This window comes from Rhinatrema bivittatum, chromosome 2 (genome assembly GCF_901001135.1).
Source record: "Rhinatrema bivittatum chromosome 2, aRhiBiv1.1, whole genome shotgun sequence".
Lineage (NCBI taxonomy): Eukaryota > Metazoa > Chordata > Amphibia > Gymnophiona > Rhinatrematidae > Rhinatrema > Rhinatrema bivittatum.
This window is the reverse complement of record NC_042616.1, coordinates 8,034,494-8,140,450: the sequence shown is the minus strand read 5'-3', so window position 1 is coordinate 8,140,450 and position 105,957 is coordinate 8,034,494. Positions and strand designations below refer to the sequence as shown.

The following is a 105,957-nucleotide window of genomic DNA, read 5'->3' as shown; positions in this document are numbered from 1 at the left end:
CTTTAATACGCGTCACTGCGGGAACCTCGGGGGCGTCCCCTCCCGCGTGACATCACCGCCTCGCTGTATTTAACCTGACTGGCCCGACTCCCAGATGAGTTAGCAAAGAGTTCTCCTCGTTGCTGAATCCTGCTTCTCTTTGGACTTCCTGTTCCCGTCTCGGTGGGGAACGCTCCGAGTACCCCGCTCCTCGGGGGCTCTTCCGGGTTCCTGGGTTTCCCCGCTCCTCGGAGGGCCTTCCCGCCTTGCTCTTCTGGAAACTAATCTTTGAGAGTGCTTCTTGCTTCATCTCTACTAGCCTTGCTGGAGTTCTCGCTGCGGCGTACCCCGAGCCTCGGGCCACTACCGCATTCTCACCAGCAGGATTCGCTGCATCTACCCTGCACTGCGGTGACACCTCTCACTCCGGCCCAGGGGTTGACATCCAAGGCAAAATACCACAAGATCCCTCCTTGCCTGTGTAACAATCTTACAGGGCTTATAGACGTTTTTTTCTAGTTACCTTTGCAAAAGTACTGACCGTTTCTAAAACGCGTCACTCTGGTCCGACTTCCTTTCCCTAGACCACCTGCACCCCAACATCTGTTCTCCAATTTTCCATGCTATTTCCATCTCCTCACAATACTTTATAAGAAGAAGACATAGATCATCCCTTATCAGTCTTCTGTATTCTCCTTTGTAGTTAGTTCTCACAGAGCCCACACCCACATGTCCTGCGAGATGTCCTTCACTTCTCGCTGACTTAGGCCCACATCCTGTAGTCGTAATGAACTGTTTTCTTCACAGCAAACAGCGCAGAACATATCCGGCATGTGCTGGTACAAGCTTAGTAAGGCCTGGTACAGCAGTCCAGCAGTCAGGATTACAAGAAATTCAAGAAGGAAGACAATCAACCTTATCGCCACCCTGATTTAAGCTAAATCCAATTTAAAATCAGCAGGAGTCGAAGCCAATCAATGAGCCAGGAACTAAAGTAGCTCATTGAGAAACGCTTGGCAAAGGTAACATGAAATGCATGAGACTCAAAATACAACAGTCTCACACGGGTCGATACAGTAAGGCCGCGTTAGAAAGAGTGCGGCAGTGCCGGGCGCACCCTCGTTTGCCCCACGCACTGTTCTGATCACCTACCGCTCGATACTCTATTTAAATTGCTTGCAAATGCAAGCCGCGTATGCAAAGAGTTAGGCGAACCGTTAGGCCCGCGCAACCCATTTTACTGTATAGGCGCTTAATACAGCGCCTATACAGTATCTACGTGTCATAGTGGATAACACATTGAAATCGTCGGAGCAGTGTGCTGCAGCAGTCAAAAAAGCAAACAGAATGTTGGGAATTATTAGAAAGGGAATGGAGAATAAAACGGAAAATGTCATAATGCCTCTGTATCGCTCCATGGTGAGACCACACCTTGAATACTGTGTACAATTCTGGTCGCCGCATCTCAAAAAAGATATAGTTGCGATGGAGAAGGTACAGAGAAGGGCAACCAAAATGATAAGGGGAATGGAACAACTCCCCTATGAGGAAAGACTAAAGAGGTTAGGACTTTTCAGCTTGGAGAAGAGACGACTGAGGGGGGATATGATAGAGGTGTTTAAAATCATGAGAGGTCTAGAATCGGGTAGATGTGAATCGGTTATTTACTCTTTCAGGATAGTAGAAAGACTAGGGGGCACTCCATGAAGTTAGCATGGGGCACATTTAAAACTAATCGGAGAAAGTTCTTTTTCACTCAACGCACAATTAAACTCTGGAATTTGTTGCCAGAGGATGTGGTTAGTGCAGTTAGTATAGCTGTGTTTAAAAAAGGATTGGATAAGTTCTTGGAGGAGAAGTCCATTACCTGCTATTAAGTTCACTTAGAGAATAGCCACTGCCATTAGCAATGGTTACATGGTATAGACTTAGTTTTTGGGTACTTGCCAGGTTCTTATGGCCTGGATTGGCCACTGTTGGAAATAGGATGCTGGGCTTGATGGACCCTTGGTCTGACCCAGTATGGCATTTTCTTATCTTCTTATCCTGGGTGCGCTGGTGCCTGTCATTTCAAATGTCATTTCAAATGACAGGCACCAGGAAGTGGATCCCAACTTTAACCCATGAAAACCTAAAAACCGAAAATCCCCTCCTCCCGAAGCGGCTCGACATGTGCCAACTTACCTTTTGTTGCTTTTCAGCCCCTTCCCTTCTCTGCCGCCCTCCAGAGGGGGCAGCCGGCGGCGAAAGCGGCTCGCAGCGGTCCCCCCCGCGCAGGTCCCGGTTCTCCTGGCTCGGCAACAGCAGTACAACAGCTAGGGCTCCATCCACCCCAATCCTTCCTTCCTTCCTGGCTCAGACAAATTGTGAAGCGGCTTGCAGCGGTCCCCCCCCGCGCAGGTCCCGGTTCTCCTGGCTCGGCAAGAGGTGAGAGCCCACTGTACTGTGCCCTCTCCGTCGATTTGGGCGCTCCGGCCAATGAAAGCACCTAGACGGGCGCGCGTGACCCTATCAGAATGAGCAATTCCCTGCAAGTTGCAATGGAGTCCCTGCCCCAGAGAGCTTATTAGCACTACCCATCGTTAATCATTTCCCAGAGGACAATGTGCACAGTGTGTGTGTGTATTCTGCTAGCGAGAATCTCCCAGAAAAAATACACACGGAAGAAGATAAAGGAGGAAATGGAAAACAAGTCTTTATTATTACTCTTCCTGTCACCATTACTGCATTGTTATAGACTTCATTGATCAAATATTTCAAGCAAGTAAAAGTCCCTGCCCCCAGGAGCTTACAGTCTAAATTAGCATTCCTCATTCTTCTTCCTTGTTAGATTTAGATATAATTCTTCACGTTTCCAGGCTCTGACCCTCCCTCTGTGGCTCCGACTGCTTCACTCAGACCAGCGCTCAAATTCACAGGCAGGGGGAGCGGAACCCCTTTTCGGTTAGGGGGGGCAAACCAAGTTCCACCCCCACCCCCCCTCCAGGTCTACCCCAAACTCTGCCCCAAGCTCCAACCACGTTTGCATTGTCAATTTTTTATTTTACATTTACAGTTAATGTCCTTTTATCTTCCCATACATTCTTCCCATAAATCCTACAATACAATTATTCATTTTCAGACTAATTGAATGCTTAACGCTGAAAACCAGGCAAAGTGGTAAAGGAGAATACGACAGATACAGCCTTACTAACAAGAACTGAGTCTTCTATACTATGTTGGAGAAAGAGAGAATCATAAGGCACCAAGAAATGTAATCTGAGAGCAAGAGAATGTGGCTTAAAGATAAAGAAATATCCTATTTGTTTGTGCCCCATTCACTTGATTAAAAAGAACTTCCAAGCTCACCTCAATGTGTCCCTGAATATACAACACACCTGAACGAGCTTCAGAAAGAAATAACTTCCAAGCTCACCTCAATGTGCTCCTGAATATACAACACACCTGAACGAGCTTCAGAAAGAAATAACTTCCAAGCTCACCTCAATGTGCTCCTGAATATACAACACACCTGAACGAGCTTCAGAAAGAAATAACTTCCAAGCTCACCTCAATGTGCTCCTGAATATACAACACACCTGAACGAGAGCTTCAGAAAGAAATAACTTCCAAGCTCACCTCAATGTGCTCCTGAATATACAACACACCTGAACGAGCTTCAGAAAGAAATAACTTCCAAGCTCACCTCAATGTGCTCCTGAATATACAACACACCTGAACGAGAGCTTCAGAAAGAAATAACTTCCAAGCTCACCTCAATGTGCTCCTGAATATACAACACACCTGAACGAGAGCTTCAGAAAGAAATAACTTCCAAGCTCACCTCAATGTGCTCCTGAATATACAACACACCTGAACGAGCTTCAGAAAGAAATAACTTCCAAGCTCACCTCAATGTGCTCCTGAATATACAACACACCTGAACGAGCTTCAGAAAGAAATAACTTCCAAGCTCACCTCAATGTGCTCCTGAATATACAACACACCTGAACGAGAGCTTCAGAAAGAAATAACTTCCAAGCTCACCTCAATGTGCTCCTGAATATACAACACACCTGAACGAGCTTCAGAAAGAAGCTGTTTCCCACTATACAAGGATTAAGACCATCAGGACCTTTCAGAGATTGGGATAATTTCCAGCACACTTTACCTTGGGTTACTCTTCTCTTTGTATGTGCAATACAAACCCAATATGAATCCTGTACTTCAAGTTCTGTAAATATATATTTTGTGATTGCAGATCATCCAAAGACACCCCCCCCCTCTCTAACAAGGGGGGCAGAGCAGGATATTTCCCTGACACCTGACCATACAAAAATATTCCGGTGTCATCTAATTAACAGAAACACAAATTTCCTCCACTACCAGGCACATTGAGAAATAATATAAAATCCTGGGGGAAAAACCCCCCAGCATATGTAGCAAACCCACCATACTACAGCGTCACTAACTCACAAGACCCCCAAAAGCAACAACTCTACCTGCGGTTAGGCAGCAGTGCAAATGTTACACAGGCTCTAGAACACCAATGTACCTCCTGCTGGAAAGCACAGGTCCTTACGCAGAAACCACAAGCTAGCAGAATATCTCACTCAGACAAAACATGCAAACCAACTCTCAAGAAATACAAACTAAGGGGTAGATTTAAAAAAAAAGCGCAATCGCGTACTTTTGTTCGCGCAGCAGGCGCGAACAAAAGTACGCTGGATTTTATATGATACACGCATAGCCGCGCGTATCTTATAAAATCCTGTTTCAGCGCGCGCAAGGCTGCCGATTTTGGGCAGCCTGCGCGCGCTGAGCCGCGCAGCCTGCCTCCGTTCCCTCCCCTCACCTTCCCCTCCCTTCCCCTACCTAACCCACCCCCCCAGCCCTATCTAAACCCCCCCTTACCTTTGTCCTTCGATTTACGCCTGCTAGAAGCAGACGTAAATCTACGCACGCCAGCGGACTGCTGGCGCGCCTTCATCCGACCCGGGGGCTGGTCCGGAGGCCTGGACCACGCCCCCGGGCCGGCGCCACGCCACGCCCCGGTCCACCCCCGAAACGCCGCGTCATTCGGCCCCGCCCCTGACACGCCCGACACGCCCCCTTCAAAAAACCCCGGGACTTACACGCGTCCCGGGGCTCTGCGCGCGCCGGCGGCCTATGCAAAATAGGCGCGCCGGTGCGCGAGGGCCCTGCTCGCGTAAATCCGGGCGGATTTACGCGAGCAGAGCTTTTAAAATCCGCCCGTAAGGGATCACAAATTAACACTAGAAATAGGCAGGCAAAAACTAGAAAAGTAAACTCAAGAAGCCAGACTCTGCACGCACAGCAACACCGGGGCACTACAAGCAGACTACACTAAGCCAGCCTCAGTCATTGTTCTTGTAGGGAGTGAGGGCTGTTATGTTACATAACGCTGCCCACAGAAAAAATAACAAAGTCGGGGTGATGTCCGTGTAATGTTATATTAGGTTGGAGCCACTGAGCCCTTGTCATTTTTCTTGTAGGAGGTGGATAGGGATGGGGAAAGGAGAGAGAAAGAGCAACAGGAGGATAGGAGCAGGAAGAAGAGGGCAAGAGGAGAGGTGGGAGCAGGGAGGAGGGAGGCTGAAAGAAGAGGAAGGATGGGACAAGAGGCAAGAGCAAGAGGGAGTGAGATGTAGAAGAGATGGGGATGCTGAAGGCAGAGAAGGAGATGAGGAGAGGGGGAGAGATGGGGCTGCAGAAGGGAGAGAAGAGGAAGATGAGGAGAGGGGGAGAAATGGGCGAGCTGAAGGGAGAAAAGAGGGAGATGAGGAGAGGGGGAGAGATGTGAGTGCTGAAGGGAGAGAAGAGGATGAGGAGAAGGGAGAGAGATGTGGGTGCTGAAGGGAGAGAAGAAGGAGATGAGGAGAGAGGGGAAAGAAGAAGGAGATGAGAAGAGGGGGAGATGTGGGTGCTGAAGGGAGAGAAGAGGGAGAGGAGAGAGAGAGAGAGAGAGCAAGAAGGAGTGGGGTTAGAGAGAGAGGAGGGATGCTAAAGGAGAAGTGGGATGGGGCTGAAGGGGAGGCAGTATAGAAAGAGGAGAGGTCCGGGGGGCCAGGAGGAGAAGTCTGCCAGCAAGAAAACCAGCGAAGGCTTTGAGGCCCTGACATTTTATGGTTCTCTGTTGGTAGCAACCCTTCCTTGTATTTATGGATCTCTGTTGGTAGCGACCCTTCCTTGTATTTATGGATCTCTGTTGGTAGCGACCTTTCCTTGTATTTATGGTTCCCTGTTGGTAGCGACCCTTCCTTGTAGTTATGGATCTCTGTTGGTAGCGACCCTTCCTTGTAGTTATGGATCTCTGTTGGTAGCGACCCTTCCTTGTATTTATGGATCTCTGTTGGGTACCGACCCTTCCTTGTATTTATGGATCTCTGTTGGTACCGACCCTTCCTTGTATTTATGGATCTCTGTTGGGTACCGACCCTTCCTTGTATTTATGGATCTCAGTTGATAGCGACCCTTCCTTGTATTTATTGATCTCTGTTGATAGTGACCCTTCTTTGTATTTATGGTTCTCTGTTGGTAGCGACCCTTCCTTGTATTTATGGTTCTCTGTTGGTAGCGACTCTTCCTTGTATTTATGGATCTCTGTTGGTAGCAACCCTTCCTTGTATTTATGGATCTCTGTTGGTAGCGACCCTTCCTTGTATTTATAGATCTCTGTTGATAGAGATCCTTCCTTGTATTTATGGATCTCTGTTGGGTACCGACCCTTCCTTGTATTTATGGATCTCTGTTGGTACCAACCCTTCCTTGTATTTATGGATCTCAGTTGGTACCAACCCTTCCTTGTATTTATGGATCTCTGTTGGGTACTGACCCTTCCTTGTATTTATGGATCTCTGTTGGTAGCGACCCTTCCTTGTATTTATGGTTCTCTGTTGGTAGCGACCCTTCCTTGTATTTATGATTCTCTGTTGGTAGCGACCCTTCCTTGTATTTATGGATCTCTGTTGGGTACCGACCCTTCCTTGTATTTATGGATCTCTGTTGGGTACCGACCCTTCCTTGTATTTATGGATCTCTGTTGGGTACTGACCCTTCCTTGTATTTATGGATCTCTGTTGGTAGCGACCCTTCCTTGTATTTATGATTCTCTGTTGGTAGCGACCCTTCCTTGTATTTATGGATCTCTGTTGGTAGCGACCCTTCCTTGTATTTATGGATCTCTGTTGGTAGCGACCCTTTCTTGTATTTATGGTTCTCTGTTGGTAGCGACCCTTCCATGTATTTATGGTTCTTTGTTGGTAGCGACCCTTCCTTGTATTTCCTGTGGTGGCAGGAGAGAGAAGGAAGAGCAATTGGTGGGGGTGTGCTGAGGGGAAAGAAGAAGGAAGAGGCAGAAAGGAGAGGAGGAGGTGGAGAAGGGAGGATAAAGGGAGAGGAGGGGTAATGGTCAGGCTGATGGGAGTAAGGGTGGTGAGAGGCAGGGGCTGAGGGGAGAGACTAAAGGGAGAGAATAGGTGGGTGGGGAAGAGACGTGGAAAGATAATGGGGGGAAAGGAGAGGACTGGGATTAGGAGAGAGAGAGAGAGAGGAGAGACCTGCCCCTAAAAAATAAACAAACAAGGGTCTGTGGTCCCAACATAATTCCCCCTCCCCCCCCAACAGAAATGGTGACCAGGCCTCTCTTTCTGGCCCCCCCTCTTTCTTCCTGCCCCCTGCTTCTTCCCATCCAGCATCTCCTACGTCTCTCCTCCATCCCCTTCTCTTTCTCACCTATCCACATCCCTTCTTGCTGTCATCCCCTGTTTCTTCCTCTCCCCTCAGCCCTGTTTTCTCCCCAACCCTACTCTCTACCTGCCTTCACCTCCCTCCCTCCAATCCTCTTACTCTCATTCACTATTTCCCCTCTCAATTCTCCCACTCATCTCCTTCACTCCCATTGTCCTCAATCCCATCAGCTAATTCATCCCACCTCTCCACAATCTCGCCACTCCTTCACTCTGATCCCCCACTCACCATCTTCTCTCCCACCCCTATCTCCTCCCTCCTTCACTCTGATCCCCCAATCATCATCTTCTCTCCCACCCCACCATCTCCACACTCCTTCACTCTCATCCTCACTCACCTCCTTTTCTCCTACCTCCCACAATCTCCTCACTCCTTCACTCTGATCCCTCACTCATCTCCTTCTATCCCACCCCCCCACAATCTCCTCACTCCTTCACTCTCATCCCTAATCACTCCCTTCTCTCCCACCCCCACAATCTCCTCACTCCTTCACTCTCAACCCCCACTCACCCCTTCTCTCCCACCTCTCCACAATCTCCTCACTCCTTCACTCTCATCCCCCGTTCACCCCTTCTCTCCCACCCCCACAATCTCCTCATACCATTACACTGAACCTCACTCACCTCCTTCTCTCCCAACTCCCACAATCACCTCACTCCTTCACTCTGATCCTCCACGCACCTCCTTCTCTCCCACACCCCACAATCTCCTCACTCTCTCTCTCTCTGATCCACCCTGACCTCCTTCTCCCCTACCCTCCACAATCTCCTCACTCCTTCACTCTGATCCCTCACTCACTCCCTTCTCTCCCACCCCCCACAATCTCCTCACTCCTTCACTCTCATCCCCCAATCACCCCCTTCTCTCCCACTCCCCACAATCTCCTCACTCCTTCACTCTCATCCCCCGTTCACCCCTTCTCTCCCACCCCCACAATCTCCTCATACCATTACACTGAACCTCACTCACCTCCTTCTCTCCCAACTCCCACAATCACCTCACTCCTTCACTCTGATCCTCCACGCACCTCCTTCTCTCCCACACCCCACAATCTCCTCACTCTCTCTCTCTCTGATCCACCCTGACCTCCTTCTCCCCTACCCTCCACAATCTCCTCACTCCTTCACTCTGATCCCTCACTCACTCCCTTCTCTCCCACCCCCCACAATCTCCTCACTCCTTCACTCTGATCCCCCACTCACTCCCCTTCTCTCCCACTCCCCACAATCTCCTCACTCCTTCACTCTGGTCCCCAAATCACCTCAGTCTCTCCCACGCCCCACAATCTCCTCACTACTTTACTCTGATCCTCACTCACCTCCTAGGTTCACGCCTCTGGCTAAGGGGTAGAGGCTGTAAAGGATTGTGATCTCCATACTAAGCTGTTTACATTCTCTCTGGGCAGGTACCTAGGGCCATCTAGTGGCTGACCAGAGGTCACAAGTAGGTGTCACATTTTTTGAGAAGGAGTTAAATGCCTTAATCCTATATTGTGGTTTATTATGCTCTTATGGAATTTGAAATCGATAGTAAGTGCCTTAATCCAGTTCTCAGTCTCTCTTACCCTCGCTATCTCCTTATCCCTCGGGGTGAAGATCCTGTGGAGGTCTTCAGAAACTCCTGCTCTCATCTTCTTGCTTTTCCCTTATGAAGAGGGGTGGACACAAACCTCCCATACTTCCAAAAATGATCCTGTAGGGAGCAAACCCCACCTTCACTGTTCCCACTTTAGCCTTCATAACAAGTTTTGATTCAAAGGTGATTCCAATACAATGAGTCTCAGAATGTATTAGTATAATACAATCGCCCAAACTGAATCTTTAAATCCCCTCAGGAAAAGGGAGAGGATTTATCCAAAGGGATTCAGGCTTACTTAGATATAGTGCTAATTTATTCGGGGGCATCCATCTCTCACTGCCTCTGTATACTCAATTAATAACAGTGGTATTGAGACACCTTTTGATTCAATGGGAAATAGCAGGTGAATATCATCAGCATACAGTTGAATTTTCACAAACTTATGTAGCAAGCTACTATAAAGCAGGTTCCTGCCCCCATGAGCTTATATTGTGTTGGAGTCTTACAAGGTGGACTGAGCTGGGTCTGGATCTGAGAGATGTGTTTTGGATCTGTCAAACAGGGGTTTTCAATCTTGCAGAGACTGCAAGCCACAGCAACCAAGGTGAAGGAATATAAAATACATCAAAACTCCTATGTGTGCTTCTGTAAATGTTAAATATTCTGCAAGATCCAGCATCCAGCACACACAATGTTAACAAGTTCAGAAAATGGCCGTACTGTTTAGCCTGCCCAGAGAACAGCACTGCATAACCTGCAGAGAAAGAAGCCAAAGGAATGCTGGCAGACCATTTAAAGTACAAAAGGCACAATTTGGCCAGCTCTGTCTATGTGTGCGGGATGGGAATGGCCAGGAGTTGGAGCCAGGAAGAGAAGAATGCATATGGCAGCCCTGCAATCAGTTCTCCTCCTGAAGAGCTAATTATCAAGAGGGAGAGAAAAGTCTGTGCTCTGAGGAAACAGAGAGACAGACAGCTGTTCTTGCTTCTTAGCCAAGCTACATGAAAAATCTCAACAAGGGACAGAGGAGCCAGGAGCTGAAAGACTTCCTTTCCAGACGTATCCAGGCCCAGGAGCACATGGATGAATCACTGTTCTAAGAGACTGTGTTAAGCAATAAAAACTTTGCATGCAGAGTATTTTAGCAGAGGAGAGAGAAGGTTTATTTCCTTTCCTTTTTTTCCCAAATTCAGTATCTCATCTAAATTGCTTCAGCTTTTCAGGCAAAGTCAAGCATATACCCTTGCTGGGCAAGAGAAACTGGTGGACCGTGGTCTTTCTGTAAGAGACTGAAACCAGGCCATCTTTCTGTTTAGTACCGAGTAAAGCATTTGGGGAAGCTCCCCAGAAGAGAGAGAGAGAGAGACCCTCCACACACTGCAGGGCTCATCTATTTGGTTTGTCATCTGGCCAGCTCCACCATCACGAGGGGCTTCTTCATTTTCTTGATTGTTATTTTCCACGCAATTTTCTGTTTTGGGCAGGGTGCACGTTTTACAAACTGGTGACACTGGGGTAGCTCTGTTTCCCCTCCCCCCTTTTTTTGACAATGTTTGAAAGCTGTGTACTTCACTGCTTCCCCTCTTCCAGCCTTCTTCTATTATCGTTCCTTATTCTTTTTACTATCCCTATGAGAATGTTGGTTGCCCCGGCTAACAGGCCATACCCAGTGTTATTTTTGCATTGCTTGATTTAAAATGAGAAACCTCAAGTTTATATTATACCTCACTACTGTACTTTTCCCATTTGATATTCTGTATGGATTTGCTGTCTACTCACACAGTACTAGTCAAAGGGTTAATTACTGTTTTATTCTGGTGAGATGATTTTATCTTCTCTGTTGTGCCACAAGTGAGAGGTTGCAACGGAAGGGCACAGAATTGTGGTAGCGAGGTGACCGGGACCCTGTCTCATCCCTACACAGGTTACGAACACAGAGATAAATCATATTAGTAAAAAGAGATGTGCATTCGTTTTTTCCCGAATTAGGCAATTTCAATGACGTCGTCTAATTCGGCATGGTTCGGGGGAACCGAAAAACAAATGGAATTTTTCCGAAATTTCGGAAAAATTAATTTTTTTTCCATTAGCACACACTAACTTTGACCCGGTAGTGCTCACTGACCTGAAAATCGGGGGCCCCCCCGAAAAAAAAACCAAAACCAACCCAAACCGCGGGAAAAACGAGATTTCCTGCGGAGGCCATGAAAACGAAGCCCGAAACGGTTTGAAAAAACGATGCACATCTCTAAATATAATTTCTCATGTGGTTCCCCCCAGCCCAAGCGCAAGGGTAATTAGTCCAGATCAAGGGGAGTGGGCACGCTTATTTCGTAACACATTCAACAGAAATCTGGAAAATCCTCAGAGCTCCGCTAATAGAGTGAAAGTGTGGGAGAAGGTGGATACTGGGATTGCAGAGAAGGGAGCTGATATTCCTGAGCCCGCGGCTCTCATGTCCTGCCTGGCACCGGGCGGATCCTCAGAGCTCCCTCATAAGGACAGAAGAAAGGCCGGAGAGTGCCGGTGAAGGGGTGAGTAAAGCTATAGAGATGAGATTTATTCTCTGCATTGTAAAATGAAACTTCCCCCGCATCACAGTCCAGAAATACCCCCACAGCCTGGAGGTTCTCACTCACAAAGAGCTCAGTCACGCGGTAGGTAAGGGCCCAGTATCCATTTAAAGAACCCTGCCCCACTGCCCAGTACCCCTCCCCAGGTGAAGGTATGATACCCCCCTTCCTCCTCACAGACTCTCTGCAGACCCCCAAATCCCAGCCCCTGCCATCTCCCACCTCCACCTCCCAGTAATGTCTCCCAGTGGTGAAACCTTCATGCCCCAGCACATAGAGCTCAGAATCAAATCTCTTCGGACTGTCGGGCACCTTCCGTGCTGGGGCTCCCCGTCTGACACATTTCAAATCCTTAGACAGGTCGAGCTGGGGATGAGCAGTTTCAGGATCCAGAGTTACATCCGCTGCAGAGAGGAGGAAACACATTCATAAACATGAGCACTCACTTTTTTTTTTTCATTCTCATTTATTAAAATGTATTGATCGCCTAACACAGACAGGCCTAGGCCATATACAGTAAAAACATACATAATAAATTTGTCAAGCATATACACAATCATACACTTAACACACACACATTTTTAATTTCACAGAAACTAACATAATCAAAACATATTTAGATAAACTAAATAATCATGAGCTCTAAATACCTTTATAATATATCTCACAACTGAAAATTAACATTATTCTCACTGGGTCTCTCTAACATACATTAAAGGCACGTTGGAGCAAATACTCTTTCAGTAGCTGTTTACATTTTTTTACATCATCTAAGGATCAAAGTTCAAAAGGAATAAGATTCCATTGAGCTGGCGCAGCAATAGAAAATGAGGTCTCTCTAGCACAAAACAAATGTGCTTGCCGCACTGATGGGATTTCTAGAAGATTTAGTTGGGAAGATCTTAAACTTCTCACAGGTTTGTAAATTCGCAACAATGCGTTTAACCAATATGAAGAATCTGAAGCTAAAAGCTTGAAAACGATCATAACAACTTTAAAGACAATCCGATCTGAAATTGGTAACCAGTTGAATTGAGTTTACACAAAATGGGAGATATATGTTCAGAACGCTTTGAATGGGAAACAAGCCGTGCGGCTGAATTAAGCAATAATTACATCGAATGTAATATCGCCTTAGGAAGTCCAATAAAGAGACTATTACAGTAATCTACGTGGGGAAAGATAATTGCTCGTACGACTGTAAGAAAATCATGATCATACAATAAATGCCGTAAACCGGCAATGAGCCGAAGTTTGAAAAAAACAATTTTAATGAGAGATCTAATGTGAAATTTAAAAGAAAGTGTCGCACCAAGTAACACACCCAAACTCATAATGGGTTTATCTAAAGAGAATGAAATGTTATCAATGCATATCGAATTATGAAGAGGTGTGGAATGTGGATGATGAATCAGCAAGAATTTGGTCTTATTAGCATTTAACAGTAGTTTATTTTGTTTTAACCAACGTTTAATGATATCCATAAATAAATGAAGAGTATCAACTGTTTCCTGCCAGGAATTTTGAACGTTAATATAAAACTGAATATCGTCAGCGTAGATTTTAAAGCCATCAGTTATGATGGCCAACAATTTTGCAATGGGGGCAAGATATATATTAAATAACATTGCCGACAAGGCAGAGCCTTGCGGCACCCCAGCTTTTAACAATTGAAGTGAAGAAGATTGTTGATTGAATCTGACAGATTGATAAAGACCAGAAAGATAACTATTGAACCATGCAAGGACTGTACCAAATATACCACATTCTCGAAGACGAAGTATGAGAAGCTGATGATCAACAGAATCGAATGCAGATGTAATGTCGAGAGAAACCAGAAGAAATTGTTGACCTCCTTCAAGACTACGTTTGATGGAGTCAATCAAAGAAATGAGAAGTAATTCAGTACTTAGACCACGACGAAAGCCAAATTGATGAGGACTTAAGATTTCCTTATTCTCCAAATAATCTGTCAATTGCTTTAGAACAATGCCTTCGATGACCTTTGCGATGAGAGGAAGTGAGGAAATAGGCCTATAATTCGCTAAATTACTAGCATCTAAATGTTGCTTTTTTAAATAAAGGCTTAACTAGAGCAGTTTTCAGAGCAGTAGGCATTACTCCTGTAGAAAGAGAAGTATTTACTATGTGTGTAATGGAAGCTTTCATTAAATCAAATAAGGCTCTAAAAGTCACTGTAGAAACATTTAAGATTGGGCACACTGTATTATTCAGATATAATATTATATTTGAGATTTCCATGGAAGAGACTAACTCAAACTCAGACCAGACATCAGAGATACATAAAGTATTGTCAAAAGGACAAAGAGTCACATCTTTAAAAAGCAGAAAAAGATTCTCTAATTTTACAGAGAAATATTTTGCAAACATCTCAGCTGAGAGTGTAGTAGGGCTAGAACTTTTTGCCTTCTGAGCATTAGTTAATTTGTGCACTAAATTAAACAAGGCTTTAGGACTATTGCCTAGCTCATTCATTTTTTTTGAATAGTACTCCTTTTTAGCATTTAGTGTATCTGTTTGATATTTTAATAAAGATGTTCTATAGGAAGAAGCATTCTCACGAGAAGGATGCTTTACCCATTTACGTTCCTTTTTCCTTAACTGTTGACGAGAAAGAATTAAAGATGGAGAATTCCACGGTTGACATGTTTTACTGTTATGTTTAGAAAATGAGAAAGATTTCAGAGGCGCAATAGTATTTAGCGTATCATTTAAATAGAATGACCATTTATTAAAGTAGCTATTGATGTCATCAGCTTCTGAATAATCAGGAATTACAGTAAGAGCTTCTTTAAGCTTACTAATAACCACAAACGATCTTTTCACAAAATTACAGCAAGAATTCGACATGCTCATTCCCTTGTCTAAACCCTTTAAGGAAAAGCTATTCAACGAATGATCAGACCATGGAACAGATTTCACATCTGGGGTATGTGTTAACTGGAAGTTTGCACAATCATTAATGAATACTAAATCAAGAACATTACCCAAGCGGTGAGTGGGTACATGAATAACTTGAGACCATCCTAACAAGCCTAAGATATCATTGAATAATTGGGTCTGAGAATCATCCGAAATGTGATTGAAAGGTAAATTAAAATCTCTTAGTAAAATCATATTGCTCAAACTTGTTGAAGCTAATAATCACTGCTCAAATAACAAAGATACATTTGACTGTAATACTTTAGGCGGACAATAAACAGATGGAAAAATTCAAAGAATGAACAAGTAATAATTCCTGGTTCAATGCTCCACTAAGATTTTGAGATTTCAAATTCAGAGATTCTTGAAAAATGATCAATAGCCCACCTCCCCTACCCTTTGCCCTTGGCTGAGAAAAAAAAAGTATAGCCTCTAGGACTGATCTGATTAATAGTAACTAGATCTGAATCTAGAAGCCAACTTTCTACAATACAAAACACATCAGGTTTCTCCTCAACATAAGAACATAAGAAAATGCCATACTGGGTCAGACCAAGGGTCCATCAAGCCCAGCATCCTGTTTCCAACAGTGGCCAATCCAGGCCATAAGAACCTGGCAAGTACCCAAAAACTAAGTCTATTCCATGTAACCATTGCTAATGGCAGTGGCTATTCTCTAAGTGAACTTAATAGCAAGTAATGGGCTTCTCCTCCAAGAACTTATCCAATCCTTTTTAAAACACAGCTATACTAACTGCACGAACCACATTCTCTGGCAACAAATTCCAGAGTTTAATTGTGCGTTGAGTAAAAAAGAACTTTCTCCGATTAGTTTTAAATGTGCCCCATGCTAACTTCATGGAGTGTCCCCTAGTCTTTCTACTATCCGAAAGAGTAAATAACCGATTCACATCTACCCGTTCTAGACCTCTCATGATTTTAAACACCTCTATCATATCCCCCCCTCAGTCGTCTCTTCTCCAAGCTGAAAAGTCCTAACCTCTTTAGTCTTTCCTCATAGGGGAGTTGTTCCATTCCCCTTATCATTTTGGTAGCCCTTCTCTGTACCTTCTCCATTGCAATTATATCTTTTTTGAGATGCGGCGACCAGAATTATACACAGTATTCAAGGTGCGGCCTCACCATGGAGCGATACAGAGGCATTATGACATTTTCTGTTTTATTCACCATTCCCTTCCTAATAATTCCCAACATTCTGTTTGCTTTTTTGACTGCTGCAGCACACTGAACCGACGATTTCAATGTGTTACCCACTATGACACCTAGATCTCTTTCTTGGGTTGTAACACCTAACATGGAATCCAACATTGTGTAATTATAGCATGGGTTATTTTTCCCTATATGCATCACCTTGCACTTATCCACATTAAATTTCATCTGCCATTTGGATGCCCAATTTTCCAGTCTCACAAGATCTTCCTGCGATTTATCACAATCTGCTTGTGATTTAACTACTCTGAACAATTTTGTATCATCTGCAAATTTGATTATCTCGCTCGTCGTATTTCTTTCCAGATCATTTATAAATATATTGAAAAGTAAGGGTCCCAATACAGATCCCTGAGGCACTCCACTGCCCACTCCCTTCCACTGAGAAAATTGCCCATTTAATCCTACTCTCTGTTTCCTGACTTTTAACCAGTTTGTAATCCAGGAAAGGCCATCGCCACCTATCCCATGACTTTTTACTTTTCCTAGAAGCCTCTCATGAGGAACTTTGTCAAACGCCTTCTGAAAATCCAAGTATACCACATCTACCGGTTCACCTTTATCCACATGTTTATTAACTCCTTCAAAAAAGTGAAGCAGATTTGTGAGGCAAGACTTGCCCTGGGTAAAGCCATGCTGACTTTGTTCCATTAAACCATGTCTTTCTATATGTTCTGTGATTTTGATGTTTAGAACACTTTCCACTATTTTTCCTGGCACTGAAGTCAGGCTAACCGGTCTGTAGTTTCCCGGATCACCCCTGGAGCCCTTTTTAAATATTGGGGTTACATTTGCTATCCTCCTGATATTTCTTTCTCACTGACTGAGCATTAATTAATACAATTTTCAAATCAACTAAAACTGGATCAACCCTAGACATAGTCGGTGAAATACTCACTAAACTTCTCATTATCTCCTCACACACAGAGTGTACGCTGCACCCCAGCAATAGACACATCATTCCATAGCCTGAGCAAACATGTAACAGGTTTTGAAATGTATTTGGCAGCCCAGAATGTACACAATCCTCTGTCCCTCCTTCATCCTCAATCTCCTCACTAGCAGACATCCCCACCAGGCATGCGTGTAGGATCCTATTTCTCTGCACCCCCTCCAACTCAAAGGGGAAGAAGAAGGTGAGAACTTCACAAAATATAAGGGGTATCTCTATAGGTTTTCCTATTCAGCTTCTACATAAGTTCTGTTCTGCGACTGAATATGGAGATTTTGTGATTCTTTTTTTTCCAAATTCTGTCCCACTCTCTTTCCAGCGGTTGAAGCACCAGATCTCTGGTCCACTGTCCATCAATTCACCCATCATTGAGATTCAGGCTTTATAAAGTAAGGAAATGATCTTCCTCCCTGACCCCTGTAACATGAGCACCTACTCTACCCCACTGGGCATTCTCCTCATCCACGTCATACAAAGGGATCTCAAAACCTTCAAGAAAAGTTTAAAAACGTGGCTTTTTAAACAAGCCTTTTACAAAGAGACTGGAGAATGGAAAATACACAGGAATAGGCAGAAGAGCAGCAGCAAACAGCACTATTCTCAAAATGTATTTATTTATTTATTTATTTAGTGCTTTTTTTTTTTATACCGACATTCATGATACAGATCATATCGTATCGGTTTACATGGAACCGGGGATTATAACATTAACATAGAAGAAGAGGCAAAGTTACAATAAAACAAGGGCAATGGAACTAGGGAGATGAAGAAGCCAGAAGCAGAAGATAAACTTGGTAACTATAACAAATAATATACAGGGTCAGAAATGGAGTTCCTGTCTGAGATCAGGGGGAATAGCATTCCAGATGGCTGGCCCCGCTGTTGAGAAGGCCAGTTCTCTAGTGGCAGAATGATGGGTGGATTTGGTTGGAGGGGCGTGCAGAGATCCTTTGTAAGCTTCCCTGATAGGTCTTGAAGAGGTGTGGAGTCTGAGTGGGAATTGAAGGTCGAGAGGGACCTGGTTGTGAATGATGGTGAGGGACTTGAGTAGGATTCTAAAGCTTATTGGTAGCCAGTGCAGATTTCTGAGGATGGGCTGTATAATATTTTAATAACTTTATTTTACTACTACGTTCTATAAAGTAGTAGTAAAACTTACAAGATGGGAATTTTACCTGTGAGGCAATGGAGGGTAAAGTGACTTGCCCAAGGTCCCAAGGAGTGACAGGGACTCAAACCCTGGTTGCTTGGCTCATAGCCCACTGCTCTAACCACTAGGTTATTCCTCCTCCCACTAAACAACTGAAGCCTTTTTTTTTATGATAAAATGTAACCAAACCTTTTTGGCACCTGTTAGAATGTATGATAGTACACACTCACCCATCTTTATCTATGTGCCCACGTGTAAACTGATGGTATATAACTTAGTGACAGTATAGAAAAGATTTTAAATAAATAAAAAAATTAATTCCTTCATTCCTACTCCATGATAACAACAGTATCCTGATCCAATTCCTTCTATGCTCAGTAGAATCTATATGGGTAGAAATCCCATGTGTGTTGGGTAAGAGTATAGTGATAGGAGTATACTACCGTATACCTGGTCAGATGATGAAAAGCTAAGATAAATTAGGGAAGCTAAACAATTTGGCAGTGCAATAATAATGGGAGATTTCAATTACCCCAATATTGACTGGGTAAATGTAACATCAGGACTTGCTAGAGACATAAAGTTCCTGGATGTAATAAATGATTGCTTCATGGAGCAATTGGTTCAGGAACCAACGAGAGAGGAAGCTATTTTAGATTTAATTCTCAGTGGAACGCAGGATTTGGTGAGATAGGTAATGGTGGTGGGGCCACTTGGCAACAGTGATCATAGCATGAACAAGGGGGACAATAAGTAAAATAGATAGTTCTATAACTAAGCTTTCAAAAGGCTGATAAAATGAAGACAACAGAAAGAAAGAAACTGAAAGGAGCAGCTACAAAGGTTAATAGTGTGCAGCAGGCATGGACATTGTGTAAATATACCATCTTAGAAAAGAATCCAGATGTATTCCACAAATTCAGAAAGGTGGAAGAAAGGCCAAACAACTGCCAGTTTTTTTAGCCACAAAAACTGCCTCAAAAATTGGAAGAAGGATCCAGCTGAAGAAAAGAGGAAAAAGCAGAAACATTGGCAAACTAAATGTAAAACATTAATAAAACAGGCTAAGAGAGAATTTGAAAAGAAGTTGACCATAGAGGCAAAAATTCATAATAAAAACTTTAAAAAATATATCTGAAGCAGGAAGCCTGTGAGGGAGTCGGTTGGATCATTAGATGACCAAGGGGTTAAAGGGGCTGTTAGGGAAGTTAATGCCATCCCAGAAAGACTAAATAAATTCTTTGTTTTGGTGTCTGCTAAAGAAAGATGTTGGGGAGATACCCATTTCAGAGATGGTTTTCAAGGGTGATGATTCAGATGAACTGAACCAAATCACAGTGAACCTGGAAGATGTGGTAGGCCAGATTGACAAAGTGAAGCGTAATAAATAGCCTGGACCAGATGGTCTACACCCCAGGGTTCTGAAAGAACTAAAAAATGAAATTTCAGATCTACTACTAGTAATTTGTAACTTATCATTAAAATTGTACATTGTTCATGAAGGATGGAAGGTGACCAATTTAACCCTGATATTTCCAAAGGGCTCCAGAGGTGATCCGGGAAACTATAGACTGGTAACCTTGACTTCATGCCTTAGAAAATTATTGGAAACTATTATAAAGAATAAAATCACAGAACATACAGATAGACATGGTTTAATAGGACACAGCCAGCAAGGATTTACCCAAGGAAAGTCTTGTCTTTCAAGTTGGCTACATTTTATTGAATGTATTAATAAAAATGTGGATAAAAATGAGCCAGTAGATGTGGTGTATTTGGATTTTCAGAAAGCATTTGACAAAGTCTCCCATCAGAGGCTTCTAGGAAAAGTAAAAAGTCATGGGATAGGTGGCGATGTCCTTTCGTGGATTGCAAACTGGTTAAAAGACAGGAAACAGAGAGTAGGATTAAATGGTCAATTTTCTCAATGGAGAGAGGTAAACAGTGGAGTGCCTCAGGGATCTGTACTTGGACCTGTGCTTTTTAATATATTTATAAATGATCTGGAAAGGGGATTGATAAGTGAGGTGATCAGATTTGCAGATGCACAAAATTATTCAAAGTAGTTAAATCACAAGTGGATTGTGACAAAATGCAGAAAGACCTTGCGAGACTGGAAAATTGGGCATCCAAATGGCAGATGAAATTTAATGTGGATAAGTGCAAGGTGATGCATATAGGGAAAAATAACCCTTGCTATAATTACACAATGTTGGGTTCCATATTAGGAGCTACAACCCAAGAAAGAGATCTAGGTGTCATAGTGAATAACACATTAAAATCATCGGCTCAGTGTGCTGCAGCAGTCAAAAAAGCAAACAGAGTGTTAGGAATTATTAGGAAGGGTATAGTGAATACAACAGAATGTCATAATAGCTCTGAATCACTCCGTGGTGAGACTGTACCTTTAGTACTGAGTTCGATTCTTGTCGCTGCATTTCACAAAAGATATAGATGCAATGGAGAAGGTACAGAGAAGGGCAACCAAAATGATAAAGGGGATTAAACAACTCCCCTTTGAGGAAAGGTTAGAGATTAGGGTGAAGAGATGATTGAGGGGAGGGGGGGGGGAGGGATATGATGAAGGCCTACAAAATCATAAGAGGACTAAAACGGGTAAATGCGACTTGGCTGTTTACTCTTTCAGATACTACAAGGACGAAGGGGCAACTCCATGAAGTTACCAAGAAGCACATTTAAAACAAATCAGTGAAAATGATATTTCATTCAATACACAATGAAGCTCTGGAATTCATTGCCAGAAGATGTGGTTAAGGCAGTTTAGCTGGATTTAAAAAAGATTTGGATACGTTCCTGGACCATAAACTGCTATTAGTCACAGCATGGGATCTATTTCATGTTTGAGTACTTGCCAGGTACTTCTATCCTAGATGGTCACTGTTGGAGACAGGATACTGGGCTTGATGGACCCTTGGTCTGACCCAGCATGGCAATTTCTTAAGCCTGAATCCCTTGGGACAAATCCTCTCCCTGTTACTGAGGAGATCTCTAGCATCTGTTTGGGTGATATTATTTTAATGCATTCTGAGATTCATTATCTTGGAGTCACATTGGATTCTAAACTATCTGTGAAGGCCAAAGTGAAAACAAATTTCATTTTTTTAAGGAAAAATTGGCTCGTGGATAGGAGTTACTGCATTCACCTAGTGATTTTAGAACTGCGGTTGAAGCTCTTGTGCTCTCTCACGTTGATTACTGTAACTCTGTGCTGTTTGGGTCTTCATTGATCTGTTCCCCTTGTGCTTCATCTCATACAATATGCAGTGGTCCCTTTGCTGACCACTGCTCCTTGCATTTTGAGCCTGTCTCCAAGGATGCAGTCTTTGCATTGGCTGCCGATCGATTGGCAGTTACTATTTGAGGACTTCCCGGGTTCATTTCAGTTCTGCTTCCACCATTTCTCCTCCTGTAACCATGCCCTGAGATTGCAGTGTCGGTGCTTACTGTATCCTCCATCGAGATGTTCCACCTATCTGACGTACGGGCAAGATCCCTTAATGCTTTGTTGTCACTTTTTGTAATCACCGAGAACAAGATATAGGATCATAAGAACATAAGAACATTCTAAACCTGATATATGCGCTGTAACAGAAACCTGGTTAAAACCCACCGACATTGCCCTAATCAACCAGCTGCCCATCCAGAACTACGATATACTATCCATACCCAGACATAAAAAAAGAGGAGGAGGCCTTCTACTAGCCGCCAAGAAACCGCTAGGCCTAACACTGCAGACATCCAATGCCATAGCAAACATAGAATTCGCGCTATTCAACTCTAAACATCTGACTATTGCACTAATCTACGCTCCCCCCGGAAGTCTTGAATCAAACCCCTCCCCAATTATAGAGCTAACAGCAAAACACCTGAACTCCGGAAAACCAACCATCTTGATGGGAGACTTCAACCTCCATGTGGATGTCCAACCTCAATCCTCCAACTGTAAAACTCTTCTCTCCTCCCTCAACCATATGGGCTTCAGACAAATAGTAAAAGATCCCACCCACAAAGCAGGTCACACCCTAGACCTTATCTTCATAAACGAAGGTTTTTCATCCCACACCACTCCTACATGTTCCACTGTACCTTGGTCTGATCACAGCATCATCACATCCATGTTAGAGATGGCGGAGCCACCCTCTCATACAACCCAAACAATCTCCATTTCGGTTAGAAAACAGTGCTCAGGAGATCACCTCTGCAAACACCTGACCAAGGAGCTAATGAATCTAGACCTTACGGACACCAACTCAGCTACAGCATCATGGCTCAACATCACCAACAAGGTCGCTGATCAAGTGTGTCCCAAGAAAACAAAGTCCATCAACCCAGATAAAGACAACAGGAAACCGTGGTTCACTACAGAGCTGAAAGCACGCAAACACGAGCTTAGAGGCAAAGAAAACCAATGGCGAAAAAACCCAACTAAAACATCCCTTCTCAACTACAAATCATGTCTCAACACCTACAGAAACGAAATCAACATAACCAAGAAAGAGTTCTTCTCCAAAAAAATACACCACTTCTCATTTGATTCAAGAGCCCTCTTCGCCTATGTCTCAGCCCTTACCAAACCTCCTGGACCGTGCATCCCCGATGACCAAGCTCTTAAAAAAGCCAATGAACTAGCCAACTACTTTGACAACAAAATTACCTCACTCGTTGCCCCTCTCAAAACGACATTCCCGCACACAAGCGCCTCCAGCAACCACAGCTCCCAAGCATCTATAGCACCCGTTCTTCAACCCAACACTTACACAGCTGAACTTACATCTCTCGAACCCACCTCCACATTGGAAATATCAAACATTCTGAAGAAGATAAAACCGTCTTCTCACCCCCTAGACCATATCCCATCAAACCTGCTGAGTTCCATCCCTGACATTGTGGCCAAACCACTTGTAGACATTATCAACCTCTCTCTCACCCAAGGCCAAGTTCCCAACCAACTCAAGTCTGCAATGCTTAAACCTCTCCTCAAAAAACCCAACCTTCCCACCACAGATCCTGCAAACTACAGACCTATAGCAAACCTTCCTATGTTAGCTAAAATTATGGAGAAAGTGGTCAACCGACAACTCTCTGAATTCCTTGATGACAACAATATCCTTACCAATAACCAATACGGATTCCGGAAGAAAAAGAACACCGAATCACTATTAGCCACTCTAGCTGACACCATTATCTTCAATCTTGAGAAAGGCCAACCTTGCCTTCTCGCACTCTTGGATCTGTCAGCAGCGTTCGACACCGTGAATCATTCTGGCTTACTACAACAACTCACAGACATCGGCATCACAGGAGCAGCGTACAACTGGTTTAAATCCTTCCTAGAGAACAGAACATACAGAGTCAAAATAAACAACAAGGAATCCCACCCCATCCAAGCCAAAATGGGGGTACCACAAGGATCCTCACTCTCCCCCACCCTTTTCAACATCTATCTTCTCCCACTCTGTCACCTCCTCACTAACCTCAAACTTACCCATTTCCTATATGCGGATGACATACAAATTATCATCCCCATAACGGACACCTTACAGAAGACCATGGCCTACTGGAATAAATGCCTCTCAACCATCAACGAGCTTCTAACCAGCCTCAACCTGGTTCTAAATACCAATAAAACGGAAATCCTTATAATAGCACCGGAAAAATCTACCCTGCCTACCCCCAGCAACTCTCCAGACACCTCAGGATACACCACCTCACCGCAAGTCAGAGATCTGGGTGTAATTCTAGACGACAGACTCAGCCTCAATAAATTCATTAACAACACCACCAAAGAATGCTTCTTTAAACTACAAGTTTTAAAGAAAATAAAGCCACTCCTACGCTACAGAGATTTCCGCACAGTACTCCAAGCCATCATTCTCCCGAAACTAGACTATTGCAATTCACTTCTGCTGGGACTCCCCGCATGCTCTACCAAACCCCTCCAGATGGTCCTAAATGCCACAGCAAGAATTCTCACCAACGCAAAAAAAAAAGACCACATCACCCCAATCCTCCAGCACCTCCACTGGCTTCCCATTAAATACAGGATACAGTTCAAAAGCAGCATGATGATTCATAAGGCCCTTCATAACATATCCCCACTCAACTTAACCTTCAAGCTGCAACTTCATATTTCGAATAAGCCGACTAGAAGAGCATATCAAAACACTGATTACCCAGCCAGCTAAATCCTCCCTGAGAAAACGCGCTCTATCAACTGCGGGCCCGTCTCTCTGGAATTCCCTACCACCAGACCTCCGCCTTGAGCCGTGCCACATTACCTTTAAGGCGAAACTCAAGACTTGGCTCTTCCTGCAAGCATTCCCAGAGAGCTAAGAACTAGAATATTTAACACCCCAGTCCTTGGTTTTAATGTATTGTTCTCTGCCTTATTTAGACAAGATTATCAATTGCCTTATTTATATGCTAAAAGTTGAACTCAGTTTTGTTCTTTTACTATTTATTTAGATTAAGTGTTCTGATTTGTTCCAATATTTGTTCCATGTAAACTGCCCCCAGCAGTTTTGTTCTTTTACTATTTATTTAGATCAAGTGTTCTGATTTGTTCCATGTAAACTGCCCCCGGCAGTAGTTCTTACTGTTATCTGTAAACCGGAGTGATATGTATTGTATACAGGAACTCCCGGTATATAAAAACTATAAATAAATAAATAAGAAATTGCCATGCTGGGTCACACCAAGGGTCCATCAAGCCCAGCATCCTGTTTCCAACAGAGGCCAAAACCAGGCCACAAGAACCTGGCAAGTACCCAAACACTAAGAAGATCCCATGCTACTGATGCAATTAATAGCAGTGGCTATTCCCCAAGTATAATTGATTAATAGCCATTAATGGATTTCTCCTCCAAGAACTTATCCAAACCTTTTTTGAACCCAGCTACACTAACTGCACTAACCACATCCTCTGGCAACAAATTCCAGAGCTTTATTGTGCGTTGAGTAAAAAAGAACTTTCTCAGATTAGTTTTAAATGTGCCCCATGCTAACTTCATGGAGTGCCCCCCTAGTCCTTCTAATATTCGAAAGAGTAAATAACCTATTCACATCTACCCGTTCTAGACCTCTCATGATCTTAAACACCCCTATCATATCCCCCCTCAGTCGTCTCTTCTCCAAGCTGAACAGTCCTAACCTCTTTAGTCTTTCCTCATAGGGGAGCTGTTCCATCCCCTTTATCATTTTGGTAGCCCTTCTCTGTACCTTCTCCATCACAACTATATCTTTTTTGAGATCAGCGAGCTATAAATTATTTTTAAATAAATAAATCTGTGAACAATTAAGGGATGGATCAGCAGGTTTCATTAATAGATTGGATCATTTTGTATCATTAGATGTATACCAGATTCAGTTACCTGCATATCTGCCACGTTCCATCCACCACTCTGAATTAAAACAAAGACAAACAGAGATTAGAGGTCAGAGAAGAGCAATAAATACAATAAAATGAAGAAATATATTTATCAAACTAAGAATAATACTTACCAAGTCCTGCAGGGTGGGATTTGTTTTATATAGAGAAATAAATATAACAAACAGACAAATGTTAGCAATTTCAGTTTATAAAAATGTCCATCAAAAAACTTGTGACATTTCCTCTGTTAAAAAGTTAAAAAAAAAACTGAGCACTTTTCATGAGCTAGGATAGTATCATAAATAGATATCTATAAATATTGTAATTCTTTGTTTTCATCTTTATCTCTCAGAACAATCCAGACAATTGGGGTTTTCTCCCCTTTCAGCTAATGGCATCAAACAAGAAAAGCTTTACTGTACTGTTGGTACATAAGACAGTGTGCTACTTGCAGTCACTCAGTATTCTCTGTCTCTAGCAGAGGGAGACAGAGAAGAAAAGCTTTATTGTACTGTTGGTACATAAGACAGTGTGCTACCTGCAGTCACTCAGTATTCTCTGTCTCTAGCAGATGGAGACAGAGAAGAAAAGCTTTACTGTACTGTTGGTACATAAGACAGTGTGCTACCTGCAGTCACTCAGTATTCTCTGTCTCTAGCAGATGGAGACAGAGAAGAAAAGCTTTACTGTACTGTGGTACATAAGACAGAGTGCTACCTGCAGTCACTCAGTATTCTCTGTCTCTAGCAGAAGGAGACAGAGAAGAAAAGCTTTATTGTACTGTTGGTACATAAGACAGTGTGCTACCTGCAGTCACTCAGTATTCTCTGTCTCTAGCAGATGGAGACAGAGAAGAAAAGCTTTACTGTACTGTTGGTATATAAGACAGTGTGCTACCTGCAGTCACTCAGTATTCTCTGTCTCTAGCAGATGGAGACAGAGAAGAAAAGCTTTACTGTACTGTTGGTACATAAGACAGTGTGCTACCTGCAGTCACTCAGTATTCTCTGTCTCTAGCAGATGGAGACAGAGAAGAAAAGCTTTACTGTACTGTGGTACATAAGACAGAGTGCTACCTGCAGTCACTCAGTATTCTCTGTCTCTAGCAGATGGAGACAGAGAAGAAAAGCTTTACTGTACTGTTGGTACATAAGACAGTGTGCTACCTGCAGTCACTCAGTATTCTCTGTCTCTAGCAGATGGAGACAGAGAAGAAAAGCTTTATTGTACTGTTGGTACATAAGACAGTGTGTCACCTGCAGTCACTCAGTATTCTCTGTCTCTAGCAGATGGAGACAGAGAAGAAAAGCTTTACTGTACTGTTGGTACATAAGACAGTGTGCTACCTGCAGTCACTCAGTATTCTCTGTCTCTAGCAGATGGAGACAGAGAAGAAAAGCTTTATTGTACTGTTGGTACATAAGACAGTGTGTCACCTGCAGTCACTCAGTATTCTCTGTCTCTAGCAGATGGAGACAGAGAAGAAAAGCTTTACTGTACTGTTGGTACATAAGACAGTGTGCTACCTGCAGTCACTCAGTATTCTCTGTCTCTAGCAGATGGAGTCAGAGAAGAAAAGCTTTACTGTACGAGTGATACATAAGACAGTGTGCCAACTGTAATCACTCAGTATTCCCTGTCTCTAGCAGATGGAGTTAGAGAAGAAAAGCTTTACTGTACTGTTGGTACATAAGACAGTGTGCCACCTGCAGTCACTCAGTATTCTGTCTCTAGCAGATGGAGACAGAGAAGAAAAGCTTTACTGTACTGTTGGTACATAAGACAGTGTGCCACCTGCAGTCACTCAGTATTCTCTGTCTCTAGCAGATGGAGTCAGAGAAGAACAGCTTTACTGTACTGTTGGTACATAAGACAGTGTGCTAACTGCAGTCACTCAGTATTCTCTGTCTCTAGAAGATGCAGACTTAGAAGAAAAGCTTTACTGTACTGTTGGTACATAAGACAGTGTGCCACCTGCAGTCACTCAGTATTCTCTGTCTCTAGCAGATGGAGTCAGAGAAGACAAGCTTTACTGCACTGTTGGTACATAAGACAGTGTGCACCTGCAGTCACTCAGTATTCTCTGTCTCTAGCAGATGGAGTCAGAGAAGACAAGCTTTACTGCACTGTTGGTACATAAGACAGTGTGCACCTGCAGTCACTCAGTATTCTCTGTCTCTAGCAGATGGAGTCAGAGAAGAAAAGCTAGCTCCACTGGAGTACACTGTACTGTATTGGCCTGAGAGGAAGGAAAAGAGAACAGAAATCTCTCATCTGTACAGACAATGTATATCTTCATCTGATAAACTTCATATTGTGTTGGCAAATGATTTCATACAAAAAAATAAATCAAAAGTAAAAGAGAAAGCTTCTTCTTTACCTCCAAAGTCTGTGATCAACTTTATCAATTGCTCTTGGTGTGTCAATTGGAAATTCATTTTCAGGGCAGTAGAAACAGACTTTGGTTCTGGAAACTTCAATTTATTACACCTGCAGGTAAAAACGTCACTAGGGTTATTCTAGGAGATGTTCATCCCCAGGGTATAGATATGAGATAGATGGAGGGAATAAGATACACCTACAGGTAAGAGAATCACTAGGGTTATTCTAGGAGATGTTCATTCCCAGGGTATAGAGATAAGACAGATGGAGAGAATGAGATACACCTACAGGTAAGGGAGACTCTAGGGTTATTCTAGGAGATGTTCATTCCCAGGGTATAGAGATAAGATAGATGGAGGGAATGAGATACACCTACAGGTAAGAGAATCACTAGGATTATTCTAGGAGAAGTTCATCCCCAGGATATAGAGATGAGATAGATGGAGGGAATGAGATACACCTACAGGTAAGAGAGACACTAGGATTATTCTAGGAGATGTTCATCCCCAGGATATAGAGATGAGATAGATGGGAGGGAATGAGATACACTTACAGGTAAGAGAATCACTAGGATTATTCTAGGAGACGTTCATCCCCAGGATATAGAGATGAGATAGATGGAGGGAATGAGATACACCTACAGGTAAGAGAGACACTAGGATTATTCTAGGAGATGTTCAGACCCAGGATATAGAGATGAGATAGATGGAGGGAATGAGATACACCTACAGGTAAGAGAATCACTAGGATTATTCTAGGAGAAGTTCATCCCCAGGATATAGAGATGAGATAGATGGAGGGAATGAGATACACCTACAGGTAAGAGAGACACTAGGATTATTCTAGGAGATGTTCATGCCCAGGGTATAGAGATGAGATAGATGGAGGGAATGAGATACACCTACAGGTAAGAGAGACACTAGGATTATTCTAGGAGATGTTCATGCCCAGGGTATAGAGATGAGATAGATGGAGGGAATGAGATACACCTACAGGTAAGAGAGACACTAGGATTATTCTAGGAGATGTTCATGCCCAGGGTATAGAGATGAGATAGATGGAGAGAATGAGATACACCTACAGGTAAGAGAGACACTAGGATTATTCTAGGATAATTTCATCCCCAGGGAATAGAGATGAGATAGATGAAGGGAATGAGATACACCTACAGGTAAGGGAGACTCTAGGGTTATTCTAGGATATTTTCATCTCTAGGGTATAGAGATGAGATAGATGGAGGGAATGAGATATATATATGTGTGTGTAATGGGGCTAGATTTATGGATTGCTAACATAGGCATATATCTAGAACACCAAATTCTAAAGGCAACCTTCTGCTTATTTCTGAAGGGAAATTCCCCACCCTTAATCCTCTGCTTATCAGCACCATAATCTTAAAGCTGGGTATAATGGGTAAGAGAATCATTGGGATGGAGATAGGGGAGGTGAAGGGAGTGAGATATACCAAGATCCCTGGTTCCTCATGATTATACAGCTGCGACAAACTCTGCAAACTCTGTTCGCTATTGCAGAAGTTTTCAGTCCCTGCAGAATCACTGGAAATCATTTGTGTTTTGTGCATTCTGAACCTCCTCAGACCTCCTGCTCCTTACCTCTGGTGTCACAAACCTTTCCTCTTCACCATCGTCCCTCCTCTGCTCCAGTGTGCAGAGGTGCTGGTGCCTGTCTTTGATCCAGCTGAGGCTGCAGTGGCATGATGCACTAATTGCAGGGTGTGCGCATGCTCACCTGTGTTCATGTAACCTGCAGGTGTGCTCACCTGTGTTCATGCAACCTGCAGGTGTGCTCAGCTGTGTTCATGCAGCCTGCAGGTGTGCTCACCTGTGTTCATGTAACCTGCAGGTGTGCTCACCTGTGTTCATGCAGCCTGCAGGTGTGCTCACGTGTGCTCACCTGTGTTCATGCAGCCTGCAGGTGTGCTCACCTGTGTTCATGTAGCCTGCAGGTGTGCTCAGCTGTGTTCATGCAGCCTGCAGGTGTGCTCACCTGTGTTCATGTAACCTGCAGGTGTGCTCACCTGTGTTCATGCAGTCTGCAGGTGTGCTCACCTGTGTTCATGTAACCTGCAGGTGTGCTCAGCTGTGTTCATGTAGCCTGCAGGTGTGCTCACCTGTGTTCATGCAGTCTGCAGGTGTGCTCACCTGTGTTCATGTAGCCTGCAGGTGTGCTCAGCTGTGTTCATGCAGCCTGCAGGTGTGCTCACCTGTGTTCATGTAACCTGCAGGTGTGCTCACCTGTGTTCATGTAGCCTGCAGGTGTGCTCACCTGTGTTCATGTAGTCTGCAGGTGTGCTCACCTGTGTTCATGTAGCCTGCAGGTGTGACCTGGAGATTCCAGGAGTCTAAGTGAATTGGTGGGTCTCTGTGCAAACAGCAGAAAACTCCAGGTGCTACAGCTGAAGTGGCCTGTGTGCACCCCAGAACAAGACGTCATGTAGCATGGAAGAAGGAGGAGGAGTCACAGGAGTAGTTGCAGCATTAGGCTGTGCGATTGGAAGAAAAGAGGAGGGGGACTCCCATCAGCTACTGCAACCAAAGGAGGAGGCAACTACTGCTGTTAGGGTCAGACCTGGAGGACAGGGAATGAGTGAGGATGAAGGAGTATGCAGGAGAAAACCCCAGAACACCTTGAACAACTGGCTCTAGAGATCTGGACTAGCAGCAGTGTATCCTGGTCCTGGGGCACTTCCCTAGGAAAAGGGAATAACTATCCAGGCATTAAAAGGAAGAGGAAGCACCAGAGGAAAGAAGGAAGCCTAGAGAATGCTAGCACTGCTCAGGTTTGAACTTTGCTTAGAAACTGCTAAGGTAGAAGAACAGCTTCTATTTTGATTTTTTTCTGTCTGCAATCAATAAACGTTTATCAGAGAATTACCAGAGTCCAGCCTGGTTCTGTATTTTGGTAGCCAACTGGCCATGCACAAATACTGTGAGTTTGGGAAATTCTGCGCTAAGTTTGGCAAAGGCAGAGAACCATGCTCAAAGAGGAAAAAAGAGGCGATTTTTTTCCCTTTTCCAGTGGCTGATAGATTCACAAAAGGCTAAGGAGTGAAGCTCTGCTGGAACAAGGGACATATTTATATAATGAGTCACAGGGCAGGTTTGTTTTGATCCTGACAGAAAAGGGAAAGTTCATTGTGTGTGTTCCAGAACAGAACAGAGCCTTCCAAAAAAAACCCCAGTGTTATCAGAGCCTAGTTAGAAAATATGGAGCGAGTAAAACCCTCTGTGAAGGGAAGCATCAACTCCAGAGAGGAGTTGAAAACCTACTAGAGGTTTTGCCAGATGGAAGTAGCTATGGCCAGAGGTGAAGACATATGAAAATGTGAGAAAGAGAATGAGGGTGTGGGAGAATGAGAAGTCCAGAGTTTAAGTGAGTATGTGTGTGAGAGAGAGTGTGTATGTATGAGTGAGTACATGAGTGTGTTACAGAGTGTTTGTGTATGCACGACAATCTCAGAGTGATTGTAAATCAGAGGTTCCCAGGTATGCTGCTATGTGATCATATGGAGGTCAGGATTGGAATGGGGTGCATGAGCATGCATGTGAGAGAGAGCATATGAGTGTGTTAGAAGGAGAATGTGTGTGTGGGAGAATGAGAGGGCCAGAGTCTATGTGAGCATGTCTGTGAGAGAGCATATGAATGTGTTAGAAAGAGAATGAGTGCGTGAGAGAATGAGGTCAGAGTCTATGTGAGCACTGGTGTGTGAGAGAGACTCTGTATGTATGAGTGAGTACATGAGTGTGTTACAGAATGTTTGTGTATGCACGACAATCTCAGAGTGATTGTACATCAGAGGTTCCCAGGTCTGCTGCTGTCTGATCACATGGAGGTCAGGGAAGGGGTGGGATGTGTGAGCATGTGTGTGTGAGAGAGAGTGTGTACGTATGAGTGAGTACATGAGTGTGTTACAGAGTGTTTGTGTATGCACGACAATCTCAGAGTGATTGTAAATCAGAGGTTCCCAGGTCTGCTGCTATCTGATCACATGGAGGTCAGGAAATATGAATGGGGTGCATGAACATGCATGTGAGAGAGAGCATATGAGTGTGTTAGAAAGAGAATGTGTGTGTGGGAGAATGAGAGGCCAGAGCCTAACTGAGTATGTATGCGAGAGAGGGCATATGTTTATGTTATAAAGAAAATGTGTGTGTGAGAGAATGAGAAGGTCAGAGTCTATGTGAGCATGTGTGTGTGAGAGAGAGTGTGTATGTATGAGTGAGTACATGAGTGTGTTACAGAATGTTTGTGTATGCACGACAATCTCAGAGTGATTGTACATCAGAGGTTCCCAGGTCTGCTGCTGTCTGATCACATGGAGGTCAGGGAAGGGGTGGGATGTGTGAGCATGTGTGTGTGAGAGACTGTGTATGTATGAGTGAGTACATGAGTGTGTTACAGAATGTTTGTGTATGCACGACAATCTCAGAGTGATTGTACATCAGAGGTTCCCAGGTCTGCTGCTGTCTGATCACATGGAGGTCAGGGAAGGGGTGGGATGTGTGAGCATGTGTGTGTGAGAGAGAGTGTGTATGTATGAGTGAGTACATGAGTGTGTTACAGAGTGTTTGTGTATGCACGACAATCTCAGAGTGATTGTACATCAGAGGTTCCCAGGTCTGCTGCTATCTGATCACATGGAGGTCAGGGAGGGGGTGGGATGTGTGAGCATGTGTGTGTGAAAGAGAGTGTGTATGTATGAGTGAGTACATGAGTGTGTTACAGAGTGTTTGTGTATGCACGACAATCTCAGAGTGATTGTACATCAGAGGTTCCCAGGTCTGCTGCTATCTGATCACATGGAGGTCAGGGAGGGGGTGGGATGTGTGAGCATGTGTGTATGAGAGAATGAGAAGGTCAGAGTCTATGTGAGCATGTGTGTGTGAGAGAGAATGTGTATGTATGAGTGAGTACATGAGTGTGTTACAGAATGTTTGTGTATGCACGACAATCTCAGAGTGATTGTACATCAAAGGTTCCCAGGTCTGCTGCTATCTGATCACATGGAGGTCAGGGAGGGGGTGGGATGTGTGAGCATGTGTGTATGAGAGAATGAGAAGGTCAGAGTCTATGTGAGCATGTGTGTGTGAGAGAGAGTGTGTATGTATGAGTGAGTACATGAGTGTGTTACAGAATGTTTGTGTATGCACGACAATCTCAGAGTGATTGTACATCAGAGGTTCCCAGGTCTGCTGCTATCTGATCACATGGAGGTCAGGGAGGGGGGTGGGATGTGTGAGCATGTGTGTATGAGAAAATGAGAAGGTCAGAGTCTATGTGAGCATGTGTGTGTGTGAGAGAGAGTGTGTATGTATGAGTGAGTACATGAGTGTGTTACAGAATGTTTGTGTATGCACGACAATCTCAGAGTGATTGTACATCAGAGGTTCCCAGGTCTGCTGCTATCTGATCACATGGAGGTCAGGGAGGGGGTGGGATGTGTGAGCATGTGTGTATGAGAAAATGAGAAGGTCAGAGTCTATGTGAGCATGTGTGTGTGTGAGAGAGAGTGTGTATGTATGAGTGTATACGTTGCTATAATATAATTTAATGCAAACTTTCCCATGTTATCTCCCACCCCCTTTTAATACCTTGTTCGCATGTTTTAAACGTTCAATGTAAAGCGCCATGCCTAGCGCCAGTTTATGTTACAATGTGAACCGATATAATATCCTGGATGAATGTCGGTATATAAAAATTTTAAATAAATAAATAAATAAATAAATGAGTGAGTACATGAGTGTGTTACAGAATGTTTGTGTATGCACGACAATCTCAGAGTGATTGTACATCAGAGGTTCCCAGGTCTGCTGCTATCTGATCACATGGAGGTCAGGGAGAGGGTGGGATGTGTGAGCATGTGTGTATGAGAAAATGAGAAGGTCAGAGTCTATGTGAGCATGTGTGTGTGTGAGAGAGAGTGTGTATGTATGAGTGAGTACATGAGTGTGTTACAGAATGTTTGTGTATGCACGACAATCTCAGAGTGATTGTACATCAGAGGTTCCCAGGTCTGCTGCTGTCTGATCACATGGAGGGGATGTGTGAGCACATCCCAGCAGCTCAATCCCAGTTACTGCCAGTGCCAGACCAAAGACCAAACCCTAACATCTCCCCCTGCACTGGGGATGAGGTGGGCAGCAGCGCTGGCAGAGAAGGGGTGGAAAGAGATTCAAAGGGTAGAGGTTGGTGGAGGATGGAGAGGATATTCCTGGGAGGACAGAGAGGGAGCTGGGAATGGAGAGATGAAGTCTGATGAGGAGAGAGGGACAAGACGGATAAGGGAAAACGTTTGTGATTCTACTTTCCTCCCCTCCATTCATCAGTGCTTCTTCCCATCCATAATCCCTTCTTTCCAATCATTCCCACCTCCCTCTCCCCCATTACTAATCCCTCCCTTTCACCAATCCATGAAATCCTTTCTTGTACTCTCTGCCACCACCCACACAGAAAAAATGAGGATCATAACTTGTACCTGCTCAGAGTGTCCTTCACATCCTAGAGGAGAAAGGAGACAGAGGTTATTTCTAGTTCCTCCTTACAGATTATGAGCAGCCGTTACACACTTTAGCATCTTCCACACTCAGCTCTGTGCAATCACACAACTGCCTCTTTAAACAGAAAAGAAACTCCATCCAGTGAAACAGGATCATCCTTCCTCCTTCTCACAGGCAGGGAGCAGGTTACTGAGGGTCAGGCATTGGGAGCTCCTAATAAGAGCTGCCTGGGAAGGAACAGGAGAGAAGCTGGGACAGAGGGGTTTTCTTATGAGAGCTCCCCTGGAAGATGTAGGGAGAGAGACTGGGACAGAGGGGTTTTCTTATGAGAGCTCCCCTGGAAGATGTAAGGAGAGAGGCTGGGACTGAGGAGTTTTCTTATGAGAGCTCCCCTGGAAGATGTAAGGAGAGAGGCTGGGACTGAGGAGTTTTCTTATGAGAGCCCCCCTGGAAGATGTAAGGAGAGAGGCTGGGACTGAGAAGTTTTCTTATGAGAGCTCCTCTGGAAGATGTAAGGAGAGAGGCTGGGACTGAGGGGTTGACTTATGAGAGCTCCCCTGGAAGATGTAAGGAGAGAGGCTGGGACTGAGGGGTTTTCTTATGAGAGCTCCCCTGGAAGATGTAAGGAGAGAGGCTGGGACTGAGGGGTTTTCTTATGAGAGCTCTCCTGGAAGATGTAAGGAGAGAGGCTGGGACTGAGGGGTTTTCTTATGAGAGCTGCCATGTAAGATGTAAGGAGAGAGGCTGGGACTGAGGAGTTTTCTTATGAGAGCTCCCCTGGAAGATGTAAGGAGAGAGGCTGGGACTGAGGGGTTTTCTTATGAGAGCTCCCCTGGAAGATGTAAGGAGAGAGGCTGGGACTGAGGGGTTTTCTTATGAGAAGCTCCCCTGGAAGATGTAAGGAGAGAGGCTGGGACTGAGGGGTTGACTTATGAGAGCTCCCCTGGAAGATGTAAGGAGAGAGGCTGGGACTGAGGGGTTTTCTTATGAGAGCTCCCCTGGAAGATGTAAGGAGAGAGGCTGGGACTGAGGGGTTTTCTTATGAGAAGCTCCCTTGGAAGATGTAAGGAGAGAGGCTGGGACTGAAGGGTTATCTTATGAGAGCTCCCCTGGAAGATGTAAGGAGAGAGGCTGGGACTGAAGGGTTTTCTTACGAGAGCTCCCCTGGAAGATGTAAGGAGAGAGGCTGGGACTGAGGGGTTTTCTTATGAGAGCCCCCCTGGAAGATGTAAGGAGAGAGGCTGGGACTGAGGGGTTTTCTTACGAGAGCTCTCCTGGAAGATGTAAGGAGAGAGGCTGGGACTGAATGGTTTTCTTATGAGAGCTCCCCTGGAAGATGTAAGGAGAGAGGCTGGGACTGAGGGGTTTCCTTATGAGAGCTCCTCTGGAAGATGTAAGGAGAGAGGCTGGGACTGAGGGGTTTCCTTATGAGAGCTGCCCTGGAAGATGTAAGGAGAGAGGCTGGTTTTGATTAGTGGCAGCCGACGGCCCGAGAGTGGTAGATCACTCCCAGGACTCCGCTGGACCACCAGCGACTTTCAGTATGTCTTGGGGCGGAGTGTTGGGCAAGTCTTGGGTCAGGAGGGTGGGGGGGTTGCAATTAATTAAATTTGAAAGGTTGGGTTGGGTTTTGTTGTTTTTTATAATGTGCCCTTCCCCCCCCCCCCCCCAAAACGATAAGAAAACCACATGAAATTTCGTAGGTTTTCCTATCATTTTGTTGACACCCCCCCCCCCCCGAAACGCAACGAAATAGGAAATATCGTCTATATTTCCTTTTTTCATTGCAAACGAATGCACATCCCTAATCCCTAACCCTTTCATGTGATTTTTGTGTCTTGGTAACTTTTAGCTATTTCTCTAGGCTCATACCTCTGCAGAACACCGACCCCAAAAGTCGTATGGCCAGAAGTCTTCCTTCACTATACCTGAGGTTGAAGCGATTGAAAGGTCTCTTGAATATATAAATCCTACATGCCCCCCCGGACCAATGTTCGATTGGTCTCACTATCATGGACTGCCTGGATTCCCATATTCCAGCCCCCAGCAATAATGGCAGAACTTGGGATCATTGTTCCATGTTATGACATTTGAGATGAATAAGGCAGTGGAAGCGCTCCAATTACAGATTAATGAACTCGCTATAGTCACCAAATGCAACAGACGAGGACTTGATTATATTTTTGCTAGAGAAGCAGGATTGTGTACTTTGCTTAACAGTAGTGGATGTTGCACAATTGTCATTAACCGTTTTGACATTGTAAAGAATGCTATGGAGAAAATTGTTTCTGTTGCGCCCGTCGGTCGCAGACGGCTGCGCCCTCTCTGTCTCACCTCTTTTCTTCCTTTCTCCACTCCTCTGGGCAAGATGGCTGCCTCCGCCTCTCCTCGCTGACCTCTCCGGCGTCCCCGGGCCAGCATGGGTGATTGCGTTCGCCATTCTTCCACTGAGGTCACCCAGGGCACACGTGCACGTCGCCCCTTCTTTTGAATACGTTGTGGCGGGAACCTCGGGGGCATGCCCACTGCATGACGTCACTACCTCCGGGTACTTAGCCTCCGATCTCCAGTCCAGCTATGAGTTAGGAATGATTCCAGTCCTGCTAATTTTGCTTTGCATTCAGACACCTTCTGCTCTGAGTTCTCGCTCCTACCTACCCTCCGGGGTTACTCCATTCCAGCAAGGAAGCTCAAGGCACCCGCTCTTGCTTTGCTCCTAGCTACCCTCCGGGGTTACTCCGTTCCAGCAAGGACGCTCAAGGCACCCGCTCCTCGGGGGTCTTGCCTCGCTCCTGTCTACACTCCGGGTTACCCTGCTTCTAAGGTTTTTGCATATAATTTAAGTAAATTCCCTCCATCCTCCTTATAAATCTCGCTTTAGCTTTCACCTTCAGTAGCTCTGCGGCTGGCTGCTGACTCTTCTCCTCCACCTCCTCTAGCCGGGTCACATTTTCCTGGATTCTCTGAAGTTTCTTCTCCTCTTCCTCCTCCATCTCTGAGATCATCTGCTTGAAGGAGGAGCTTTGCTCCTCTAGTAGGGTCACATTTTCCTGGATTCTCTGTAGAATCTTCTCCTCTTCCTCCTCCAGTCTGGAGAAAAGGATCCGCTTCTCCTCGTTCAGAAGCTGCTGTAACTCCTCAAACTTGGACTCGATCTTCTGTCTCATGATCACTTTGTTACCCTGGAATAAACAAAGAGATGGAAATCTCAGTAACTCTGACCTGGCTTTCCTGCCAAGGACAGGGAGTCACAGCTGTTCCCAGAGGATCCATGGTCAGAAACGGCATCAGGGGGCTCTCAGGAGTCAATCGAAAGTTACAAAAGATTACATGAGATGAGCATTCCTGGGAACGCTCCATTTACAGTCACCCCGAGGTTTTAATTGATTAGCGGAAGCTGACGAGTGAGTGGGCAGCACGTACACAAGCTTTCGCCTAGTTTGAACCTACACTCCATATTCAGTCTTGTGCTCTCTGTCACACTCACACACACACTCATGCTCACTCACATTCCCCTCATTCTCTCACACACACGCTCACTCACTTTCCCCTCATTCTGTCACACACACACGCTCACTCACTTTCCCCTCATTCTCTCTCACACACACACACACACACACACACACGCATGCCAACTCACTCTCTCTCCCCACTTTGGATTAAACAGCAGCAGGTGCATGCAACTTATTTTTTCGGGCCGGTACGGGCCGATCAGAAGCCTCTTCCCAGTGCTCCGAGTGATAATCCGCCAGTTCTCAGCTAACGAGAACCTCGGAAACGCTTCCCAGGCCCCTCTGCAACCAGGCAGACTGAGTCCCATTATTCTCTGAGTGGTCAGGGGACCGAGGGGGTGAGGGGGAAGGTCCCCGCAGAGAGAGAGGCTGAGAGGCAGACGCAGACACTCACCCACACTTCCCCGGCTTTCCTCTCCTCACCGGATCTCAATTTCAGAAGATTTTCCAACTCCTTTCTCAGAGGCTCCAACTGCATTTCAAATCTTTTCTGTGAAGAGTAAGCATAGTTAGTTTGAATTTCCATATTATTTTTAAGATCATTTTGAGACCACGTTGTTTCGAAAAGAAACTGACCGAAACACTTTACTATCCTATCACAGCTGTCACCCTAGGGCCCTCCGGGACAACATACCGACTGGCCAATTTTTAAGATTACGTCGCCTCTGTACCTCTCGAGATGAGTTTATTGCTCAAGCTCAGACTATGTCTGCCCGGTTTCTGGATCGAGGTTATCCAGCGCGGGTAATAAAGAAGGCATTTAAGCGGGCCTTGTATACACATTGGGACTGGCTGTTTTTACCATCTCCCAGCTCAGACGACACGGCCAACAATTGTATTTTACCTTTTTCTATTGTAGGAAGTACGATTGTGAATATGATTCGGCGTCATTGGTCAGCATTAGGGTTAACAGACCTGCTTCACAGTCCCTTACGGTTCACTTTCCGGCGGGGGAGAAATCTACGGGACCGTTTGGTGCATACAGCAGCCCCCTATTTAGAGTACTTGTCTAGCATGAGGGGAATTCACAAACCATGTGGTCACTGTACCATGTGCAGCCATACGGACACTTTTTCGGACTTTTTCGGACGTGTTTTCAAACTTTACTCATATTCTGACTGCACCACAAAAGGCGTTATCTATGTCATAAAATGCCCGTGTGCTTTACTGTACATAGGTAAAACGTCCAGAATGATAAAAATAAGAATTATAGAACACTGTTCGAACATCCGGTCCCTTAGAATGGACGAGCCCCTGGTATCCCACTGGTCACAGAGCGGCCACCCCATCTCTGCTCTCTCCTTCCTAACCATCTGAGCTTTTCTGATTTCATCAACACTACGGTTAAAGAGTGCTACTACAAACTCCAAGTTCTAAAAAGGCTTCGACCCCTCCTTCATTTTCACGATTTCAGGTCAGCGTTACAATCCATCATCTTCTCAAAAATGGACTACTGTAATTCACTGCTTCACGGTCTCCCAGTCTACACCCTAAAGCCTCTTCAACTGTTACAGAACGCTACAGCAAGGTGCCTCACTAAATCCAACAAAAGAGATCATATAACACCAATTCTAAAGAAGCTCCACTGGCTCCCAGTCAAATCTCGAATCCTGTTTAAACTTCTATCAATCACCCACAAAGCCATATTCAACAACACTCCACTGGGCCTCAGAATCCCTCTTCAGCTTCACACGTCTTCCCGACCGCTAAGATTAGCACAAAGAGGAACTCTACATGCACCTCCCATGAAAACATCTTTAAGTAAAAGAGCTCTATCCACAGCAGGCCCCAAACAGTGGAATCTGCTTCCTCCGGAGCTAAGGCTGATACATTGCCCCAACACGTTCAAAAAAAGACTCAAGACATGGCTATTCGGTCAAGCATTCCCTTAACTTACTTAGTCTTCCACAGCTCCCATAGACTGTTTTCATACTGTTGACGTCCAGAACCTATGCTCATGTTTTTACTCATCAATAAGAAATTTCTCCCTCCTCCCCCCCCCCCTCCACGAACAACCTTCCTTCCCCCTCCCCCCCATTAGCAAACCTCCCTCCCCATGCGCTAGTTTCGCTCTAACAGTGCATACTGCTACTGTTCCTAGTTATGTTATGTTATATTATCCAAGTTGTTCACTCCCTTGTTCATTGTAAGACATATGTTGTCATTGTTTTCTACTTGTTATAATGTAAACCGGAGTGATAAGTAATTCTGTTACCTGAACTTCGGTATAAAAAAAGTTATAAATAAATAAATAAATAGTGTTAGAGGTGGTCCCACGCCCCCATCGGGGAGGGGACTTCCTCGGGATACTGGGTCGGAGGGAGCAACGATGGATTTTTACTCTTGATACTGTCTCTCCAAAAGGACTTAATAAAGATATTGAGTGGCACCTTTTTTACTGAGGGAGGTGATCTGGTGTTTAATGTGATCTGATTGGGTCTCGCAAGAGGTTCCCCTTCGCGCCTTTTTCTGGTTTAAATGGCTGTCATTTTTGAGGGCGCATGCGCTCCAGTGATTACTCCTATAGGTATGTGTCTGTACAATGAAATGTTTATCGTAGCCTCAGCTGTTCCACTTCTTATGCACCTTATTGTATTTCAGATTGATACTGTTACCTTGGTCCCTCCCGATGCAGCAGTCGCGAAACACGGGACCGTGTCGGGGGACTTTAAGAAATTACTGCTATTATTGATGGAGTTGCCACATGAATGTTTGATATTATTATTCTTTTGAATAAATAGAACGTTTTGAAATTCTAGTGGATGAGAGTTTTATCCTGCACTATTGTGTCTGAGTACTTGTGGATGTGCAAGGTCTATGCTTCAGTGGATTATCAGATGAGTTCTCCTTTACCCCAGATGGCCTCCCGTGCACTGATAACTTCAGGCTGGGCCACTTCAGTTGCAGTTTTATGACGTCTGCACTGCTTCTCCAGGGTCAGCAGGAGCACCTGCAGTGTCCCATATATTGGTAAAGATCTGGCACACTACAGTTGTGTGCACTGTTCTGGTTAAACTTTCTTTGTACTGGCATGCTGTCAGGACATTCAAGGGATTCAGCCCAATCCGATCAGTAGCGATTCACCTCCCTACTCCTCCCATGAGACCAGCTCCACAGCAGAAGGAGATGATGTTTGGAGAAACAAAAATGCCTGTTCCTGCTCAACCCAAAACCCTGTGGGGACATGAGTGGAGCCAGTCCATTAATCCAGGACAATCTCAGGGCATCTGTAGATCAAAGAGTTCCCAGGTATGGGGATTGAGTGTTTGTGAGTGAATGAGGATTTGAGTGAGAGAGTGAGCAGGGAGAGGAGTCTGTGAGAGGTGTGTGTGTGTGAGCGAGAGAGTGAGGATTTGAGTGAGAGAGTGAGCAGGGAGAGGAGTTTGTGAGAGGTGTGTGTGTGAGCGAGAGAGTGAGGATTTGAGTGAGAAAGTGAGCAGAGAGAGGAGTCTGTGTGAGGTGTGTGTTTGAGGGAAAGAGAGGGAGCCTGTGTGAGTGAAGGAGGGGAGGAGCGATAGAGAGCACATGTTTCTGTGTGGAAGAGTGTGAATGTGTAGAAGATCCTGTGTGTGTGAGTATGAGAGAGAGAAGAAAATGTGTGAGCACAACAATCTTCCCTCCCCACCCAACCCACTAATCCACGACAATATCAGGGCACCTGGAAATCAAAAAGTTCCCAGGTTTGGACAGCAAAGGTTTTTTTTTATCCTTGTTAGTTTTATTCAGGTGTCTGCTGTTTTCAATATATTTTTGGAATTTGTAACATGTTTTTTGAATATTTATGAGTTTTTAGATATTAGATGTCATTCTATTTGTTATATATTTTGAAATATTTTTAATAGCATTGATTTACTGTTTTTGATTATTTATATTGCTTGATGTTTTGTTAAAAATGGCAATGTTTCTGTTTTTCCATTATTCTGCTGCAAGCAGAGTTCAGTGTTGGGGTTTCCAGTTCAGTTTTTGTTTGCACATTTTTTAGTTTTACTATATTGACTGGGTAAATGTAACATCAGGACTTGCTAGAGATATAAAGTTCCTGGATGTAATAAATGATTGCTTCATGGAGCAATTGGTTCAGGAACCAACAAGAGAGGAAGCCATTTTAGATTTAATTCTTAGTGGAGCGCAAGATTTGGTGAGAGAGGTAACGGTGGTGGGGCCACTTGGCAATAGTGATCATAACATGAACAAATTTAAACTAATAACTGGAAGGGGGACAATAAGTAAATCTGCAGCTCTAACACTAAATTGTAAAAAGGGAAACTTTGATAAAATGAGGAAAATTGTAATGAATGGAGGTGGATCCTTGGGCCGACTGTTGGATGCCCAGTCGGGAGGCAGAACACGCCAGACTGAGGCCCGGACTTCACCTGGAAACCCGAGGCGCCCCCAGAGAAGCTGTTGACGCCCGAGTCGCTAGGGCTTAGGTGTCTTCGCCCTGGAAGCCCGAGGTTCCCCCAGGAGGAGCCCGTAGGAACCCGGACCGCTGGGACTTAGGAGAAGTCGGCGTAGAAGAAATCCCGGAGTGGAGCAGGAGCTGAGGTGGAACCCGGAGAAGATAGGGAGCAATCAGATCCGGCTGGCAGCTGGAGTCGAAGACGAGGGAGCGGTCCGAGGTCTAGGCGGGCAGCAGGAATCAGCACGAGTAACAGTCCGGGGTCTAGGCAGGCAGCAGGAATCAGCACGAGTAACAGTCCGGGGTCTAGGCAGGCAGCAGGAATCAGCACGAGTAAACAGTCCGGGGTCTAGGCAGGCAGCAGGAATCCAAAAACGAGTAGGCAGTCCGAAGTAAGGCACAACAGTAAGCAGGAACTCTGAAACTGAAGAGCAGGAACAAGAATACCAGGAACAGCAACTAATCCAACCAAGAGATCTCGTTGCAAGGCAATTTCTGTGGGACTGACGCCGGCTTAAATCTCCCGCGAGTGCTGACGTCACCCGGGGGGGGGCGGTTCAGCACATCCGGGTGCTGGGCCGTGAAAAGCCCGGCCCTCACGCGCGCGCGTTCCCCCGAGGGGGAGGAGTCTTCCCGCGAAGGTTGGCGGCGTCCCGCACGAGGAGAGAGGCCATCCCCACGCGGCCTGACCGACCCCGAATCCGCGGATCGCGGCAAGGCCCCGGAACCCGCAGAGGAGGTAAGGACTCGGGCGCCACCGTGGCGACCGAGACCGCAACAGAAAATAGTCAGAAAAAAACTGAAAGGTGCAGCTGCAAAGGTTAAAAGTGTTCAACAGGCTTGGACATTGTTTAAAAATACAATCCTAGAGGCGCAGTCCATATGTATTCCACACATTAAGAAAGGAGGAAGGAAGGCAAAACGATTACCGTCATGGTTTAAAGGTGAGGTGAAAGAGGCTATTTTAGACAAAAAATCATCCTTCAAAAATTGGAAGAAGGATCCATCTGAAGAAAATAGGATAAAACATAAGCATTGGCAAGTTTATCATATTGTTTACACTTCTGGTTCACTGCGTTCCTATGCCTTTTCCTTCCAGCAGTATTTACCTCCAAGTTTACCTACCTTGTTAAATGTAACTTTATTCTTCCGGTTTTTACTATTTTTTACTGTTTTTTGTTACTGTTCCCCTGTTCGATGTAAACCGATCTGATATGGTCATCCAACCATGAAGGTCGGTATAGAAAAGCGTTAAATAAATAAATAAAATAAATAAATAAGTTAAGTGTAAAACATTGACAAAACAAGTGAAGAGAGAATTTGAAATGAAGCTGGCCTTAGAGGCAAAAACTCATAATAAAAACTTTTTAAAATATATCCAAAGCAAGAAACCTGTGAGGGAGTCGGTTGGACCAGTAGATGACCGAGGGGTTAAAGGGGCTCTTAGGGAAGATAAGGCCATTGCAGAAAGACTAAATGAATTCTTTGCTTCCGTGTTTACTAGTGAGGATGTTGGGGAGATACCAGTTCCGGAGATGGTTTTCAGGGGTGATGAGTCAGACGAACTGAACGAAATCATTGTCAACCTGGAAGATGTAGTAGGCCAGATTGACAAACTAAAGAGTAGCAAGTCACCTGGACCGGATGGTATGCATCCTAGGGTACTGAAGGAACTCAAAAATGAAATTTCTGACCTATTAGTTAAAATTTGTAACCTATCATTAAAATCATCCATTGTACCTGAAGACTGGAGGGTGGCCAATGTAACCCCAATATTTAAAAAAGGCTCCAGGGGTGATCCAGGTAACTATAGACCAGTGAGCCTAACTTCAGTGCCGGGAAAAATAGTGGAAACTATCCTCAAGATCAAAATTGTAGAGCATATAGAAAGACATGATTTAATGGGACACAGTCAACATGGATTTACCCAAGGGAAGTCTTGCCTAACAAACCTGCTTCATTTTTTTGAAGGGGTTAATAAACATGTGGATAAAGGTGAACCGGTAGATGTAGTGTATTTGGATTTTCAGAAGGCGTTTGACAAAGTCCCTCATGAGAGGCTTCTACGAAAACTAAAAAGTCATAGGATAGGAGGCGATGTCCTTTCGTGGATTACAAACTGGTTAAAAGACAGGAAACAGAGAGTAGGACTAAATGGTCAATTTTCTCAGTGGAAAAGGGTAAAAAGTGGAGTGCCTCAGGGATCTGTACTTGGACCGGTGCTTTTCAATATATATATATCAATGATCTGGAAAGGAATACGACGAGTGACGTTATCAAATTTGCGGATGAATCAAAATTATTCAAAGTAGTTAAATCACAAGCAGACTGTGATACATTACAGGAGGACCTTGCAAGACTGGAAGATTGGGCATCCAAATGGCAGATGAATTTAAATGTGGACAAGTGCAAGGTGTTGCATATAGGGAAAAATAACCCTTGCTGTAGTTACACGATGTTAGGTTCCATATTAGGAGCTACCACCCAAGAAAGAGATCTAGGCGTCATAGTAGATAATACATTGAAATAGTCAGCTCAGTATACTGCAGCAGTCAAAAAAGCAAATATGATATTAGGAATTATTAGGAAGGGAATGGTTAATAGAACGGAAAATGTCATAATGCCTCTATATCGCTCCATGGTGAGACCGCACCTTGAATACTGTGTACAATTCTGGTCGCCGTATCTAAAAAAAGATATAGTTGCAATGGAAAAGTTACAGAGAAGGGCAACCAAAATGATAAAGGGGACGGAACAGCTCCCCTATGAGGAAAGGCTGAAGTGGTTAGGGCTTTTCAGCTTGGAGAAGAGACAGCTGAGGGGGGGATATAATAGAGGTCTTTAAGATCATGAGAGGTCTTGAACGAGTAGATGTGACTCGGTTATTTACACTTTCGAATAATAGAAGGACTAGGGGGCATTCCATGAAGTTAGCAAGTAGCACATTTAAGAGTAATCGGAGAAAATTCTTTTTCACTCAACGCACAATAAATCTCTGGAATTTGTTGCCAGAGAATGTGGTTAATGCAGTTAGTGTAGCTGGGTTCAAAAAGGTTTGGATAAGTTCTTGGAAGAGAAGTCCATTGACTGCTATTAATCAAGTTTACTTAGGGAATAGCCACTGCTATTAATTGCATCAGTTCACCAACTCGAGCTACAAGGGAATCCTTGTGTGGTGATAATCTTGTACGGAGGTTATCCTCATCGATCACCTCCGTACAAGATTATCACCACACAAGGATTCCCTTGTAGCTCGAGTTGGTGAATTGTTGAAGAGGGAAAGAGGTTGGTTAGCGATTAATTGCATCAGTAGCATGGGATCTTCTAGGTGTTTGGGTAATTGCCAGGTTCTTGTGGCCTGGTTTGGCCTCTGTTGGAAGCAGGATGCTGGGCTTGATGGACCCTTGGTCTGACCCAGCATGGCAATTTCTTATGTTCTTATGTTCTTATATCATCTCTTTATTCTGTATTTGCTGAGGGTCTTTCTGTGTTGTCCATGTGAGACTGAGGTGAGATAAACCTGCTATTGTGAGGTTTCTATGTGCGGATCTAAAGCAGTGTGGCTTGTTCTGTTTTCCTAACACAAGGTGTATTGGTGTTTTATGGGCTGGAGTAATATTTGCAGTGTTGCTTTTTCATAGGTAAGGTTGTTACACATATATCCATTGTATATTGTTGCATAGAGCAATTAATTTATCCCTTGTATATTGTTGCATAGAGTAATTAATTACATATATCGTTTGTATATTTGTTTTCCACATTCTGTTATTGTTCTTTGTAAGGGCTATGCCCACAAGTTATTAGTTGTATGTAAACCGATACGATGTGCGAACGGCTATCGGTATATAAGAAACCCCAAATAAATAAATAAATAAATAAATAAATAAATAAATAAATAAATACTGTTTGAGTGCTGACAGTTAGTGCTGATTTGGTGTGGGAGGTTTACTCTATTTTAATTTTAAGTCAGTTTACTCATGGATTTCTGAATGTCAAGCCTATGTTCAACTCATATTACAATAGGCCTAATACCGTGTTTCCCCGATAGTAAGACACCCCTGATAGTAAGACGTAGTGGGAATTTTAGGGGGGTCGGCTAATGTAACACATCCCCCGAAAGTAAGACGTACCTGTCATTTAAAAAAAAATTTATTTTTAAATACCTGTCGGAGGGCCGCGTGGGTCCAGGCGGCTGGCGGCGGGAGCCGGGTGGTCGCGTGTTAAATCTAGGCCGCGGGCGGGTGGGCGCTTGTTCCAGGCGGCGGCGGTGGCGGGTGGACGCGCGTTAGTTCGAGACGGCCGGCGGGCGGCGGGTGGTCGCGTGTTAAATCTAGGCCGGGTCGCACAGGCGCGCATTCATTCACTGCCGGTGGGGGCTGCCTCGGCAGCCCCCACCGGCAGTGAATGAATGCGCGCACAGGCCCACAGCGCCTGTGCGACCCCTGCGATTCGGCGCTGGGGGCTGCCGGTGGGGGCTGCGGCAGTGAATGAATTCATTCATCCAGGCGGAGGAGCCGGCTGCTTTCGCCGCTGCCGGCTGCTTTCGGCTGCCGCTGCCGGCTGCTTTCGGCGCTCAAGGCAGACCTGGATGAATGAATTCATTCACTGCCGCAGCCCCCACCGGCAGCCCCCAGCGCCGAATCGCAGGGGTCGCACAGGCACTGTGGGCCTGTGCGCGCATTCATTCACTGCCGGTGGGGGCTGCCGAGGCAGCCCCCACCGGCAGTGAATGAATGCGCGCCTGTGCGACCCGGCCTAGATTTAACACGCGACCACCCGCCGCCCGCCGGCCGTCTCGAACTAACGCGCGTCCACCCACCCCCCCGCCGCCGCCGCCACCTGGAACAAGCGCCCACCCGCCCGCGGCCTAGATTTAACACGCGACCACCCGGCTCCCGCCGCCAGCCGCCTGGACCCACGCGGCCCTCCGACAGGTATTTAAAAATAATTTTTTTTTGAACACTCAGGTTTTTTTTCCAATATAAGACATACCCTGAAAGTAAGACATAGTGGGAATTTTGGGGGTAAAAAGAAAGTAAGACGCTGTCTTATATTCGGGGAAACACGGTACCATATGGGTTCCAAGTGTCTTTTTTTGCTTTTTAGCAGGATTTTCTGGTTGACGTGCAAGATGTTTTCTGTATATTATAATTACGTGCATTGCTATAAGTGATATTTTTACCTCAGAAAGCTTTAGTTTTTCCTATGGTAGGTTCCAATATGGCCGCATGCTACATAAGAACATAAGAAAATGCCATACTGGGTCAGACCAAGGGTCCATCAAGCCCAGCATCCTGTTTCCAACAGTGGCCAATCCAGGCCATAAGAACCTGGCAAGTACCCAAACACTAAGTCTATTCCATGTTACCATTAGAGGAGTGAGCTCCGAGAAACCTTCCTATTTTTATAAAAGCTTTTTTTCTTCTCTGCATTATATGGGCAAGAGTGTTTCCCCAATATCTCGGCAACCTCTATATTCTGGTTGTCCTGATGGATGAACACTCACTTCCAGCTGGGACCCTCCATCGAGCTCTGTGGAGCAGCCATCGGGCAGTGTTCTGAATGAAGGTTCGTCATCTGCAGCCCCAGACATCAAGACCCTCGCTTTCTCCAGAGCAGGACCGTGGGCCTCCCCAGCAGCAGGGGTTATCTCCGATTAGCCTGGATGTCGGCAGCTCTTCTTGGTCACACCCAGATGACATCATGCCACCAACAGCCTTAGCAAGCAGACATGCCCCAGATGTGGAGCCAACTTCTGGAATGAATTCAGGTGGTTTGGCTTTGCGAGTGTAGGTGGCAGTGAAGTTTCATTTAGCTCTTTATCTCAAGGAACTTTACAGCCTAAAGGCAATTCCACCGGTCTTTATTAAGCCTCCCAATATAACACTTGATGGGATATGGTTGGTAAGCTTTCATGAAACTCTGCTCGTAAGTGTCCTTTCTTGTTTCTCAGCACAAAGAACTTTTGGGGGCTGTAAATTATTTGCAATTGCAAATAAACGAGGTGTCTCATCAGGTGGAACAAATCGTAACTAGGGACTTGGCCTGACCAGAGCCTGTGCGTGAGTTGTTTCCATGGGTCATTTATATTTTCAAAATAAAATGGAAAATTTAGGGAATGTTGTCTAGTGAGATAATGTTCAGCTAATAAATTCCCTGCTCCCCCACCCCCCCAAAAAATGTTCTTCTCCTATGGAGATATTGTGTAGATATATTTTTTTTTAAAATCTGAAAGTTTCTGAAAATTTGCTTCCCCCAGTCTGAAAGGCTTAGTGTTTACATGCTTTTTCTAAAGTTCCTCAGATGAAAGATACATCTCCAGCCTCTCTTGATCTATCTCATTTGTCTTCATTTTTGGAGCAACCTTCAGAGGAAGGATTGGAAACTGCCACTTTAATACTGACTTTTGCAGCTGAATCACAGTAGCAATGGATGGCTGGCACTATCTTGTGCTCCTACCATGTGACAGGGGCCGACCAATGGCACCAGTAGCCCCTGTGACATAGTAAGGGCAAAGGCTATCGGCGCCATTTTGAATACTGGCAGCCGACAGCCCGAGTGCAGGAGATCGCTCCAGGACCCCTGCTGGACCACCAGGGACTTTTGGCAAGTCTTGGGGGGGGGGGGTCAGGAGGGTGGGGGTTTATTCGTTAATGATACTTTGTATTCGTGTGGGTTTGCCATACGTTTCGCGACCCCCCACAAATACGAATATGGCATATACGTTGCGGATTGCCAATACATTGCAAACGAATACACACCCCTACTGTCTGTTACCCTAACCACTGCTTGGACTGACTCTCTTTCACTTCTGCTGGCCTACAACACCTCCTACGATGGATTTGTCTCTTTCTGGAGGCCCGTGCTTAAGTCCATCTGGCCCAAGTATCTGAAGGCTCAACTTAAGGGGAACGAGTGCTGGTAATGGTGTAGTTCTTATTGGGCCTCTGCTTCAGCCAGCTCCACCTGCTGATGGTGAGGATCTTCAGGGCTTTTCCCTGTGGGTAGCACCAACCTCTCCTTGATCCAAGGGTGTGGCCGCGTGCTGCCCCGTGGGGAGGTGAGAGCCATGGCCATGAGGTGCCCTGTGGGGAGGTGAGAGTCACGGCCGCACGCTGCCCCATGGGAAGACTGCTACCATGCTCACTATTGTGAAAGAAACCCATTGCTACAAGCTCAGAGACTCCAAGCACTCAATATTCAAGGCCATTTAGACAGATTAACTATTTCCCTTTCTTACCCAGCAAAAACGTTAGCCAGATAAGTCGGCAGGGGGAATGAAGAAAAGATGATTTATATTCAGACAACTACCAACAAGGTCTGAATTACATAGTCTGTGTAAACAAATAATTATGGGTGTAGCTTGCTTGTTACGGCGGTTACTACCCTGAATCAAGCCTGATACTTCACTTAGAATACATATCCAGCGCAGCTCACTGCTTCAATGGCAAGGGGGGTGAAGAAAAGAGGATTTGTAGTCAAACAACCAACAAGGACTGAGTTGCACAGGCAGGGTAAACAAATGGGAGTAGCTTGCTTATTAGGGCGGTTTCTACCCAAAACCAATTAGCTAGATACTTCATTTAGATGCAGCTCCAGCACTGCTCTCTATGATGGCGGGGGTGGAAGGGAAATAGAACCAAAAAGTTATTTAAAGGGACAAGAGTAACAGAAAAGTATGAAAAATAAATAAATAAATAACCGTGAAAGCTTGCTGGGTAGACTAGATGGACCGTTTGGTCTTCTTCTGCCGTCATTTCTATGTTTCTATAATGATATTAATATCAGAGTAATGTGGTCAAATGTTTTACAACCAGTTAGAATTCTTGCCGTTCCGTTCTGTAACATTAAAATCTTACAAAAGAACAACAGAGGCTAAAATTGAGCTCTAGATTAAAACCTAACAATATTTGACAGGGTATAAATAATTCTAAAATATTCTCCAGTCCACTGGAAATTAAAAAAAAAAACAATGAAAAGAGTTCTCAAAAAACTTCTTAATTCCACAAAGCTAGACAAAAATCTGAGAGAGTACTTGCAATCACTTATCATTGTGGAATATTTTGTATTCTTGTTCAGTAGCTGCATAGCTGGAGATATTATATACATTCAGTGACGAATCTGGAAAAACACATTCTCATCCACATGAAAAGAATGCTGAAAAGCATTCCCACATATAATATTTTTATCTTTGAAAAGCATTCATGGACTCAGGTATTTATGGACATTTGTAGAAAAGCCAGTTCCGACATGCCTTCAAGTAGGGAAGTGCTACCTTCTGGCTGACTCAGGTGAAAGGTTTGATGGTAGATCAGTGGACTCCTCATCAAAATGATATGAAAGGGAGTCATATGATTATTGAGATTCCCCATTTGAATCTGACAGAACTATTGGTGGCTCTTCTGATGTTGGCCTATACTTTGAGGAATTGGAAATTTGAGATCTGATAGGAGTATCCATTGTTGGTAAATCTTGCCTTGTTTGAAATGGTGGAAGGGAAGCTTGGGATGCTATATAAACAGCAAAGGATTGGAAGACAGGTGATTCCATCTGAGAAGGAATAGGAGAGCCAGGAATATTTGTGGGCAAAGTCCAGTCACATCTTCCTGACAAAATGTTGGTGCTCCATTGCAGGAAGTGTGACCATGTAGAATCTGGATCTAAGATGGGCATAGCTTTCTTGGAAGCAGATACGTAAATATAATAAGGTAGTATGTGACCATTTTGAATTCTCTGCACTGAGAGGTTGGTGGCATCAACAAGGTTAGCAAAGACTTGTAGTTAAAGGTGCTGGGGAGGCTTCAGTGCCGAGAAGTGAAAGTGCTACAATTTTCTTATCTAACGAGCGTAATGTCCTCTTGACCACTTACCTCATGGGGCGTTCCTGAGTCCAGGAAAAACCTGGTAGGAGCCCTACTTAGGGCAGTTTCCATCTATCCTTATATTCTTGGTGCCTGGTGCCTCCACCTGGGGAAGAAGGTGTTAGTGGGTGAGATTTCCCCAGGAAACAAATGGGACTGTAACAAGGCTGGCAGTATGTACAAATATATACAGGTTTATTAGACTATTTTAGTATATTCATTTCTACATGACTATGTATATTGCTAATATGAAGTCAAACAGCACACATATCTACTCTTGGTTAGTAGTCTCAAGCCATGCAACTATATACATTTCTACAAGATAGCAAGAACATTTAATATTTGGTGTTGCTTTCCCACTGTATACCACCATATAGAATAGAAGGGACCTCTTGCGTTCTCACTTAATCAAGTATTATTATTATCCTACCCCTTTTTTCCCCAAGTCTCACCCTTGTGAAAATATTCTACCTCCCAGCTGTTGCTGAGGTCCACATCCTCCTGAGGGATCCATCTCCACCTCCTTCGAATGCAGCTGGAATTTATTTATTTATTTATTTATTTATTTATAGATTTTTCTATACCGGCATTCGAGATTAGGAACCCCATCATGCCGGTTTACAGATAACAAGAGGGTGTGCACAAAAAACAGAACATAAACAAGTGCAAAGAAATAAAAGTTACATTACAACAGGGTCATAAAACCGGGGAGAGAATTAGAGTAAGATAGTTGAGTAGTAAAGATGAATCCACGCCCTCCTGTGGAACCTGACTGGAACTCTGGACCTGTCACTGGGGTCCATGCCCTCCAGGAAGACTGCTTGATATGCCTCTGGGGTCCACACCCTACAGGGGGACCATGCAATCTTCTACTGGGGTACACACATTCCTGGGGGACTGCTCGATCTGCCATTGGGTGCCATAGTCACATCCCAATCTGCTGCTGGGGTTCCCTTCCTCCTGGGGGGCTGCTCCACATCCAGATCTGCTGCTGTCCTTCGGTTCTTCTCCCTTGGTAGGAAGTTTTTCCCTGGCTTGGTTTTAGAGCTCCACTAAGCTCATGGCCAGTTATACACTGTTACCCAGCCTGGATGAATCACCTCCTCTTATCCAAAAGGCCAAGACCCAGGCAGGACCATGGAAAGAGATTGTGTGCACACCCATCCTGCCTGGCTTTTTTTCTGTTGTCAGGTAACTAGGTACCCAAGGGTCTGACTCCCATTTCTTGTCAGGGTGAGAATCTGTTTGCTTCCTAAGACTGTTTTTCAGTATATTTCTCTCATAAATCCCTTTCTCATTCAGAATTCTCCAGTGTAGTTCTGCAGTTTAGGATTTTGCTATCCTTTGATTTAAATTGATATTTCACTGCAAGTTACTAACAGTAGTCCAGGGGGCTGTGACATGCAAATCCCCTACCTGAGTCTCTGACTCAACTATTCAATGGTAATTTAAGCACCATCACAGTAAGGGGTCTGGCAACCTTTTCAATCTCATTCTGGGTTTCCTGACAGCTTATGTTACATACCTGCATTGTCCTCTTTTTTTCTCTCTTCTGAGGTTCATTTAAATAGTAGCATGCTCTTTACCCTCTCTTCCTTGGGAGGGGGTTCACAAGAGCTGTAAACCCCTGGGGGAGGTTTCTGCACTGAGATCTGTTGGTGCCTTTATCTTCTGCATCAAAGGGATTTCAGCACAAGTCAAACCTGAGTCGGTGTAGAAATTAGGGATGTGAATCGTTTTTCAACGATTAAAATTATCGTCCGATAATGTTTATATCGTCTTAAATCGTTATAGAACACGATACAATAGAAATTCTAACGATTTATCGTTAAAAATCGTTAAATCGTGTTAGTGCGCACTAACTCGAGTTAGTGCGCACTAACTCCCCGTTAGTGCGCACTAACTCGATTTAGTGCGCACTAACTGAAAATGATACAAATAAACACTTTCCAGGTCACTGAAGGTCAGTTAGGAATGAATATGTGTTCCTATTGGCTGGCTGCCCTCTTATCTATTGATATTACCAAGGTTACCACTGAGGTGATGGTTGGGGGGATGGGAAATGGAACTGGAAACTAACGAACACCAACAGAAAATGAAACAAAGTGTTCACACTTCCCAGGTCAGTAAAGGTCACTTAGGAATGAATATGTATGTATGTATTCCTATTGGCTGGCTGTGCTCTTATCTATTGATGTTACCAATATGGTTGGGGGGATGTGAAATGGAAACAGTTGGAAGCTTGACAAAAAAAGTAATGTAATGATCAGCACTCACGTGACTAGAACTTGTTTGTTTATTATTTTTGTTAGCAGGCACCTGAAATGCTAGTGCATGTTGAATTTGCCAATCACTGTGCATTTTAGAAAGGTGGTCCTGGCTGGAACTGTACACAGTTCAAATATATGTAATTGATTGTTGGTAAGTGTATTTTTTAAGTAGCCACACTGGCACCAGTATGTTTACTTTTCCTCCTACTTAACTCACTAGCTCAGCTTTGTAAGAAGGGCTTCTCTGCTTGTGTGTTGTTTTTTGTTTGGTGTGAGGAGAGCAGAAACATCAGATCTTTATTCAATCTACTACAGTCATCTCTTACAGTGCCCTATCCCTATTAATACCAGGAGTGTTGTGATCTTCCTGCACACAGTGCCCTAACCCTGATACCAGTCTGAGACAGCTCCCTCCCTGCATTACTAGTGAGAGGCTGGCTTCACAGACAGGGGGGAGCTGCCTGACCCTCACTCCTGACTTCCCCCATGTCCCAGCTAGTGAATGGTGTGTGGGTGAGGGGGGGGGGGGAGGATGGTGAAGTCTGAGACAGCTCCCTCCCTGCATTACTAGTGAGAGGCTGGCTTCACAGACAGGGGGGAGCTGCCTGACCCTCACTCCTGACTTCCCCCATGTCCCAGCTAGTGAATGGTGTGTGGGTGAGGGGGGGGGGGGGGGAGGATGGTGAAGTCTGAGACAGCTCCCTCCCTGCATTACTAGTGAGAGGCTGGCTTCGCAGACAGGGGGGAGCTGCCTGACCCTCACTCCTGACTTCCCCCATGTCCCAGCTAGTGAATGGTGTGTGGGTGAGGGGGGGGGGGGGAGGATGGTGAAGTCTGAGACAGCTCCCTCCCTGCATTACTAGTGAGAGGCTGGCTTCACAGACAGGGGGGAGCTGCCTGACCCTCACTCCTGACTTCCCCCATGTCCCAGCTAGTGAATGGTGTGTGGGTGAGGGGGGGGGGGGGGAGGATGGTGAAGTCTGAGACAGCTCCCTCCCTGCATTACTAGTGAGAGGCTGGCTTCACAGACAGGGGGGAGCTGCCTGACCCTCACTCCTGACTTCCCCCATGTCCCAGCTAGTGAATGGTGTGTGGGTGAGAGGGGGGGGGGAGGATGGTGAAGTCTGAGACAGCTCCCTCCCTGCATTACTAGTGAGAGGCTGGCTTCACAGACAGGGGGGAGCTGCCTGACCCTCACTCCTGACTTCCCCCATGTCCCAGCTAGTGAATGGTGTGTGGGTGAGGGGGGGGGGGGGAGGATGGTGAAGTCTGAGACAGCTCCCTCCCTGCATTACTAGTGAGAGGCTGGCTTCACAGACAGGGGGGAGCTGCCTGACCCTCACTCCTGACTTCCCCCATGTCCCAGCTAGTGAATGGTGTGTGGGTGAGGGGGAGGGGGAGGATGGTGAAGTCTGAGACAGCTCCCTCCCTGCATTACTAGTGAGAGGCTGGCTTCACAGACAGGGGGGAGCTGCCTGACCCTCACTCCTGACTTCCCCATGTCCCAGCTAGTGAATGGTGTGTGGGTGGGGGGGGGGGGGGGGGAGGATGGTGAAGTCTGAGACAGCTCCCTCCCTGCATTACTAGTGAGAGGCTGGCTTCACAGACAGGGGGGAGCTGCCTGACCCTCACTCCTGACTTCCCCCATGTCCCAGCTAGTGAATGGTGTGTGGGTGAGGGGGGGGGGGAGAATGGTGAAGTCTGAGACAGCTCCCTCCCTGCATTACTAGTGAGAGGCTGGCTTCGCAGACAGGGGGGAGCTGCCTGACCCTCACTCCTGACTTCCCCCATGTCCCAGCTAGTGAATGGTGTGTGGGGTGAGGGGGGGGGGGAGGATGGTGAAGTCTGAGACAGCTCCCTCCCTGCATTACTAGTGAGAGGCTGGCTTCGCAGACAGGGGGGAGCTGCCTGACCCTCACTCCTGACTTCCCCCATGTCCAGCTAGTGAATGGTGTGTGGGTGAGGGGGGGGGGGGGAGGATGGTGAAGTCTGAGACAGCTCCCTCCCTGCATTACTAGTGAGAGGCTGGCTTCACAGACAGGGGGAAGCTGCCTGACCCTCACTCCTGACTTCCCCCATGTCCCAGCTAGTGAATGGTGTGTGGGTGAGGGGGGGGGGGGGGAGGATGGTGAAGTCTGAGACAGCTCCCTCCCTGCATTACTAGTGAGAGGCTGGCTTCACAGACAGGGGGGAGCTGCCTGACCCTCACTCCTGACTTCCCCCATGTCCCAGCTAGTGAATGGTGTGTGGGTGAGGGGGGGGGGGGAGGATGGTGAAGTCTGAGACAGCTCCCTCCCTGCATTACTAGTGAGAGGCTGGCTTCGCAGACAGGGGGGAGCTGCCTGACCCTCACTCCTGACTTCCCCCATGTCCCAGCTAGTGAATGGTGTGTGGGTGAGGGGGGGGGGGGGGGGGAGGATGGTGAAGTCTGAGACAGCTCCCTCCCTGCATTACTAGTGAGAGGCTGGCTTCACAGACAGGGGGGAGCTGCCTGACCCTCACTCCTGACTTCCCCCATGTCCCAGCTAGTGAATGGTGTGTGGGTGAGGGGGGGGGAGGATGGTGAAGTCTGAGACAGCTCCCTCCCTGCATTACTAGTGAGAGGCTGGCTTCACAGACAGGGGGGAGCTGCCTGTCCCTGACTCCTGACTTCCCCATGTCCGAGCTAGTGAATGGTGTGTGGGTGAGGGGGGGGGGTGGATGGTGAAGTCTGAGACAGCTCCCTCCCTGCATTACTAGTGAGAGGCTGGCTTCACAGACAGGGGGGAGCTGCCTGACCCTCACTCCTCCGGGGTATTGTGATCTTCCTGCACACAGTGCCCTATCCCTGATACCAGGGGTGTTGTGATCTTCCTGCATGCAGTGCCCTATCCCTATTAATACCAGGAGTGTTGTGATCTTCCTGCATGCAGTGCCCTATCCCTATTAATACCAGGAGTGTTGTGATCTTCCTGCATGCAGTGCCCTATCCCTGATATCGGGATGTGTGCAAGAAGATCACAACACCCCCGGTATCAGGAATAGGGCACTGTGTGCAGGAAGATCACAACACCCCCAGTATCAGGAATAGGGCACTGTGTGCAGGAAGATCACAACACCCCTGGTATTAGGGATAGGGCACTGTGTGCAGGAAGATCACAACACTCCTGGTATTAATAGGGATAGGGCACTGTGTGCAGGAAGATCACAATACCCCTGGTATCAGGGTTAGGGCACAAGTTCTAGTCACATTGACTGATCACATTACTTGTTTTGTCAAGCTACCAACTGTTTCCATTTCCCATCCCCCATATACTGTCAGTAGGAAACTTGGTAACATGAATAAATAAGAGGGCAGCCAATAGGAATACATATTCATTCCTAAACTGACCTTAACTGACCTGAAAAGTGTCAAATTGTATCATTTTCAGTTAGTGCGCACTAACTCCCAGTTAGTGCGCACTAACTCCCGTTAGTGCGCACTAACTCGAGTTAGTGCGCACTAATCGGAAAAAACGATTTTATAACGATTTTTTAACTAAAAAATCGTGCCTAAGACGATTTTCTTGCCCTGCCACACGATTTCTATCGTTAAGATGATATGGAAAACGATTCACATCCCTAGTAGAAATGCTTTTCTACCAAAGATAATTCTGTCACTCCCTTTGAGTGACGTCTGCGAGGAGACTTAAGAATGTCACAGTGCTGAGCTTGAGAGGGCTCTGACCTTTTCAATTTTGGCACCAGTCCCTCAGCTAGATATTTTCTTTCTTTTCCCAGTTTGAGTTTGAAGAGGGCTGAAATTTTTCTTTAAACTTAAACTCTTTGATCATGATATTCAGCGCTACTTATCTGGATAAGGACTTTCCTGGTTAAGTGGTGGCAGCTGAATATCTGGCTATGTTTAGAAGCCACCACGTATTCAGATAAGTACTTACTCCGAATAATTACTTATCCAGCTATGTAGTGGGTGTGAAAAGGGCATTTCAAGGAGAAGCAACGTATCCAGCTCACATAAACCAGCTAAGCAGCAATATTTAAACTTACCAGGCTATATTAACCAGATAAGTCAGACCTGTTCAATAGCAGGTCTAAAGTTAGCCAGATAAGGCTAATCCAGCTAACTAGCTATTTAACGAGAGATATTCAGCAGCATAGCCGTGCCGTTCAGTTGTAAATATCTTCTTCTTTTTGGTTTATGGTAACACTATTCTATTGCGTTAACAAGCATTTGGCGCAGACTTTGCTCTTCCCGTTTTGTTTTGAGCTGAGGAAAGGAGCATTAGCATCCAAAATCAAATCAAGAAATGCAACAAGCCAGTCAATTGTAAGGTATCACCTTGTGACTTTTTTGGTCTATTGATTTTTATTTCCATATGTTGTAACGAAGACCTTTGCAAATAATAACATTTCTAATTCTTTGTATTTCAGAATGTAAAGGAGTGACCCTATTTTCCCTCCTTATCCTGTGTGGGAGCAGGATAGATGACTGGTCCACCTTAAATCCCACGGAGGGAGAGAGCTATGTAGGCAGGAACCAGCTGGGAAAATCCGACCTGGCCCAGGTCTCCAGGAGAAGGCGGCTCCAGTCTAGCATTCTTGTCCTAATGCTGAAGGTGATTTGGTTTCCAGGAGAAGGCGGCTCCAGTCTAGCATTCCTGTCCTAAAGCTGAAGGTGATTTGGTTTCCAGGAGAAGGCGGCTCCAGTCTAGCATTCCTGTCCTAAAGCTGAAGGTGATTTGGTTTCCAGGAGAAGGCGGCTCCAGTCTAGCATTCCTGTCCTAAAGCTGAAAGGTGATTTGGTTTCCAGGAGAAGGCGGCTCCAGTCTAGCATTCCTGTCCTAAAGCTGAAAGTGATTTGGTTTCCAGGAGAAGGCGGCTCCAGTCTAGCATTCCTGTCCTAATGCTGAAGGTGATTTGGTTTCCAGGAGAAGGCGGCTCCAGTCTAGCATTCCTGTCCTAATGCTGAAGGTGATTTGGTTTCCAGGAGAAGGCGGCTCCTGTCTAGCATTCCTGTCCTAAAGCTGAAAGGTGATTTGGTTTCCAGGAGAAGGCAGCTCCAATCTAGCATTCCTGTCCTAAAGCTGAAGGTGATTTGGTTTCCAGGAGAAGGCGGCTCCAGTCTAGCATTCCTTTCCTAAAGCTGAAGGTGATGTGGTTTCCAGGAGAAGGCGGCTCCAGTCTAGTATTCCTGTCCTAAAGCTGAAGGTGGTTTGGTTTCCAGGAGAAGGCGGCTCCAGTCTAGCATTCCTGTCCTAAAGCTGAAGGTGATTTGGTTTCCAGGAGAAGGCGGCTCCAATCTAGCATTCCTGTCCTAAAGCTGAAAGTGATTTGGTTTCCAGGAGAAGGCGGCTCCAGTCTAGCATTCCTGTCCTAAAGCTGAAAGGTGATTTGGTTTCCAGGAGAAGGCGGCTCCAGTCTAGTATTCCTGTCCTAAAGCTGAAGGTGGTTTGGTTTCCAGGAGAAGGCGGCTCCAGTCTAGCATTCCTATCCTAAAGCTGAAGGTGATTTGGTTTCCAGGAGAAGGCGGCTCCAATCTAGCATTCCTGTCCTAAAGCTGAAGGTGATTTGGTTTCCAGGAGAAGGCGGCTCCTGTGCAACCTTACTGTCCTAAGGTGAAGTCTCTAGCTCAATGCTGTGATCTTCATGTTTCTGCTGGTGGTAAGCAGACCTTTATTTTTGTAAATGTAATACGTGCTGTAAATAAAATACTGAACGCACACCTTGATGGCTGATTTACAGTGCCACACAGAACCTTACCTTTACAGGTGCCTTTTGTATTTTTTGTTTCATTTAAAGTTTATTGTGTTGAGGGCCACAAGTAATACACAACAAACATCTGTAGTAACAAAGCCGTCAAAAACACAAAGATAAGGTTATATATATATATTTATTTATCTATTTATTTATCTTTCATTTTTATATACCGATGTTCCTGTATAGAATACATATCGCACCGGTTTACAGAGAACTGAACTGTTGCCTCAGGGGCGGATACATTGGAACAAGGTTGAAACAAACTTACAGAGAACCAATGGAATGCAATTCAAAACATGATTAGCAAAATAAAGTACAATTCAAAACATATACAAATTCAAAACATATTTACAGTGGGATTGGTGGACCAGCGTCTGTAAAGCTCAATTTATCGGCTCTTAGCTCTCAGGGAACGCTTGGCTAAATAGCCAAGTCTTTAGCTTCTTTTTGAATACCAAAAGGCAGGGTTCTTGGCGAAGCGAGTTCCAAAGTGAGGGACCAGTTGTGGAAAGGGCGCGTTTCCTCAGTGAGGTTTTGGCCGGCTGGGTTTGTAGCATATCCTTGTACGCTCTTCTGATGGGTCTCATGGTGGTGTGCTGCTGAAGTTGGAATGTTAGGTTGAGGGGGGAGATGTTGTGTAAGGCCTTATGGATCATCATGAGGGCTTTAAAGAGTATCCTGAATTTAATTGGCAGCCAGTGAAGGTTCTGGAGGATAGGGGTGATGTGTTCCCTTTTATTGGTGTTTGTGAGGATCCTGGCCGACGCGTTCTGGACCATCTGAAGTGGTTGATTATGATGGCGGGTAGGCCCAGGAGAAGTGAGTTGCAGTAATCCAGTTTCGGGAGGATGATAGGTTGTAATACCAGGCGGAAATCTCGGAAGTGCAGAAGTGGTTTTAATTTTTTTAATACTTGCAATTTAAAGAAGCATTCCTTGGTGGTGTTGTTTACGAATTTGCTTAGGTTGAGTTGGTTGTCTAGTAGCACACCAAGGTCTCTTACATGCGTTGTGTGGTCGATAGATGTGATGGACAGTTGGGAAGAAATTGGGGGCGTTAAGCGGAATGCAGTTGTCTGGGGCTATTAGGAGGATTTCGGTTTTGATGGTGTTAAGGACGAGGTTGAGGCTGGTGAGTAGGTTGTTGATTGCAGTAAGGCAACTATTCCAATAAGACCATGTTTTATGGAGTTATTCAGCTATGGGGATGAGGATCTGTATGTCATCCGCGTATAAGAAGTGCGTTAGCTTGAGGTTGGTTAGTAGATGGCAGAGTGGGAGGAGGTAAATATATATATATATATTGTAACCCCTTCTCCCACAGAGAACTCCTATTTACAGCAGTAAGACGGAAAATAAGAAAAAATGTCTATGCTAAGGCTCCCTGAAACAGGGACTCCCACCTGGGGAGCAGCACAGGACCGGAAGGCAGGACTCACAGGCAAGACAAGGGCTGGTCTTCCACCTTGCCAGCACTCTCCCCTGCAGGTTGGGCCCTTGAGTTCTGGGGGCCACTTAGCCTCTGCGGTGACAGTACATCATAGTGAGTCCTCGGGCTAGAACTTGGCAAGGCTGAAGGGCAAGGCCTTGATGAGGCATGCAGGGCTTGGCAGGCAGGAGGAGGCGGGGCTGGCCTGGGAGGTAGGACAAGGTAAGGCTGGACAGGTGAGGCTTGGGCAAGGCAAGGCAAGGATTTCTTGGCAGACAGGACAAAGCAAGGCTGGATACTAAACAGGGCCTGGAACTAGACAAGACACAGGCAAGGCAAGGCAAGAACAAGATTCTGATACAGGCAGGACTGGGTCAGGACATTGGAACCGACAGATCAAGACACACAAGGCAGACTAGGGCAGGATGAAGACAAGGCAGACAAGGGAAACACCGAACAAAGAACAAAGAAGCCCAAAGGCAGCAAGGCTTGGGCAGACAGAATAGGCCCGAAGGCCTCGAGGCAAAGCAAGGCAGAGGTCCCGTAGGCCACAAGGCAAAATGGAGCCAGAAGTGACAACAGGAGAAGACAAGGAGCTTCGGGCAAGGCAGGTTACATAGGGCTGGAGATTCGATGTGGCAAGGGCAGTGAGGAGGAGCTTGGCAAGCAAAGTGGTGAGGCTTACTGAGGGCCTCTGCTGGTGTGGAGGTGTCATTGCAGGAGTCCAGAAGGCTGCGTAGCAGGCAAAATCCTAACAGTCCTAGTACTACAAGTGCACCAAGATACAAAATGGGCCCAAAGATTCTCACATTTAGTCAGAGTTCATCTCTACAAAGTAGCTATCTTACGCAAATGGTACCCTCATTCCAGATGTCGAATGACTTGGCGTCTTCATGGTGCTGTGATTCTGCTATTCCTGCTGCACTAATTCCTTTCTCTGTTTCATAGTCAAAAATGGACAAAGAAACAGAAGGCTGTTTCCATACAGAACAGGAGAAAGATAAACCTCTAAAACAAAAAGTCCTTTGACTTGATTAACTTCGAGCATTCAGCAGTCCGCTAAGCATCCATGAGTGTCCTGCGCCCAACGATGTCATTAATTCACTGCAATATGTTGGTGAAGTGGACCCTTCGGCCTAGGAGGATTTGGCACAACCTGTGGGGAGGAGCCCCAGAGGTCCCCACCATAAGCAGGCACAGTTGGCTGAGGCAGAGGTCCAACAGGAGCTTCACCAGTACCAACTCAGGTTCCCGTTATGTTGAGCACTTGGGTGCCGGGGCCAGCTGGTCTTGGGCTTGGGACTTTGTGAAGAATCGTGTAGATGTAGGTGCTGCCAGGTCCAAGGGAGAAGTCAGGATCCAAGCAGGAGCATGGAGCAGATGGCCGAGCTGAGAGATGATCCATCCAGGCAGGAGTGGAAGGTACTCAGCCAAGGAGCGAAACAGATGAGAATCAGCTAGTGATGTCAAAGTCCCAGCTGTGGTCAGAGGCAGGCAGCAGAGAGCAGGGTTGATGTCCAAACTGTGGTCAGTGGCAGGCAGCAGGACTCAGAGCCAATGACCGGGCAGTGGTTGGAGACAGGTGGAAAGGAAGCAGTGTCAGGTCCAAAGCTCAGGGTCAAAGCTGGAAGTCCAGACAAGTAGTGGAGCAGGAGGGAGACCAGAGGGGTGACACTGACGAGAAGAGGGACCACAGGACGAGACTAACCTCAAAAGAGACAAAACCGGGCTGCCAAGATGGGCAAACCAGAGACAGGAACAAGACGCTGGAAGCCGAAGGAGACCTGAACGCAGAAACACGCTCTGCAACTTCCTCAATTCGAAAGGTATTCGACCGATTGCCAAGGCCCTGAGTCATGGGAGAAGGGCCCTTGTATACCGACATGGCTGTCATGTCATCAGACAACACCCAGAGCCCATCCCTTTAAATAGCTGAAGGGAACATGCGACACATGCCTAAGGGACCTGCTGTGTAGCAGTATCTGTAGAAGCAGGCTGGGCCGGGCGTGCACCAGGAGACGCGTCAGCCTGTGATGGCTGGGCTGTCACATTGTCACTCAGGGGACACTCACTGTACTTCATACACCTTTACTAACGCCCTTACACATGTATTACAGTAAGACTGCTGGTGGATGGGAATGCAGGGTGTGTGGGATCAGGGGGAGAAGGACAATCAGGAGAAAGGCGCTGTCACACTGTCACTCAGGGGACACTCACTGTACTGTATACACCTTTACTAACGCCCTTACACATGTATTACAGTAAGACTGCTGGTGGATGGGAATGCAGGGTGTGTGGGATCAGGGGGAGAAGGACAATCAGGAGAAAGGCGCTGTCACACTGTCACTCAGGGGACACTCACTGTACTGTATACACCTTTACTAACGCCCTTACACATGTATTACAGTAAGACTGCTGGTGGATGGGAATGCAGGGTGTGTGGGATCAGGGGGAGAAGGACAATCAGGAGAAAGGCGCTGTCACATTGTCACTCAGGGGACACTGATTGTACTTCATACATCTTTACTAACGCCCTTACACATGTATTACAGTAAGACTGCTGGTGGATGGGAATGCAGGATGTGTGGGATCAGGGGGAGAAGGACAATCAGGAGAAAGGTGCTGTCACACTGTCACTCAGGGGACACTCACTGTACTTTATACACCTTTACTAACGCCCTTACACATGTATTACAGTAAGACTGCTGGTGGATGGGAATGCAGGGTGTGTGGGATCAGGGGAGAAGGACAATCAGGAGAAAGGTGCTGTCACACTGTCACTCATGGGACACTCACTGTACTTCATACACCTTTACTAACGCCCTTACACATGTATTACAGTAAGACTGCTGGTGGATGGGAATGCAGGGTGTGTGGGATCAGGGGGAGAAGGACAATCAGGAGAAAGGTGCTGTCACACTGTCACTCAGGGGACACTCACTGTACTTTATACACCTTTACTAACGCCCTTACACATGTATTACAGTAAGACTGCTGGTGGATGGGAATGCAGGGTGTGTGGGATCAGGGGGAGAAGGACAATCAGGAGAAAGGCGCTGTCACACTGTCACTCATGGGACACTCACTGTACTGTATACACCTTTACTAACGCCCTTACACATGTATTACAGTAAGACTGCTGGTGGATGGGAATGCAGGGTGTGTGGGATCAGGGGGAGAAGGACAATCAGGAGAAAGGCGCTGTCACATTGTCACTCAGGGGACACTCACTGTACTTTATACACCTTTACTAACGCCCTTACACATGTATTACAGTAAGACTGCTGGTGGATGGGAATGCAGGGTGTGTGGGATCAGGGGGAGAAGGACAATCAGGAGAAAGGTGCTGTCACACTGTCACTCAGGGGACACTCACTGTACTGTATACACCTTTACTAACGCCCTTACACATGTATTACAGTAAGACTGCTGGTGGATGGGAATGCAGGGTGTGTGGGATCAGGGGGAGAAGGACAATCAGGAGAAAGGCGCTGTCACACTGTCACTCATGGGACACTCACTGTACTGTATACACCTTTACTAACGCCCTTACACATGTATTACAGTAAGACTGCTGGTGGATGGGAATGCAGGGTGTGTGGGATCAGGGGGAGAAGGACAATCAGGAGAAAGGCGCTGTCACACTGTCACTCAGGGGACACTCACTGTACTGTATACACCTTTACTAACGCCCTTACACATGTATTACAGTAAGACTGCTGGTGGATGGGAATGCAGGGTGTGTGGGATCAGGGGGAGAAGGACAATCAGGAGAAAGGCGCTGTCACACTGTCACTCAGGGGACACTCACTGTACTGTATACACCTTTACTAACGCCCTTACACATGTATTACAGTAAGACTGCTGGTGGATGGGAATGCAGGATGTGTGGGATCAGGGGGAGAAGGACAATCAGGAGAAAGGCGCTGTCACATTGTCACTCAGGGGACACTCACTGTACTGTATACACCTTTACTAACGCCCTTACACATGTATTACAGTAAGACTGCTGGTGGATGGGAATGCAGGATGTGTGGGATCAGGGGGAGAAGGACAATCAGGAGAAAGGCGCTGTCACATTGTCACTCAGGGGACACTGATTGTACTTCATACACCTTTACTAACGCCCTTACACATGTATTACAGTAAGACTGCTGGTGGATGGGAATGCAGGGTGTGTGGGATCAGGGGAGAAGGACAATCAGGAGAAAGGCGCTGTCACATTGTCACTCAGGGGACACTCACTGTACTTTATACACCTTTACTAACGCCCTTACACATGTATTACAGTAAGACTTGCTGGTGGATGGGAATGCAGGGTGTGTGGGATCAGGGGGAGAAGGACAATCAGGAGAAAGGCGCTGTCACATTGTCACTCAGGGGACACTCACTGTACTTTATACACCTTTACTAACGCCCTTACACATGTATTACAGTAAGACTGCTGGTGGATGGGAATGCAGGGTGTGTGGGATCAGGGGGAGAAGGACAATCAGGAGAAAGGCGCTGTCACATTGTCACTCAGGGGACACTCACTGTACTTTATACACCTTTACTAACGCCCTTACACATGTATTACAGTAAGACTGCTGGTGGATGGGAATGCAGGATGTGTGGGATCAGGGGAGAAGGACAATCAGGAGAAAGGCGCTGTCACATTGTCACTCAGGGGACACTCACTGTACTTTATACACCTTTACTAACGCCCTTACACATGTATTACAGTAAGACTGCTGGTGGATGGGAATGCAGGGTGTGTGGGATCAGGGGGAGAAGGACAATCAGGAGAAAGGTGCTGTCACATTGTCACTCAGGGGACACTCACTGTACTGTATACACCTTTACTAACGCCCTTACACATGTATTACAGTAAGACTGCTGGTGGATGGGAATGCAGGGTGTGTGGGATCAGGGGGAGAAGGACAATCAGGAGAAAGGCGCTGTCACATTGTCACTCAGGGGACACTCACTGTACTGTATACACCTTTACTAACGCCCTTACACATGTATTACAGTAAGACTGCTGGTGGATGGGAATGCAGGGTGTGTGGGATCAGGGGGAGAAGGACAATCAGGAGAAAGGCGCTGTCACACTGTCACTCAGGGGACACTCACTGTACTGTATACACCTTTACTAACGCCCTTACACATGTATTACAGTAAGACTGCTGGTGGATGGGAATGCAGGGTGTGTGGGATCAGGGGGAGAAGGACAATCAGGAGAAAGGCGCTGTCACATTGTCACTCAGGGGACACTCACTGTACTTTATACACCTTTACTAACGCCCTTACACATGTATTACAGTAAGACTGCTGGTGGATGGGAATGCAGGATGTGTGGGATCAGGGGAGAAGGACAATCAGGAGAAAGGCGCTGTCACATTGTCACTCAGGGGACACTCACTGTACTTTATACACCTTTACTAACGCCCTTACACATGTATTACAGTAAGACTGCTGGTGGATGGGAATGCAGGGTGTGTGGGATCAGGGGAGAAGGACAATCAGGAGAAAGGCGCTGTCACACTGTCACTCATGGGACACTCACTGTACTGTATACACCTTTACTAACGCCCTTACACATGTATTACAGTAAGACTGCTGGTGGATGGGAATGCAGGGTGTGTGGGATCAGGGGAGAAGGACAATCAGGAGAAAGGCGCTGTCACACTGTCACTCATGGGACACTCACTGTACTGTATACACCTTTACTAACGCCCTTACACATGTATTACAGTAAGACTGCTGGTGGATGGGAATGCAGGGTGTGTGGGATCAGGGGGAGAAGGACAATCAGGAGAAAGGTGCTGTCACATTGTCACTCAGGGGACACTCACTGTACTGTATACACCTTTACTAACGCCCTTACACATGTATTACAGTAAGACTGCTGGTGGATGGGAATGCAGGGTGTGTGGGTTCAGGGGGAGAAGGACAATCAGGAGAAAGGTGCTGTCACATTGTCACTCAGGGGACACTCACTGTACTGTATACACCTTTACTAACGCCCTTACACATGTATTACAGTAAGACTGCTGGTGGATGGGAATGCAGGGTGTGTGGGATCAGGGGGAGAAGGACAATCAGGAGAAAGGTGCTGTCACATTGTCACTCAGGGGACACTCACTGTACTGTATACACCTTTACTAACGCCCTTACACATGTATTACAGTAAGACTGCTGGTGGATGGGAATGCAGGGTGTGTGGGATCAGGGGGAGAAGGACAATCAGGAGAAAGGTGCTGTCACATTGTCACTCAGGGGACACTCACTGTACTGTATACACCTTTACTAACGCCCTTACACATGTATTACAGTAAGACTGCTGGTGGATGGGAATGCAGGGTGTGTGGGATCAGGGGGAGAAGGACAATCAGGAGAAAGGCGCTGTCACACTGTCACTTAGGGGACACTCACTGTACTGTATACACCTTTACTAACGCCCTTACACATGTATTACAGTAAGACTGCTGGTGGATGGGAATGCAGGGTGTGTGGGATCAGGGGGAGAAGGACAATCAGGAGAAAGGCGCTGTCACACTGTCACTCAGGGGACACTCACTGTACTGTATACACCTTTACTAACGCCCTTACACATGTATTACAGTAAGACTGCTGGTGGATGGGAATGCAGGGTGTGTGGGATCAGGGGGAGAAGGACAATCAGGAGAAAGGTGCTGTCACACTGTCACTCAGGGGACACTCACTGTACTGTATACACCTTTACTAACGCCCTTACACATGTATTACAGTAAGACTGCTGGTGGATGGGAATGCAGGGTGTGTGGGATCAGGGGGAGAAGGACAATCAGGAGAAAGGCGCTGTCACATTGTCACTCAGGGGACACTCACTGTACTTTATACACCTTTACTAACGCCCTTACACATGTATTACAGTAAGACTGCTGGTGGATGGGAATGCAGGGTGTGTGGGATCAGGGGGAGAAGGACAATCAGGAGAAAGGTGCTGTCACACTGTCACTCAGGGGACACTCACTGTACTGTATACACCTTTACTAACGCCCTTACACATGTATTACAGTAAGACTGCTGGTGGATGGGAATGCAGGATGTGTGGGATCAGGGGGAGAAGGACAATCAGGAGAAAGGTGCTGTCACACTGTCACTCATGGGACACTCACTGTACTTCATACACCTTTACTAACGCCCTTACACATGTATTACAGTAAGACTGCTGGTGGATGGGAATGCAGGGTGTGTGGGATCAGGGGGAGAAGGACAATCAGGAGAAAGGTGCTGTCACACTGTCACTCAGGGGACACTCACTGTACTGTATACACCTTTACTAACGCCCTTACACATGTATTACAGTAAGACTGCTGGTGGATGGGAATGCAGGATGTGTGGGATCAGGGGGAGAAGGACAATCAGGAGAAAGGTGCTGTCACACTGTCACTCATGGGACACTCACTGTACTTCATACACCTTTACTAACGCCCTTACACATGTATTACAGTAAGACTGCTGGTGGATGGGAATGCAGGATGTGTGGGATCAGGGGAGAAGGACAATCAGGAGAAAGGCGCTGTCACATTGTCACTCAGGGGACACTCACTGTACTTCATACACCTTTACTAACGCCCTTACACATGTATTACAGTAAGACTGCTGGTGGATGGGAATGCAGGGTGTGTGGGATCAGGGGGAGAAGGACAATCAGGAGAAAGGTGCTGTCACACTGTCACTCAGGGGACACTCACTGTACTTCATACACCTTTACTAACGCCCTTACACATGTATTACAGTAAGACTGCTGGTGGATGGGAATGCAGGGTGTGTGGGATCAGGGGGAGAAGGACAATCAGGAGAAAGGCGCTGTCACATTGTCACTCAGGGGACACTCACTGTACTTTATACACCTTTACTAACGCCCTTACACATGTATTACAGTAATATTACAGGATGTGTGGGATCAGGGGGAGAAGGACAATCAGGAGAAAGGCCTCTTCAGGTTTACCGAGGGAGGCCACAAAGCCTGCCGGCAATCACCAGGAAGATGGGAGTATCAAAAGGACCCTCTTAGACAGGAAGAGATCATTTCATCTGCCAAGCCCGTCACTACAGGCAGAGGTTAGGCGGCCACGACAATGATCCGTGCCAGGGAAACGCAGGCCGAGCGCCCTCGGGCGAGGGCCACGGAAATGGCACAGCTGGAATCAGTAGTGGCATGGCTTAGCCGATACACTGCATGCCTAATCGGGATGTCGGCCGAGCAGGCGGTCAGCAGGCTCAGCTTCCTAAAGAAAGGTTATGGAAGCTCCCTTTAAGGGTCGCCTATTGTTTGGAGAAGAGCTGCAACAGGAAGTGGGAGAGTCGAAGGCAGTGGCGTAGGTCTAGGCCCTACTAGTTTGCAGTCTTATTGATAAATAGAGCCTTACAGTGCACCGGACAATAGCTTTCTGAGCAGTCTGCACCGGCCGTCGTGCAACACGAGTGACGCTTTAAAATATGTTCATTCTATTATTTCAAGCACTTACCAACATTAAAAATGCCTCAATCAATCTGTATTTATTTTACATTTGCAGTTTATAAACAAAAAATATCATGTAAGAACTAAAAAAAAAAAAAGAACACTTAAAGACGTCAGATTCAGTCATGTAATAAAACAAATGTCAACGCATTCCTTTATGAATGCTCTTTCCAAAAATGCAGAGAGTGTATCATAACTACAATAAAACAGCAATAACCATAAGAACTTTAAGATTTGCAATGGACGCACAACAGAGCCAAAACAGTCCATATTACAACCTGACATGCAAAACAAACATTCAAAATTCCGGTGTCACCTCAGTGACAGTAAAATAAACTTCCCTCCACTTCCAAAGACTGTGAAGTGACACAAACCCTTACAAAAATATAATAAAAAGCCGCACCATCCCATACCATAACAGCAGTAACTCTCAGGATTCAAACAGCAGCAGCCTTCTCTGTGAAAAGGCAGCAAGGCAATCATTTCACCAGGCCCTAGAACACTAATACACCACCTACTGGGCAAGCAGCAGGCTGGACTGCTGTAAATCCCTACAGAAAAAACTACACGCTAGCCGAAGTACTGCACACCTCTGTAAGAAACACACCACTTTCCCCGTCTCAGGGGAATAATTAGTCAGTGAACTGCAAAGTATCAGTAAAAAGTTTCTCTTCATTCACGCACTTGGAAGGATGGGTGCTTACTACAGACACGCAGTAGACACAACACGCATTGATCAGGCTACATGGATTACATACCCTTTCTCGTTCCTGTTATCTGATTTCTGCGGTTAGCGTCTCGGCACTTTCCCCCTTTCTTATTCCTGTCTTGCCCCGTGGCAGACTCCTCCTTGTTTGCCTATTTCGCTAAATGTTTGTGCAAGAGAGGGGGTGTGGGTGGGTCTCTGCCCTTTCTGCTTTTTGTATTTCCATTTCTTAGCTTGGTGGTTTGACTTTTTAATCAACCCTGCTTACAGCCTAAGGGGTGGGTGTCACACACTCTTATATTCTGCTAGAATGAGACCTACGGTCTCACAATCTGCTTGCACAACCCGCCTGTCAATTCCTGTTTTAAATGTCAGAAGCAAAAAGGATCTCTAAAAACAAAGATTAACTCTTAAGGGAGCATTACATTAAAAACAATTCTTTATACTGTGCTTAGCAAAGCAACAAGGGGGCTTTCCAGATTTTTAGCAGCTTCTTTTAATAATTAGCAGCATGAAGTAGTCTAAATAAACATTTTAAAGCAACTTATGTTCCTCATTCTGGGTGGATATGCAATAGCAACATTTGAGCTTTACTTCTCACACCTCTGTCACACATGCAGAGCACAGACCGACCCTGACATAATACAGAATAAGGGACTACAAATTAGAAACAGAAACATGCAGATAAGACGGAAATGGAAAGCCCAATAAACCAATCTCTGTGAACACTGGAATACTGAAGAAAAAGCAAAACACAAATATATAAGAAATGCACATTCCCAAAGACGGGATCTTCCAATTGATGAAAGTCTAAATATATATATATTTATTTTTTTTTACTTTTGTTGTCTGATCTTATTTTTCTAATCAGTTGGTCTCAGGCTCTTTTATCCCCCTTCTCTGTCTTTCCTAATTCCTTTGTCAGGGGCTCTTTTATTATTTCTTTACTTCCCTCTCCTCCTGCCCTTTCCTTTCTCCCTGATACTCACACACAGGCTCTGTCTCACACACAAATGCTGTTGGAAACGTGGACCCTTGAGCAGGCTCGAGAGTTGGAGGATCCACTTGTAACCATCGTAAAGAGTCAGTAAAGAGGTCCAGATAACTGATCCGCAAAGATAAACTTTTTATTGCCAGCAAGATGCAGCTAAGACAAAGGCTTAGAACAACTGCATGCCACTCCCCTAAAGGAGCAGAATTTTATACATTCTTTCTAAGTAGGCGTAACTTACAATCAGACCATTGCACATATGTCATTTGACAGACATAATATTGGACATTTTCTAGCAGCGTTAATTATTACAGTACAAAAATGTAATTATAAAATGGTAGTGCGTTCCACTGCGTGTCAGTACGTCAGTACGTAGTGCATTCCAGTGCGTGTCAGATATTAGTGCATTCAATATGGTGCGTTTCACACTGAGGGGAGGCCCTCAGTGGTACTCGTAGACGGGAGGCGGAACAGGACCAGGAGACCTGACAGGAGCTTCACCTATACCAGCCCTCGTTCCCCGCAGGATGGGTGCCAGAGCTGGCAGGATGTAGGCGGAGGTCTCCTGGCGGAGGAAGTCCAGAGGGCGATCCGAGTCGAGGCTGGCAGAAGTCCGGAGAGACGGTGATGATCCAGGAGTCGAGGCGGGCAGCAGAGGTGCAGCACGAGGAATCAGGCCAGAGGTCGGGGCAAACAGAAGACAAGCGGAAGGCGGAAAACACGCCAAAGGTCAGCACGGGCAGAAGACAGGAGAATCCAGATACCAGGCCAAAGTCGGAACCGAAAAGGCAACCAAAAGCAGGGACAGGAACAGGAATGGAAACACAGGAGCAGGAACAGGCAGGAGCACTGGAACGGAGGCTGGAACAAGCAGGAATACCAGGAACTAGCAACTAGCTTACTCAGAAGAGCTGACCTGTTGCCGAGGCGAAGAAAGGAAGTCTGGGGTGGCCTTAAATAGGCCTTGGCTGATGATGTCGGGTTTGGGGCCAGACCGAGGTTTCCCACCGTGGCCCCTTTAAATGTCGTGCACCTAAGGGGGTGGAGCCCCCCCGAAGAGATCGGTGGCATCTCCCTCGTGGTGAGGACGCTGCGGCAAGGCCATGGGTGCGGCCCACATCAGATTGGAGAAGGCAGCAGAAGAAGCCGGCGTCTGCCGGTAAGGGAAGGGGAACCTGGCTGCGGTGGCCCCAACAAATGCTTTCTCTCATACAGGCTCCAATTCTCACATGCTCTGTCTCACACATGCTCCCATGCTCTCTCTCTCATAAAAACACACAGGCTTCTCACTCCCATACTCTCATACATTCACACATAAGCTTCTCACTCCCATACTCTCATACATGCACACACAGGTTTCTCACTCCCATGCTCTCTCTCATACATACACACACAGGCTTCTCACTCCCATACTCTCATACATTTACACATAAGCTTCTCACTCCCATGCTCTTTCTCTCATACGCACACACACACAAGCTTCTCACTCCCATGCTCTCTCTCATACGCACACACACAGGCTTCTCACTCCCATGCTCTCTCTCATACGCACACACACACAGGCTTCTCACTCCCGCACCTTGAATACTGTGTACAATTCTGGTCGCCGCATCTCAAAAAAGATATAATTGCGATGGAGAAGGTACAGAGAAGGGCTACCAAAATGATAAGGGGAATGGAACAACTCCCCTATGAGGAAAGACTAAAGAGATTAGGACTTTTCAGCTTGGAGAAGAGACGACTGAGGGGGGATATGATAGAGGTGTTTAAAATCATGAGAGGTCTAGAACGGGTAGATGTGAATCGGTTATTTACTCTTTCGGATAGTAGAAAGACTAGGGGACACTCCATGAAGTTAGCATGGGGCACATTTAAAACTAATCGGAGAAAGCTCTTTTTTACTCAACGCATAATTAAACTCTGGAATTTGTTGCCAGAGAATGTGGTTCGTGCAGTTAGTATAGCTGTGTTTAAAAAAGGATTGGATAAGTTCTTGGAGGAGAAGTATATTACCTGCTATTAAGTTCACTTAGAGAATAGCCACTGCCATTAGCAATGGTTACATGGAATAGACTTAGTTTTTGGGTACTTGCCAGGTTCTTATGACCTGGATTGGCCACTGTTGGAAACAGGATGCTGGGCTTGATGGACCCTTGGTCTGACCCAGTATGGCATTTTCTTATGTTCTTATGTTCTCATATGCACACACACACAGGCTTCTCACTCCCATGCTCTCTCTCTCATACGCACACACAGGCTTCTCACTCATGCTTTTTCTCTCATACACACACACGCACAGGCTTCTCACATGCTTTTTCTCTCACACACACGCGCTTCTCACTCATGCTTTTTCTCTCGTACACACACACAGGCTTCTCACTCTCATGCTCTCTCTCTCTCATACACATACAGGCTTTTCACTCTCATGCTCTCTCTCTCTCATACACACAGGTTTCTCACTCTCATGCTCTCTCTCTCATACATATATATATATCCACACACATGCACACAGAGATGCTTCTTACTCCCATTCTCTCTCTCATATACATACACAAATACACACTCTTTATCAGGGCCTCTCCCTCTCTTCCATGTCTCCTTGCTGCAAGGACTCTTCTCACGCCGCTCAGGATAAGCTCCGCGACGGCCTGGTGACAGCCGGGTCATGCGGGATGAGTTTCATGATGGTCCTGTATCAGGTCTCTCTTCTCAGGCACTGGGTAACTGAGTAGGTGAGCCTGAACGCAAAGTGAATGGGTCACCTGTGGCTACTCCACTAGTCAAAGGCCCAGAGACTTCCCGAGGATAGATTCAAGGGCACTATTAAAGGAATATTTGCACAGAGCAGGTTTAGAGAGGTGAGAAATTATAGGCCCAGAAGCAGATAACATCTATGAAGCCTCAGCCATTTTAGGGCAGCAGAAGAGCTGGTCATGAAGGAACTCAAGGGGTCCTACAGTATCCAAGAGCACTCAATGTCGGTTTAGGGGTCCTTTCCAGTAGGAGGGCTGTTACAAGGAGTGGACTTTTTTTTTGGTTACATAGAAACATAGAAATGACGGCAGAAGAAGACCAAACGGCCCATCCAGTCTGCCCAGCAAGCTTCACATTTTTTTCTCATACTTATCTGTTTCTCTTAGCTCTTTGGTTCTATTTCCCTTCCACCCCCACCATTAATGTAGAGAGCAGTGATGGAGCTGCAACCAAGTGAAATATCAAGCTTGATTAGTTATGGGTAGTAGGGGAAGTAACCGCCGCAATAAGCAAGCTACATAAGAACATAAGAACATAAGAAAATGCCATACTGGGTCAGACCAAGGGTCCATCAAGCCCAGCATCCTGTTTCCAACAGTGGCCAATCCAGGCCATAAGAACCTGGCAAGTACCCAAAAACTAAGTCTATTCCATGTAACCATTGCTAATGGCAGTGGCTATTCTCTAAGTGAACTTAATAGCAGGTAATGGACTTCTCCTCCAAGAACTTATCCAATCCTTTTTTAAACACAGCTATACTAACTGCACGAACCACATTCTCTGGCAACAAATTCCAGAGTTTAATTGTGCGTTGAGTAAAAAAGAACTTTCTCCGATTAGTTTTAAATGTGCCCCATGCTAACTTCATGGAGTGTCCCCTAGTCCTTCTACTATCCGAAAGAGTAAATAACCGATTCACATCTACCCGTTCTAGACCTCTCATGATTTTAAACACCTCTATCATATCCCCCCTCAGTCGTCTCTTCTCCAAGCTGAAAAGTCCTAACCTCTTTAGTCTTTCCTCATAGGGGAGTTGTTCCATTCCCCTTATCATTTTGGTAGCCCTTCTCTGTACCTTCTCCATCGCAATTATATCTTTTTTGAGATGCGGCGACCAGAATTGTACACAGTATTCAAGGTGCGGCCTCACCATGGAGTGATACAGAGGCATTATGACATTTTCCGTTTTATTCATCATTCCTTTTCTAATAATTCCCAACATTCTGTTTGCTTTTTTGACTGCCGCAGCACACTGAACCGACGATTTCAATGTGTTATCCACTATGACACCTAGATCTCTTTCTTGGGTTGTAGCACCTAATATGGAACCCAACATCGTGTAATTATAGCATGGATTATTTTTCCCTATATGCATCACCTTGCACTTATCCACATTAAATTTCATCTGCCATTTGGATGCCCAATTTTCCAGTCTCACAAGGTCTTCCTGCAATTTATCACAATCTGCTTGTGATTTAACTACTCTGCACAATTTTGTGTCATCTGCAAATTTGATTATCTCACTCGTCGTATTTCTTTCCAGATCATTTATAAATATATTGAACAGTAAGGGTCCCAACACAGAACCCTGAGGTACTCCACTGTCCACTCCCTTCCACTGAGAAAATTGCCCATTTAATCCTACTCTCTGTTTCCTGTCTTTTAGCCAGTTTGCAATCCACGAAAGGACATCGCCACCTATCCCATGACTTTTTACTTTTCCTAGAAGCCTCTCATGAGGAACTTTGTCAAACGCCTTCTGAAAATCCAAGTATACTGTATCTACTGGTTCACCTTTATCCACATGTTTATTAACTCCTTCAAAAAAGTGAAGCAGATTTGTGAGGCAAGACTTGCCCTGGGTAAAGCCATGCTGACTTTGTTCCATTAAACCATGTCTTTCTATATGTTCTGTGATTTTGATGTTTAGAACACTTTCCACTATTTTTCCTGGCACTGAAGTCAGGCTAACCGGTCTGTAGTTTCCCGGATCGCCCCTGGAGCCCTTTTTAAATATTGGGGTTACATTTGCTATCCTCCAGTCTTCAGGTACAATGGATGATTTTAATGATAAGTTACAAATTTTTACTAATAGGTCTGAAATTTCATTTTTTAGTTCCTTCAGAACTCTGGGGTGTATACCATCCGGTCCAGGTGATTTACTACTCTTCAGTTTGTCAATCAGGCCTACCACATCTTCTAGGTTCACCGTGATTTGATTTAGTCCATCTGAATCATTACCCATGAAAACCTTCTCCCATGCTTATTTGTTTTACCCAGACTGTGTTATTCAGCCCTTATTGGTTGTTTTTCTTCTCCCCTGCCGTTGAAGCAGGGAGCTATGCTGGATATGCGTGAAGTATCAGTTTTTCTTCTCCCCTGCCGTTGAAGCAGAGAGCTATGCTGGATATGCGTGAAGTATCAGTTTTTCTTCTCCCCTGCCGTTGAAGCAGGATATGCATTGAAAGTGAAGTATCAGGCTTATTTGGTTTGGGGTAGTAACCGCCGTAACAAGCCAGCTACTCCCCGCTTTGTGAGTGCGAATCCTTTTTTCTTCTCCCCTGCCATTGAAGCAGAGAGCTATGCTGGATATGCGTGAAGTATCAGTTTTTCTTCTCCCCTGCCGTTGAAGCAGAGAGCTATGCTGGATATGCGTGAAGTATCAGTTTTTCTTCTCCCCTGCCGTTGAAGCAGAGAGCTATGCTGGATATGCGTGAAGTATCAGTTTTTCTTCTCCCCTGCCGTTGAAGCAGAGAGCTATGCTGGATATGCGTGAAGTATCAGTTTTTCTTCTCCCCTGCCGTTGAAGCAGAGAGCTATGCTGGATATGCGTGAAGTATCAGTTTTTTCTTCTCCCCTGCCGTTGAAGCAGAGAGCTATGCTGGACATGCGTGAAGTATCAGTTTTTCTTCTCCCCTGACGTTGAAGCAGAGAGCTATGCTGGATATGCATTGAAAGTGAAGTATCAGGCTTATTTGGTTTGGGGTAGTAACCGCCGTAACAAGCCAGCTACTCCCCACTTTGTGAGTGCGAATCCTTTTTTCCACATTTCCTCTTGCTGTTGTAGCTTAGAGCGATGTTGGAGTCACAGTAACCATGTGTATGTTTATTGAATAAGGGTATTGTCTCCAGGCAGTAGCCGTCATTCTGGCTAGCCACCCACTCTTTATTGACGGCCTCTTGATTTTATGGATCCACAGTGTTTATCCCACGCCCCTTTGAAGTTCTTCACAGTTCTGGTCTTCACCACTTCCTCCGGAAGGGCATTCCAGGCATGCACCACCCTCTCCGTGAAGAAATACTTCCTGACATTGGTTCTGAATCTTCCTCCCTGGAGCTTCAAATCGTGACCCCTGGTTCTGCTGATTTTTTTCCTATGGAAAAGGTTTGTCGTTGTCTTTGGATCATTAAAACCTTTCAAGTATCTGAAAGTCTGTATCATATCACCTCTGCTCCTCCTTTCCTCCAGGGTGTACATATTTAGATTCTTCAATCTCTCCTCATAAGTCATTTGATGAAGACCTTCCACCTTTTTGGTCACCCTTCTCTGGACCGCCTCCATCTTGTCTCTGTCTCTTCGGAGATACGGTCTCCAGAACTGAACACAATACTCCAGGTGAGGTCTCACCAAGGACCTGTACAAGGGGATAATCACTTCCCTTTTCTTACTCGATATTCCTCTCTCTATGCAGCCCAGCATTCTTCTGGCTTTAGCTATCGCCTTGTCACATTGTTTCGCCGACTTCAGATCATTAGACACCATCACCCCAAGGTCTCTCTCCTGCTCCGTGCACATCAGCCTTTCTCCCCCCATCGAATATAGTTCATTTGGATTTCTTCTGAGATATAGTTACTGGCTTGGACAGGAAGCTACTGGGGGATTCCTAGCTGCACAGGCCTCTGTATAGGAGATGATGTCTGGAATAACTCCCGCTCTCTGCCTCCATCCCTCGATGGAACCTACCCTCATGTCTGGACTGGTCTGGCTGCAGCCAAGAAAAGGAAATTAGCAGGTCTGGCCTGTTTTCACCATAAAGATGAAAGAAAAGAAATAGATGCCTGTAGTCTTAAAACAATCCTTTATTGCAGTGGAGACACAAGGGTAGCCCGACTCTGGCCGAGTTTCGCCGTTTCAAAATGGCTGCCTCAGGGGCTTACAATAATCTTCTTGAATTCATTAGTTATATATGGACTAAGAATATAATGTGATCATATAAAGAGCTGTATGATCTCTTATGTTGCGTCTTGAAGCATTCCCGATAGCAGAACTCCACTAGCAAAGGCAAACAGCATTTGAAATATTCAGGTGGACTGAAACGTACGCATGCACGGTCAGAGCAGAGCGAGGCTGTATTTTGTAAACTGCGCAGCTCCCATCGCACAGTTTATAAAATGCTGGGCTGCATCTCTGCGCCTCCGTTTACATGCACACAGGCAGTAATCCTCCCTGAGCCCAATTTTAGAGCGGCAGGTTCACCGCAGAAAATCAGCGGGAATGTGCCCATCCTCCTTGCCTGGCGTAGAGACTCACAGTTACGCGCAGACCCCGCATTTTACCAAGGCACAGCCGTAAATGATGTCCTTCCCTATCTCCACCCTGGGGACTTTTCTTTCAAGCATGCGAGAAACTGCTTCCGCGCCCGTACCTGGGGCGGTTTTCCAAAGGCCTCTGCCTACGTGGAGAACAGCATTTTCCGTGCACACTACTGAATACTCAGTCCATACTGTGCATTTTTTTACAACTTTATGTGCATAGCAGCCGCACAATTTTCAGCAGTCCCTCTGCTCCATACACCTTGTACCGTTGGGGGTAATATTCAGCCAGATACACCTACCTGGGTAACTTTGGCTGGATTTTCAGTAGTACAGCTGCACCACTGGGCATCCGCGAATGTCTTAAAAGATAGCCAGATAACTTTATCCAGATAACGTTAGGACTACTCGACGGCACAACCAGAGTCTATTACATTAGCCAGATAAATCTTATGGCTAACACTGATTACTTATTTATTTAATTTATTTAGAAGTTTTTATATACCGATGAACGTTGGGAACATCTCATCGGCTCACAATAAACGAAATGCAGAACAATGTGCATAAAATTAAGTAACCGAAGGATGATAAATCAAAATGTACGAGAATAAACTTCAGAAAGGTAGAATAAATATAAATGTAAAAAAGAACAATTTACAAAATATATGGCATAAAATAATTATTTACAATTTGAGAATTATAGAAGAAGTCGGGGGGGTAGGTGGGCTGTGAGGGGGATTCTTGTTTGAAGAGGCAGGTTTTCAGGTTCTGTTTACATTTTTTAGGGCACGACTTTTTTTTTTTTTTTTTTTTTAATCTGGCTAGCTTAACCCTGCCCTGGAACAGCCTCCGAACACCCCAACATGTTAACGAGTTTATCCAGCTCCACCTTAGCCAGATAAAGGGGGGGAAATACTAAAAACGGTCAGCATTCAGCTGCTGCACACTGAGATCCCCACTTAATGGATTTTAGCAAAGACATCGGAAGAGGAAAAAACTTTCCGCTTCGTGTCTAATAGCTTCAGCCCTGGACAAAGCTGGGCGGGTGGGTGCACGCAGCAGACGATTCTGTACGTTTCCCAGGTTCCAGGGGGGCAAGAAGAAACCCAACCCTCCTTCTCATTCAACCAGCCTGCAGGTTATTTAGCTTTTTATAAATCATACGTTCAGATTTTATTTATTGATTTTTATTTACCGATATTCGTGGTAACATCATACCGGTTTACAGCATGATAATAATACATTAAAGTTAATAAAATACATCAATATTAATAAAATATACATTAGGAACATAGAAGTAAATCAAACTGCACTAAAAAATAAAAATAATTCAAATTATCCTAAAAATCCTATGCCAAGATTTCACAGCTGGTCCCACCGAATTAAATGCACACGTTTGTGAAATGGAGGACCGACAAGGGGCACGGGTGAAAGAACCAAGGGGAGTGGTGTTTTTCCAGTATTTATTTATTTATTCATTCTTTCTCATAGAGCCCTCACACAGAGAGACCCTGGCCGGCGCGGTGTGCAGCCTATCAAAACCCAGACAAAAAAAACACAAATTAAAAAAAAAAAAACCAAAACCAAAAACTTTGTTATTTCCCAATACAAAAAAACAGCAATAAAATTGTTAACCCAATAAAAACTATTACACTTCAATCTAACATGGGAAAAGCCATGATTCCGTCCCTTTCAAAAGAGCGGGCAATTTAACGCCATCCGCCGCTCTTTCGGCGCCGAGTTCCACAGTTCTGGTCCTATAACCGAGAAAAGGCACCTGCTGGTTGACCTTCGATACCGCCTTCAAGGTCAGTACTGTGAACAAATCTCTGGAGCGGAGCGAAGGCATCTCCTAGGAGTATAAATTTCTACACCCGCTGTGCGTAGTTTGCTCCCCGACTTCAGACACTTTCTACATTAAATTCATGATCTTAAATTGTACTCTTTGCTCCTCTGGAGGGCATCCATAGCTGCCGAGAGCAGCAGAATGCAAGCAGATGTCGTTCATCCACACTCAAGCTAAGCGACCCTTATGAAGAATTTAAATCCAGTTATAAATCTGTAACCACAAGAAGCCACTGCAAAGATGGTGGATGCTTAGTGCTGGGGTGGAGCTGGCACAGCCCACAAGGCAAACCCCCTAGGCACACAGCGACAGCTGGCAAATGTTACCTTGGGACGAGGCTGGTCAGGTGCTTCAGCCCCCTTGGGATCCGGGGGCCGTTGGGACTTAAGGTGGTAGTCCCTCAGGGTAAAGAGAAACAGCCCGGGGGCAAGCGCGGTCGGGACAGGCAGCAATCAATGAGGTGCCGGGTGTGCTGGCTAAAATCTCAGTCTCTCAAATCGACGGCTGCTGCTCCTCTGAATACTTGCATTGTGTCAAACACAGCTTCTTTCTGGAGTTCACAGGAGGTAATGGGTATAGGCCACGTCACAAGGTGAGCTTGCAAGTTCCTTTCACTCAGGCCAGTGGCGCCTAATACAGGGCAGACTATTCCTGATCTTCATGCATGTTATGACCGTCAGCCATGGGCGGCCATGGTTGACCCAACTCACATCCTGCCATGCCTGACCCTTTGCTCCAGGTCAACTCGCGGCTCTGGCCAGCCATTGTCGCCGCGCTATTTCTGGTCCTCTCTGCTCCACATGGCGGCTGGGACACCGCCAACCCATGCTCCAACTCTGGGCCTTCCTAGGCGTGCATGCACAGGCATCTGTTCTCTAGTTAACGGACCAAAGTCGGGAACTCCTGGCTGTCCCCTATTGATGACATCATTTACCTTGAGATATATAAGCACCTCCTTTGGCCTACACAAACTGACTTGGCAATGAGTTCTCTGACCTCTGGTGTTTATTCCTGTTTCTCCAGACCCACGATTCTTGCCTTGGATCTCCACCCTCTGACCTGAACTCTAGCTCGGGTACCCATTCCTCGGGGGCCTGCTTGCACTACCATCTCCAAGACCTTGTCTCCATGCTTCCCCGTTCCTCACCAGAGGTCCTATCTGCTCACGCCCCAGCTCCTCGGGGTAACCGCTGCCTTGCCTATCAGAGATCTCGACTCTACACTTCCCCGCTCCTCAGGGCAGCATCTACAGTCACTACGCCATAGACTTCGACTCTACGCTTCCCCGCTCCTTGGGGCAGCATCTACGTCACTACGCCAGAGACTTCGACTCTACTCTTCCCCGCTCCTCGGTGCAGCCTCTACATCGCTTCACCAGAGACTTCGACTCTACGTTTCCCCGCTCCTCGGGGTAGCCCCTTCGTCACTACGCCAGAGACTTCGACTTTACGCTTCCCCGCTCCTCAGGGCAGCCCCTTCGTTACTATGCCAGAGACTTCGACTCTACGCTTCCCCGCTCCTCAGGGCAGCCCCTTCGTCACTACGCCAGAGACTTGACTCTATGCTTTCCTGCTTCTCGGGGCAGCCTCTATGTCACTACAGCAGACACTCTGTTGCTACACTTTCCCACCCCTCGGGTCAGCCCTACATTGCTTCTCCAGAGACTCTGTCTCCGCACTCCCCGTGGCTCGGGGCCTGTCCTGCACACCTGCGATCACGTGGCAGTGACGCAGGATGTCTCTTTCTTTACTGAACTATAGTTGTGGTCCCTGCTGCAGCTGGCCTTGCCTCCTGACGGTGAGAACCTGTGGTGTCCTACCCCCTCAGGTAGCATCAACCTCCACCTCGGGCCAAGAGTCCACGAAACCCACAAACCTAACACTGCAACATTTCCCTTGCTCTCCAGTTCCATTTCTTAATATTTGTTGATTTATTTCTCTCTCTCTGTGCTGCACAGAATAATCTCTTGATCCTGACATTTCCAAGAGCGATGCTGTTCTTGAGGTTTTATTCTCTACCTTTTTGCACCAAGCTTTTCATCAACAGGAGATCACAACTTCATTCTTCAACAATTCTCTCAGGCTCGTGATCCCAGTGCTTTTCTGTTAGAGTTGTTATAGTGTTACACAGTTCCCAGTAGATGAGTGTGCCACCGTTGTACCTCTCTGTATACAGGACTTCTGACGTCAGCACTCACAACCCAGTGATGTTATATAGCATTACACGGTTTCCAGAGGATGAGCCATTTCACCTTGTTCTGCCTCTCTGTATACAGGGGTTATAAGATCATAAGAACATGCCATACTGGGTCAGACCAAGGATCCATCAAGCCCAGCATCCTGTTTCCAACAGTGGCCATTCCAGGCCATAACAACCTGGCAAGTACCCAAAAACTAAGTCTATCCCATGCTACTGATTCCAGTAATAGCAGTGGATATTTTCTAAGTCAACTTGATTCATAGCAGGTAATGGATTTCTCCTCCAAGAACTTATCCACTCCTTTTTTAAACAGAGCTACACTAACTGCACAAACCACATCCTCTGGCAACAAATTCCAGAGTTTTAAATTGTGCATTGAGTGAAAAAGAATTTTCTCCGATTAGTCTTAAATGTGCCACATGCTAACTTCATGGAGTGCCCCCTAGTCCTTCTATATCCGAAAGAGTAAACAACTGATTCACATTTACCCCTTCTAGATCTCTCATGATTTTAAAGACCTCTATCATATCCCCCCTTAGCCGTCTCTTCTCCAAGCAGAAAAGTCCTAACCTCTTTAGTCTTTCCTCATAGGGGAGGTGTTCCAGCCCCTTTATCATTTTGGTTGCCCTTCTCTGTACCTTCTCCATTGCAACTATATCTTTTTTGAGATGCGGCGACCAGAATTGTACACAGTATTCAAGATGCGGTCTCACCATGGAGCGATACAGAGGCATTATGACATTTTCCGTTTATTAATCATTTCCTTTCTAATAATTCCCAATATTCTGTTTGCTTTTTTGACTGCCGCAGCACACTGAACCGACGATTTCAATGTGTCATCCACTATAACGCCTAGATCTCTTTCTTGGGTTGTAGCACCTAATATGGAACCCAACATTGTGTAATTATAGCATGGGTTATTTTTCCCTAGATGCATCACCTTGCACTTATCCACATTAAATTTCATCTGCCATTTGGATGCCCAGTTTTCCAGTCTCACAAGGTCTTCCTGCAATTTATCACAATCCGCTTGTGATTTAACTACTCTGAATAATTTTGTATCATCTGCAAATTTGATTATCTCACTCGTCGAATTCCCTTTCCAGATCATGTATTAATATATTCAAAAATACGGGTCCCAATACAGATCCCTGAGGCACTCCACTGCCCACTCCCTTCCACTGAGAAAATTGTCCATTTAATCCTACTGTTTCCTGTCTTTTAGCCAGTTTGTAATCCACGAAAGGACATCACCACCTATCCCATGACTTTTTACTTTTCCTAGAAGCCTCTCATGAGGAACTTTGTCAAACGCCTTCTGAAAATCCAAATATACTACATCTACCGGTTCACCTTTATCCACATGTTTATTAACTCCTTCAAAAAAATGAAGCAGATTTGTGAGGCAAGACTTGCCTTGGGTAAAGCCATGCTGACTTTGTTCCATTAAACCATGTCTTTCTATATGTTCCGTGATTTTGATCTTTATAAAACACTTTCCACTATTTTTCCTGGCACTGAAGTCAGGCTAACTGGTCTGTAGTTTCTCGGATCGCCCCTGGAGCCCTTTTTAAATATTAGGGTTACATTTGCTATCCTCCAGTCTTCAATACAATGGATGATTTTAATGATAGGTTACAAATTTTTACTAATAGGTCTGTAATTTCATTTTTTAGTTCCTTCAGAACTCTGGGGTGTATACCATCCGGTCCAGGTGATTACTACTCTTCAGTTTGTCAATCAGGTCTACCACATCTTCTAGGTTCACCGTGATTTGGTTCAGTCCATCTGAATCATTACCCATGAAAACCTTCTCCGGAGCGGGTATCTCCCCAACATCTTCTTCAGTGAACACCAAAGCAAAGAAATCGTTTAATCTTTCTGCGATGGCCTCATCTTCTCTAAGTGCCCCTTTAACCCCCTTTAACCGATCATCAAACGGTCTGTCCAACTGATTCCCTTGCAGGCTTTCTGCTTTGGATATATTTTTAAAAGTTTTTACTGTGAGTTTTTGCCTCTATGGCCAACTTCTTTTCAAATTCTCTCTTAGCCTGTCTTATCAATGTCTTACATTTAAACTTGCCAACATTTATGCATTATCCTATTTTATTCTGTTGGATCCTTCTTCCAATTTTTGAAAGAAGATCTTTTGGCTAAAATAGCTTCTTTCACCTCCCCTTTTTAACCATGCCAGTAATCGTTTTTGCCTTTTTTCCACCTTTATTAATGTGTGGAATACATCTGGACTGTGCTTCTAGGATGGTATTACTCGGTGCTGTTAAAGCACGTTCCAAGGTCACTTTGAGGAAGGTCAGCTTGGCACATCTTTACCAGGCTAAAGGTAAACATATACTCTGCAACCCCAGGAACCCGCCCCCTGCCTCCCTCTCTCATCCCAAACAGTGGATTCAGAGCAGAACTGGGATATTTCAAATACAACTCGCCATATAAAAAAAGATATTCTGATTCTGGTGCTCTCTCAGTAACAGAAACAACAAACTCCCTTACTACCAGGCACACTGTAAAATACAAAACCTAAAAAAAATAAATCCACTCAGCGCATGCGTAGCAAACCTTCCATCCCATTGCAACACTAACTGCAAGAACTCAAACAGCAATAGCCCTTCCTATGAAAAGGCAGCAGTGCAGCACTAATGCATATCCCACTGAGAATGAGAAAACGCAACAAAGAAGCTCGATACAAATCTGACCTACTAATAAAATATCTCACTTCAGTCACACATACAGATCCGACCTCCCCAATCACAGAAATTATAAATGTGGAGACAAAAACTGGAATGGAAACCTCAAAAAGCCCACTCCGCGTTGCAGTGCAAAACTGGAGAGCTACAAACAGAAACATCATCATTAGCCTCCAAGTTCAATTCCCTTGTTATATGTAACTTTGCTTGTCTCGGCCTTCTTGTTTGGTTACACTTGTTAATCCCCCAAGTTCCATGTAAACCGGCCTGATGTGAATCTCATTCATGAAGTCCGGTATAGAAATAGAAATATTAAATAAATAAATAAATAAATAAATACATCTCCTCCTACACTAAGCAAAGCGCAAAGATAGAAGAAATGCACATTTCCCAACTGAGATATTATGGCTCTCGCACCCCGTCACTCCCCTTCCACACCTCTATCATCCTTCACTTTTCCCAAATACTCCCTTTCAATCATCCGCTCACACACCCTGCCCAGCATTCCCGACCCCCACATCCTCTTCCCTGCTCCCTCTCTCCCCTGTTTGATTCTCTCTACCCCCTTCATCTCATCTCCCTCTCTGCCCAGCTAACACCACCCCCCGTTTCCCACCCCTTCCTGCTCGGCAGCCCCCACATTCCCTCTCCATTCCACCTTCATCTTCCAGCACCCCAACCTCTTTTCCCCCCACCCTCCACAGGGTGACGACATCAGCACACAGCATCGCTCCCGACTCAGCAGGGGAAGATTGAGTTTGCGTCCCATCAGGCCCAGAACAGCAGGCGCTGGCAATGTCTCGCTCCGATCTGGGTGAAGGAGGAAACAGCCTCCCACTGAGCCAGAAAGAAGAGAAGAAGGAAGTGAGAGGAGCCTCCCAATGTAAAAGAAGTCAACCAACTCCCACCCAGGCTGATAAGGAGGCAGCCATCTGCTGTCCGGCGACACACCACTGTGTCCCGACTCACCAGTTGATAACCACTGAGTTAGAGTATAGTTTGTCACATTTTCATAGTTTATCTTGTGCATTTCAGGGAAATGCATTATCCAGGAGTGAGAGTGCTATCAAATTCCACTTTATAGTTAATCCATGCAATATTGCAGATTTATTTATTTATTTATTTATAGTATTTCTAGACCGGAGGTTCCAGTATAGAATACATATCACCCCGGTTTACAAGGAACTCAAACTATCGCTTCATTTAGCATTTAGTCAGATGCATGGGGGCAGGGAGACTACAGCCAGCCATGATGGTTTTGGTGTTTTAATAAGGTCACCTTCTTTCTGAAGCTTTTCCCACATTCATTGCAGTGAAAAGGTTTAACCCTACTGTGCATTCCCTGGTGTTTTATCAGGGATGAGAAGTCTCTGCAACTCTTCTGGCATTCGCTACACTGGTAAGGGCGCTCACCGGTGTGGATTCTTAGGTGAACTTTAAGGCTAGCCTTCGTAGAAAAGCTTTTTTCACATTCAGAACAACTATGTGGCTTCTTGCCTACGTGGATCCTCCACTGTATACTCAAATATGCTTTGTTAAGAATGTTTTTATTACATTCAGTACATTTAAATTGTTTCTCTATCATATGGGCCCTCCAGTGACATTCCCGCTGAGATTTTACACCTAATTTTTCATCACACTGAGAAAAGGTATGGGGGTTTCTTCCTCATTGTTGGTGGCTGATGATGCTTTCGATAGTGAGACAGTACGAGATCCTGGCGACTGAACATTTTCCCACATTCAGGACATGGAAATGGTTTCTCTCCTGTGTGAGTTCTCTGGTGAATGTGTAGGCCTTCCTTTCTTGTGAAAGCTTTATTGCATTCTGTGCATGGAAAGGCTCTCTCTCTCCGGTGTGGGTTTTTTTATGCCTATTGAGCTCTCTACGATTACAGAAACGTTTCTCACATTCACTGCATGGAAAAGGTTTCTCTCCTGTGTGTGTTCTATGATGTGCTGTTAGATGCTTTTTTAAAACAAAGCATTTCCCACATTCAGTACAGTTAAATGGTCTCAAACCCATGTGGAACTTCTGGTGTTCTATTACTGAATCCTTACGAGTGAAACTTTTCCCACATTCAGAACATGGATATGGTTTCTCTCTTGTATGAATTTTCTCATGTTTTCTTAGATATTGCTTCCGTGTGAAATATTTTCCACATTCTGAGCACGAAAAGGACCTCTCTCCTGTGTGGCTTTCTTGGTGAGATAGTAAGCATGATTTATTTTCAAAGCTTTTCCCGCAGGTGTCACACAGAAAGGATTTCTTCCTGTTCCTCTTTCCCTGATGGAGTTCAGAAGTCATGTGATCACTGTTATACTTTGGAAGGCTCTCTCTGCTCTCGGGTGTCTCTGGTGCTCAGGGATGTCTGTGAGCTCCCTGTCACTTCTCTCACACTCGGTGTTTTCATCCGATGAGTCTCTTGCAGGGTCTCTCTGCTTCTTCTCTGACTCCTGCCAAATTCTCCTCGTCTCTCTGCACTCAGGACCCTTGGAAACATTGGCATTTTTTGCATGCAGTCTCCATTTTATGGAATGTTCTCTATTCTCCTCTTTTATCATTTCCTGTGCCACCTTATTATCTGTTGGATATTAAAAAAAAAAGGCATTAATGAAGCATTAGTGACTACAGAACGCTTCCAGTGGTCAGGAATCAAGCTTTGTCAGGAGACATAGAATGACCTCATAGGATCCGTGTGAGAGAGTAAATGACCGTTTTACATTAACTTGTTCAAGACCTCTCATGATCTTAAAGACCTCTATCATATACCCCCTCAGCCGTCTCTTCTCCAAGCTGAACAGCCCTAACCTGTTTAGTCTTTCCTCATAGGGGAGCTGTTCCATCCCCTTTATCATTTTGGTTGGCCTTCTCTGTACCTTCTCCATCACAACTATATCTTTTTGAGATGCGGCGACCAGAATTGTACACAGTATTCAAGGTGCGGTCTCACCATGGAGCGATACAGAGGCATTATGACATGCTCTGTTTTATTAACCATTCCCAACATTCTGTTTGCTTTTTTGACTGCTGCAGCACACTGAGCCGACGATTTCAATGTGTTATCCACTATGACGCCTAGATCTCTTTCTTGGGTTGTAATTTCATTGTGTAATTATAGCATGGGTTATTTTTCCCTATATGCATCACCTTGCACTTATCCACATTAAATTTCCTCTGTCATTTGGATGCCCAATTTTCCAGTCTCACAAGGTCTTCCTGCAATTTATCACAATCTGCTTGTGATTTAACTACTCTGAATAATTTTATATCATCTGCAAATTTGATTACCTCACTCGTCGTATTTCTTTCCAGATCATTTATAAATATATTGAAAAGTTGCCTATCTTAATTGATTATAAGAACATAAGAACAAAAGAAATTGCCATGCTGGGTCAGACCAAGGGTCCATCAAGCCCAGCATCCTGTTTCCAACAGAGGCCAAAACCAGGCCTCAAGAAACTGGCAATTACCCAAACACTAAGAAGATCCCATGCTACTGATGCAATTAATAGCAGTGGCTATTCCCTAAGTAAACTTGATTAATAGCAGGTAATGGACTTCTCCTCCAAGAACTTATCCAAACGTTTTTTGAACCCAGCTACACTAACTGCACTAACCACATCCTCTGGCAACAAATTCCAGAGCTTAATTGTGCGTTGAGTTTAATCGGAGAAAATTCTTTTTGTCTTAAATGTGCCCCATGCTAACTTCATGGAGTGCCCCTTAGTCCTTCTATTATTCGAAAGTGTAAATAACCGAGTCACATCTACTCGTTCAGGACCTCTCATGATCTTAAAGACCTCTATCATATCCCCCCTCAGCCGTCTCTTCTCCAAGCTGAACAGCCCTAACCTCGTCTGTTGTCAGAATGTTTCTTCTATATCAGTTACTGGATGAAAGCGACGAGTCCCTGCAATGTTCTCTTATGCTAAAGCCCAACGTTCATATCAGCCGCCTCCAGTTCTGTGTAATGAAACCTGCTGCAATGTATCAGGGGAGTCTGTGGTTCCACCCTCGTTCAGGAACCTCTAATCCCCCCTTCAGCGGGGGGGGGGGGGGGCACCTACCTTCTCAGCCCAGAGAACCACTGGGCACACTCAACTGGGAAGGTGGAATTAATTCTTGGAGTCTGTGGACCCGCAAGGCCAAACTGGGATCAGGAAACCTTAAGAAAACACAAAATGTCCAAACCACATGCACCACAAGAAAAATAAAGTTTACTTCAAAATTAACTACACAGGCAAGGTCTACAAAACTTTCACAAGTCAGCCACAGCCAAATGTTGCAGGAATGAGTTAAAGTCACAAAACATCCCGTCCACACTCTCTCAAAGAGAATTTTCCCCAAAATGGATCTTCTCTTCACTTTCCCAGTCCCCAGAAGCAAGCCCAACATCTCTCGTCATCAGTCCCAGTTCTGACAGCTCGATTGTCTCCAGGACAACTCATCCCCCTCTTAGATGGACCCATTTTACCCATCCCTGGAGATCACTGCTGCTGGCTGAAGAGGGTCAGTGAACCTGTGAGCTTTATTCCAAGTGCATCTTTCTGTCCCACCCACCCACATGCAAGCAGATTCTTGGATTTATATCTTCAGACGGATGGCTGGTGTTACTCTGTGCAGATGGCACCTTTCCAGGACAGAGCCCAGGTCACCTTTAATTCAGAGGCTCTTATTCCATTTAAAAGGACAAGAGACATTTTCACACACGAAACCAATCAGGGATTGATCTGAAACGAAGGAGTGACCCAACCCTTACCAACAGATTAAACGTCCTCTTGCAGACCTTTGACAAATTAACATTAAATACACCATATAAATGTAAGGGACTTTAGGTTACGCATCCTTATTCCCCTAGCAAGCTAAATTAACTAAGAGCACAACAAATTTGAGATAAAGGCAGCAGTCCAGCAGCAAGAGGGGGGCTTCCCAGTCTTTTGCATCGAGTGTCACATGTATGATTTTTTACCCACCGGTGAGAAGTTGTACATGTGCAGGCGATGCAAAGAGCTCCTGGCTCTCAGGGAACGAGTCCGATCTCTGTAGGCTACAGTGGCAGGCCTGGAGGAGCTGAGGCAGACAGAGAGGTATATAGATGAGACCTTCAGGGACATAGTAGTCAAGTCCCAACTTCAGACTGGCAGCCCTGGTGCTGCCTTGGAGGAAGAAGGTCTCATGATGGGAGAGCATCAACCTGGTGCAGCAGGAAAGGATCCTGTAGCAAGGACCTGCTCTCCAGGTGATGCATTGTCCTTTCGCACTGAGGATATCTCCCCAAGGCCTACTGCCCAGGAGGGAAGGGTTAGGTCGGCTGTCATAGTTGGTGATTCGATTATTAGGAATGTAGATAGCTGGGTGGCTGGTGGGCGTGAGGATTGCCTGGTAACAAGCCTACCTGGTGTGAAGGTGGCGGACCTCACATGTCACCTAGATAGGATTTTAGGCAGTGCTGGGGAGGAGCCGGCTGTCGTGGTACATGTGAGCACCAGTGACATAGGAAAATGTGGGAGGGAGGTTCTGGAAGCCAAATTTAGGCTCTTAGGTAGAAAGCTTAAATCCAGAACCTCCAGGGTAGCATTCTCTGAAATGCTCCCTGTTCCACGCGCAGGTAACCAGAGGCAGGCAGAGCTCCGGAGTCTCAATGCGTGGATGAGACGATGGTGCAAGGAAGAGAGATTCAGTTTTGTAAGGAACTAGGGAACCTTTTGGGGAAGGGGGAGTCTCTTCCGAAGGGATGGGCTCCACCTTAACCAGGGTGGAACCAGACTACTGGCGCTAACCTTTAAAAAGGAGATAGAGCAGCTTTTAAACTAGAACAAAGGGGAAAGCCGACAGTCGCTCAGCAGCACATGGTTCGGAGAGAGGTATCTTTAAAGGATACTAATGATGCATTAGAATTAGGGCATCCCGACAGTGAGGTTCCAATAATTAGAAAAGTAGTCCAGGTTTCTGTAACTAAAAACTCACCTGAGCTAAAACATTCTAACTTATTCCTATCAATTAAAAAGCAGAATGAAAATACAAACAAAAAACAAACTTTGAAATGTTTGTATGCTAATGCCAGAAGTCTAAGAAGTAAGATGGGAGAATTAGAATGTATAGCAGTGAATGATGACAGACGTAATTGGCATCTCAGAGACATGGTGGAAGGAGGACAACCAATGGGACAGTGCTATACCAGGGTACAAATTATATCGCAATGATAGAGAGGAGCACTCGGGAGGAGGTGTGGCGCTTTATGTCCGGGATGGCATAGAGTCCGACAGGATAAACATCCTGCATGAGACTAAATACAAAATTGAATCTTTATGGGTAGAAATCCCTTGTGTGTCGGGGAAGACTATAGTGATAGGGGTATACTACCATCCACCTGGTCAAGATGGTGAGACGGACAGTGAAATGCTAAGAGAAATTAGGGAAGCTAACCAAATTGGTAGTGCGGTAATTAATAATAGGAGACGTCAATTACCCCAATATTGACTGGGTAAATGTATCATCGGGACACGCTAGAGAGATAACGTTCCTGGATGGAATAAATGATAGCTTTATGGAGCAATTGGTTCAGGAACCGACGAGAGAGGGAGCAATTTTAGATCTAATTCTCAGTGGAGCACAGGATTTGGTGAGAGAGGTAATGGTGGTGGGGTCACTTGGCAATAGTGATCATAATATGATCAAATTTGATTTAATGGCCGGAAGAGGAACAGTGTGCAAATCCACGACTCTCGTGCTAAACTTTCAAAAGGGAAATTTTGATAAAATGAGAAAAATTGTTAGAAAAAAAACTGAAAGGAGCAGCTACAAAGGTAAAAAGTGTGCAAGAGGTGTGGTCATTGTTAAAAATTCCATCCTAGAAGCAGAGTCCAGATGTATTCCACACATTCAGAAAGGTGGAAAGAAAGCAAAACGATTACCGGCATGGTTAAAAGGGGAGGTGAAAGAAGCTATTTTAGCCAAAAGATCTTCATTCAAAAATTGGAAGAAGGATCGAACAGATAATGCATAAATGTTGGCAAGTTAAATGTAAGACACTGATAAGACAGGCTAAGAGAGAATTTGAAAAGAAGTTGGCTGTAGAGGCAAAAACTCACAGTAAAATCATTTTTAAATATATCCAAAGCAGAAAGTCTGCGAGGGAGTCAGTTGGATCGTTAGATGATTGAGGAGTTAAAGGGGCACTTAGAGAAGACAAGGCCATCGCGGAAAGATTAAATGATTTCTTTGCTTCGGTGTTTACTAAAGAGTATGTTGGGGAGATACCTGTACCGGAGAAGGTTTTCATGGGTAATGATCCAGATGGACTGAACCAAATCACGGTGAACCTAGAAGATGTGGTGGGCCTGATTGACAAACTGAAGAGTAGTAAATCACCTGGACCGGATGGTATACACCCCAGAGTTCTGAAGGAACTAAAAAATGAAATTTCAGACCTATTAGTAAAAATTTGTAACCTATCATTGAAATCATCCATTGTACCTGAAGACTGGAGGGTGGCTAATGTAACCCCAATATTTAAAAAGAGCTCCAGGGGTGATCCAGGAAACTACAGGCCAGTTAGCCTGACTTCAGTGCCAGGAAAAATAGTGGAAAGTGTTCTAAATATCAAAATCACAGAACATATAGAAAGACATAGTTTAATGGAACAAAGTCAGCATGGCTTTACCCAAGGCAAGTCTTGCCTCACAAATCTGCTTCACTTTTTTGAAGGAGTTAATAAAAATGTGGATAAAGGTGAACCGGTAGATGTAGTGTAATTGGATTTTCAGAAGGCATTTGACAAAGTTCCTCATGAGAGGTTTCTAGGAAAAGTAAAAAAGTCATGGGATAGGTGGTGATGTCCTTTCGTGGATTGCAAACTGGCTAAAAGACAGGAAACAGAGTAGGATTAAATGGACAATTTTCTCAGTGGAAGGGAGTGGGCAGTGGAGTGCCTCAGGGATCTGTATTGGGACCCTTACTTTTCAATATATTTATAAATGATCTGGAAAAAAATACGACGAGTTTGCAGATGATACAAAATTATTCAGAGTAGTTAAACCACAAGCAGATTGTTGTGGTCCCGGTCGCTAGACTTGCGACCGGGCCCTTACCTTCCTCTCTCGCCGCGGCCTGCAACGGGGTCCAGTGTTTTTCGGCCCTACCTGGCCTCTCCGCGGCAGCGTCTCCACAAGGGAGACACCGCCCATCCCAGGGGTACGCACGCGCGAGGGAGACCATTTTAAAGACTCAACTGCAGGAAGCTCCGGCCTGCCTCCTTGATGATGTCAGACGCCGGCAAGGTATTTAAGCCCGGCGTCTGGCTAAGGATGTTGCCTAGCAACGAGGTTCTCTCCTTGGAGGCACCAGTTGCTGTGTTCCTGATCTCACTCATCTTCCAGACTCTTCTTGGCTTGTCTCCTTCGTTCCTGTTCCCGGTTCACCTCTGATACTCCATGTCTGTCGCCTGTCTCGACTCCTGCTCCGTCCTCGCTTTGGTCTCGCTATTGCCGCCTAAGTCCCAGAGGTCTGGATCCTCAAGGGCTCCTCCCGGGGGGGGGGGGGATCTCAGATCTCCAGGGTGAAGATTCTGTTCCTGCGTTCATCTTGCTACTGCCTCCTGGCCTGTCTCATCTCCATGGAGCTCTCTCTTCCAACCATCTTCCTCCACCAGGTCGGCCCAAGGGTCCACTGTCCAGTCCGTAACAGTTTGCAACACAGATTGTGATAAATTGCAGGAGGACTTTGAGAAACTGGAAAATTGGGCATCCAATGGAGAAATTACTTACCTGATAATTTCGTTTTCCTTAGTGTAGACAGATGGACTCAGAACCAATGGGTACAGTGTACTCATGATAGCAGTTGGAGACGGATCAGATTTCAATCTGATGTCAGCCCCAAGTACATATACCCCTGCAGGAAGTGCAGCTCTTCAGTATTCTCCTCGAAAAGCATTGTGGATATATGTGTGACTGACTACTTGATTAACTTGAATAACTTCATAACTGGGTTAAACTTTATAACTTGGTTAACTTGATCTGGTCGAATTGGCAGTAGCTGGAGACCACCAGTGCCTTCAACCGGAAAACATAGACAACCGGCAGGGTGGGTGTCCTAAGTGAAGGAAGCAGGGCTTACCCTTGAATCATTCGAAAATTCCATGAGTAACGGCAGCCAAGGGTGGGACGCTGAGTCCATCTGTCTACACTAAGGAAAACGAAATTATCAGGTAAGTAATTTCTCCATTTCCTACCGTGTAGCAGATGGACTCAGAACCAATGGAATGTATAAAAGCTACTCCCGAACCGGGTTGGAGGCTGCCCATGACCCACTTAGAATAGTCCTTGCAATTGCCATGTCCTCCCGAGCCTGAACATCCAGGTGGTAGAACCTGGAGAAAGTGTGGATGGAGGACCATGTCGCCACCCTGCAGATCTCTGCGGTTGACAACATTCTGGTTTCTGCCCATGACACTGCCTGGGTTCTAGTAGAATGGGACTTGACTTGTAGAGGCGGCGGTTTGCCTGCTTCTACGTAGGCCACCTTGATGACTTCTTTGATCCAGCGGGCTATGGTTGCCCGTGAGGCCGCTTCCCCTTGTCTCTTCCCGCTGTGAAGAACGAATAGGTGGTCCATTTTTCGTATGGGTTCCGACACTTCCAGGTATCTGGATAGAAGTCTGCCGATGTTGAAGTGATGTAGACTTCGAGCTTCTTTCGAATTCTTAAACTCGTCCGGCGATGGTAGCGAGATGGTTTGGTTGAGATGGAAGTGTGACACCACTTTGGGAAGGAACGAAGGAACCGTGAGTAGCTGGATGGTTCCCGGGGTGAGTCTGAGGAATGGCTCACGGCAGGACAGTGCCTGTAGTTCCGAAATGCGGCGGGCTGAACAAACTGCCAGCAGGAATGCTGTCTCCAAAGTCAATAGACGGAGAGACAGTCCGCGGAGGGGCCTGAAGGAGGCTCCTGCTAGAAAATCCAGAACCAGGTTGAGGTTCCAAAGAGGTACCGGCCACTTTAGGGTGGGCGATGTGTTTGACTCCCCTCAGGAAGCGTGAAACGTCCGGGTGAGAGGCTATGCTGTTGCTCTCTGCCGTAGCATGACAATGCGGCCACCTGTACCTTGATGGAGTTGAGGGACAATCCCTTCTGTAGTCCGTTCTTTAGAAATTCCAATATCGTGGGAATTTTGACTGAGCGTGGTATGATGTCGTGGTCTTCGCACCATGCTTCAAATACTCTCTAAATCCTAATGTACGTTAAAGATGTGGAGAACTTGCGGGCTCGGAGCAGGGTGTCTATTACAGCCCCCCCGAGTATCCGTTCTCACAGGCAAGCCCTCTCAAGGGCCAGACCATAAGAGAGAATCGAGCTGGGTCCTCGTGGAGGATCGGCCCTTGTTGGAGCAGGTCTCTGTGTGGAGGCAGCGGCAGGGGGGTCCCTGCCAGTAGTTTCCTCATGTCTGCGTATCAGGGTCTTCTTGGCCGGTCTGGTGCCACCAGAAGTACTAGTCCCCTGTGTAGCTGTATCTTGTGAATGATCACGCCCAATAGGGGCCACGGCGGGAAGGCGTATAATAGAGTCCCCTGTGGCCAGGTCTGTACCAGGGCATCGATCCCTTGGGACTGAGGTTCCCGCCTGCGGCTGAAGTACCTGGGTAGTTGGGCGTTGGACCGGTTTGCCAGGAGGTCCATGTCTGGTGTTCCCCACTGGCTCACTATTTATTTATTTATTTATTTTAAGTTTTTCTATACCGGCATTCGCAATAGGTATCGCATCATGTCGGTTTACAATTAACAAGTGGATAGGTAACAAAACTCGGTAAAAAACTAACATTTATCTTAATAATAATAATAATAGTTGTAGTAATAATAATGATAAAAATGATAAAAAATTAAACAAGAGAAGGTTAAGGAATGCAGTTACAATAAAACAAGGGAGTAATACAACTTGGAGCATAGAAAAGAAGCTGGGGATTAAATAGAGAGAACGTAATGCTGCGGTCGACAGCTTCCATTCTCCTGGGTCTAGCCTTTCTCTGCTGAGGTAATCCGCCGTGATGTTGTCTTTCCCGGCGATGCGGAAGGCCGAGATCTCCTGGAGATTTACTTCCGCCCACGCCATTAAGGGGTCTATTTACAGAGACACCTGTTGGCTTCTGGTTCCCCCCTGACGGTTGATGTAGGCCACTGTTGTAGCGTTGTCTGACATTACTCTGACAGCTTTGTCTCGGAGTCTGTGACCGAACCGTAGGCAGGCTAGTCTGACTGCCCGTGTTTCTAGGCAGTTAATGTTCCATCCTGACTCTTCTGCGTTCCACTGTCCTTCGGCGGTTCGTTCCTCGCAGTGTGCTCCCCATCCTCGTAGGCTGGCATCTGTGGTGAGCAGGATCCAGGTCGGTGAGGATAGCCTCACCCCCTGGCTTAAGTGGCCGTCTTGTAGCCACCAGCGTAGTTGGGTGCGAACTCTGCCAAGGAGCTGGAGACATATGGTGTAGTTCTGGGACAGTGGATTCCAGCGCGATAGAAGTGAGCGCTGTAGAGATCTCATGTGAGCTCATGCCCATGGCACTACATCCAGTGAGGATGCCATCAGACCTAGGACTTTCAGGTAAGCCCATGTTGTGGGACAAGGTTCGCTCAGCAGGATTTGTAACAGGTTCCTCAGTTTTGATCTCCTTGTGGGAGTCAGGCTGACCCTATCTTCCTTGGTGTCGAATTGGACTCCTAGGTATTCCAGAGACTGTGAGGGCTGCAGGCAACTCTTGTTTGTGTTGACCACCCATCCAAGGCTTTCCAGTAGAGTTTTGACTCTGTTGGTTGCCTGGTGACTTTCCTCTGGGGATTTTGCCCTGATCAGCCAATCGTCTAGGTAAGGGTGTACGAGAATTCCTTCCTTCCTCAGTGTTGCCGCCGCCCACCACTATGATCTAGGCGTCATAGTGGATAACACATTGAAATCGTCGGTTCAGTGTGCTGCGGCAGTCAAAAAAGCAAACAGAATGTTAGGAATTATTAGGAAGGGAATGGTTAATAAAACGGAAAATGTCATAATGCCTCTGTATCGCTCCATGGTGAGACCGCACCTTGAATACTGTGTACAATTTTGGTCGCCGCATCTCAAAAAAGATATAATTGTGATGGAGAAGGTACAGAGAAGGGCAACTAAAATGATAAAGGGGCTGGAACAGCTCCCCTATGAGGAAAGGCTGAAGAGGTTAGGGCTGTTCAGCTTGCAGAAGAGACGGCTGAGGGGGGATATAAAAGAGGTCTTTAAGATCATGAGAGGACTAGAACGGGTAAATGTGAATTGGTTAGTTACTCTTTCGGATAATAGAAGGACTAGGGGGCATTCCATGAAGTTAGCAAGTAGCACATTTAAAACTAATCGGAGAAAGTTCTTTTTCACTCAACGCACAATTAAACTCTGGAATTTGTTGCCAGAGGATGTGGTTAGTGCAGTTAGTATAAGAAAATTATTCCTTACCTGCTAATTTTTGTTCTTGTAGTACCATGGATCAGTCCAGACGGTGGGTTATGTCCCCCGTCCAGCAGATGGAGTCAGAACAGACTTCGAGGGGCGTAACCACATAAACCAGTACACCCCTCTGCTGGAGCTCAGTATAACGTATAGCAAAGCCGATTAGACCAAGAACAGTCTGGATCAAGTTTACTTAACCATGAATTAACCGGCGAAGATAACAATAAACAGCCAACTAGCGGCAAAACGGCCAACTTGTAGGGAGCTGTGAACATAGATAAGAAAATTGAGAGATACAGGAGACATCTACAGTAAGCAACCCGAGCAAGAGCAAAGATCCCAGAGTGGTGGGCGTCTGGACTGATCCATGGTACTACAGGAACGAAAATTAGCAGGTAAGGAATAATTTTCTTTTCCCTGTACGTACCAGGATCAGTCCAGACGGTGGGATGTACCCAAGCTTCCCTAAACCAGGTGGGTCCCTGAAAGCCCTGCTTGGAGAACCTGGTCGCCAAAGTGCCCAGTGGCTGACGATGCCAGGTGTAGTCAATATGTCTCGAGAAAGTGTGCAGCAATTTCCATGTTGCTGCCCAGCAAATTTCCTGAGAGGAGACGGAGCGAACTTCCGCCCAGGACGCAGCCTGTGAGCGGGTCGAGTGAGCTATGACGCCGCGGGGCGGAATCCGTCCCGCTCCAATGTAAGATGCGGAAATGGCATCCTTTAACCATCGCGCAATCGTTGTCTTCGAGGCCTGTGACCCCTTCTTCAGACCTGACCAGAGCACGAACAGATGATCGGAGACCCGGAAATCATTAGTAACCTCGGTAGTGGAGCAACGCGCGCTTGACGTCCAAATGACGAAGGGACCTTGGTTCGTCGGGACCAAAGGCAGGAAGTTCCACCGTCTGATTCAAGTGGAAAGACGAGACCACCTTCGGGAGAAACGAAGGAACGGTGCGAAGGGAGACTCCCGAATCCGTGAATCGGAGATAAGGCTCCCTGCAGGACAATGCTTGAAGCTCCGAGATGCGCTGTGCTGAACAGATGGCTACGAGGAATACGTCTTGAGGGTGAGGTCCTTAAGAGTCGCTCCACGGAGCAGTTCAAATGGCGAACCTGACAAGGCACGAAGCACAAGGTTGAGACTCCAGGAGGGACAGGGATCCCTTACCGGGGGTCGTATGTGCTTGACACCCTTGAGGAAACGTGCGATGTCCGGTTGAGGAAGGAGAGCCGTCCCTTTGAACAAGGGAATTCAGGGCCGCCACCTGGACCCGAAGGGAATTATAGGCAAGCCCCTTATCCAGGCCATCCTGAAGGAACTGGAGGTCAGTGGCACCGACGCCTCCGTGGACCGAACCCCCTGATTGGAACACCACATCTCGAAGACCCTCCAGACTCGGACGTAAGCAACTGAAGTGGAAGATTTGCGGGCCCGCAGCATAGTCGAGACTACCGCCTCTGGGTAGCCTCTGCATCGGAGGCGACGCCGTTCAAAAGCCATGCCGCAAGACAGAAGAGTTCTGCCTGCTCAAAATATACCAGGCCCTGGTGTAACAGACGAGGGAGATGTCCCAGTCGAACCGGACCGTCTACCGCCAACTGTAGAAGGTCTGCAAACCAAGGCCGACGGGGCCACTCCGGGGCGACGAGAATCACGGCTCCCTGATGACTTTCTATTCTGCGAAGAATCTTGCCCACCATGGGCCAGGGAGGGAAGATGTAGAGCAGTCGGTGTGCCGGCCACGGAAGGACTAGGGCATCTACTCCTTCCGCGCCGCGCTCTCTCCTGCGACTGAAGAAGCGGGGGGCCTTGGTGTTGAGGGAAGTCGCCATCAAATCCAAGTGCGGCGCACCCCATCGGCGGACCAGAAGGTGCATCGCTTCGTCTGAGAGAGACCATTCTCCGGGATCCAGTTGTTGACGACTCAGGTAGTCCGCCTGAATGTTGTCCACCTCGGCGATATGTGAGGCCGCGATCCGGACGAGATGGATCTCCGCCCAATCCATCAGGAGCGTCGACTCGAGCGAGACATGCTTGCTCCTTGTCCCTCCTTTCCGATTGATGTAGGCCACTGTGGTGGTGTTGTCTGAGAGAATCCGTACCTCTCTGTTCCGCACCAACGGAAGGAAACGGTGGAGCACCAGACGTACTGCCCTGGTTTCCAGGCGGTTGATCGGCCACGTTGCTTCTACCGGTGACCACGTCCCCTGCGTGGCGCTTCGGTCGCAGACGGCGCCCCATCCCACGAGGCTGGCATCGGTGGTGACTACCACCCAATTGGGCACCTCTAGGGAGACGCCGCGAGCCAGGTTCGACGGAGCCAACCACCAATCCAGACTGTCCCTGGCGGTTGGTGGAAGTGGTAGGATCGCTTGATAATCCTGAGATACTGGTTTCCATCAGGAGAGGAGAGCCGCCTGTAGGGGACGCAGATGCGCAAATGCCCAGGGCACCATATCGATGGTGGAAGCCATCACGCCCAACAGCTGAAGATAATCCCAGGAGGTGGGTTCTGGCAACGCAGAAAACCGACGTACATGTTCCCGCAATGATTGAGCCTTGTCCGGGTGTAAGAACACCTTGCCCTGATGCGTGTCGAAGCTGGCCTCCAAGAAGTCCAAGCGTTGCGAGGGCACGAGGGAGCTCTTGGAGAAGTTCACCACCCAGCCCAGGGAGCGGAGAACCTGGACGACCCTGGATACAGAGGACTGCCCGTGGCTGAAGACTTCGCACGAATCAGCCAGTCGTCCAGATAGGGATGTACAAGGATGCCCTCCTTCCTTAGGGCCGCCGCCACTACAACCATGATCTTGGTGAATGTACAAGGTGCGGTCGCCAAGCCGAACGGGAGTGCCTTGAATTGAAAGTGCTGACCCAAGATCTTGAAGCGGAGAAATCGGCGGTGAGCCGGAAGGATGGGAATGTGCAGGTAGGCTTCCGTCAAATCTAGGGAGGCAAGAAACTCTCCCTGGTGTACTGCCGCAATCACTGAGCGAAGCGTCTCCATGCGGAACCGGCTGACTTGCAGTGATTTGTTGACCTCCTTCAGATCTAGGATGTGCCGAAAGGAACCGTCCTTTTTGGGCACGACGAAGTAGATGGAATAATGGCCCAAGCCCACCTCGCCGAAGGGGACGGGAGAAATGGCTCCTATGTTCTGCAACCGATCCAGGGTTTGTTGCACTGCCGCTCTCTTGAGATCCGAGCCACAGGGGGAGAAGAGAAACCGGTCCCTCGGAGGGCGGACAAACTCCAAGGCGTAGCCGTTCTTTATAGTGTCCAAGACCCACTGGTCCGCGGAGATACGCACCCACTCCTCGTAGAAATCCGCAAGCCGACCCCCGATTCTGGGAGTGGGGGAGTGGGCGACTGGCATCATTGGGTAGACTTTGGTGGAGGGTTTCCCTGCCCCGATCCGTCGTGTGTGGATCTACGCCCACGAAAGGACCGCGGCCAGGACTGGGATCTGGAGGAGGCTGTCCGAGACCCAGACTGCCTTAAGACCTGTAGCGCCGCTGCGCCCTGGCTCAGGCAAAGGACCGTGAAGGACGTTGTCTATCCTCGGGAAGCCGGTGGACTGCATTCTCCCCCAGGGACTTGATGATTTGATCCAAATCCTCTCCAAAAAGAAACTTGCCCCGGAAAGGCAGAGAGCCCAGGCTCGACTTGGAGGAGGCATCCGCCGCCCAGTTGCGCAGCCACAGTAGCCGCCGAGCCGCTACTACCGAGACCATGGACCGCGCCAGCACTCGGAAGAGGTCATTAAGAGCATCAGCCCCATAGGCTATGGTGGATTCCAGGCGATCCGCCTGGGCGGTCTCTTCGGGCAGCAGGTCCTGGGAAGTGAGGAGTTGCTGAACCCATCGAAGACTGGCCTTTTGCGCAAGCGAGCTACACATGACAGCCCGCATCCCCAGGGTGGAAACTTCAAAAACCCTTTTGAGGAAGATTTCCAGCTTGCGGTCCTGTGTATCCTGCAGGGCCGCGCTGCCCGTGACCGGAATCGTCGTCCTCTTGGTAACCGCCGAGTCCACCTTGGGAACCTTAATGAGTTCCAGGAAATCCTCCGGCAGGGGATACAATTTTTCCATGGCACGTGTGACCTTCAGAGATGCTTCAGGAGCGTCCCACTCCCTGGTGAGGAGCTGCAGAAAGGAATCATGGATGGGGAAAGCCCGAGCTCTAGGCCGGAGGGCGGCGAGGACCAGATCCCCCTTCTTGGATGAAGTGGTGACGGCGGGAGCAACTGGGGCTGGCAGATCCGGTGGAGGATCAAGATCCAGCTCCAAGAGGATCTGAGGAATAAGGTCATCCAGCTCATCTCTCTGGAAAATCCTGAGCGCGCGTGGGTCGTCACCCTCGGACTGAGCGTCCGGCTGCGCAGGATCCGGTGAGACACCCCCCCGATGGGTGCAGCGCTCCCGTACCCCCCAGGGTAGTACGTATCCGAGGCAGCAATCCAGGGCCCCCGACACCGAACCCACCAGGTCAGGGGCGAAACATGAAGCCGTAGAGACCCTAGGCGTCTTGGACGGCGGGGGGCCCGGGGGCAGACCCCCGGGGGCCCCAGACCCTGCAAATACGCGCTATGCATCAGAGAATAAACTCCGGCGAGAACCGCGGCATGCTGGGAGGGGGCCCTGAGGAGGGAACCTCTGAGGACCCCTGGTCGGGCAGTCCCCCCTCCAGGGATAAATTCGGAGGAGAAACCTCCCAAAAATCCCTCTGCTCCTGTGCCGAGTCTGAGGCAGCATCGTGCTGCAAATGCAAAATGGCCACCGTTCCCGCCAATGGCGGCGAAGTGGCCGGCCCGCGCCCCCGGGCGTGGGGAGGGGAGGAAAGAAGGTGCTGAGGGGCTGCGAGGTGCCTTCCTCACCGGGGAGGCACCGAGCACAAATCCCCTCCCATCGAGATCCTAGACCCGGCTCGCCACAGGCCGCACACCGGGAGGGCCGCGGCATGGAGAACGCCGGGGAAGAGGACGAAAAGCCACGGGGGGGGGGGGCCCAGAGCACGAAACGAGTGCCGCGGGGGGGGGCCGGAACGGCCTGCGCTGCCCGCCGAAGAGGTCCCTGAAGGCGAGGGAATCGCCCTCCCAACCGCAGCGACCCCAAAGAAAACTTGCCTTGGGACCGCGGGACGAAGCCGCTAACGCGGAGAGGCCGGCACCACCGGCTTCCACGAGGCACCTGCGCTCAAGAAAACCTGCAAGAAAATATCAAGAATCCTGCAAAAGAAGAAACCATCACTTACCCCGGCCAGGGAAGGAGGAGGAATCGACAGAGAAGGAGGCAGAACAGCCCTGAGCCACGCCTCCCCAAAAATGGAACAACTTTTTTTTTTTTACTTTTAAAACTTGATCCAAAATGTGAGGGAGTGACAGGAGAGAAAGAGAAAGAGAGAATCTAAGGCCCTGCCACCCTGGGAAGCCGCTGGTTCCCCAACTCTCATCTGCTGGAGTCAGAAAGATACTGGGCTCCAGCAGAGGGTGTACTGGTTTATGTGGTTACGCCCTCGAAGTCTGTTCTGACTCCATCTGCTGGATGGGGGACATAACCCACCATCTGGACTGATCCTGGCACGTACAGGGAACTGGGTTTTAAAAAGGCTTGGATAAGTTCCTGGGGGAGGAGTCCATATACGCACAATTAAACTCTGGAATTTGTTGCCAGAGGATGTGGTTAGTGCAGTTAGTATAGCTGTGTTTAAAAAAGGATTGGATAAGTTCTTGGAGAAGTCCATTACCTGCTATTAAGTTCACTTAGAGAATAGCCACTGCCATTAGCAATGGTAACATGGAATAGACTTAGTTTTTGGGTACTTGCCAGGTTCTTATGGCCTGGATTGTCCTCTGTTGGAAACAGGATGCTGGGCTCGATGGACCCTTGGTCTGACCCAGTATGGCATTTTCTTATGTTCTTATGTTCTTACTTAGTTAACTCATTACATGGCAACAAAGGTAAGCAATCATAAAGACCATGAAATAGGGGGCGGATTTTAAAAGGAGCGCGAATAGCCTACTTTGTTTGCGCTCCAGGCGCAAAAAAAGTACGCTGGATTTTAGTAGATACGCGCGGAGCCGCGCATATCTGCTAAAAACCTGGATCGGCGCGCGCAAGGCTATGGATTTTGTATAGCCGGCGCGCACCGAGCCGTGCAGCCTACCCCCGTTCCCTCCAAGGCCGCTCCGAAATCGGAGCGGCCTCGGAGGGAACTTTCCTTTGCCCTCTCCTCACCTTCCCCTCCCTTCCCCTACCTAACCCACCCGCCCGGCCCTGTCTAAACCCCCCCCTTACCTTTGTTGGGGGATTTACGCCTCCCGGAGGGACACGCCCCCGGCCCGCCCCCGGAACGCTCCCGACACGCCCCGAAAACGCCGCGCGGTTCGGGCCCGCCCCCCGACACGCCCCCTCCGAAAACCCCGGGACTTACGCGAGTCCCGGGGCTCTGCGCGCGCCGGTAGGCCTATGTAAAATAGGCCTACCGGCGCGCAGGGCCCTGCTCTCGTAAATCCGCCCGGTTTTGGGCGGATTTACGCGAGCAGGGCTCTGAAAATCCGCCCTAAGAGAATAAAACACTAACTAATCATCACCCAGTGAACTCTACATTAAACGTGTCTAACCAGAGGTTAGAGCTCAAGGCTATGAAATTTGGAACCTGCGGTCCGGGATCCCTTTTCCTCTCATTATGTGATGGAGACAAAAATCACTCAGGCTTCCTGCACTCAGACTCACAGGCTGCCAGTCACACACAACCTGCTTATAAAAAGGTTTTATTATGGGGACCAACAGGACATCTGAGATCTCTGGGCTTCCTGATCTCAGCAGAACCTGGGATAAATGCTCAGGCTGAGAAAAAGGAAAATTGGTTCTCACCTGCTAATTTTCGTTCCTGTAGTACCACGGATCAGTCCAGGACAGCTGGGTTTTGCCTCCCCACCAGCAGATGGAGACAGAAGACGACTTTGCGGACTCTGTCCTATACCCCTGAGGTGCCACCTAGTCTCTGCCAGTATGATTCAGTACCCAAGCAGAAAAACCAGATACAAAAAACCATAACTATGAATCATAAAAACACCTCCCTCGCAGAGCAGAGGATATGAAAACACTACATAAACCGTACTGAACCCGAATGTCAACAAAAATGCAGAGAATAAAACTTGCATAGAGAAGACCAGCCACCAGCGAGCGGACTCTCCATCGTCTTCCTGGGCGGGCGTCTGGACTGATCCGTGGTACTACAGGAACGAAAATTAGCAGGTAAGAACCAATTTTCCTTTCCCTGTATGTACCCGGATCAGTCCAGGACAGCTGGGATGTACCAAAGCTATCTTAACCTGGGTGGGACTGAGAGAGTCCCGCTCGGAGCACACTGGCCCCAAAGGAACCGGACCCTGGAACCCGGACATCGAGCCGATAATGTCTTGGAAAGGTATGCGGAGACTGCCAGGCTGCCGCCCTACAAATTTCCTGTGGCGACACCTGCTGACTCTCCTCCCAAGACGTCGACTGCGAATGAGTAGAATGAGCCTCAAGGCCAGAAGGAAGAGGACGACCCTGAACCAGATAAGCAGAGGAAATCGCCTCCTTCAACCATCGGGCAATCGTTGACTTAGATGCCTTCTGCCCTTTTCTGGGCCCACTCCAAAGTACAAAGAGGTGGTCCGAAAGCCGAAAACCGTTCGTTACCTCTAAATAGCGTAACAGAGCCCTCTTCACGTCCAACTTCTGCAACTCCTTTATTTATTTATTTATGAAACTTTTAATATACAGACATTCATAGGGCATATCATGCCGGTTTACAAATAACTGAGGCAGGTAGAAATACAATGAACAGGGGTGGGGAGAGGGGAGCAGGCAAGAAAGTGGTGAGAGGTGGGCAGGGGAAGAGCAGCAAGAAAGGATAGGGCAGAAGGAGAGAGAGGAATAGTCAACTTGATAAATAAACTAAAGGAACATAATTGTAACTGGGTTCTAAGATTATAAGTTAAGGCGAGGTACTTATTACAATAAATCCATAGCATGATTAATTGATAAGGGTTAAGGCTTTGTCAGTGATAAAGGGGGGGGAGGGAGGCGGGGGGGGAAACTTCTTGGAAACAATTCAGGGGGCTGGGGGGGAAGGGGTGATTGAGGGGTAAAAGGAGGGAGGACGGTGATGGAAGGGATAGGGAGTGGGCTAGGTTTGATTGGTATCTGGGTAGGCTTGCCTGAACAGCCAGGTTTTGATGCCTTTTTTGAAAGTCTGTAAGGAAGGCTCAAGTCGTAGGTAATGGGGAGTGAATTCCAAAGGGTGGGGGGCCGGCTATGGTAAATGCTCTATCTCTGGTGTGGAGAGGTGTGCAGTTTTGAGAGGTGGGGTGTGTAGGGTGCCTGCGAGGGCATTTCTGGTGGTCGATTGGGAGGTACGGAAGTGTGGCATGTCTTTAAGCCAGGCGGAATTGTTTTTATGAAGGGTGTTGTGCAGGATGGTAAGGGTTTTATATTTAATGCGGTATGGTATGGGAAGCCAGTGCAGGTCCCTCAGTATGGGGGTTATGTGTTCAGTCTTACGGGTATTGGTGGTAATTCTTGCCATCGCATTTTGAAGATTTGTAGGGTTTGATAGTAGAAGCAGGGAGG

General features: G+C 46.4%; 1 protein-coding gene across 1 annotated transcript; it reads right to left on the bottom strand.

Moving 5' to 3' along the window:
* Positions 1 to 11,759: 11,759 nt before the first annotated feature.
* On the bottom strand, positions 11,760 to 70,052 carry LOC115086037 (E3 ubiquitin-protein ligase TRIM39-like). Its single transcript, XM_029592611.1, has 8 exons — positions 69,900 to 70,052; positions 38,351 to 38,446; positions 37,333 to 37,626; positions 34,423 to 34,445; positions 27,925 to 28,034; positions 25,676 to 25,681; positions 25,546 to 25,575; positions 11,760 to 12,283 (listed from the first exon to the last, which is right to left on the bottom strand). Exons 2-8 carry the CDS (start codon positions 38,432 to 38,434, stop codon positions 11,760 to 11,762), a joined length of 1,071 nt encoding a protein of 356 aa, XP_029448471.1. The 5' UTR covers positions 38,435 to 38,446; positions 69,900 to 70,052.
* Positions 70,053 to 105,957: the final 35,905 nt, after the last annotated feature.

Excerpts from the sequence above, each read along its gene's own strand:
- LOC115086037 (XM_029592611.1), bottom strand. The coding sequence starts at position 38,434 with ATGCAGTTGGAGCCTCTGAGAAAGGAGTTGGAAAATCTTCTGAAATTG. Across the intron at positions 28,035-34,422 it reads GTGAAGGACACTCTGAGCAG|GTGTAATAAATTGAAGTTTC; the intron begins GTACAAGTTATG and ends TTTTACCTGCAG. Across the intron at positions 12,284-25,545 it reads GGAACGTGGCAGATATGCAG|CGGATGTAACTCTGGATCCT; the intron begins GTAACTGAATCT and ends TCCTCTCTGCAG.